General features: G+C 41.3%; 1 protein-coding gene across 1 annotated transcript; it reads right to left on the minus strand.

The window, feature by feature from the left end:
• Nucleotides 1–12,395: 12,395 nt before the first annotated feature.
• On the minus strand, nucleotides 12,396–110,399 carry LOC124711456. The gene is made up of 5 exons (XM_047241549.1): nucleotides 110,339–110,399; nucleotides 37,968–38,183; nucleotides 25,983–26,174; nucleotides 19,323–19,498; nucleotides 12,396–13,294 (listed from the first exon to the last, which is right to left on the minus strand). The coding sequence occupies exons 1-5, from the start codon at nucleotides 110,378–110,380 to the stop codon at nucleotides 13,141–13,143; spliced, it is 780 nt and encodes a 259-aa protein (XP_047097505.1). The 5' UTR covers nucleotides 110,381–110,399; the 3' UTR covers nucleotides 12,396–13,140.
• Nucleotides 110,400–144,179: the final 33,780 nt, after the last annotated feature.

A 144,179-nucleotide genomic window follows, 5' to 3' on the forward strand; every position in this document is an offset into this window, starting at 1 on the left:
TCAGTGATGAGCCATTTTGTGATTCCAGTGTAAGTGCTTAGGACCCATACTCATTTTACTTCATTAGTGAAAACATAGGAACACCCCCAAAGTGTCAAGAATAGACGACGTAATGAAAAAAAAGAATATATATATAATAGAGGGAAACATTCCACGTGGGAAAAATATATCGAAAAACAAAAATGACATAACTTACCAAACGAAAGCGCTGGCATGTTGATAGACACACAAACAAACACAAACATACACACAAAATTCAAACTTACGCAACCAACGGTTGCTTCCTCAGGAAAGAGGGAAGGAGAGGGAAAGACAAAAGGATGTGGGTTTTAAGGGAGAGGGTAAGGAGTCAATCCAATCCCGGGAGCGGAAAGACTTACCTTAGGGGAAAAAAAGGACAGGTATACACTCGCACACACACACACACACACACACACACACACACACACACACATATATCCATCCGCACATACACAGACACAAGCAGACATTTGTGTGGCCTTTACAAATGTCTGCTTGTGTCTGTGTATGTGCAGATGGATAAGTGTGTGTGTGTGTGTGTGTGTGTGTGTGTGTGTGTGTGTGTGTGTGTGTGTGTGTGTGTGTGTGCGAGTGTGTACCTGTCCTTTTTTCCCCCTAAGGTAAGTCTTTCCGCTCCCAGGATTGGAATGACTCCTTACCCCCTCCCTTAAAACCCACATCCTTTCATCTTTCCCTCTCCTTCCCTCTTTCCTGATGAAGCAACCATTCGTTGTGAAAGCTTGAATTTTGTGTGTATGTTTGTGTTTGTTTGTGTGTCTATCAACATGCCAGTGCTTTCGTTTGGTAAGTCACATCATCTTTGTTTTTATATAAATGAAATCCCAAAACCACCTTCCCTACCCTCTGGCTCTTACCTTTGTAACCACCCCTGGTGTAAAACCTGTCCCATGCACCCTCCCACCACCACCTACTCCAGTCCTGTAACCCGGAAGGTGTACACGATCAAAGGCAGAGCCACGTGTGAAAGCACCCACGTGATTTACCAACTGACCTGCCTACACTGTGAAGCTTTCTATGTGGGAATGACCAGCAACAAACTGTCCATTCGCATGAACGGACACAGGCAGACAGTGTTTGTTGGTAATGAGGATCACCCTGTGGCTAAACATGCCTTGGTGCACGGCCAGCACATCTTGGCACAGTGTTACACCGTCCGGGTTATCTGGATACTCCCCATTGACACCAACGTATCAGAACTCCGGAGATGGGAACTTGCCCTTCAATGTATCCTCTCTTCCTGTTACGCACCAGGCCTCAACCTCCGCTAATTTCACGTTGCTGCTGCTCATGTCTCACCTGTCATTCAACAACATCTTTGTCTCTGTACTTCCGCCTCAAATGACATCTCTGCCCAAACTCTTACCCTTTACATATGTCTGCTTGTGTCTGTATATGTGTGGATGGATATGTGTGTGTGTACGAGTGTATACCTGTCTCTTTTTCCCCCTAAGGTACGTCTTTCCACTCCGGGGATTGGAATGACTCCTTGCCCTCTCCCTTAAAACCCACATCCTTTTGTCTTTCCCTCTCCTTCCTTCTTTCCTGATGAAGCAACCATGCGAAAGCTTGAATTTTGTGCCCGTGTTTGTGTTTGTTATTGTCTCTATCAACATACTTATGCTTTCGTTTGGTAAGTTACATCATCTTAATAGGGAAACATTCCACATGGGAAAAATATATCTAAAAACAAAGATGATGTGACTTACCAAACGAAAGTGCTGGCAGCTTGATAGTCACACAAACAAACAAATTTGTAAAGGCCAAAATGTCTGCTTGTGTCTGTGTATGTGCGGATGGATATGTGTGTATATCCGAGTGTATACCTGTCCTTTTTTCCCCTAAGGTAAGTCTTTCCACTCCCGGGATTGGAATGACTCCTTACCCTCTCCCTTAAAACCCACATCCTTTTGTCTTTCCCTCTCCTTCCCTCTTTCTTGATGAAGCAACCGTTGGTTGCAAAAGCTTGAATTTTGGGTGTATGTTTGTGTGTCTATCAAGCTGCCAGCACTTTCGTTTGGTTTTGAAGGTTGAATTTGATTCTAAAGTATTTTTCATGTATAGTTTTCTCTTAGTTTTCACTTCATTTGGTTTGGTGGAAGATTTTGTTAATACTTGCAGCATGAAATGACATAGATGCATTTGTGAATGTTGATTAGAGTAAATCAGTTTGAGCGCGAATATGATCATGAAAGATTAATCTGACTGGCTGTTTGTTTTGATCAACCGATGAGAGTGAAGTCTTTCCCTCACATTGGAATGAGTCATATGCCCTGAGAGCAATGGAATTCAGTCAGTCATGGACTACCTGCCAGATGAAAAGGTCATGTTAGATGTGTCCGAAAAAAATAATTGGTAAAATGAAGAGTATTGGTTAAAAACAGTCTTGGTTGCAATTTTAGTTTTTTATTTTTCACCTACATGTTTCGCCTTATTTTGGCACCTTCAGGTTATCTTAATCTGGTATTTCTTAGAAGGATCATTTAGTCGGTGTAGCCAAAGGGCATCATCGAATATATCAGGCCAACATCGCCTTTGTTAAACTCAGTAAAAACTCCATCTAGAAAAATTTATGCCCGTTATTATTTGCAGGTTTATTTTGTTACCTGAGTTATATGGACTATGCAATTGTAAGTATGAATGATGGTTTTCTTCAACACTGCTTTTAACATCATCTGCATAGTCCCTACGAGCGCAGAGCAACGGACGGTGAACAGACACGATACTGAGGTAGGTGGACATTAATTTTGCAGCTTGCTTCACTCAGTGCTAGTGATCAAGAAATAAAGCGCCCTGCCGCACTACAGCTAATCATGCCAAAGAGGATGCCTTTTCCCGCCTTCCTGTGGGTCCTGATCCTGACTTTGATAATTAAGAAAAGCTTTGGTTCCATATTGATACTGAAACTCAGGCTGTGGTTGAGGATTTCCCCATTATGATCTTGTGCATAGCAGCTGCTGTTTCCGCTGATCTAGATCTCTGCCAGTTGGTTCAGTTTGTTCAATAGACTCCCCTGTGCAATTATTTTTCCATATGGTTTTGCCTCTGTGTTTCTGATGGTGTTTTTCTGTTGTTCACAGAAGACCTCTCTCCCAAAGTTCCACCACACTACAGCATGAGGTTATACATCTTTCTCACCAGGGCCATTGGAGAGTTTCATGCACTAAACTGTTAGGTTGGAGACATGTTTTTTGGCCAGAAATTGATGGAAAAATTGTCTGTTTAGTTGCAACTTGTGAGAAGTGTGGCTGATAGCAGGCAGCTCCCAGGGCATCCCTGGCCCACCCTCCACCAGCCACAGGAACACATTCATGTAGATTTAGTGGGCTCCTTCTTGAATTCCTGTGGCTCTTGGTTAGGGATGCATTTTCCTGGTTTCCTTAAATTCTCCCATGTGCATCAATGTTAGCTGATATCACAATTTGTACGCTTTTGAGGTTTTTTTTCTATTGAGGGTTTGCATTAGTTTCCGATAGTGGACCCCATTTCATTTCTCATATCTTTCAGTTGTTTTGTTCCTGTCAGGGCATTCATCATATTACAGTTTTGCAGGAGAACTTCTGTGAATTTTGGAAGGTAGGAGATCAGGTACTACTGGAAGTAAAGCTTGAAGATGGATCATGAGACACACTTGGATAACTCAGTCAGTAGAATACACACAGCACTTCTGCATGCTCTCAGGGGCCCTACACGATATTAGGTAGGTGTACCAGCTTCTACAACTTGAAATGTAACAGTCTAATTGAAACCCATTTAAACACGTAAATTTTAACCATAAATGGTAATTTCTGACATAGGGGTATATGGAAATATGTACCTGTGGAAAAGTTATGAAGAAAATCCTTATGGAATCTTAATTACACTAATGTGTAGAAGCTCTGTAAATGAAGGGAAGAATTCCCATGAAGGAAGTCTCTAGTAATTAATAACAAAATGTAAATGTATTATTGTAAATACATATTTGAGAAGCTATTCCCAAATAAAATATCAGACATATACTAATATTGTAGTGTACTAGCTGTTCTGGAATAAACATACATTTATATATGTATTTTCAGTTTTTCTATGTCAATTTTAATTGTTAATTAATCAAAAAATGATTCTAAACAATGCCGAGGATTGTTCGGGATTGTTAAGAAAGTATAAATAGTTACAGCCATGTTGGCAAAAGGGGTCAGTACTTTGAGTGTATTTGGACAGAAAGCCTGTAGCTTGTTGACCATGATTTATTTCATTATTGTAAGTATGTTACAACTTATTTCAGATTTGTAAAGAAGCTTTTATATACTTGTGATTGTAATAAATTTTCAGCGGAAACATAATACTGGATTAATTATTTAGAAATAGCTTTATAGTTTTTTTTATTTTTTATTATTTTTATAGTAGCTGTTTTCCTGGTCTTCTGCCATGGCAGACTGCCAGCTATGATAAGTAAAATGACGCATAGTAATGTTATAAGTGGTGTATGGAGCTGGGATGCAGTGTAATTCTGTAAACTAATCTTGTATTTTGTTTCAGAGTTGACCGACTTGTTGAAATAATATTCCATTTTTCCGAGAACAGAACAATGAAGAAAGATAGTAACACTACAAAGGACTTAATGATACTTATGTTAAAATGTAACTTGGGGAACCAACTGTAAGTACAAAACTTATTCGAATTTTTACTTTTGGATATTGTTTTTTCATCTGCATTGTTATTATGGAGGATAGTAGGGAGGTTAACAACAATAGGGAAGTTGACGATAATGGGAAGGTTAATGGAAACATGCAAAATAGTGTAGATATTTCTGACAATAATGTGGTTAATTGAGACAATGAAATCGGAGAGGATAGTGTTCAGAGTAGTGTATGTTCACCCTTTCGTGGATTTGAATCAAATGTATCAGCCCTAGAGAGGTTAGGTCAGTTAATGGAACAACAAAAAAGATCAATTGATGAACAAAAACCTTTTCTCGATTCTATCGATAAAAAATTAGACAACCATAGAACCGAAATTCGCGAGACAAAGGAGAGTTTAGATAGATGCTGGGAGAAAGTAGACAAGAATACCAAAAATGTGTCAACTATAGAAGGGGAAATTGTTACCTTAAAACAGGAATACCAAAAATTCGAAGAGAGGCTTGATTTCGTGGAAAATTTAGAAAAAGTTGCTACTGTTGAAGTGTTACAATTAAAAAAGCTCAACAAAGATTTGGTAAAGAAATTCACCAGAACAGACCAAAATGTACAAAATTTCACTAAAATTGCAAATCAGAATTTTTCACAACTAAAAGAAGGTGAAGGCACTTGTTTAGGCGAAATTTCAAACTCCAAATCTAAATTTCACGAAATTGAAGATTCCGTTGCTGTGCAATCTTTCTAGTCCATTGTGGAAAAATGTTAACATAAAAACATTTTCAGGGGAGGGAAATATACATCCAGTTCTTTTCATGTTCCAGATTAAGGATAAACTTCAAAAATAAAATGAACGATAATTTGAAAATTAAATTTTTTAAAACGTTTTTAGATGGGGAGGCTTTGTCATGGGCAAACTAATCAATCAAACCTGAAATGTCGTTTAATGGGGTAAACCAGTATTAAGTCAGAATTTTTGAATGGGCCAAATTTCAAACTGGGTAGTGGACACATGAAAATCTTTTGTGAACAACAATTACAAACTTTGGTGCATCTTGACAAACCAGGATGATATGATCCAGATAGATGCATTAAAATGTAGGTTGCCAAACAGGGTACAGTGGAGTCTTTTCTATGGACCTGATGATACAATTGAAAAATTTCTTAGTTATATAGATAAATTGGACTTAACATGGGAGAGAAATGACAGATGTACTGACAGACCTGATGACAGCAGGAATAACAGTAACACAGCTTTCAATGATCACTTTAATAGCAGATTCAGAAATTATGACAGAAGAAATGGGGAGAGGAATAATAGGCAGAGACCAGAGAAAAGGAATTTCGAACTAAGAAATATCCAATGGGGACAAAATCAGGGAAACAGTAGTAACAATTTTGAAAACAAGAAGTGGTCCGGTAAACTAAGACCTGCTCTTTTGGAGCCTGGCGAAATGGGGCAAATAGACATGGGAATTACAATCAGGCACACTGTAGTAATTTCAGAAGGGGAAGGGGCAGAACAAATAGGAAATACCAAAATTTTTTACCCAGAATACAACCTGAAGTGAACAGAATGAAGTTTTTGATAGGGAATTTTGGGAAAATTTTTTATCTGAAAACAAAGATGAACGAAAAAGTAGAAAATTTGAATTAGAAGAAAACACTTTGACAAATTTCTTTAACAGTAATAATGCAGTAGTAGTTGTTGATAGTAATGAGAACAGATCTGATGAGTATTGTTTAGTGAGAATGTTGAGTGACTGTGAAATGAGTGAAAAAGCTGATACGCACGCTTTCCAATATCCCAATAGAAAATTCAGGATATTTTAATTATAAGAATATTTTTTCCTGGAAATTTGCATTTTATAGATTTGGATATACTTGAACCATATGCCTAAGGAATTGAAGTGCTTGGCAAATTTTATGTTGAGCACAGTCAAACTTTGTATTTTGCAGGTTAAGTGATGTCCCAGAATCATATTAGGCTGCCAGAAAGTATGTGATACAAATATAATTCCATATCAGCTTGAAATGATATTTTAAAGAAAGCGCAAGCTGGTTATCCATAAAAAGATCAGCAGGAAAATATTTTGTTCGTAGAAGCACACTCAAATGAAAACCAAAAGGTTGTATGTACAGCTCTTTAGAAGGCTGCTTGCTCTATCACCAGAGGAAGAACAATATATTAAACAAGTGATCATTACTGTTATGAAGAGGAACTTTTTTTATCCTTTTGGAAGTGAGATTAACAGCAAAACAGTGCTAAGATAAGAAGGCAAAAGTCAAAAAGAAGTCCAAAAATAACCCCCCATTAACAAATTGGAACCTAAAACGCAAAAACTATTTCAGTTGACTATTACAGGAACTAGCATTGTTCCTCCAAACCCAGAAAAGGTGTTGAAATGACTGCCAAGCTCAACAGGGCATGTAGCCAAAATAATGTCTGATTTGTTCAAAAATTACCTAAGTAAATGAAGATATGAATCTTCAACCCCAAAGAGATGCAGCAGATGACTCAATGACAAACCTTAAAAAAATGTGGATGACATAAATTTCCAAACAACATTAAACAACATTAAAAAATGCTGTGACTCAAAATACAGATACCAGCACAGATATTAATCAGGGAGACAGTCAACCTGCTAATATTAACAATGATTTGGAAGTTGGGACTTCATTTTGGGACAATAAGTTTTTCAACTCCATTGTGGAAGATGGTTAGTGAATTTTGTGTTTAACAAAAGGAGTGAACTATGATTATTTCTTTAACATAATGAGTAAAACCTGCAATTGATGATGAACGGAACCTTAAAAAGAAGATTTCATGGAAGTATTACCAGCTCCAGTTGTTAGGAGAAGACACTGATTCTTTTATATATCATCACATGTTCTATCACAGTAATTTCACTAAAGCATACTGCTGTAGTTTTTTCTGTAAACCACATTATGTTTGTTATAATTAAAACAAAATTATGTTTGAAATAAAATTTGCTCAAAGCTTACAAAAAAAAAAAAAAAAAAAAAAAAAAAAAAAATCATGAATAAAAATATATTCTTGCACATTTAAGGTAAAATAATTATTTATTTATTTATTGGCCCAAGAATTAGTTTTGTACATTGTTTGTACATGTGATATAGGACAGTGGTATACCTAGTTAGTTTACAATACAGTAGTCATTTGACTACATTGTTGATATAATAAAAATGCATAATGATGTAGGTTGGTGTACTACATTGCTTCTACATGTGATAATAGCAGTTATTAAGTGAGATGACATGATAAGCACAATGTAAACTATATTATGAATTGACAATTAGTGAAATTTGGTAAATGAGGTTTACTTATTATGATGTTCCATAAACTCAGACAAAGAATAGAAGCAGCGATCAAGCAAGAACTGTTTTAACTTTATTTTAAATACATTTAATGTTGGTTGCATTTTAGGTAAGAAGGCATGTGGTTATATAACATAGCTCCATAATGATACACTCCTCTTTTGCATAAGTTTGTATTTACTGTGTTACTGTGTAATTTCATCTTCTGTCTGGTTTCATATGTGTGTATATCATAGCTGTGTTTGAAGAGATTTTCCTTTTTTAAGATGCTCCATTTTGTGAAAATTACTATTTCGTATTTATACAAGCAAGGCAGTGGCAATATTTTCAGAGTTTTAGAAAGGGGTCTACAGGAATCCTTACATTTAGCTTTTTTTATCACCCTGGCAATCTTTTTCTGCATTTTAAATGTTATTGTAGTATTTGTGGAATTCCCCCAAACAATTATTCTGTACATAAGTAGTGACTGTATACTGCAATGATACATTGTCAGCACTCATGAGCAGCTTGTATTTTGAGTGAGGATTCTAACAGCATATGCTTGTGAATTCAGTCTCTTATTTAAATTGCTTAGGTGTACCTCCCACTTCAGATCTGCCTGAACATGAACACCTAGAAATTTTGTATGACCGACCTTCAACACATTTTTTCCTTCGATAGTGAAAACAGGGTTTGCAGGATGGAGGTTTTGTGTGGTATGAAAGGTAACAGCCACAGTTTTTTCAGAATTTATAATGAGCCTGTGGGTCTTGAACCAGTGTGTTAAGGTACGCATAACTGATACTGCAGTCTCCTGCAGATTTTCCTCATTCTGTGATTTAATTAGAATATTTGTGTCATCTGCAAACATTACAGTGTTTCCATCTTGTATTTTACTAGGCAAGTCATTTACATACAGTAGAAATAGGACAGGTCCTAGAACTGACCCTTGTGGGACTCCATACTTGATTTTGTGCTCATCACTGTAAAAACTAGAAATTTTTTGTGTTTCACTATCTTTGTGTTTTATTTCTGTAATCTGCTGATGATTACTTAGGTATGACTGGATACACTTCTCAGACGGGCCTCTAATTCCATAATTACTTAATTTACGCAAGAGAATGCCATGATCAGTTACATCAAAGGCTTTACTTAGATCCAGAAATATCCCAGGTACATGTTGTTTATCATCCACTGCTTTTAATACTTCATTTAAGAAAGCAAAAATTACTGACTGAGTTGGCTTTCCAGCTCTGAACCTATGTTGGGAGTCAGCCTCTCTTTATTTAAGAAAACTGTTAATTTTCTAAGGAACATTTTTTCCATAATTTTGGTGAAGCCTGACAAAACTGAAAGTGGTCTATAATTATCAATATCACTTTTTCACCATTATTATGCAAAGTGTTACTTGTGCAGTTTTTAAATTATTTCAAAATACACCACTCTCGAAAGATGAATTTACTATGTCTGTTAGTGGTCCCACAATAAATGTTGCACTACCTTTGATAATAGCATCTGGTATTTCATCAACACCCATTCAATATTTATTAGGTAATTCTTTTAGGATTCTTGAAAGCTCCTCAGGTGTTGCTGGATACAAGAATAATGTGTTTGAATGAATTTTTTGATCTGAGTGACTGGTTGGCTGTTTGTCATGGTGTGTACTTATTAGCTGCTGTGCTATATTTGAGAAATAATTGTTGAAAGCACTAGCAACATGTTTGGGGTCAGTTAGTTTATTTTTATTCATAATCAGCTCTGTATTACTGTGATTAACTGGCCTGGTACCCATTTCTTTCCTTATAATTTGCCAGGTTGCTTTAGTTTTATTCTTGTAATCATACAATATTTTGTCATTTTCTAGGTTTTTTGCTTCTGAAATAACTCGTGTTAGTATTCTTTTGTATCTTTTGAAATATGCAATAAAGTCAGGACTGGTATTATGCTTGGAGTACTCATACAATCTCCTTTTATTTTGACATGATATCCTTATCCCTTTTGCAATCCACTTGTTTGTTTTTTGAGTAGAGTTCAACATAGTTGTTTCCTTGGAAAAATCCATTTCAAATAAAATGTTTGAATGTAGCCATAAACTTATCATATTTCTCATTGGTCTCATTACAGTCATATAAATCTTTCTAACTTTCACCCTCTAGGAGAGAACAAAAATATTCCACATTTTTTATACTGAAATTCCTTACAGTGTGTTGTATTCGACTGGGAATTTGATGTCCTGAAACATTCATTGCAAGAATTTGGGCATAGTGATCGCTAAAACCCATGTTTACAACTTGTGTGTTATAGGCATATTTGTACGTATTTATCAAGATCTGATCAATAATAGATACAGAGGTAGGTGTTCCTTGTGTTGGTTCAGTTACCATTGGACTGATGTTGAACGATTGTAGTAAATTTATATTGTCCTCTCTGAATTTATTGGATTTCGAGAAATCAATATTAAAGTCACCACATATAATTATATTTTTCTTGGGAGAATCAATTTCTTCCAAGAGTTCCTCCATGTGATTATAAAACACGTTTTTGTCTCCATCTGGTGACTTGTATACACAAATAATAACTGTATTTTGCCTTGGTAATTCAGCAATAGAGAGTTCTATATCTTTTTCACAGGACAGTTTATGGTATTTAGTTACACTATTGAATTCAATATTTTCTTTAACATACATACAAGTCGTTATTTTCTACAAAACAACTTTGAACTAAGGAAGGTATGTTTGCTGTAACATATCTTGTTTGAGCCAGTGTTCTGTAAAGCATAGTACAGAAATATCATTTAGATCATTTAATATTATTGCTATTTCATTTAGTTTATTCGGGAGCAACTGAACATTTTATGGAGTAATTTAAAATTAGGGACAGGGATGGAATCATTTCTTGCTTGACCACTTACCTCACTATTTGAGGTAGTGTACTTAGTGGTAAAAAATCCTCATGTTTTCATGGGATGGTCATGGTGTTTGCCATGTGGCTTGCTGGTTCACTGTTTGTGGGTTCCTGCCTTTCTTCTGTCAAAATGTTCCCAATTTTCACTTTTTCCCCTCCTTTTTCACCCATCTGTCCATTAACGACTGCCTTGTTGCTGCATTTGATGGCTTGAAATTCGACTTAGTGTGTTGTTATGACTTTCGTTGGGCTTATTTTTTGTTATATAATGGTCCATAACTGTCTGTTTTTTTGTGGGTGGCACTTTCACTTTGAGACTGACACTTTTTATCTGATTGTCCATTTGCGTATGCTTTTTTCCTGTACCGGTACTTGGTTTTTCAGTTTTCGCCATGTGTATTTAATGCTTGTGTGTTTAATGTTTGAGTCTCGAGCAGCTACATATAAATTCTGACTTGAGTCACACATGTATTTTAAATGAGTAGCTCAAACATATCCATCAACTGTGTGCAACTTGAGTTGCTAAAAAACAATTAATAAAAAAATAAAAATAATAAAAGTGCAGTAAAGTCACCTGGTGATGTTTAGTACATAATAAGACATCATGTGAAAGATAAATGTAAGTTCCACAATGTAAATTTCGTTTACTGAAAACACTTGAAACTTCTGAAGTCGTTCAAGCAACTCCAGTTTACAGTAACTGAGAACACAGCAACATTTTAAAGTATCAGCTTTCTTTCCGTTTCACCCAATCAAATGTATGACTTGTGTAAATAACTTCAAACAATATAGTGGTAGTCTATTGTTAATACAATATGCAGATTAGCTTAATGTGACTTCCTAGTCTTTTGCTAATATACACCTCAAATTTGTGTGCATCCCTGAATGTTCTTCTTTATATGATCTATAGAACACGATGAACAAAAGAATGAATGTATCATAGAGCTGCTTCAATTACAGTAAATCACAGTATTATAAGTCAGAACAGTTATTGTTAAACACAATATGATGATGTTTATTTGTACCACAACATTAGTATAAAAACAGACCTATACTGAACAGTCTGCATTCACACTGCCATTATTTGCCACTGTAAGAAACTCTGTATGATGCAACATTCATCACAGTAAAGCACTCATACTGATATTCCTCTTCCAGGGAATTTAACTCAGTCAAGAATAACTAAATGTTTGAAAGGTACTTCACAGTTCTCCTTTTACAGAAGGTGGTGTTAGTGTGTGTCACAAGACATGGGCAACTAAACATTTTCCTCACACGGTATCCCTTGAGTGTTTTAATTATTTGATGCAGTATGAGAATTCTTGAGTCAAATCCCCTATTATTTCACTTTTCTGACCATAATAAGAGACATCTTGCAGTTGTAAAAATTGCTTGGAACTCTGTTTCAGTATATTTGAATTTTAATGGAATTCCATTCAACCTCAAGAAAACAATTAGAACTATTAATGTCTAGATGATGGATAATTTTTGGATAGGGGATACAATAAAACAGTTATCTCTGCAACAAATAAAAACTTCATAATTTAATCAGACATGTTTGCACAATGCTTTAACATGCTACACAGAAGTTTACAAAACTCAACAAGATAACAAGTTAGAGACTAGACTTAGTTATAAAAAATATATAAGAAAATACAAAAATATAAAAAAAGAACTTCACATCACTCTTCAAATCTACACTGTAATCTTGCAGCTGGAAGACAAAACTGATGATTTCAAACTTAGATGTGTGCAATTTGTAATGTCACTGATATAGTGCATTTGTTCACTGGACTATTTCATTCTTAAATTTCCAATTAGATTATGAGTATGATAATTGTTTTCATGACTGCTAGTGGGATGTTCAGTGTGCACATATGTTGAGAAATAGTCATGATAATGCCAATATGAACATCTATATAGGATGTTCACTCAGAAGGAGACTGTAACAGTTTAGCAAAATCCATTCATTGTTGGAGGAATGTCACTTGGATAACAGAAAAAAAACCTTGGATGTCCTGAATCAGACAACCTGTATTACAACTGGCCTTAAAACTTTTGCAGTAAAATACTAAATGGACCACTGATTATAAGTTTTGTTGGGGAGAATATCAGCAAGATTTTGCAAAACACTTGAGAAATAAATATTTCACAATTATGCTGGGTATTACGAGCACCGTCAGCTTGAGTATAGTAACAGACCACAACTCCAAATTTGCTGGCACACTGTTTTCCTGTGGTATTTGTTGTTAATGAGATCATATTATCCAACAACTCCAGGCTGTGCATGGTACCCTGTATGGGGATCAGCAGAGTAATTGACTATATGCAGTTTACCACTTTTGTCATAGAATCCATAATGCCCTTTCACATTGCCATGTGCATCACGCTCCTCATATCGGATCAGTCTGTTGTGCCTGTTGTTTTTAAAAAGAAAAAAATAAGAACACTGCATTGCTTCCAGAAATACATCAATATTTTTCAAGCTGCCGTTAAACAATCTCAAAAATAAGCAGTGGGGTGTAAAGCAAAAAGTGATGCATAAAAATGCAAAATAGTAGTCAAAATATTTTCTTACAACTGTGAAATTAATGTCTCTGCCACCTTATGCTATATGTTCATGTAAATTAAGTATTGGTCAGAAAACTATTATCAAAAAGAGGGCGAATATTGTATGAAATCATTTTGAAAATCATTGTTTTATCAAGAATGTCAGCATGTATTATACAAATAATATGAAGACAGTTGGGATATTGCTTAATACTTTGGATCCTAAACATACAATGTAAAGAATACTGACACATTATGTATACATTGATCCTTTAACCAATTCATCATTTGTAGCAAAATACTCTTTCCGCAGTAAGCAGGAATTTCTGCTGATCAAAAAATTCCTTGTGGTGGAATTAATTAGAAAGGTAAGTACTGTCAGTGCATAGTACTCAACATTTCCCTATGAATATCTAAACTTTTGATGCAATTTCTGTGGTAAATGTAAGAGTCTTACAAGAGGTTCTAATGTTAAAGACAAAAGATATGTAATGTACAGAGGAGGCAGACCTTTGAATTAGGTACTTAGAATATCTAATGAGTAGTTGAATATTCATCATCAAACATTGTATGTAAACCTAAGTAAGGCAAAAGTAAGGTTTGTCAGTTGTTGTACTTTACTCTATGAAAGCAAAAATATTGAAGTTAAGTAATTAGCACCCTCATCTGCTGCATTATTCTACTAGTCACTATAAATGAAATGTACGATACTTCCATTATGAAACTTATCTGAATTTATTTTTGTTACTAGATGCACTAATCTCAAATTATCAAAAACTTTAAAAGAAAATATCAAACATTGGAATGTAACAATATTATGAAAAAGAAAGAGTTGCTACTCACCATATAGCAGAGATGCTGAGTCACAGAGAGGCACAACAAAAAGACTGTGCTTTTGACCAGCAAGGCCATCATCAAAAACAGATCACTCACACACACACACACACACACACACACACACACACACACACACACACATGACTGCAGTCTGTGGCTTCAGTTGCCAGAGACTGCAGTTACATTTGTGTGAATTGAGAGAGAGAGTGAGAGAGAAAGAGAGAGAGAGAGAGAGAGTTGTCTATTTTTTTGAATGAAGGCCTTGCTGGCCAAAAGCTTATTTGTGACAGGCTTTTTGTTGCACCTATCTGCAACTCAGCATCTCCACTATATAGTGAGTAGGAACTTTCCTTTTCATAATATTGTTAAAAGAAAATATAATTTTAATTAAATGTATAGGACCTTATTAGTTACAATAATACAAGTTTACAACTACAATAATGGAAATTCCAGCTTAGAAACAAAAAATTAAAATGCAAATAGAACAACAAGTCACCTACAACTGATTAATATATGATGCTTTGTTAATGTAAGAAAAGAGACAGATGGGCTTCTAAGCTACCACTCTTTTTTATAGTGTAAATACATCATACAAAACACCAAAACAGCCACCCCTAGTCACAGTGTTTGAGTGTCTTTAGAATCATGCATTTGAATGTATGCACTTACTCTAGAAAAGGAGCAGTAGTTTAAAACAAGTTAATTATCCATTGTGTTACATGTATTAATGCAACAAATATCAATCAGCAATAGATGTTTGTACTGTTTCCTCACTTTGTCCATTTTTAATGATACAACTTAGACTCCTTGCAATCATTGATCAGAGCCAAAAGGAAAAAGTTGCCTGCATTGCAATTTAGGAGTTTAATGTAAAACTTTATTGGAATGGTCAGATTATATTGGGAACAATGTATGAGCAATATGTGAGTACAGTTGCAAATAAATGACACACACACAAGCCTATCAGTGCATTCTCTTGTGTGGGCAGATGGGCAGTGTCGCATAAACGTTAGTAAGGAAGACCTGGTAAATGGAGTGAGAACATGAAATCAGTTGACAAGTGCCTTGCAAACATCATGTAGCACAATATCAGTATTTGACTTAGTTCAAATGGGACAGAATGTTTGGTCATTGAACATTGGGTTTGTAACACTGTTAGACCGGCAACACACGTGCCATTGTGTTAACTTCTACTGTTAAAAAACCACAAATGGCACAGGGTTCAATGGGCATATGACTGCTATGGTTGGTATCTTCAGCAGAAAAATGTGCTGTTTTTGGATAATCCCACTTCAACTTGTTGCACTGTGATGGTTATGTTTGTGTTAGACACCACCATGGTGACCAGGCTCCATTGTTGGGCAGCATTAAGGACAAGCACCAAGTGTGACAGTTTGGGGCAGTATATTGGGCACAGCATATGATATCTTCTGTATTGAGAGGCATTTGAATGGTGGCCAACAGCAGGGAAGTTTTAGAGCCTGAAGTATTGGTCTCCTTAAAACAACTCTATATGCCATATTTCTGTAGAACAAAGCTCTGTTGTATGCAGAGGAGGAATAGTCTAGAACTTCACTTCCCTGATCTGCATATTCACCTGACATCACACACCCAGTTGGTCACTTCTCATGGTACCAGTATTGATGTATTCTGGATCTGCATGCAAACTATGTGTGGAGTGATTCCCATGGAAAATATCCAGACCCACTCGGATTCCACATTTTATTGTTTAGAAGTTTTTCCTGCCACATATGGAAACTTTATCCCATTGTGAATTCTCATGATCAGAGATTCTATACATTTTTGCGAACCTAATAATTTGAGTTTCGTAGTGTACCTAATCTATGTTAAAAAGTTACTTTCACTCAAATGTATCCATCTTCTCTCCATGTTGCTGTTGCAATTTTTACAAATGTAAATGCATACAGAATGGTTCATTACTCATTAATTAATTCTCTTTCATACTGTTCATGTCATAACATAATAAATAGTTAATTGATTACAAGGACACATTAAACAAAGTAGGGACAAATATTATATAAAGCCTGCAAGCAAACTATAAATTATTATATTGGATCTAAGTGTACACTGAATACAGCATACATCTTAAATTTCAAGTTACAGGAATGTATTCATTGAACAGCAGCTTCAGTGTCTTTTATCAGGAAACTAAAACTCATAACTAGTTAGCAAAATATGTAAACACAATACTTTATTCACTGTTCGTAGTTTCATGCTTTAAATATAAAATGACCAAATGTTCAACTATGTAAAACTGATGTCAAGTCCCTATTTGCTAGTAAAGTTTAATTTTTTCAGAAAAATTTTGTATCTGATATCTTTCTGACGTGTAGACTTCATGAATAAAGTAACATTCCTTTGGAGACAAGACCTTGAGTCTCTGACATAGCTTTTTCTACGCTAGGTTAGAGTTACATCTACATTCACATCTATGCCTACACACAGCAAGCCACCTTACAGTGTGTACCGGATGGTACTTTGTGCACTATTGTCACTACCTCCTGCTCCTGTTCCAGTAACATATGGTTACTGGGAAGAACAACTGTACTCTGTGTGGACTTGAACCTCTCTAATTTTATCTTCATGGTCTTTACATGAAATATACATGGTGTACATAAAGTCCCGGAAACTTTCAATTATTTATAGCCCAAGAACTAAACATTGTACAGATGTCATACGTTTTGCATTTTGAAGAGAAACTCTGAATTTTTTTTTTTTTTTTTTTTTTTACAAACATTTTATATGCGAACCATAAGTGGCCCAGCGTATGTCAATACAATAATCAAATTCTTGCCATACCTGTCCCAGCATGGCATCATCGACTGTGGCAGTCACTTCCCGTATTCTCTGCCGAAGCTCTGCTACATCACATGGTAGAGGTGGTACATACACCAGATCTTTAATGTGTCCCCACAGAAAAAAGTCACACAGAGTGAGATCTGGTGATTGGGGAGGCCATTTCACGAAACAGCTGTCCTCTTTTGTAGCACGGCCGATCCATCGATGCGGCAGCTCCATGTTCAGGAACCCACAAACTTCATCATGAAAATGGGGTGCTAGTGGTAAATGGCCTTCATTGTTGGTGGCTTCTTACCATACATGGTTCTAAACATCTGTTGAACAGCTGTAGCACACTTGTTTTTGTCGAACTCCAACACAAAGAAAGTTTGCTCCGCACCTGGACTTGCCATTTGTGACTAGTGCTGACTATCGGCAAATTAGCAAACTATGCTGTGGCGGTATATATGAAAAAAAAAAAAAAAAAAAAAAACCTTTCAGGGTTTCTCTTCAAAATGACATATGTATGATATCTGTACAATGTTTGGTTCTTATGCAATGTGTTCCCAGACTTTACGTACACCTTGTACATAGGAGGAGGCAATATATTGGTTGACTCTTCTAGAAACATACACTCTTGGAATTTTAATGGTAAACCATACCATAATGCAGAATGCCTCTCTTGCAGTGTCTGCCTCTGTAGCTGATTTAGCATCTCCATGATACTTTTGTGCTTACAAAACGAACCTTTAACGAAACATGGTACTCTTCTTTGGACCTTCTCTATTTCCTCTATCAGTAGTCCTATCTGGAGCAGATCCCAGTTTCATGAGCAGTTTTCAAGTATTGGCCGAATGTTACTCCCTTCGTTGATAGTTTACGTTTCAGTAGGATTCTTTCAATGAATCTCAGTCTGGCAACTCCCTTACATGCAACTGATTTTGTGAGGTCATACCACTTAATATAGCTCTGTTCTTAAATGCTTAGATATTTCATGGAAGTAACTGCTTCCAGTGATTGTTCTGCAATCATGTAATCATATCTTTCTGTCTATGTATTCACAATATGTTACATTTGTTTATGTTGAGAGTCAATTGCCACTCCTTGCACCAAGTGTCAATCCTCTGTAGGTCTCCCTGCATTTCACAACAGTTTTCTAGCATCTTAACTTCTCTGTACATAGCTGCATCATTCACAAGAAACCTCATTGAACTGCTGACATTCTCTACTAAGTCATTTATATATATTGTGAAAGTAACGGCCCTATAGCTTTCCCTTGGGACATACCGCAAGTTACTTTTATGTCTGAAGACTCCTATCCCGAATGACATACTGCGTTCCCCATATGGGGAAAAAGAGGTTAGTATTTCAGCCTTTTCTGTGTCATTCTCTGTTTCTGTGCCATTATGGTCACATAGTGTCTGGACAGATGGCTTTCATCCATTTACCAATTTAATATAAGACTAAACTTTCAAATTTTCTGTCCAGTCAGTATATAGAGTTTTACTTTTGAATTTGTTGAACAGTTCATGCCCAGCCCTTGTTATGTTAATTTTGACTTTGTTCAGTTTTTATTTGTAGCTAAGGCTTTTGCTACATTTAAATTTATAGTGAAGCTGTCTTTGCTTTCATAGCAGCTTTTTAAGATGGTTGTTGAACCATGATGTGTCTCTTCCATGCTGCACAATTTTGCTTGGCACATATCTGTATAAAACAAATTGTAAGATGCTCCTGAACTTTGACCATTTTTTGCTCAGCACTGTTAGTGCTGGAGATGAAAATTTTGTGTGGACTTGTCGGTAATCTGAAACCTGTCTCTTGCTGCACTTGATAAACACAAACTCATGCTATCTTCCAGAATGAGATTTTCATTCTGCAGCGGAGTGTGCGCTGATATGAAACTTCCTGGCAGATTAAAACTGTGTGCCCGACATAGACTCGAACTCGGGAAGGTAGGAGACGAGATACTGGCAGAAGTAAAGCTGTGAGACCGGGCGTGAGTCGTGCTTCGGTAGCTCGGATGGTAGAGCACTTGCCCGCGAAAGGCAAAGGTCCCGAGTTCGAGTCTCGGTCGGGCACACAGTTTTAATCTGCCAGGAAGTTTCATGCTATCTTCCTTTGGATTTCTATTTACAGCATTATTCAGTAATGCTGTAAAGGCCTTATGGTCACTGATTTCCTGTTGTGTGCTCCCTGTTCGATAGTAACTAATTCAAAAAATTTAGATCTGATAGGGAGTAATAAACTTTGCTTACTTACACATTGCCTGTGTCAAATCCAAATTTGTAGGAGTTTGGTCCATTTTGACCATGCATCTGAAATTCAACTCGATCTCCTCCACTGCTGAGATGAACAGTATTACCCAAGTGTTCATCACCCAAGTTTTGTGTGCCTGCATCCGCAACAACAGCAGAAAAGCTAGATTCTGCAGGCTCCTGCAAACAACAAAAAATCAGTCTCTCCAGAATATACCTTCAGCATGCACACTATTCTTAGAGAAAGTTAATCAGTCATAAATCATATTTTAGAAAGAAAACTTCAGATTAATAATAGCAATAATTATGAAAATATTAATTAAAAATCCTATGGGAATATTCTTAAAACAGCATATGCCTTCCAGAAAATACTGAATTGAACTTATATCATTATCAAGTATTTTTCAGATCAAATCTTCATCTAGCTTGGCCATTATACTTACAGAAATAAATACTATATTGACAAATCCATCAAAAGTTATGAAAGCATGCATAGCACACATTTAAGCTATTGCCCCAGTGAATGATAATGATCATTAAAAATACATGCAATGATGGCTGGCACTTAAATACCATAAATTAATAATTAAAAATTAAATTAAAGATACAGCTCATCTGTGACACACTTCCAGCAACAATAAGATTCTGTAGTCACTGAGGCAACATTATTGACCAATGTAACAAGTTTAAAGATGTTCTGATGACCATGTTGATATCTTTTTTCTTCTGTGTAGCTTGTGTAGTCCAAATTTATAGCTGTCTGTCTCCTTTAGTTCTAGGTCTCCAAGCTCGACAATAATGTTGTCCAAAGTGTGTTTTTTGTTTGCTTGTATTTGCATGTATATTGTTTTGTTTCCATTTATTAAGCGATTGTTTCCCCTGGAATGATTGTTTCCACTTTACATATTTACTGAAGTCTTCTTTTGCAGGTCATCTGTTACAGAACAAGTAACAACCAATGAAGTGTCATCTGCATACATGACTACATTATCAGATACTGTTTTGGTCATATCGCTGACATAAAGAATGAAAAGTAGTGGGCCACGGATGGATCCTTGAGGAAACCCATATTTTGCATTTTCAAAATTTTAAAAGACACTTGTAATATTATTTTTCACTTTTAGCTTTATTTCTACATACTGCTTTCTATTTTTCAAAAACTATTTAATGATGTCTACTGCTTTCCTCTTATACCATAACAATGAAGCTTTTCGAATAGGATGTCATGGCATACACAATCAAATGCTTTAGACAGGTTCAGGAACATACTGCAGACTTTCTTCTGTTCATCAAGTGTTTCAGTTACAACTGTTATGAATTCAGCTATTGCTATTTTGGTAGATTTGCTCTTTTTCAACCCCTGTTGTACATTGCTGGGAATATTGCATGTTTGTATAAAATTTAATATTCTGTCTTTTATTATGGTTTCTATTATTTCAGAGAGTACAGATGTAAAACATCAGTTAGAGGTCTGTAATTTCCTGGGTCATTTGGTAACTGAGGTTTACTTATTATGATGTTCCATAAATTCAGACAAAGAATAGAAGCAGTGGTCAAGCAAGAACTGTTTTAACTTTATTTTGAATGCATTTAATGTTGGTACGCATTTTAGGTAAGAAGGAAAATGGTTATATAACATAGCTGCAGTATGATACAGTCCTCTTTTGCGTAAGTTTGTATTTCCTGTGTTCATTTGTGGGTTCGGCTTCTGCCTAGTTTCATATGTGTATATCATAGTTGTGGCTGAAGAGATTTTCCATTCTTAAGATGCTCCCTTTCATGTAAATTAGTATTTCATATATATATATACAAGCAAGGCAGCAGCAATATTTTGAGAGTTGGAAAAGGTTTTAATGAGAGACCATTTGGTGTCAGTGATATTTGTTGAGGTTGCTATCTTGTTTTCAAAATATGTCAATTTAGTTTCTTTCATCAGTTTGGTGTATGACTTCTTCTTTTCCTTACATGCATCCGTATTTTCTTGCATTGGCCTTAGCCGACAATTCTCATACATGCTTTTCACATCTTCCCTTTTCCTTTTTACCTCTACTGTGACCCAATTTTTATTATGCTTCTCATTTGTTTCCATACATACTAATGGGCATGCAACATCTCTGTAATGGCCTAATTATTGCAGAATGATTCCCAGCCTTTGTCTAAGTTTTCTGATAAGTATTCTTTATTAGAGCCTTTGTAGTCTAACTATGATTGTTTGCTTAGTTTGTCTAAACTCTTTAAATATTTTTTTCTGGCCTTCCTGTGTTGCTAATTCAACTAATACTCATAGTGGTCTGTAATGGTTGTCTATATGACCTGTACAGTCTGTCTGCTCTGTGGTATATTAATGATTACTTGATCTATTAATGCTTCTGTATTTTTACAGCATCTCATGGGACTGTCTACTGCTAAATTAAGCCCATAAGTTTTAATCACATCTTGAAAACTCATTGTATAATAGTTGTCTTTTAGTGTGTTAATATTTAGGTCACCAGCTACAATAATATAAGGAAATTCCCTGCTAGCCTCATCTATGAGCACCGCTAATTCTTTTAGAAATCCATTTATCTGATACATATCAAACATGCGATTGTAAATCAATCATGCAACTCTTGTGGCAGGCATTATGATCTATTATTTGTGATCATCCCAGAAGTTTTTCGTTGTGAGAGTATTGTCCAGAGACAAGGTCACTTTAGTGGGTCTGATGAAGCACTTCTTATGGCCTGGTACTAAAGTCATTACAGATGGGTTTCAGTCGTACAAGATTCTGAAAGCTGAAGGATTCAACCACAACTTCGTCAACCACTCTGTAGAGTTCATGTCTTTGGATGACCCCAGAACGCACATGCAGAACATCGAGCAGCTATGGAAATCTGTGAAGTCTTCCATTAAAAGAGAAGGATGTCCAGGACAAAGAGATGAACTGTACTTGTTTCAGTACCTCTATTTCCACAACTTGCATTTGAAGGGAAAAGCTAATGCATGTGACACTCTGCCAATATTCTTGCGTGGGCAGAGTTTACCCAGGCTAAGGCATGTTCTGACATAATAAATACAGAGTGTTACAAAAAGGTACGGCCAAACTTTCAGGAAACATTCCTGACACACAAATAAAGAGAAGATGTTATGTGGGCATGTGTCCGGAAACGCTTAATTTCCATGTTAGAGCTCATTTTAGTTTCGTCACTATGTACTGTACTTCCTCGATTCACTGCCACTTGGCCCAATTGAAGGAAGGTAATGTTGACTTCGGTGCTTGTGTTTACATGCGACTCATTGCTCTACAGTACTAGCATCAAGCACATCAGTACGTAGCATCAACAGGTTAGCGTTCATCACGAACGCGGTTTTGCAGTCAATGCAATGTTTACAAATGCGGAGTTGGCAGATGCCCATTTGATGTATGGACTAGCATGGGGCAATAGCCATGGTGCGGTATGTTTTTATCGAGACAGATTTCCAGAATGAAGGTGTCCCGACAGGAAGACGTTCGAAGCAATTGATCTGCGTCTTAGGGAGCATGGAATATTCCAGCCTATGACTCACGACTGGGGAAGACCTAGAATGATGAGGACACCTGCAATGGACGAGGCAATTCTTCGTGCATTTGTTGATAACCCTAATGTCAGCATCAGAGAAGTTGCAGCTGTACAAGGTAACGTTGACCACGTCACTGTATGGAGAGTGCTACGGGAGAACCAGTTGTTTCCGTACCATGTACAGTGTGTGCAGGCACTATCAGCAGCTGATTGGCCTCCACGGGTACACTTCTGCGAATGGTTCATCCAACAATGTGTCAATCCTCATTTCAGTGCAAATGTTCTCTTTACGGATGAGGCTTCATTCCAACGTGATCAAATTGTAAATTTTCACAATCAACATGTGTGGGCTGACGAGAATCCACACGCAATTGTGCAATCACATCATCAACACAGATTTTCTGTGAACGTTTGGGCAGGCATTGTTGGTGATATCTTGATTGGGCCCCACGTTCTTCCACCTATGCTCAATGGAGCACGTTATCATGATTTCATATGGGATACTCTACCTGTGCTGCTAGAACATGTACCTTCACAAGCACGACACAACATGTGGTTCATGCATGATGGAGCTCCTGCACATTTCAGTTGAAGCTTCTCAACAACAGATTCGGTGACCGATGGATTGGTAGAGGTGGACCAATTCCATGGCCTCCACACTCTCCTGACCTCAACCCTCTTGACTTTCATTTATCGGGGCATTCGAAAGCTCCTGTCTACGCAACCCCGGTACCAAATGTAGAGATTCTTCGTGCTCGTATTGTGGACTGCTGTGATACAGGGCTGCATCAGCGCATCAGGGATTCCATGTGACGGAGGATGGATGCATGTATCCTCACTAACGCAGGACATTTTGAACATTTCCTGTAACAAAGTGTTTGAAGTCACGTTGGTGCGTTCTGTTGCTGTGTGTTTCCATTCCATGATTAATGTGATTTGAAGAGAAGTAATAAAATGAGCTCTAACATGGAAAGTAAGTGTTTCTGGACACATGTCCACATAACATATTTTCTTTCTTTGTGTGTGAGGAATGTTTCCTGAAAGTTTGGCCATGCCTTTTTGTAACACCCTGTATACGTGGTAACTCTGCAGCTACTAGTACTTCTATCTGATCTAATTTACTGAATGCATACTGTACATTCTGCTGCAAGATTCTTACCTTAGAAATGTTTATGTTAATGTCGATTTTCTATGGTACCTTTCTTTTTACCTGCTGGCACAAAAAATCCTGCTCCTTGAACTGTTTTTGCTTCTGTGTTCTTACTCCTCTCCAATATCTTGCCTGCAGGACCTATGCCACAGCTTCTTCTTCCGCAGGTAACGTCACAGCTTCTTCTGCTGTTGATGACACTGCTTTTCCTTCCTTTAGAGGGCAGAGTGATGTATTCTCTTCTGTTCTTTCATCTTGTGGCTGTTTTGAGTCCACTACTGGATACAGCATGTGTCTGCTATTTCTTCCCTCATTGACACTAGTATAGGTCTACGTACCTATTTTTGTGTGCTGCTAGTTTTTTTCTAGTATTTCTTTGCACAGAATTCGTTTACCATAGTTGTTTCTGTGCAGACCATGCTTTGTGAAACGCTCTCTCACTGAGGTTGTTGCTTCAATAAATGTAACATTAGAGAAAATGCTACATATCTTAGTGAACATCGAGCAGCTATGGAAATCTGTGAAGTCTTCCATTAAAAGAGAAGGATGTCCAGGACAAAGAGATGAACTGTACTTGTTTCAGTACCTCTATTTCCACAACTTGAGTTTGAAGGGAAAAGTTAATGCATGTGACACTCTGCCGATATTCTTGCATGGGCAGAGTTTACCTAGGCAAAGGCAAGAATGAAACTGCATGCAGAAAATTTTCAATGCCTGTGTGAGCTCGTGATGCTGTAGTTATCACTGGAGTTTGTGATCTTGTCGTGTCCATCTTGCTGTTGTTTCTCAGTATCAACTGTTCTAAAACTTCAATCTCATGTTGAAGCTGCAGGATTTTGTCACCAATGGTTTGTAAAAAATTACTTGCACCTTCCATGTTTAGCGGATGTAATCCAAAAAAATACTGTTGCAACTTAAACCAGTCTTCCTTTTAATCCCTGCACATAATGTACACTCATTGTAATGTCTCACTTAAAATGTGAACACAGAATTACAAGAAACAAACATATATTATATTTTGCAAGTTCTATATTAATATAAATTACCTGCAACATGAAGGGGAAAATCTCTGCCACTAATTATTAAAAACAAATAGCCATGTTTTCTGCTAAGAGCTACTTCCTTGCAGGAAAATTTTGAATGAAAATTTATTGCATACATGAGCTCACATAGCTTTCAGGAGGATACTGCTATATGCAGAGGAAAAATATAACTAAAGTAAACAAGAACCTCAGTTTACCTTGTTTTGTCCCTGTGTAAATCTAGAGAGAATAATTTGTGGAAAAATGTACTCTGCTGCAGAGGTCTATGACAACCACCCATCCAATATCAAGAGATAAATTGAAAGTCCTACAAATTCAAAAGAAAATTTAAAAAAATTCCCATTACCACTCCTACAGATTATCTGATATTTCAATTAACAGACTGAACATTCTGGTTAAATATGTGGTAACTAGCAATGTTTATTGTAAAATTGCATAATTATTGTTAAAGATGTAGATAACCATTTTATTTGAAAAAAATATTAATATATCCAAGTGAATATTAAGCTACCAGTGGATGGTAAACAGGAGCTCTTTTATATAGCTAATAAGGAAGATGAATATTTTCCAAAGTAGTTTCCTTCCTGGTAATTTACTATGTTACATTTATCTGTATAATCACCAGTCATGGTTTACTGTTAATGTAGCATACAGATAAATTTACTGAGAGCTGCTTCTCTTTTGTTAATGTATGGCTTGCTCTGCACATCTGAAGGTTGTCAGTCATGATGGAATCATCTGTATATGATGAATGAAGAATAAAAATTGTACGTAGAAAAAGGATATATTCTGATACATCCAAGGCCACTGAATGTTCCAATACATTTCTTAGTACAAGATTTTAATAGTTGACATATAAACACAAGAATATGGAAAAAGAAGGGAGTAAGATAGAGAAGGATATATGTAGACCCATATCTTTTCATACTAACCTGCTCTGGCGCTGCTGGTTTTGGGCTCAGGTTCTTCTTGGCACCACCCTCAGCTTTGTGCAGGTCGGGCCTGTACTTCTTGGGGAACTGTTGGACAGTGGCTTTCAGATGGGCCTGCTTGCTGTCTGGTGCAGACAGCTTCTGTTCTTTGTACTTCACATCAATGTCGATGGGCTTTGCAGAGTCTTTGTCCTGCAAGTAAAATATGAAAAGTGCCAAACATGTCATAAAATCCATTAGAAACTATAACATAATAGTTTATATGTAATCAGAGTTTCAGTCTTCATTATAGGTAATGATCATTGACCTCTTTGGCTGAAGCTTCTGTATTGTTGTATAAGTTTATTGCAGGGTAGTGCTGTTATGTCTCCCTATACACTTGTCAACAGATCAGTAGTAATAAAAGTTCACAAAATTGGGGAATTAACTAACTGCAATAATACACCCAGGAATAGTAGTCAGAATGCACGTGAATAATCAGAAATAACTAAACAAATGTGTTAAACACTTAAGACTAATAAAAACTCAAATTATATTATGGAAAATTAATGTGCAAGAAGAGACCTAATGCTGCATATGTAAAATCTTGATAACTATACTCAAAAAGTACTCAAATGTTTTGTGGAAATGATCAGCTGTAGGCCACTGAAATTAATAATTAGTTATGTCGAGCACATACTGATGGTAGGTAATGATGAATACCAGTTTTGTAAAGTGAGGCTCTTCTTGATGATGATAGTTTACATTTAGTCTCTTATATTTACTCACTTCAGGTATCACAGAGACTCAAAATTAAGTTGACAGTGTACCAGAGTAATTCACTTTCGGACTGCTGTTGAACAACTCAGCTTGTTTTCATTAATAGTTTAGTGGCTTAAGTACTCAATATTCCTTTCACATCTGACTTTGGATTTAAATTCAAGTTTACTGCAGCTACTTTTCTGTTTTCTTTTTAACTCTTTGTTACTCTTCTGTTCCTAAGAGCTACACTACTGCATTCCTCAGAGGTGTTTTCTCCTGCTCTTGGCTGCATTAGTGAGCTGTGGGCACCTTCTCTCAGTTTTCTTTGAAAAGCTGCAGCCATTGCATTCAGAATGGTGAAGTCCATTGCATATCATGTTGATTCATAGGTTGGAGTGTTGGCTCATAGATGGGGGTGTCCTTTTCCTCTTGTCCCCTTGTGCCACAAAGGTCACAAGCATTGGACATTCCAGCAGGATGTAAATGGATGGGTCTTTGGTTACATAGGCAAGCACACAGTGCTTTATTTCACACTGATCAAGAATGGGACTGCATCGTCATGAATTGCCATCTGTGCAGTTTAATTGATACTCCAGTGCTTCTATAGTTACTGTTAACTCTGATGTCAAAACAGACATTCCCACTGGCAATTTATAGAAGTCCCAAACTTGTGCCATCTAGTCCATACTAGGCCTCACAGTCTGTCCCACTGTCATACTTGACTCCATTTTTGTAGAGGAATTTGGTGTCTGTCTCATGTCCCAATGTTTGCAGTGCCATTATGATGTGCTCCATATGGTAATGACAGCATCATTCAAGTATTTTCTATAGTTATATGTCTCAGGGATACATTATTGACACCACAGTCAGTGTTTATTTGTTGATTCAATATTGCTTCATAAAATAGTTTATTGCAATTGTTCAGATCTTTAACATGAGCGATGATCTCATGAAGTTACTGTTTTCAGTGTACAAATTGATATGAAATAATATCGTTGTAGGTTCTGTGGTGGTTCCTACATCTAACCTTATCTTTCATTTTGTGCACATTTCCACAGCAACATGACCCTATTCTAGGAAGTGTTACTTACCAATAGGTTAATGGCTCTTCTCAAGGTTAGTGAACAAGTATATATGGTTCCTAGTTGCCAGTAATGATGTTACACTGTCTCAGGTTAGCTTTTAGGCAGTAAATCTCTTCTTCTGACTCCCAACACCATAAATACACATAATGGTATATGATGACAAAGTACCATATATGGACCACTTGCAGAATACACCATAGCTGATACACAGAGTTACCATAGCTTCTGTAATATTATTGACTACCTATTTACTTCATAATATACATTGCATTGATTTATAAATGAATTCTTTGTAAACTACAATTCTGAGACCATTATTTGAATGAAACTCTGAACGTGGTGTATGCTCTGCTTAATCTTAATTACAATCATGAGTCTGTAGCTAAGACGGACTACAGCTATTCTCTTGTAGTTGCTTGTCCTGTAGAATTATTGGAGAGTGAATATGTGGAATCTGGAAGGATTGGAGAAGAGCTAGTGGAAGCTGAAACCTTGAATCAGACTTTGAGGCATTTTTGTCTGGCTGAACTGGTAGAGTGCTGCCCATGGAACACTTGTGTCTGTATTCAGTTCCTGATCTGAGACAAAGTTTTAGTTTGGTATGTATGAGGTGAATAAAAATCATAATAATGGAAGAGCAGGGTAGGGCATATGGAATCAAGTGACAGGTCACACAAGTCATACTTGCATAATAAAAAAATTACAGTTAAAATTTGACTAATAACCATAAATCAAAAATACATAATTATTGGAAATACAGCCATGAACTGACAAAAAAATCAGCCTGCACATACAGGAGTGTGTAAATTTAAGCTAACTGCACCCAAATAATAGTTATTATGCTTAATAACTCAACTGCTGGTTTCTAATGGTCAGAGTAGCCTCAAAACCTCTTGCGAAAATCTCTTTATGGGGTATTGTCATCCACACACTTATTGCTGATTGTTACTGTTTTTTGACCAAAGCTCCGTAATAGTGCATTTTCAGCCTATGGTTCTCTGGCAGATTTTACTCAAAGCAATGTCCCTTATCATGCTCTGACCTTACTTTCAGGTTTTTTCTTGCACCTTGCACACCAATATAGCACGTACTCTCCCAGGAGCAAATTAATAGTCTACCTAACAAACAAAACAAAACATAAACATGTGTAAAGCCAAAGCTGTTTGCCACACTGGGAATCAAACCAGCCTTTCACAGGCAGCATGCTACCAACTGAACCACCAGAACAAGCTTCACACAATATACCTCAATATTTCATCGCATCACTTTCTGCTCCCCATTCTCTGCCAAATCTGATAGATGGAGTCTAATTATACAGTGGGGTTACAATAAAAAAGTTCTTTATGAGTGACAATACTTGTGATACAGTGTTATTGAATCCTCTGCTATTTTTATATAAAGACCACCTGCAAGCACTCAATTCACAAATATAGCTTTGCTTGAGAAAAAACGCTATTTTTTCATTATAATTTAAATTTTCAATAATAATAGTTGGTTCTCATCTAACATAACAAACACTGTTAGGTATAGCATAAAATTACTTAAAATTACTGAATCTTTTCATGCTTGTCATTTAACTAACCACATATATATTCCATAAGGTTGCATTGCATAACACAAGTTTTCACTTTTGGTTTTACTTTCAGAAATTATGACTAACTTTTATTGAAAGTCAGGATCATCTCTTATTTGCACTGACACAACATGTTTTGTCAGAATACTTTCATGAGTTAGTCCCACAAAGCCTGCGACAAGAGCTGGTGCTCTACTTATCTTATGAGGCCTTTAGGAACATTTGAGGTATCTCAGTCAAAGTGGGAGGTCAAGTACTTCATTTCAGAAAACTTGTTTCATTTAAAACATGATTTTTAATTGAGTAAAATAGTAATAAAAATGCACTGATAATTTTCAAAATACTTTACCTTCACAAAATCCAACTTCAGATTCATACTCCCAAAATTGAATGCAGTCATTTAAAATTTGTAATAACTGTGTTCTGCTTAACTTTAATTTTGGTACTTTGTAGTGATTTGTGTTTTTGTATGTTTTCAGTCCTTTTTATCACAATGCACTGAATCTTGCATGTAATTGGCCTTCTGCTCGACTCAAAGTTATATAAATGTAAGTCAAGCAAAATCACAGGTTGTAGTTATGACATATGGCTCAGTTGGCATCCTAACAAAGACATCACAAGCCACAATTTCAAAAGAAGTGGCCTCAGATGAAGAAAGGCAGTGATTTCTATGACAGCAACAGAGAAGCTAACACATTCTGTGTGTTACTTGAGACAGATCTTCATTTTCATTTAAACAATTGTATGGTACCAACACTGATGGTAGCCATACTGGTGTGATTCAGACACATTTTTATTTGTGTTGGAAATTTTTGTTTGTTATCTAAATCTTGGTATCACCTCAGATACAAAATGAAATGGTGGACTTGTAACCCTGCATACCGGTACTAAGGTAAATTCATTGGGACTGAATCATAGTGTAGACCCTTTAATATAGGAGTTGGCAATGAGAATTTAGACTACTGTGGGGAGAGGAAAGGTGCAGAGTACAAGCTCCACCTCCCTCTCAAAAGACTGGCAGCCTACAACCATCGTTTGTGCTTCTGGGAAAGCATAAATGATACACAGTGATAGTTATTGCCATTTCTTTTTGGAGGGAGTTGTACTCAAATCTCATAATGAACCTGGAGTTACCTCTTCACTATTTTCAAAAGCAGAGAAGCAATCAGTGACCTAACAGACAACAGGCAATTGTTTTTGGAGGTTAGTAGTGCCATAAACAAGGTACTGCAGACTCAACATCTTTCATTATCTTACACAGTCATAGTTTAAAACACTCCCACCTGAAACTGCCACACTGAAGTGTTTGGACAATACTTACAAACAATGGAAAATCCTGGATGGCATGTAACAACCACTTATCTGTTGGCTCATACCCCTGTAATAGAGGTAGAGGGGCAGAGGAATGGAAGGTTCCAAATGATTGGAAAAGAGCACAGGTAGACCCAGTCTTCAAGAAAGGTCGTCGAGCAGATGCGCAAAACTATAGACCTATATCTCTGATGTCGATCTGTTGTAGAATTTTAGAACATGTTTTTTGCTCGTGTATCATGTTGTTTCTGGAAACCCAGAATCTACTCTGTAGGAATCAACATGGATTCCGGAAACAGCGATCGTGGGGGACCCAACTCGCTTTATTTGTTCATGGGACCCAGAAAATATTAGATACAGGCTCCCAGGTAGATGCTATTTTCCTTGACTTCTGCAAGGTGTTCGATACAGTTCCACATCGTTGCCTGATAAACAAAGTAAGAGCCTACGGAATATCAGACCAGCTGTGTGGCTGGATTGACGAGTTTTTAGCAAACAGAACATAGCATGTTGTTCTCAATGGAGAGACATCTACAGACGTTAAAGTAACCTCTGGCGTGCCACAGGGGAGTGTTATGGGGCCATTGCTTTTCACAATATATATAAATGACCTAGTAGATAGTGTCGGAAGTTCCATCCGGCTTTTCGCGGATGATGCTGTAGTATACAGAGAAGTTGCAGCATTAGAAAATTGTAGCGAAATCCAGGAAGATCTGCAGCGGATAGGCACTTGGTGCAGAGAGTGGCAACTGACCCTTAACATAGACAAATGTAATGTATTGCAAACATATAGAAAGAAGGATCCTTTATTGTATGATTATATGATAGTGGAACAAACACTGGTAGCAGTTACTTCTGTAAAATATCTCGGAGTATGTGTGTGGAACGATTTGAAGTGGAATGATCATATAAAATTAATTGTTGGTAAGGCGGGTACCAGGTTGAGATTCATTGGGAGAGTCCTTAGAAAATGTAGTCCATCAACAAAGGAGGTGGCTTACAAAACACTCGTTCGACCTATACTTGAGTATTGCTCCTCAGTGTGGGATCCGTACCAGATCGGGTTGACAGAAGAGATAGAGAAGATCCAAAAAAGAGTGGCGCATTTCGTCACAGGGTTATTTTGTAAGCGTGATAGCGTTACGGAGATGTTTAGCAAACTTAAGTGGCAGACTCTGCAAGAGAAGCGCTCTGCATCGCGGTGTAGCTTACTGTCCAGGTTTCGAGAGGGTGCAATTCTGGATGAGGTATCGAATATATTGTTTCCCCCTACTTATACCTACCGAGGAGATCACGAATGTAAAATTAGAGAGATTCGAGTGCACACGGAGGCTTTCCGGCAGTCGTTCTTCCCACGAACCATATGCAACTGGAACAGAAAAGGGAGGAACTGACAGTGGCACATAAAGTGCCCTCCGCCACACACTGTTGGGTGGCTTGCAGAGTATAAATGTAGATGTAGATGAATAGACCTAGATGCAAGACCTGTCCCATACATCCTCCCACCACCACCTATTCCATTCCAATCATAAACGTCACCTATCCCATCAAAGGCAGGGCTACCTGTGAAACCAGTGATCGACAAGCTAAGCTGCAACCACTGTGCTGCATTCAATGTGGGCATGACAACCAACAAGTTGTCTGTCTTCATGAATGGCCACTGACAAACTGTGGTCAAGAAACAAGTGGACCACCCAGTTGCTGAGCACGGTTCCAAACATGACCTCCTTCATTTCAGTCACTGCCTCACAGCCTGTGCCTTATGGATCCTTCCCACAAATTCTAGCTTTTCCAAACCGCACAGGTGGGAACTTTCCCTACAATATATCCTACATTCCCCTAACCCTCCTGGTCTCAGCCTTTGATAATATTGTCCTCACCTATCCAGCCTCTCTGTTCCAGTTCCAGACTATACAGCCCTCATTCCAGCACCACCCCCAGTCTTTTTATTTCTCTCCTTTTCCGCTACCTGCTCTCCCAACCTCTCCCCTGCTCTCCATCTAGAGACTGCACAAAGCTGCCCTACCCTCTCCACCTCGTCCCTGTGAACTCCCTAGCAGCACTGCACTCTCTGCCACCCCTACTACGACTGATTACCTCAGATGTTAAGTCCCATAGTGCTCAGAGCTATTTGAGCCACCCCTACTAGGCCTACCCCTCCCCACTCCAGCCTCTTCCTTAGCCCATCCAGTCCCCACTCCCATCATGCACTGGTGCTGCTGCTGGTAGTATGGCTACAGTTGCCTGTAGTCATGTGTGTGTGAGAGGCATTTGCATGAGTGTGTGTGCATGCATGCACGCACACGTATGTATGTGTGTGTGTGTGTGTGTGTGTGTGTGTGTGTGTGTGTGTGTGTGTGAGTCATCTATTTTTGATGAAAGTCTTATGGGCTGAAAGCTTTATTTGGAACATTCTTTCTGTTGTGCCTATCTGTAACTCATCATCTCCGCTATATTGGACAATACTTACTAATTACTAAAAATAAACATATGCAGATATCACTTCTTTGTGTGTGTGTATGTGTGTGTGTGGGGGGGGGGGGGGGAGGGGAGGGGTGAGAGAGAGAGATCAGTCTGCTGACTGATTGATGATGCAGCCCACGACACATTCCTCTCCTGTGCCCACCTCTCCACATCAGAGTAGCAATTGCACCTAACATCCTCAATTATCTGTTGGATACATTCAAACCTCTTTCTTCCTGTATAGTTTTTATCCTCTCCTCCCATCTGTCAGTGTTTGTTCTTCTTGTCATCAGTTCTGAGGAGAACCTCTTCATTTCTTATGCTGTCAGTTTACTTTGTTTTCAACATACTTCTGTAGCATCATATTTCAAACAATTCAGTTCTCTCTTTCTCCAATTTTTCCATAGTCCATGATTCACATCCATACAGTGCTGCACTCCACAATACATTCTCAGAAATTTCAGGGTTAATGTCAATGTTTGGTACCAGTAGCCTTCTTTTGCCTAGGAATGCCCACCTTGGTTTGACTGCCACATGTAATTTTGCTCCCAAGATAATAGAAGCAAAATTATTTCACTTCATCTGCTTCATGGTCCCCATTTTGATCTCAAGTGTACCAGTAAACTGTTTAATGTAACTCGTAATTACTTTAGTTTGTCTTTGATCTACTCACAATCCGTAACGTATGCTCATTAGATTGTTCATTTCATTCAGTATTTCCTGCGACCTTCTTGGTGTACACTGAGGATACCAATGTCATCAGCAAATGTTATCAATGACATCCTTTCACCATGAATTTCAACTTTTTCCAGACACTTTCTTTTATTACTAACATTGCTTCTTCAATATATGCCTACAGTTTGAACAGTAAGTGTGGTTGAACACATGTCTCAGGGGTGACAGAATACATTTATCTCTTATACCATTTCTAATCCACTTTGTTCTTGGTCTTCCAGTCTCATCTGTTACTTTAAATTCTTGTACATATTCAGCACCGTACTATCCAAATTTCGCATATAGCTTACACTTCTTTTCCTAAGAATATCAAACATCTTACATTTTACATTGTCAAACAATTTTTGTAGGTCAACAAATCTGATGTTGTCATGATTTTTCTTAAGCCCTGCTTCCATTATCAAGTGCAATGTGAGAACTGCCTCTCAGGTACCTTTGGTTAAAGCCAAACTGATCATTATTTAACAGGTCTTCAATTTTCTTTCCTCACACTGAGACTGTAAAAATTTCCCACCACGTAGCCCTATGTTTTCCTGTAAATGCTAGTCCTGCAGAATCATGAAACCCTAATGGGACTTTGTAAGAGTATGAGGGGAAGCCTACGGTGAGCTGCAGTTGTGAACGATAAGGAATGGTAGGGTACGTAGGTACCAGTACATCTCTAATTCTTTAAAGAATGAATTTCCATGTCTAAAACATCTGATTGCTTTATGAATGAGCTCATGAGTTAAGTATTTGAGCATGTAAGTGAGGAAAAGATTAGGAATGAAACTTGAAACATCTTGGTAGGTTAAAACTGTGTGTCAGACCAAGACTTGAACTCAGGACCTTTACCTTTCACAGGCAAGTGCTCTACCAACTGAGCTACCCAAGCATGACTCATGGTCTGCCTTCACAGCTTCAATTCTGCCAGTACCTCGTCTCCTACCTTCCAAACTTCATAAAAGCTCTTCTACAAACCTTGCAGAACTAGCACTCCTGGAAGAAAGGATATTGCGGAGACATGGCTTAACCACAGAATGGGGGATGGTTCAGTATGAGATTTTCACTCTGCAGGGGAGTTTAGGAATGGTTTGAAATTATATTTAAAGTTTGTTAGAGGTCTCACTAACTGCTGTCATTATGAAATACTGGGATGAATGTTGCCTTGGTAAATTGCACTCTGAGGCAAAATCTAGTGTTTATGACTGAGCGAGGTGGTCCAGTGGTTAGCACACTGGACTCGCGTTCGGGAGGACGGGGTTCAAACCCGTGTCCGGCTATCCTGATTTAAGTTTTCTGTGATTTCCCTAAACTGCTTCAGGCAAACGCCAGGATGGTTCCTTTGAAAGGGCACGGGCGACTTTCTTCCCGTGCCGAGTTTCTTTCCCATCCTCCCCTAATCTGATGGGACCTATGATCTCACTGTTTGGTCCCCTCCTCCAAAACCAACCAGCCAGTGTTTGTGACATCACGTCTGCTGAGCTATGTGTCGTACAATTATATAATTTTGCAGGAACTTTCATTGGTATATCTTGATACCGTCCGCAGACTGTTGCGAGTACATTTGGTAGTGAATAAGTAATACATTAAAATTTCACACTTAATGCTGAAGTTCGACTGCACAAATTGCGAAAATATGGTAGCTAAGTGATACAACTTTTTCCTTTCATCGTTTTTGTGGAGTGCGTCAGCGAGAAAAAGTTTCTTTAACTTTTCAAATTGTGTGTTAAGTTTATCGGAAGTCATTGAGAGCTCCCATTTTCAAATACCATATGAATAAACTCGGAGTATTTGAGCGCCGTCAGTTACGTTGCCTTAAGACAAACACCCAGTTTTTAACTGTAATATTTGTGTTATTGCGTTAAACTTTAGAGTTAACATTATACCTGTTAATGATTAGATTATGACAGCATATTAAAAGTTTTAATAATAAGTGGATAATCACGTGAAATATTGAAAATAAAATTTTTGTTGTTCCTGGAAACCGTTACGTAGGCAACCTGCAACTGGTACTAGGTTCCGGGATAGCGGTTTAGTAATATAGATTGTTTGTCAGGTTGTGGCCTGGTACACAGTTTTAACTTGTACGTGTCAGCAGTAGGCCTACGGCGTACTCTCCGAGTAAAAAAATCCCTCTGACAAGGAAACACCACCAACTCGACCTCGTATTTTAAGGAGAAAAAAGCATACATGCAAGATTTCAGCCCCAGAAATGGATCCCGCGCGACAATTTGGACATTATTCTGATATTACGCAGCTATGACCTTCTGGACGTAGTTTTTAAAATTGCTCTTATCTCTTGTTTGTCACACGCTCTGCCCCACTGCGCCCGCTTATTGCCAGAGTGCGAACTTTTGTACTCAAGAGAAACAACCAATGCCCTTCTATTGATCAATAGCGCAACTCCCGTAAATATATTACCTGTTTGTTTTGCAATTGCCGACGGCAGAACGCGGGATGCAAGTTTTGTTTACAGACTGGCGCGACCGAACGCGTCCGATAATACTCGACAGTACACGAACGACTCACGAGGCTCGGCATTGCAGTCTCGTCATTGTCATAGTGCGTTCCTACTGCTATGTATTCTAAACGTCTGCTCAAATGTACAGTGATCGCGTAAATATACATTATCCAAGAGCACGCTCAGACGGAAAAGTCTTGATTAATAACGTAGTTCAGTACTGTCGAGAAGAAAAACGGGAATAAATTGCTAATACCGTTAGAAAGAGCTCTCGAGAGAGCAGCAGCCGCAGTAGGAAAGAGAGAATGTACATTGGACAGTGTTCAATGTTGTGAACGATGTTAAGAAAACCCGATGGAGTGGTCAGAAAATGGTGACACCAAGGAACAAGAGACTGAGGAAGAAGACAAAGTGTCTTGACGACTTTGATGAGCGTTTGTTGAAAAGAAAGTTCTTAGAATATTACGACGTTAAAAGAAAACTCTTCCAAAGCTTTACAATTCGGTGAATGAGGATGTAGACATTAATTTCTCGGGGAACCGAACCACTTTCTGGAAAATTTTGAAGAATATGGGGTTTCATTTTCAAAATTGTAGAAATAGACGAACATTTCTGGTTGACAGGGAGGGCGTTGTAGAATGGCGAGCACGTTTTCTTAGAATTTCGAGAGAAAACAAGAAAGGTTTCGTGACGTCGTGTGTACTGGTGATACATGGGTGCATAGTCCTCGCGCAAACAAAGTTTACACTCGGCGCGGTGGCTGATGGGAGCGACTGTAAATGGGAATTGCCTTTACGGTCGCTCCCATCAGCCATCGCGCCGAGTGTCAATTTTGTTTGCGCGTGTAATACACACTATACTGTCAGTAAATGGTTCAAATGGCTCTCAGCACAATGGGACTTAACTGCTGTGGTCATCAGTCCCCTAGAACTTAGAACCACTTAAACCTAACTAACCTAAGGACTTCACACACATCCATGCCCGAGGCAGGATTCGAACCTGCGACCGTAGCGGTCGCGCGGTTCCAGACTGTAGCGCCTAGAACCGCTCGGCCACCCCGCCGGCTGTCAGTAAATGTTGGCAGCATAGTGACGTACCACATGACGTATAAAAAAGTTCAATTTCCGACCCTGTTAGAAAACTTCCTAATACCGACTTTTAAACCATGAAAAGGGTAGTTGCTATTCACCATATAGCGGAGATACTGAGTCGCAGAGAGGCGCAACAAAAAGACTGTCAGAAGTAAGCTTTCGGCCCACAAGGCCTTCATCGGAAATACACAGACTGAGTCCTGCCTCAGTAGCCAGAGGCTGTGGTCAAGTGTGTGTGAGTTGCTTTTGCGTGAGTGTGTTTGTGCATGTTGTTTATTTTCGGTGAAGGCCTTGTTGGTCGAAAGCTTAGCCTACTTTCTGACAATCTTTTTGTTATACCGGGGGGGGGGGGGGGCAGCTCCCCTTGCCATTGGGTATGAGCGCCCTTGGTCTTAACTGTGTATTAGCGGTATAACGGTCCAAGATTTCGTGCGGAATCGAATTTTGAAGCTGATATCTTGCAAGTGTGCATTTTCCTCCATAGAATACGAGGTCGAGTTGGTGATGCTTCTTTGTGAGCTGTTTACAAGCCTAGACACTTACGTTCAGCTGGAAACCGACGGAGACACCGACCGGGGGCGGCTGCAGCTCTTCGCTGGGCTCGTCGCCCCATTTGGGAATGCCCATCTCGTCGGAATCGGGTATCTTTGGGATCACGTCTTCCCAGCTGAAGTCGCCGGCCGATTGAGGGATTGGCGGCGGCTCCAGCTTGGTGCTGGGGACGGGGAGCAGCCCCGTCGGTGTCGGCACCGCCTGAACCTGCGCAAGGAAGCGAGACGCACAGTAAGAAACCAGCTTCCTAGTACACTAGTTCGAAACAACTGACATGCAATATCCTGGGTACAAAGATGAGTCTGGAACAGCGTAGTATCTTACTGATTAACATATTGCGAAGGGATCTCGATTTAACTGGTGTTTTCCATATGCTATTTGTAGATGCCATCTGCTGTGACGAAAAAGAAAATCTCAACACCAAGAAGGAGCTATGCCTCATAAGCGAAAGTCGGTAGGCGTCTTTCTGCATCTGTAAGATGAAATCTATTAGAATTCCGCGCCAGTCGCATCAGAGTGGCGCTACAAGCAAACCAGGTTTGCTTTAAATACAGGGTGATTATAATTGAAGTTAAACTTTCAAACCACTGCAAAAATAACATCACTGGTTAGAATGACATCAAATTGCAACGGAATATTATCGGCGAAGGGGGAAAAGGTATGGCAGAAGAAAAATAGTTACAAAATGTAGCAATAGATGGCGCTGTAAGCATCACAATTTAATACCGGTTGACTACAAATGACAAATGAATCATACCACAATGCCTAAGGTGTACGTCTGATGTTAAACAAACTGTACTACTCAGTGTGCGTGGGTGTACAGGTGTGATACGGTTAGTTACGTCAGCCCACCCCCACGGCAAGGTCGTATCACATCGGATGGGAAACATCGGTTTGTAATTGTCCTGAGACCAAAATCCGTATAAAAGGCATCACTCACATTGGTTTTTAGTTGTCCGGAGGCCAAAAACCGCATGAAAAGCATGAATCAAAATCTAATCGGATTATTAATTTCTGTGTGGCTGGCGCAAAACATGTTCAATATGCTTTCCACCGCTTTCTGCAACAAGTTGAAATCCAGAAACAGCATGTTCCACAACTGATCGAAGTGTTTCCGCAGTCACATTCAGGAAGTGTTGCGCAATGCGTGCCTTCAATACAGCTAAGTTTGCAATCGGAACACTGAACACATCTTTCCAATAGCCCCACAGCCAGAAGCCACACGGATTAAGATCACGTAATCGGGACGGCCAGGCTGTAGGGAAATGCCGGATGATAATTCCAGCATTTCCGAAATGGTGCTTCAGCAGCTGTTTAACTAGATGTGCAATATGCGGAGGTGCGCCATCTTGCACGAAAATTATCCCATTAAAACACAACCACGCTGTTGGACAGCTGGAATGATGTGGTCGCGCAAAAGACACTCGTAACGCTTACCAATGATGGTGCAAGTAATAGGACCGGAAACGCCTGTCTCTTCGAAAAAATGGGGCCGTATGTTAAATGATGCCGTAAACCCGCACCACACAGTGACCTTTTCAGGATGAAGTGGTACTGGTTGATTTGAGTGTGGATTTTCCGCGGCCCATATTCGACAGTTCTGTGTACTGACATATCTTGTCAGATGGAATTGCGCTTTGTCTATCCACAAAATCTTCCACTGCCAGTCATTGTCCATTTCCATGCGAGCAAGAAATTCTAAAGCAAAGGTCTCTCTTGCTGGCAGGTCAACAGGAAGCAACTCGAGCACACGGGTAATTCTGAATGGATAGCAAAGAAGGATGTTTCGTAGGATTTTACGCACCGTGCTCACGGGTATGTCCGATGTTCGGGCAATTCTCCATGCACTAAGCGTTTGCACACCACCACTCGTCTCCTCCTGCAATGCTGTGGCCACTGCTTCCACTGATGTCGAATCAATTCGTTTCCTCACTTTACCGGTTACATATCAAAAGTACCCATCATTTCGAATTTCCGAATCATTTTCTCCAGACCCACGGCAGTTATCGGATCAACGCCTTTTTTCAAACCCTTCAGTGTCCGGAACTCCTGCAGGGCGACGTGTGCACGGTCACCATTCGTGTAATACAGCTTTACATGCAGAGCTTGATCCTGCATTGAGACAGTCATGGCGAACGTGGCAGACACGAAAGGAAGAAAAGCTGTGTACCCGGCGTGTTTATACCAACTTCAATAGGTCGTGCGCATGATAGGTGTTTCGATTTACCTATTCTGACACATACAGCGCCAATTTTCACACTATTTTTTCCGCTGCCATACGTTTTCCCCATTCTCCAATATTATTCCGTTGCAATTTGACGTCTGTCTAACCAGTGGTGTTATTTCTACAACGTTTTGAAGGTTTAACTTTAATTATCTCACTCTGCAGTAGCAATGTGAACAGCACTATGCACCACAGTGACACAGCGAACCGTTACAAATTGGTTACTTCAAGCGAGAGCTCACTGGAGGTCTGTCGTGTTTTCTGATGAAAGCTGGTTCTGCTTTGATGTCAGTGATGTTCGTTTGTTGGTTAAAATGTAGCCAGTTGAGGGCATGCAGCGAACATGACTGCATGCTGGACACACTGGATGTATACCTTGAGTTATGGTGTGGGATGCGATTTCGCATGACAGCAGGAGTATTCTTGTGGTTATCCCACACACCATGACTTCAAATTTGTACGTCAATCTGGTGATTCGACCTGTTTTGCTGTCATTCACGGACACCATTTCAGGGGGCGTTTTCCAACAGGTTAACGCTCGCTCACAGACCGCAGTTGTAACCCAAGATGCTCTATACAGTGTCGGCATGTTGTCTTGCCCTGCTCGATCACCAGATCTGTTTCCGATCGAGCACATATGGGGCGTCGTCGGATGACAACTCCATCATCCTCAAACAGCATTAACCGTCACTGTTTTGACGGACCAGATGCAACAGGCATGAAACTCAATCCCTGAAACTGACATCCGGCACCTATACAACACAATGCATGCATGCGATTACGTTATTAATGTACCAAGATTTCACATTTGCCAGGGCTTAGCTAGCGCATACAGTAACCTGTGATCTTGCAACGTTAATCACTTAAATATGTTACCTAGACAAATGTATTCCCGAAATTTTTGATTACTCCGTTTATTTAGGTGTTTATACTAGTAGTCAAAGCATCAAACTTGATTGTCTTCATATATTTTTTGTTTATTTAGCATTCTGATTGTATTTTGATAGTGAAAATAGTTACTATTTTCGTCTTTAGGTTCCTCCTGCTTTTAGAAAATGGAAGGGAATGAACGAATCTGAAATACTTTCGGAGTTTTCTGATGATGATTACTCAGACATTCCTAGTGAGAATAAAGATCCGGATAACTGTGTGAGTATACTCGTTATGTTTTTATGGTCCTGAGACCGATTACAGTGACAGCGACATTATTAGACCTGTAAACATAGGAAGGTGGTCATGTTTTCAAGGGATTCCGACAACAGTGATGAAGGTGATTATGTTCTTGTGAATGATTCAGTTAGCCACAAGGTTAATATTACCGCGGTAAACGTTGAAAGGTCGCCCGACAACCTAGACAAATGTGACATAATTGGGACAGCGTGCGCGAGTACTGAAGGCCTAGGAGCCATCAGAGTTTGGCATTAGTATACACATCAGACTTTTTTTTAGTAGAGAGAAGAAGCAGGATTTAACATCCCATCGATGACGAGGCCATTAGGGATAGAACACTGGCTCAGATTAGGAAACGATGGAGGAGTTATTCGGCTCTACCCTTTCAACTGAACTATCTCTGCATGCGCCTGAAGTGGTTAGGGAAATCACGAAAAACCTAAATCCTGATGGTCAGACAGGTGTTTCAAGACAGTCCTCTGGAATACGTGTCAGGTGTCTTACCGCTGTAAAACCTCTCTGGGTTCAGCATTATGCAGGCTGCACTGAAGGGAACGTTAAAATGGCCGTAACGTCTTCTTTAACAAGAGCACAGGTTGTTTCAAAAAGACTGATGATATTTCACAAGACCATACCTTCTTCAGGAGTGAGGATTGAAACTTCGGGTGAAGTTTTGCTTACACGTCGAAATTAAAAGTTTGTCTTGGCGCCAGTTATTAAGCTGGCAGTTCATGTAGTTGCCGGTAGAGGTCTAGACAGTCTCACTCATTTCTGGCAGTGGATGTCTGACACCCCTCCAAACTGCAGGTGTAACGTTGGCGAGAGCGATGGAAATACTACTACTTTAGGAATCAATACATATTCCTTAGTGCACCGCCACTTTCGGCGCTGTTATGCAATCAGGATGGATGCGACACGCAGATTCTCATCACAACATGAACATATTAGTAGTAGACTGAATACGCGCCCCTCTCCTTGCTGCAAAACATAATCACTGCAGTAATTTAGCCTGTCTGTGGGCAAAGAAGACTAACGACTGCATGCTGATTCTACGAGTACATTCGCTTTTACGCGACAGAGCTATTACAGTAGATTCTGCAGTGTTTCATTGTATATATGAATATCTATATTAAATATATAGGCCTAGGCCTAAATGCAGCAGGCGAATAGCGAAAATACTATTTTCTGTACTAGAAAGAGGGGAAAATTAGGTGAAATTTCAAGGTTTTCAAATTTTTTTATTTTAGCGTTATAAGAGACTGACATTACGGAAACATGAATATATTTGGTGAGAATATTTTCTAGCTTTATTTCATACCTTGACGGGTACCCTGGCTTTACTCATATGAGGATATAATTTCAGATCGTACAATCTAAAACGTGTCGTCGATGTTCGTATTAATAACGTACAAATATGTACTTTCCATATTGTATTGAAATATGCTTATTTTTTAAGCATCGAAGTTATCTACCACACAAATATTAAGTGGATAACTGTCTAAATCTGCACGACAATTCAGAAATTCAAACCTAAGTGCTTGGCAGAGAGTTTATCGCATCACTTTCACACTATTTCTCTGCCGTTCCACATTTGGACAGCGGGAGGGAAAACGAATTCTTAAATCGTTCCGTGAGAGCTCCGATTTTTCTTGTTTAATTGCGTTGATCATTTAATCTTGCGTGTGTGGGCGGCAACAGAATATTTTCGCATTCGGAGGAGATATTTGCATTGCAATTTTGCGAAAATATCTCGCCGCAACGAAAAACGCCTTTGTCTTAATGAGTTCCACCTCAACTGTTGCTTGACACTCTCTTACCCATTTTACGATCGTACAAAACGAGCTACCCTTCTTTGAACTTTTTCGATGTTCCCTGTCAATCCTATCTGGTAAGGAGTCCACACTGCATAACAATACTCTTCCAGAGGACGGACGAGCGGTGTGTAGGCAGTCCCTTTAGCGGATTTGTTACAACTTCTAAGTTTGCTACTAATAAAACGCAGCCTTTATTTCTTCTTACCCACAACATTATCTGTGTGATCGTTTCAATTTAACTAATCAGTAATTGTAATTCCTAGGTATTTAGTTCAATTGATGGCATGTAAATTTGTGCGATTTATCGTGTAATCGAAATTTAACAGATTCATTTTAGTACTCATGTGGATGACCTCATGCTTTTCATTATATAGGGTTAATTTCTACTTCTCGAACCAACCAGATATCTTGTCTAAACCATTTTGCAACTGGTCTCGATCTTCTGATGTCTTTACTAGACGGTAAATAACAGTATCATCTGCAAACAATTTAAGTTGGCTTATCGCATTGTCCCTAAATCATTTATGTATATTATGAACAGGAGAGGGTCTATAACACTTCCTTAGGGAATGCCAGCTAGCATTTCTGTTTTGATAACTATCTATCAATTAGTACGAACTGTGAATTTTCTGGCAAGAAATCACGAATCCAGTCACACAACCGATACGATACTCCATAAGCACGCAGTCTGATTAGAAGCCACTTGTGACAGGCGATATCAAAAGTGTTCTTGAAATTTTAGTCTTGTTGCCCCCTCCCCCTCTCAGATTAATTTCTGCGGACGCTCACGAGGATAACTAATATACATTTCATTAATGCAGAAAGAGACAGAGCACGTATTTGCGCTGAAATTTGTTCCGGCGTTGTGACGAGCTGCGTATGATATGAGCCTTTCACGACTCCTTTGTCTTGGAGTTACTGCCCATTTCGGTTGAGCTTCGAGAGGTAATGCAGAGCCAGCGTTTGTTTGGATTATATGGTCGACTGACGATTACGGTGAACAGTCGAGTTCCTCTGCCGTGCCCCCCCCCCCCCTCTCTCTCTCTCTCTCTCTCTCTCTCTCTTCCACACGCTTCACCACTCCCAGCAGTTCGTCTCGAAGAGAAAAAGGAAACAAAACCACTGAAGTCCGACATGACCTCCTGTTTCTGGGTCGTGCCAGCAGCAATACAAAACATCGCTGACACACAAAGGGGTTTCACCTCGTAGAAGAACCTCGGCACACGTTCTTCCAGCAAGCACGTGACTAATTTTGATTTGGAGGGAATGCTGAATTTCTCCTTGCAGGTTTAAAGCTGTGGAATGTTTTGCGCCATAGTTGTGATGCGGCATTTCTACATTTATAGGCTACAGAGGTGTTTAAAAGAGGACACTTCCCATTGCAAAAAATGTTTTATTCCCCATCTATTCACTCGTGAGTCGTGGGAAGAATTATTGCTTGCACACTACACGACAAAAGGTAAGCGTATACCCCTATGTAATACGTAATTGACCACTAGATGTCACTGGAGGTGAACGCGCCAGTATAAAAGGAGGTGGGGAATACTGCGTTGTCAATAGAAAGAAGGAACAGCAGAAGCGGTCGGTGACTTTGAACGTGGACCCATCATTGGATGTCACGGACAAATCCATTACGAACATTTCAACCCTTCTAAAAGCTACCCAAATTGTGATGCGGCTGTAAAGTGAAAATGCCAAGGAAAGACAACGACTAGGACCAAGCAGACCTCATGTACTGACGAGCTTTGTGGAGAGTGGTAGAAAAAAAATACCATGAAATCAGCAGAAGGAATCACTATTGAGTTTCAAGGTGCTACCGGCAACCCAACTAAAACAATGACTGTGCGCAGGGAGTTAAAAAGAAAAGGGTACAGTACTAAGGCAGAATCTCATAAGCCATTCATTTCTGGAGCGACCTTAAGGTTATGTAAACGGTTACACCACTGGACACAAGTGATTTGGAGTGACGAATCACGGTTCATCCTGTGGCAATCAGCCAGAACGGTTTGGATCTGGCGAATGCCTTCAGAACGTTACCTGCTATCATGTGTAGTGCCAACAGTGGAGAGCAGAGAATGTGGTTTACAGTATGGAGGTATTTTCTATGGTTAGGGTGTGATCCGCTTATTGCGCTTAAGATAACGCTAAATGCGGAAGGATGTGAATACATCTTACGGCACTGTGCACTGCGTACAATATAGGAACAGTTTGGAGACGATGATGGTTGTCTGTATCAGCAAGACAATGTATCCTGTCATAAAGCGGCATCTTTGACGCAATGGTTTGTGGACGCAACATTCCTGAAACGACCTGGCCATCCCGCAGTCCCGAACTGAACACAATGAAACATCCTCAGAATGAGACGTTCGAGTACGTATTTAAGTGTCAGGAAGTCTTTTCTGAAAGTATTTGTATAGAATGTGATCGTGCATGGAAGTGAAACGAAAAACAGTTTAGACAAGAAGAGAATAGAAGCTTTCGAAATGTGGTGCTACAGAAGAATGCTGAAGATTAATTTGTTAGATCACGTTACTAATGAGGAGGTACTGAGTAGAATTGTGGAGAAAGAAATCTGTGGCACATCCTTACTAGAAGAAGGGATCGGTTGATAGGACGCATTCGAGACACCAAGGAATTACCAGTTTAGTACTGGAGGAAAGCGTGAGGGGCAAAAATCGTAGAAAGAGATCAAGAGATGAATACACAAGCAGATTCAGAAAGATGTAGGGTGCAGTAGCTATTCGGAAATGAAGAGACTCTCATGGGATAGGATAGAATGGGGAGCTGCATCAAACCAGTCTTCGGACTGAAGACCACAACAGCAACAGTCATATGCTGACCTAATCTGACTGAAGTAACAAGTGGTCACGTAATTTCTTTTACATGTGTAAGATAACTATCCGCAGTACGGCTCTTAGGGGCGTCCTTCATAGGGCATATCCTGGTTGAAACTTCCTGACGGCTTAAAACTATTGTTCGGATCTCGCAACCGAATTGTTGCCCTTTGAGGCCATCCTGAATAGATCACCACGCCTGACAGCGGCTTTCATATCTTGTTTTTGCTATTACTATCATGTTCTTACAGACTGCACGAAAGCTCTCTTGCACACGTTCTTGGTAAGCAAAGTGGCGCAGGTGTTAAAGAATTTTGTCAAATCTCCCCCCCCCCCCCTCCCCCAATCATCCTGAATTAGGTTTATCACTATTTCCTTAAACCAGGCCACGAGAATCCTTCAACAATACAATGGCAAAGTGTCCTCCTATTCTTTTGTGCATGAGCTTCCTTCCTTTGCAAAATTAGGAATCCCAGAAGAATGATACAGAATTGGTTACAGACTGACACTTAACTCGTCTGCGCCTTGTGCGCTCCTGTGAGATTGTAAGTCGAATTTGTAGCTTATGTTTCGTTGAGAAGCTCATCTACTTCACAATGTTGTAGTAGCTTGTCGGCAGTGGACGAGTTACGAAAGAAACTAGTGGTGTCAACTATCAAACAAGTACGTATGCTGCAGACGTGTTGAAGCACCAAGGACAACGGTAACAGAATTTGCTGTACCGTTTTCTCAGTGTTCATGTAGAGAGACAATCTGCAATTATGGGATGACAACAATGACGATAAACTGAGCTCTAGTTTCATCTGCACGTTGTTCCGTCCTGATCAGAGTCACTTTCAAGTGATAACATTGTAGGTAGCAAGTCTACGATAGTCTGAACTTCGGAAAGATAAGTACACACTCGGTGCCGCCAGCTGTTGTCAGTTGATTGTGAGTCGGAGCAGGTCGTGTCAGATAAACTGTTGTTGCACCGGGAGCCGTGATTTACATCACTGGCGAAAACTGATGGACAAACGGGGAACTTATTAGAAATTGTTGGTTTTTTATTTGGTTGCTTCTTCATGACTGAGAACCTATGTGCTAATTCAACTTGGGGCGTCTTCACATCTCGAATAGCCTATTCTAAACTTGTATTACGCGCTCATAATGCAGAAAGTGCTGTCATTGCAACGTTAAATAAATGAGCACAGCATAAAATGGAAGAATTTTTAGTTAGCTGTTTCCGTGACTGTTTAAAACCAGTCACTAAATTTTAAGTTTTTATTTACTCTGCTTTCCGGAGGCTTTGCTCGATCGTAAGGTGGCAGTTTCAGCGTTTAGCTCAGGTACTCTGCTCCCAGCGAACCAACTATGCTAAAATACCTACAATGTTTTAAATTTATCACTTCGTTTGCAGAATGCTTTTGGTGGATTAGTAAGGAGAAATATTTTAGAAATGATATCCTGTAGTCCTTTGCATCTTCGTTCAGTCCTTTCCTCGAGAGCTCTGTATCTGAGCTTTTCACACTCACTGTTTATATTTACCAGAGAAGTTACAAGTATTTATCCTGTGCTGGCTTACAGATACCTTATAGCTATTTTCGTATCATGGTGAGCGAAGGTTATTTTTATACTTGAGTTATACAATGTTTTAACACATTTCCAAATAACTTTCACATGATGAAATCTATTCTAACTTTTTTACAAATATGTCATCGATATAATTTAAAGAAATGTGTATTACTTCCTATCCATACTAAAGAATGGTGCATGCTGTACAAAGGCATACATTTTTTTTCAAAATAGGTGAAATTATAATTCAGAGTTTTAATATATAAACTAAATAGGTTTGAAATTTGATCTTTTTCAGAAAATAATATATGCTGTACAACTAGAAGTATTATTTTCCAGAGTAGATCAAATTGCAGCCTAATTTAGTTTGCATAATAAAACTCAGAATTAGAATTAAGCAATGTATAATATTAATCATAAGTCAAATGAAGTAGTATACATTATTTTTAATAATTTACATAACATATTTGTAAAATAAACTAAAAACCGTTCTCATTTATGCAGAAATGTGTAAAAATACTAGCCACTGATACACTGTAAAATGTGGTGAATGGAAACGAAACTTCCAAAAAAAGTTCCGTGCTATCACGTCGGAAGATAAATGGGAATATCATTGTTCGTCTAGGTTGGTAATGAACCAAACTAACTGAGAAATTAAGAATTTAAATGTTGATGACACAGTCAATCGATGTTTTGTTCACTCTGTGACAAATATAGGTAGGATACTGAGTCTGCTAACTTCGAACTTTGATAGTAAGTACCTACCAGACTAAATTGAGTAGTTTTAACTTCAGTACATGATAAGCAAATTTGCGGTTCCGTTTCATTAAACAAATGTTCAGTTTTAAAGTGTACTTTAGCCTGACTCGTGGTTTGGTTAACTGAAAATGTATGGCTGTGTTTCCGGAATTTGTGGGGCAAATAGAAACAGTAATAATGAGATAAAGAATCTGACAGAAATAAATAGTTATCTGGCACTGTTCTCAACCTCAGAGATTATACTGTGATTAAATTACAGGAAAAAAGTAAGTAGTCTTTTAGAGAGTACGCAAATTAAATTTTGTTAATTGGAAGGCGAAGGCTACGTTGGTGTTTTTTTATTTTTTGAACTAGGTCCATTAAAAACGTTTATAATAACAAATGAGTCGGTTTTAGTCAAGGAGATGTTGCTCGAAAACGCTTCGTTGCTTCTGGTGGTACGATGTGTAGATTCAAAGATATCATTTTTAAACATTATGTCAGTGTTACAAGCAAATCAGGTTCATCGATATGATTTTACAATAAAGTAATTAGAGATGTAACATTTTTTATTTTGAAAACAGAATAAAAAGTACAATTAATGCAATACTTTCCATTTTTCTGTTGAATAAAACTTTTTAGAAAAAGATGAACTTTCTTTCTCATTCTCCTACGCAAAACACATTCAACCCAAAGATAAATAAATAGAAAAAATAATAAGATTAACACTATTGTTTCTATTCATCCCTCTCTGTGGGGATTTGAATCGCTATCCTCCCGAATATGATTCCAAAACTCATGAGCCAAGTTCCAAAACTAAATGTAAGTTTATAGTTAAGCACAAGACCTATAATCCCATAATTTTGATTTTTCATGTTACGACTTTTAAAATTATGCTTTTTTTCTTTTGAAGTTGAAAACTGTTTCTGATTATCCCATTTTACGGTATAAAAATGAAATTTTGTGAACATCGAATGGGCAAAGCTCAAATACAGATCTCTCGCGAAAAATACACGACGGAGATTAACAAGACTGCAGATATGCTGCATTAGTTCCAAAATATTTCTTGTCCGCAGTCCATCAGAAGGATTCATCAATCAACGTGGTAAACTTTATAGATTTTAGGTATTTTGACGTCGCTGATTTCCCAGGTGCAGTGCCCCTGAGTTAACAACAAGAACTGCCACTCGATGACAAAGCAAACTCTGCGAAACCCGTCTAAATAAATGTTTTAAAGTTTAATGCCTGCTGCTAAGAAGGTGATTGTTTTTGTTGATATGACTTGCAATAACGACTACGCGAAACGCCGCTATCTCGTTCGGGATGCTACGGCAGACACCCTCGCGAGCTGGTACTGACATCACTTAAAACTTCTGGGCTATTAGGCCATAATTGATGTGTAAAACTTTCTCCTGACGTTCCTACTCCGATTGCGGGAGACATCTTCAGATATAAAATAGCTAACTGCAATCAGAACTCGAGGAGCGCTGATTGTATAGGGAATGTAGAGGACACGACAGTTTATGACGTGACGTCGGCTGTTAGATTATCGGTGATACTGCCAACGTTCTCGATTGGAAGTAATCGATCGTCATTCTTAGGTTGCAATGTTGACATCCAAATTTTGTCTAATTTAATACCTCCCTCTTTTCTGTTAAAATTATTAAGGTGTTTATAAATCTCAATAGCCTCTCTAAACATATGCGCATGACAATAAGATGTTTTCGATATGACATTTCATGTATGACATGAGATGTCATGCGCGAATGAATAGAGAGGCTATTGAGATCCATAAACACCAAAATAATTGTAACAGAGAAGAGGAAGGAGTTAAATTAGACCAAATTTGGATGTCAACATTGCAACGTAAGAATGGCGATCGATTACTTTCAATCCAGAATGTTGGCAATACCAGCCATAATCTCGTAGCCGACGTCACGTGATAGACTATTGTACATTCTACATTGCCTATATAATCGGCGCTCCCTCGAGTTCTGGTTGCAGTTAGCCATTTTACCTCTGAAGATATCGCCCGCGGTCGGAGAGGAAACGTTAGGAGCAAATTTTATACCTCGACCACGGCCTAATAAAGCGGACGTTTCAAGTGATATGCTGGTTATGATGAACAGAAGTTTTATTTCCGGTTTCAGTTGCGTACAAGCACGTAACTCCTGCTCGCCGGGTCCTTTTCGCAGGACTCTTCAGGATGCGGATGCGTGTAGGGAAGGTTTGTCGTCTTCATGCTCCGTTTCCCAGCAGCTGCCGACAGGCGGTGGCACTTCTTACGAACACAGCCCAGCACTGACTCGCACTTAAGCTCGCCCACCGAGCTTTCAGGAATAAGGACGCAGCCCAGGTGAAATCGGCCGCAAACGGCTGAGCACGGCTTGTCGAGTTTTCCGCTCGGTTTCGGAAGAAACTGCGCCAGGCTGTAGTGGACAGACGAGGGTAGTGTCCCACAACGGCCGTGGTGACTCTGCCTCGACACGTACCATCAACGACGGCGTCGTTAGAGAGGCTGGGGGAAGTAAACCTGCCATACCCTTCCAATGGAAGAATCCCAGCAGTCACCTTAATCGATTTGGGAAAATCAAGGAAACCCTAAATCTTGACGGCTGGACGGGGATTTGTATCGCCGTGCTCCCGAATACGATTCCAGTTTGTTTTCACTGGTTATCAGTTAGCTAATCAGCACGTATTGAGGGGTGACTATTACACAAACGGAAAAGATTAAACATCGTCAGTGATAAAGTAATTTTATTGACTTGTGAGGTGAGAGGTAGTTCATGATTGTAGGAGTATATGATAATAAATTCAGGCCAAATGAAACACATAGATCACAGTAGAGCGTGGTCAGACACTCACATCAGAATCCAGTGGACCGTACACCCCCCCCCCCCTTCCACCCTCCGGCGGCAATGCAGGTCTATATTCTCGTATGTAAACGATCACAAAGATGCCGAACGACATTCTGCGACAGACTGTCCCAAGCATCTTGATCCAATTCGGGAATGATTCTTGCAAACTCTGGAAAATGAATTAGTTCCCACCTCATCATTTCCCGTATGTGTTCCATTGGCGAGAGATCTAATGAATTTGCTGGTGAGGGCAGTAGCTGTACACCACGAAGAGCACGTTGCGTTGCAGCAGCCGTTTGTGGACGTGCATTATCATTCCGAAAAAGCACATCACATTTCTGTCGAAGAAATGGCAGTAGCGCAGAGGTAACAGCCTGTGCAGTGTAGCGGGCACTGGTTATTCTACCCTACATGAACCCCAGATGTGACCGCGATTTGTAACGGATGCTGCCCTCCCCTCATACCATGAAGCGTGGTGTGGGAGCTGTGTGCCGTGGCGAATGCACTCTGGAATAGGAGCTCACCATGCGCCACACATGCATGCCTCCAGCGCTCTCACACAGACGCAACCTGTTCTCATCACTGCAAACAACAGAGCGGCATTTCACTCCCCAGTTAACTCTTTTACGACACCGGAGTTGCCACGCTTGGCAGTGTTGTGGCGTTAGCGGTAGCCTGGCCAGATGCACACGTGATCTTAATCCTGCTACAAGTATACGGTTCATATGGTCCCTTATGACACAGCAGATGCAACGTGTGTCTGGATTTAGTGCCTGGATGACGTTCGGTCGGTCACCGCTGATCGCACAATGCGTCGATGTTGAGGTGCGTCTGTAGTACGAAGACATCCTAAACCAGGTCTACAGGCATGGGAGTGTTCCATTGACCGCTGTTGAAAGCAGCGACACACCAGCGATATATCGTACCCAAGATGTATTGCAATCCGACGGTGTGTCCATCCAGCTTCCATCAGGGCTACAGTGCGATCCCGTTCCAATGGCTGAAGCTGCTCAACAGGCGTACGTATTCGTCGGTGGGGTGTGGGTGTACCCTATAATGAATGTTAGAAACATTGCTCATCTCTAAATTCACACAGTTATTTCCTGCAAAGTAAAATCAAAGGGTCCAGAGACAGGACTCCTGAGCGCCGACTTATCGTCATTGACCGTGTCGAGTGAATCACTAATACTACAACCCTTCAGTATGCACATATTACACCCTGGTGCCATCGAGCACAGTTTTTGAAGGTGCTGCATTTTTTTCCGGCAGTGTACAGTATGAGCAGCAACACACGATACACAGCGACGTGCGATTCTCTTAATAATGGTGTCTGAACTGCGTAGGAAATGAATGAGAATCGTCTTGTGACTATATCCACAGCGCGATAAAGGTCTGAGAGAAAGACTGCGTGCAGACTTCCATGGGAAGGTATTTCAAACAAGCTTTTCCATAGATCAAGAGGTTAGATCGATCCCGTAACTCCACAGCCCAAACTGCTTGTAATGAGTGATGCTGAGCCCACAAGGATAATACGCATCTTGTGTGATTTAACGAGGAATTACTGCCAAATTTTGTCTTCTGAGAGCAATTTTACTCAATTAAGAACTTCAATTAACACCTGTTTGCCGAACGAATACTCTGAAACGAGTCTTAATTAATAAAGTTTGACTGAACGTAATGCGTTTTCTGTACACTACTGGCCATTAAAATTGCTACACCACGAAGATGATGTGCTACAGACGCGAAATTTAACCAACAGGAAGAAGATGCTGTGATATGCATATGATTAGCTTTTCCGAGCATTGACAAAAGGTTGGCGCCGGTGGCGACACCTAGAACGTTTCCAACCGATTTCTCACACACAAACAGCAGTTGACCGGCGTTGCCTGGTGAAACGTTGTTGTGATGCCTCGTGTAAGGCGGAGAAATGCGTACCATCACGTTTCCGACTTTGATAAAGGTCGGATTGTAGCCTATCGCGATTGCGGTTTATCGTATCGCGACATTGCTGCTCGCGTTGGTCGAGATCCAATGACTGTTAGCAGAATATGGAATCGGTGGGTTCAGGAGAGTAATACGCAACGCCGTGCTGCATCCCAACGGCCTCGTATCACTAGCAGTCGAGATGACAGACATCTTATCCGCATGGCTGTAACGGATCGTGCAGCCACGTCTCGACCCCTGAGTCAACAGATGGGGACATTTGCAAGACAACAACTATCTGCACGAACAGTTCGACAACGTTTGCAGCAGCATGGCCTATCAGCTCGGAGACCATGGTTGCGGTTACCCTTGACGCTGCATCACAGACAGGAGCGCCTGGGATGGTGTACGAAACGACGAACCTGGGTGCACAAATGGCAAAACGTCATTTTTTCGGATGAATCCAGGTTCTGTTTACAGCATCATGATGGTCGCATCCGTGTTTGGCGACATCGCATTGAACGCACATTGGAAGCGTGTATTCGTCATCGCCATAGTGACGTATCACACGGCGTGATGGTATGGGGTGCCATTGGTTACACGTCTCGGTCACCTCTTGTTCGCACTGACGGCACTTTGAACAGTGGACGTCACATTTCAGATCTGTTACGACCCGTGGCTCCACCGATCATTCGATCCCTGCGATACCCTACATTTCAACAGGATAATTCACGACAGCATGTTGCAGGTCCTGTACGGGCCTTTCTGGATACAGAAAATGTTCAACTACTGCCCTGCCAGCAAATTCTTCAGATCTCTCACCAATTGAAAACGTATGGTCAATGGTGGCCGAGCAACTGGCTCGTCATAATACGCCAGTCACTACTCTTGATGAACTGTGGTATCGTGTTGAAGCTGCATGGGCAACTGTACCTGTACACGCCATACAAGCTCTGTTTGACTCAATGCCCAGGCGTATCAACGCCGTTATTACGGCCAGAGGTGGTTGTTCTGGGTACTGATTTCTCAGAATCTATGCACCCAAACTGCGTGAAAATGTTATCACGTATCAGTTCTAGTATAATATATTTGCCCAATGAATACCCGTTTATTATCTGCATTTCTTCTTGGTGTAGCAATTTTAATGGCCAGTAGTGCATTAATTTAAATAGGAACGACTGCTAATTATGCAGCAGTGGATGAATATCAGCTGCGCGGCATAATCGGAAAACAAAAGCTCCTTTTAAAGTCGTGGTCTTTAAATTAACTTTGTAAGACGCTGACACGAAACATTTCTGATTGTGGAGTAGAGTATGGAAATTATTTTTGACTAAATGGACTGCTGTGTAAAACTTAGGGACGAAAGTAACTTTCGCAGGGCGTGTCACTGGCAAGTAACACAGCTCGATGAAACCTGGACCATCTATAGAAGGAACAGCTGCACTACAGTACAGATTCGGCCTCCCAGGCTGGCAAGTTGTACTTGTGATAAGGCACTCCATTCCTCCAGCAGCGCGGTTGACTAATGTTAGATAGTCGTTGGTGCACATGGACGTGCAGCAATACATCTCCGCACCTCCTCGCGCACCTGTGAGATGGGATTTGAGACTTGGGAACGGGCAGGCCAGTCCTTTCGCCGAGTATCCTCTCGTTCCAAGAGCATCTGCGCTGTTCGATGCGGTCGCGGACTGTCAGCTGTAAAAATTAAGTCAGAGCCGAATGCATCCCTGAAAAGATGCACATCGGTACGGAGTGTAGTGTCTCAAATAGCGCTGACCGGTTAGTACGCCATGTTCAAATATTTGGACATCAGTACGGTCATGCAACATTAAGCCTCCTCACACAGTACCACCTGGACCACCGAAATGATCATGTTCGACAATGCTAGACGTACCCTCATATGGGGAGATGTGGGAACACGTAACGCACGGAGTATTAATGTCGAACAGGATGTTTTGGTGTTCCATGTGTTATGGTGTGGGAAGGTGTAATGTTGCATGGGAGTCCTGACATCCAAGTATTTCAAAGCGATACACTCATCGGTCAAGTTTTTAAAACAATGTATTCCTTTCTATGTACATGTTTTCAGGGTTACAATCGACCATGACTTCATTTTATTGCCATTTTTATGCCATTTGTTCACTATAGAGCCACTTTCAAGACAGTGGCATGCAAACAGTTCGCAATCTTCGTCATTTTATAAATATTATCTCTCGTTTCTGCAACCTATGATTAATTCGGATAAATAGCTTCTTTTTCCCACGACAACAGCGAACGAATTTTAGTTAATTCGCTTGCGCCCATCAGATGTCGCCCATTGTTAGCTACGCGCTGTAAACGTCAGATCGAGGGAGACGATAATAATAGCTGGATAGCGAATGACATGCAGTGGCCACATACTCGTCCACCCACATCTACATCTGCATCACTACTCTGCAGTTCACACTTAAGTGCTTGGCAGAAGGTACTTCGAACCACCTCCAAACTCACTCTCTACCGTTCCACTAACAGCGCGTGCGAAAAATGAATGCTTAAATCTTTTTGTACGAGCTCTGATTTTTCTTATTTTATTACGATGTTCATTTCTGCTTACGTAGCATGGCGACAATAAAATCTTTTCACATTCAGAGGAGGAGGTTGGAGATCGAAATTCATTAAACAACCTCGCCGCAATGCAAAACGCCTTGTTTTAACGGTTGCCATCCCAACTCGCTTATCATATCTTTGACACTTTCTCCCCTATTTCGCGATGATACAAAACTTCTTTGGACTTTTTCGGTGTCCTCCGTCAAGCTCATCTAGTGAGGATACCATACCACTCAGTGATTCTCCAGCAGAGGACAAACAAGTGTAGTGTAGGAGTCGCTTTAGTGGATCTGTTGCACCTTCTAAGTTTTCTGCCAATAAAACGCAGTATTTAGTTTGCCTTCCCCACGACATTATCTGTGCGATGTTTGTAATTGTAATTCCTAGATATTTAGCTAAATCGACTGGTTTTAAATTTTTGTGCCTTATCGCATAATCAAAATTTAACAGGTTTCTTTTCAGACTTACGTGGATGATCTCACACTTTTCATTATTCAGAGAACACCAGGTCAATCCACATTGCAAGTAAACGGAAACGGGTCGAAAGAAAGTCGGACTGTGGTGTGCTTATGCTGGACGGAATATCACTTCGCTTAACCCGGTACCGAACGGTGATACAAAGAGTCGGAATATACTATCAGAACTAAGGAACGAACAAAGATGGAATTTCTTAACTACCAAAGCACAAATCATAGCGAATGTGCTTGACAAAGTTCGTACGATATATAGTCCACACTGTTGAATTGTGAAACAATATGAAGTGTTGTCAAAACACTTCAAACTATCGACTTTTATATGCTCAAGAAAAAGTATATCTACAAACTTGTGTCTGAAGTAACGTCAAAAACTGTACTTTTCTCCACTAGTGGAGCAGACTTTTTCACTGTTAAAAAGTTATTTAATGAAAATTGTTTCACTGCTAAAAAAGCTTATTTTATGTTAATTGTTTCATCAATTTCAATTTTATTTAATCACAATGTAGACTTTTGTTTGTCCAGGTATGTAAAGTCAAATCATTTTTCGCTTCAGGATACCCTGCTTCTTTTGTGCAAGGAAACTCGTGACTCGTGAAACAGTTGCAATGTGTCACCAAAACAAAGCAAAAATTGAATAAAGGCTAAGAAGACACAAAACCGCAACATCCATCTACTACTTCTTTTCTTCTTCTTCTTCTTCGGCCTCTAGATACGCCTCTTCCAAAGATTTCCATGTCAATGTTTGCTGGGCGACCTGGATTCAAAATGGTTCAAATGGCTCTGAGCACTATGGGACTCAACTGCTGAGGTCATTAGTCCCCTAGAACTTAGAACTAGTTAAACCTAACTAACCTAAGGACATCACAAACATCCATGCCCGAGGCAGGATTCGAACCTGTGACCGTAGCGGTCTTGCGGTTCCAGACTGCAGCGCCTTTAACCGCACGGCCACTTCGGCCGGCGCCTGGATTCAGTTTTTTTTTTTTTCCATACGTCGTTGGGTGTTTTCTCGCTTCTTGTCAGACAACCCTCTTTGACTCTTTCTGACGCCACTGCATATGTGTTTCTGTCAATTTGAAGTTTCTCCTGACCACGTGTCCTGCTCAAAGCCACTGCAGTTAAGCTATCGTCTCAACAACGTCATAGATCCCCGTTCTTCTTTTCGTTCTTGCTCCTGTCTCTCACTCTAGCTACTGGTCTCTCTATTACCCTTTGACAGACACAGATGAGATTTGCTGTGTCATTGCTTCGAAAGGGTGTATTATTGCTTGCAGGATGCGTGTGCCATAGATCATCCCTTTTTTTATTTATAAGGACAGTCGATTTACGGAGAAGGTAACCAAGTTTCCCGAATGCCATCAAGGTGATCTGTGCTGTCTGGTTATCTTTTCCAAGTCAGGTTTCATGGCCCAAATACATGTATTGATTTGCTATATCTAGTGCGTGGGCTGAGATGGACTCCGCAATACTGACAGGTCGCATGATTTTGGCCTTTGAAAGTGAATTTTGAGGCCTACAGCTTAGGAAGAAACTTTGAGTTCTCGGACTTTTGTTGACCGTTTGTGTCGTTGCTGAAGAGGATGATGTCAGATGCAACGAAGGTTATTGAGACGTTTTCCATCTATGTCGATACATTTCGGCCCCCACTTGAACACATCCTCTATAGGCAAGGTGAATAAGGTAGGTGAGATTATGTCTTGGAACCTTGCCAGTGATCTAGTCTTCCTTTATTTTCACACGTAAAGTGCCATTCTTGTAAATGTAGCGGATTAAATTGATATATCTGTAGTCAATACTGACTTTGCTCATCGTTCTCAATACTGCCCAGGCTTCTATCGTGTCGAACACCTTCTGGTAGCCTTTGAAGGCGACGTCAAGTGGGATGTTATTTCTCTATCATTGTGCAAAATAATGGCTCTGAGCACTATGGGACTTAACATCTGAGGTCATCAGTCCCCTAGCTTAGAACTGCTTAAACCGAACTAACCTAAGGACATCACACACATCCATGCCCGAGGCAGGATTCGAACCTACGACCGTAGCAGTCGCGCGGTTCCCGACTGCGCGCCTAGAACCGCTAGACTTATCATTGTGCATACTGCTTGAATATGTTCAGATGTACTGAAACCTTTTCTGAATCCTGCTTACTCGACTGTCTGGTAAAAGCCAAATTTCTGACTTAGACGGTTCAAATGGTTCAAATGGCTCTGAGCACTATGGGACTCAACGTCTGTGGTCATCAGTCCCCTAGAACTTAGAACTACTTAAACCTAACAAACCTAAGGACATCACACACATCCATGCCCGAGGCAGGATTCGAACCCGCGACCGTAGCGGTCACGCGGTTCCAGACTGAAGCGCCTAGAACCGCACGGCCACACCGGCCGGCTGACTTAGACGGTTCGTAATGATTTTTGTTAATTACCGTCAATGGAGCCACACAGTGTTCTACAGCAAATACAAGCTTGACATTGATTACTTCCAAAGACATGTAACACCACAGCACAATGTCAGTAACGAATATCTTTTTTATTTTTCAAAAGTAAAGTAACAGATTAATTAGATTTATCGCTATCTGTGCAATTTTTGTGAAGCAATGTTTAATCCAAAATTCCATGTCAGTCTACAACTATTGTAGTCAATGGGATACGATAGGGAAAAGCGACTTTAAAGGTTAATAACTAGTACGTCTCCCTAACAATGACTTTGAAACCATGACTGGTGCAGTTGCGCGCGTTGGTCGACAGAAGGAATTCGGCCGCTGCACGTATCGTGAAATGGGATGATCGTATGGTATGTTAGAAACGCGAGACGGGCTCGTAAAAGGCAGACTGCATTCGCTTTGGATTTATGAGGCGCGTCTTAACAGCATACGATTTCTTGTAAGCGTGACACTCGTGGCCTAGGGTAAGCAGAGGAGAAAACTGTGACAATAGTTCGTTATATTAACGAGTTGTCGTAAACTTCGTATGTGGAGCAGTTCTTCGCTTTTGTCACCGCCGACCAATCTCTCCACAAGATTTCAACTGTATAACTGACGCTTAAAGATTGCAGTAATTTAAATTTTAAATGGTAGTGACTCTTTTGAAAACAGTAATTTTTCTATAATATAATGTTTCGTATCAGTCTAAACACTGTGTGCTTGGCTACATTATTGACTAATGTCACTACCACCTATGATGAGTTCCTGATTACTACTGGCATGACCGAATATCATAAATACATAACCGATTTTAATAGAATTATCTCAAATTTTATTCCTTTGAAAATTTCGTGAGTAAATCTTAATTAAACTACATTCCAGTTTGCATAATATTAGCTTATTTGAAAGTAATTGTTTAGTTTAACTCAATTTAAATTCTGCCCTAAACAAATACTGAAAGAAATTTGTTTATATTTAATATGATGTTATTTTATGTTGATTGATTTGTGTGCAGTATTTCAACAGTTTTTACAGTTGATATTTCATAATGACTTCCTGTTGTTCGAAAGTTTTATTTTTATGATCTTATTAATTTATCTGAAAATAGATTAGTGAAGATAAGTGCTAGTGTGCTCCGACATCTATGTACTGTTGTGCGGAAGGTCATTTCAGTGTTGCAGTAATCACAGTACGTATTATAGTATTAAAAAAATGTTCTGTCAAACTTATCGAGCAGAGTGAGTAGGACATGCTAAATTTAGTAGTCGCAGTTGATATTTGTTTTAAGAGGCATGCTACAAAATTACATGATCGAGATGCACTCGAAATTACAGATGCTTACACCATAACGGTGATCAACAGATTTTGGACTGAAGTTTGTCCAGTTGGACTGGTGACCCTACAATTTCAAAACTGTCCAATTATCTCAAGCAAGTAAATTATTTAGCCATTGTAAATACTTGCATTGATTTCCGTGAATAATCAATATTTGTTATTAATTGAATGTCAAAGCATTGTAGTTGAGTGAGTTGCCATTATTATTCTCGGCAGTGAGTTGAGTGTGTTTCCGCATTTCGATTCGGTAGTATTCGGTACCGGTAGCTATCATATGGTCAAGTGGTTTAACCGATCAGAGTGTTGGGGACATTACAGACGCAGCCACACACGCCTATGTACAGGATGGGCGAGAAGTCACGATCGAAAAATATGCAAGTAACTTAACATCTGTAAATGCATTCAAGGTTGCAAATAATGCCCCTTGACGTAGTACGTCTGTCTTGTTACTCAGATTGCAACATGCAGGCGTCATTTCATGAAAATACGGTATATGATGGTGGTGTTTTGTTTGTGGTTCTGCCGAACGCTACGGCATGTGATCGTGTTCCGTTTTGCTATCAAGGTGATACCGTTGTTTGTGTTATAATGGCGGGTGCAAGCAGATTCACAATTGAAGAAACGGAACGGACTGGTGTGACATAGGATGTAATTAGGGGAAACGTTTTTAATCGCTTCAACGAAGACGCCCCAACAGAGACTAATTTTCAGAAACTGGAGCGAAAGGCGGTTGCTTCTGGTTCTGCGACAGACCCAAGAAACATGACAGCGATAATGGGGTCACGGAATACCTAAATGCATCATTGCTTCGTTCACCAGCAAAATCGACAAGGAAGTGGTCGGCACAGACGATGATTCCCATAATCTTCATGCGTCGTTGGATGAAGGTAGTAGGTTGCCGTCCGTTTCCACCCGGCAGTATCAGTGAATTAAGCGATCATGATGTGGACACGCGACGCGTTTCGTGCTAACGGTTACTTGCACCTTTCCCAACATTAACGGCTCATAAGATTATACATATGAAAGTGCTGCATACGAGGGTGGTTTCATAAGTCTGGTAACAAAGAAAAGAAAAATGTTTGTTTCGTAAACAACTCACTTTACTTCACGAGATAGTCTGCTTTAAGGGATATACACTTGGTACAGCCATCCTCCAGCTTTTTCATCCCAGCGGAAAAATAGGTTATGTCAAACTCAGCAAAATACTCGTTGATTGCAACTATTACTTCCCCATTCGATGAAAATTTCTTTCGAGAAAGCCAAAGTTTCATGTTAAGGAACGGAGAGAAGTCACTGGGAGCTAAGTCTCGTGAATAGGTTGGATGAGGAACCAATTCAAATCCCAGTCCAAGCACTTTCGCCCTCGTGAACGCTGATTTGTCTGATGATGCATTATCCTGCGGAAAGAGCACTTTTTTGCGTGCCAACCTAGACCTTTCCTTCAGTCAACATTAGTTTCAAAGATCCAGCGGTGAAACAGAGTAGGATACAGTTATGGTTCTGCCTTTGTCCAAGTAATCTAAGAGGACTGTTCCTTGGGAATCGCAAAAATAAGTGGCTTACCAGCTTACGTTCTTCGGTGAAGTTTCACCTGACTCTGTCCATTGTTTTGACTGTCTTTTTGACTCTGGAGTGTAATAATGGATTCAGGCTTTATCAACAGTCAGAAAAGTCTTATGGATTGTGATCAAACATCGCCAGACTTCGTGCTAAAATGTGCCGGATGCACTCTTGATCGACAGTGTGCAGTTGCGGCACCCACGTCAAACACAGTTTCTTCATAACCAGTTGTCTGTGCAAGATATTGTGCACTGTCTCAGTCGAGGTGCTTAATGGCAGAAATCTCGGGAATTTTTATTCAGCAGCCTTGTATTACCATATCGCGGATTTTGTCAATGGTTTCCTTTGTGGTGACCTCAACTGGACGGCGGAGCGCTCTTCGCCTTCGATAATGTCTGACCACGTTTATATTCATTAATTCAAAAGTAAATGGTCTTCAATGATGGTGCAGTGTCCACGTTAACTTTATCCAATTCCGTTTTGATTTGTGCGGTAGCCAGACTCTTCAAATGAAAATGTTTAGTAACAGCACGAAACTTCGTTTTCTCCGTTTTCAATTGCAGTCGTCACGCTGACCAATTCAGACAGCTGCCAACAATGAACTGTACGCAGTACATTGTACAAATTCTTTAGACGATCCTTGGAACAATCAGTCTTACAACCATGAACGCGCAACAAAAATGTTCCATTCTTCAAAGGAAATTTCCCAGACTTGCGAAAGCAGGCTCGTATCTTAGCTCCTGGTCTCGAAATATTATCTGGCCGGCCGAAAGACAACCCTGAGAATGCTGCGCCTAGCAAGCGGACGCACACGGCTGCGAATCTGCGTCCAGAATTATGGTCAGCATACAGAGAGAGTCTGAAATATGTATGAAGTAGTAGGAAAATTCGTTTCTGTGTTATTCATTTCTTGCATGTACCAGCATATTTGCGTGAAGATGCGTAGACAGCGGGCTTTCGCCAAAATACGACACGCTTTCCTGCTGCCGCTGCGTCTTTTGCAGATGTTGTCGGTGGCGACGGCTGCCGTGAGCTTTCTCCGGAGCCGTGGGCAGCTGCTGTGACGCGAACCGCAAGCAGATCCTAGCCAAGGCCGCGGTGACCATGCCGCCCTGGCGGTAGTCAGTCACACCGCGCGCCAAGCCCACGTGCGGCGAGCGGCCAAGCGTACACCCTTTGTCGCTTTGCTCTCGGTATTCGTGCCACGAGCTCACCGGTTCGCGGTCTCTCAAGGACGCCACACAGTCGCGCTCATCTTGTCGCGGAGGCAGACTCTTGCACCACCAAGTTCTGAATTACAAGCCGACCGGCCGTCTCGGACCGATCTTCACTGTTAGCCATTAAAATAGCAGCATCATCATGGCGGCATGCAATAAACGTCATGTTGTTGTTGTGGTCTTCAGCCCAGAGACTGGTTTGATGCAGCTCTCCATGCTAATCTATCCTGTGTTAGCTTCTTCATCTCCCAGTACTTACTGCAACCTACATCCTTCTGAATCTGTTTAGTGTATTCTTCTCTTGGCCTCCCTCTACGATTTTTACCCTCCACGCTGCCCTCCAGTACTAAATTCGTGATACCTTGATGCCTCAGTATATTCCCTACCAACCGATCCCTTCTTCTAGTCAAGTTGCGCCACAAATTTCTCTTCTCTCCATTTCTATTCAATACCTCCTCATTAGTTATGTGATCTACCCATCTAATCTTCAGCATTCTTCTGTAGCACCAAATTTCGAAAGCTTCTGTTCTCTTCTTACTTAAACTATTTTTCGTCCACGTTTCACTTCCATACATGGCTACACTCCATACAAATACTTTCAGAAACAACTTCCTGACACTTAAATCTATACTCGCTTTTAACAAATTTCTCTTCTTCAGAAACGCTTTCCTGGTCATTGCCAGTCTACATTTTATATCCACTCTACTTCGACCACCATCAGTTGTTTTACTCCCCAAATAGCAAAACTTATGGAAACTTGCTTTTGTTGATGGTCATCTTATATCCTCCTTTCAAGACACAGTCCATTCCGTTCAGCTGCTGTTCCAGGTCCTTTTCTGTCTCTGACAGAATGACAATGTCATTTGTGAACCTCAAAGTTTTCATTTCTACTCCATGGATTTTAATTCCTACTCCAAATTTTTCTTTTGTTTCATTTACTGCTTGCTCAATATACAGATTGGATAACATGGGGGATAGGCTACAACCCTGTCTCACTGCCTTCCCAACCACTGCTTCCCTTTCATGCCCCTCGACTCTTATAACTGCCATCTGGTTTCTCTACAAATTGTAAATAGCCTTTCGCTTCCCTGTATTTTATCCTGCCACCTTCAGAATTTGAAAGAGAGTATTCCAGTCAACATTGTCAAAAGCTTTCTCTAAGTCAACAAATGCTAGAAATGTAGGTTTGCCTTTCCTTAATCTATTTTCTAAGATAAGTCGTAGGGTCAGTATTGCCTCACGTGTTCCAACATTTCTACGGAATAAAAAATGATCTTCCCCGAGGTCGGCTTCTACCAGTTTTTCCATTCGTCTGTAAAGAATTCGTGTTAGTATTTTTCAGCCGTGGCTTATTAAACTGATGGTTCGGTAATTTTCACATCTGTCAACAACTGCTTTCTGTTGGATTGGAATTATTATATTCTTCTTGAAGTCTGAAGGTATTTTACCTGTCTCATACATCTTGCTCACCAGATGGTAGAATTTTGCCAGGGCTGGCTCTCTCAAGGCTATCACTAGTTCTAATGGAATGTTGTTTACTCCCGGGTCCTTGTTTCGACTTAGGTCTTTCAGTGCTCTGTCAAACTCTTCACGCAGAATCACATCTCTCATGTCAACTTCATCCACCTCCTCTTCCATTTCCATAATATTGTCCTCAAGAACATCGCCCTTGTACAGACCCTCTATATACTCCTCCCACTGGGTTTCCATCTGAGCTCGTGATTTTCATACAGGTGGTTCTCTTTTCTCCAAAAGTCTCTTTAATTTTCCTGAAGGCAGTATCTATCTTACTCCTAGTGATATGCGCCTCTACATCTTTACATTTGTCCTCTACCCATCCCTTCTTAGCCATAAACGTCATATTAACATGAAATGCAAATGATTAGCATTTCACTGGAACCGTTCGAAATAGGTTGAACTAACGTCCTTTATTTTCTGTTTACAGGGTGTCCCAAGGGTAATGGTCAGTATTCAGGGATATGACAGGAATACTCATTTGAAGCAAGAAACTTCTACATCCACATCTACATAAATACTCCGCAAACCACTGTGTGGTGAGTGGCGGAGGGTACCCTGTACCACTACCAAAATTTCCCTCTCCACTCGCAAATGGAGCTAGGCACGAGTCCTAGTATCTCTTATCTTCGTGATCCTTAAGCGAAATGTACGTTGGCGGCAATAAAATCGTTCTGCGGTCATCCTCAAGTGCTGGTTCTCCAAATTTTCGGAATAGTGTTCCTGGAGAAGTAAGTTGCCTCCTCCCCAGTGATTCCCATTTGAGTTCCCGATGCATCTCAGTAATACTTGCATGTTGTTCGAACCTACCGGTAACAAATCTAGCAACCTGCCTCTGAATTGCTTCGATGTCTTCCTTTAATATGACCTGGTGCGGATCCCAAACACTCGAATAGTACTCAACAATGGATAGCACTAGTGTCCTATATGTGCTTTCCTTTACAGATGAACCACTCTTCCCTAAAGTTCTACCAATAAACTGTAGTCAGCCACTCGCTATCCCTACTGCAATCCTTATATGCTCATTCCATTTCATATTGCTTTGCAACATTATACCTAGATATTTAATCGACATGGCTGTGTCAAGTAGCCACTACCAATGCTATAGTCGAACATTATGTGCCTGTTTTTCCTGCTCATCTGTACGCTTCCGTAGCGCAGCGGTAGCGTTACCGCATACCACGCAACGGGGCCCGAGACTGGGTGTTGTGTGTCTTTCATCATCACTGACACGCAAGTTGCCGAAGTGGCGTCAACTAAAAAGACTTGGAATTCGGTGGCCCGAATCCCGAAGGAGATATCCCGCCCAATAAAACGCGATACGATCATTTCATTTCAGTTTTTCCTACGCATCTGCACTAACTTACATTCTTCTACATTTGGAGCTAGCTGGCAAAGATCACACGAACTAGAGATTTTATCAGAGTCATTTTGTATCCTCCTATAGTCACTCAAAGGCGACGCCTTCCCATACACCACAGACACATATGCACTATTTCGAATGGTTTCCGAGATAAAACACATTTGATGTATATTTCTTTTTCGGCTAGTGATGCGCACGTATGCGTCTTATCTTCCCACATTCTCTAACGTTTTATTGTAACCAGTTCACCTCATTTCTTTCAACCTTACTGATCGCCATATATTTCTGCCACTAAACTAGCCCGTTCAATGGTTCAAATGGCTCTGAGCACTATGCGACTTAACTTCTGAGGTCATCAGTCGCCTAGAACTTAGAACTAATTAAACCTAACTTACCTAAGGACATCACACACATCCATGCCCGAGGCAGGATTCGAACCTGAGACCGTAGTGGTCGCTCGGCTCCAGACTGTAGCGCCTAGAACCGCACGGCCACTCCGGCCGGCAAACTAGCCCGTTGAACGCGCAGTTGTCTATGGTGTGTTGTGAGCGAAGTAGCGGGAGGGACGGAGAGTGTTTTAAGTGTGTTTGTACAGGCGTTGACTAAAATGCCACACATCTACACTAATGAAGAATATGTAGATACAATGTATGTTTACGGTTTCTGCGATAGTGGAGCCCCTGCTGCTTGGGAAGAATACCATTGGCACTTTCCGAAACGTCGCATTCCTAATCGTAGATTGTTTACCTCAGGTTTAAGTACATTGCATGAAACAAAAAATTGTTCAATATGGCTCTAAGCACTATGAGTCTTGACATCTGAGGTCATCAGTGCCACTGGCCGCGGTGGCCGAGCGGTTCTAGGCGCTCAGTCCGGAACCGCGCGACTGCTACGGTCGCAGGTTCGAATCCTGCCTCGGGCATGGATGTGTGTGATCTCCTTAGGTTAGTTAGGTTTAAGTAGCTCTAAGTTCTAGGGGACTGATGACCTCAGCAGTTAAGTCCCATAGTGCTCAGAGCCATTTTTTCATCAGACCCCTACACTTAGAACTATTTAAACCTAACTAACCTAAATACATCACACACATCCATGTCCGAGGCAGGATTCGAACCTGCGACCGTAGCAGCAGCGCGGTTCCGGACTGAAGCGCCTAGAACCGCTCGGCCACAGCGGCTGGCTGCATGAAGCAGATATTCTTCCAAGTTCCCATTTTGGTTCTGAGCGTGTAGTTCAACAACACGGGCAGGATAAGAGACACATTGTTGAAATGGTGCAGCGTAGACCTGCTACCAACAAACAGCGACTTTCTGCACGAATCGATGTCCCATGAACATTTGTATGGCGTACATTACATGCGGAAAACTTGTACCCATTTCACTTACAGCGTGTCCCCGATCTTCACACTGGCTACTTGAATTTTGTGACTGGTTAAATGACAATCATCATTTGCTTGCATTAATACTATTCACTGATGATGTTTACACGGAATAGAGTCAACCGATGATCGCAGGAAAATCCACACGCTACTGTGGAAACCATTTTCCAGACTCATTTTTCGATAAATTTTCGGTGAGAAATGATAGGTAATACAGCCCGGTCATTTTAGAAGAGCGAATGACGGGACAGGATTACTTGAATTTTTTGGAAAATTCATTTGTTGGACACTTTGAGAACATTCCTTTAGGCAAGCGGACTGCCATGCATTTCCAGCAAGATGGAGCAACTTCACATTTTACCACTCGTGCAAGGAAACGTCTCAACCGCCGTTACCCTAATCTCTGCATTGGCCTTGGTAGTACAGTTAACTGGCCTCCAAGAATGCCAGACCTTACAGCACTATATTTTTGTTTATGGGACTGGATGAAGTCTGAGGCGCACAAACGAAAGGTCAATACGCAAGATGAACTGCATGGTCGCATCATGGACGCTGCTGACCACATTTCGGAACCTGCAGGGACACTCAGACAACCAACACAAGTTGTCACAAGAGAGCACAAGACTGAAGTTGATGTTGAGATATTTGAATATTTATGGTGAACAGTTCAACAGCGGCAATGTAACGTGTACGATAAGTCTTAGAGGTGAATGAGATAAAATAATACGTAATTTTCAATTGATACTTCGTAAAACGCGTGTTGTAAGATTTAATAACTGTTGTACGTGTGTAAACCTGACGATGTATTGAATAATAACACAGAAAATAAATAACAATGATCATTAAAATCTCGGAAACCATTCGGAATAGGGCATATGTCTGTACTGAGTTTTTTGCTTCAAATGATTGTTCCTTTCGTATCCCTGAACACTGACCTTTCCTCCTGGGATACTCTGTGTAAGGAAGTATTGCACAGCGGTTTCTCAATCAAAAATCGCATTTGCAAGGTGTTTGTTTATTAGGAGATCGTGCTGCGTCTTACGTAAGAATCTTTCCGCGATTTTGCTGTCACGTTCATCGGGATCGAACGACTGCCATGCGAATATGCAATTTACGAGTCAAGAGAGTCATTCTCAATGCCATGCAGGATCTCAACAGCTCGCGTGACTAGCGGCTGAGAAGACACACATTGTTCTCTCGGCCACGCAGCATCGTTCGGCCACGTCACTTACCTTGAGTCAGAATAAGAGTGTGTTTGCACAAAATCAAGCATCCATATCAAGTATCCATAAGGACAGTACGACGACGTCAGTACAGAAACCAAGTGTCAGAGTCACTGCTGCGTCACACTAGCTCAGTGAGGCAGTGTAGTGTCCTGGTGTGATGCTCCAGTTTAAACGAATATATCTCTGTCGGTGACCGTTACCATTGTCGCAGTGTGAAACGGACCTTAGAGGTTCACTTGATGCGGTATGAGAGAAGTGCGCCCAACGACAATGATGGATATTTGAGAGGTACTACGGCGTCTGTTGAGACGAGTTCTGGTCTTGTATACAACATCACTATGGACGTATCCGTGTGTGGAGGCTTCGAGAAGAACGAACGTTGCCAGATTACATTCCTCATCCTCATACAAGCCCAACAGCTGGCGTGGCACGGGGTGCCGTCCGTTACACAACGCTGTGACTTCAGGTTAATCTGGACAGCAGCCTTTACAGTTCTGACGTGTTAAAGCTGATGGCTCTAACCCATCTCTCCTCTCCGTGACGTTGTCTTCCAGCGGGGTAACATACGTGGGCTGGACAAAAATATGCAAACACTGCGAGAAATGCATGCTTCAACAGAAATGCAGATGCTGGCCAATTCTGCAGGTGCATTCGACCACGAACGGCTACTGTGTAATGTCTTAATTAGGAGCAAGTGTCAGTCGTGGGCAGCACAGCCTCCTGTGTAGTTGTGAATGCATTATGTCGGAGGTAAGTGGATTCGAACATGGGCAAATTATTGGTGCTCGTATGGTGAGTGTTTCGGTAACCAAGGGAGCCGATGTTTTTAGTATTTCAACAGGCACCGTATCAATCATTTACGAGCATACCGCATACAGGGAAAGAGAAGTTTACTAGAATCAAACATACACTAGGTCATCAAAAGTATTCGGACACCTTGCTGAAAATGACTTACAGTTTCGTGGCGCCCTCCATCGGTAATGCAGGAATTCAATATGGTGTGGGGCCACCCTCAGCCTTGAAGACAACTTCCACTCTCGCAGGCATACGTTCAATCAGGTGCTGGAAGGTTTCTTGGGGAACAGCAGCCCATTCTTCATCGAGTGCTGCACTGAGAAGAGGTATTGATGTCGGTCGGTGAAGCCTGGTACGAAGTTGACGTTCCAAAACATTTCAAAGGTGTTCTGTAGGATTCAGGTCAGGACTCTGTGCAGGCCAGTCCATTACAGGGATGTTATTGTCGTGTAACCACTCTGCCACAGGCCGTGGATTATTAACAGGTGCTCGATCGTGTTGAAAGATGCAATCGTTATCCCCGAATGCTCTTCAACAGTGGGAAGCAAGAAGGTGCTTAAAACATCAATTTAGGCCTGAGCTGTGATACTGTCACTCAAAATGACAAGCCCCCTCCATGAAAAACACGACCACACCATAACATAACCCCCTCCGAATTTTACTGTCGACACTACACACGCTGGTAGATGACGTTCACCGTGCATTCGCCATATCCACACCCTGCCACCGGATCGCCACACTGTGTACAGTGATTCGTCACTCCACACAACGTTTTTCCACTGTTCAATCCTCCAATGTTTATGCTCCTTACACCAAGCGAGGCGTCGTTTGGCATTTACCAGCGTGATGTGTGGCTTATGAGCAGCCGCTCGACCATGAAATCCAAGTTATCTCACTTCCCGCCTAACTATAATAGTACTTGCAGTGGATCCTGATGCAGTTTGGAATCCTGTGTGATAGTCTGGATAGATGTCTGCCTATTACACATTACGACCCTCTTCAACTGTCGGCAGTCTCTGTCAGTCAACAGACGAGATCGGCTTTTACGCTTTTGTGCTGTGCGTGTCCCTTCACGTTTCCACTTCACTATCACAGCGGAAACAGTGGTCCTAGGGATGTTTAGGAGTGTGGAAATCTCGCGTACAGACGTATGACACAAGTGACACCCAATAGCCTGACCTCGATCAAAGTCCCTGAGTTCCGCAGAGTGCCCCATCCTGCTCTTTCACGATGTTTAATGACTACTGAGGTCACTGATACGGAGTACCTGGCAGTAGGTGGCAGAACAATGCAGCTAATACGATAAACGTATGTTTTGATCACATAGTTTAGGTCTTAATTTGAAGAAGAAGTTTCTGAGAATATACGTTTGGAGCACAGCGTTGTATGTAAGTGAGACATGGTCTGTGGGAAAACCAGAACTGAAGAGAACAGATCCATTTGAGATGTGGTGTTAGAGAAGAACGTTGAAAATGAGACGAACGGAAAAAAGGTCATCCGCTAAGTCGCAAAGTAAAGGAAGTGTATTGAGTGAGCGATCGTGACAGACAGTCACTGAAGGACGACTGATGCAATAGTCACTGCAGAACTGAATGTCGCACTCACAAACCCTGTCAGCATCAAAATAACACGAAGGGAGATCCATAAACAGTGAATTGCAAGGCGAACTGGAATTCTAAAAGCACTCATCAGTGAAGGGAATGCCCATAAAAGGAAAATGTTGTGCCGAAGCCATAACTATTGGGTACTGAATGAAATTTATTTGGTGGAATGAGTCACGTTTCCAATTTTCCAACTTCTGACCCACTTTACGTTCCAAGAGCGAAACTTGGCAGGGGTTCAGTGATGAATTGGACAACCATATCGTCGTGTTCCATGGGTTTCATGGCTACTGTGCAAAGTCGCATTACTGACAAGGATTTGGTGACCATTTTGGCTTATCAGATCCATCCCATAGTACAAGGTTTTCCTCTCCATTGCTCCATTCCAAGACAAAAGTGCCACCTTTCACACAGCTCGCATCGTCCTGGACTGGTCTTGTGACCACGAGGATGAATGTCACATTTCCCCTAGCCACCACAGACACGAGATCCCAATATTATTGAGTCTTTGTGGTCTACTTAAGAGAGAAGGGTGCACGATCGCTATTCACCTGCGGCATCGTTATCTGAACTTGCCAATATTTTACGGGAAGAATGGTATAACATTCCTTTCAACACCATACGTGATCTGCATCTATCGAATCCGAGAGGACTGGAAACTGTCATGAGTGTCAACAGTTTTCCTACATTATATTGGTCACAGTAATGTATTGTGTTCTTGATGTTTCCGTATTTTTGTCCAATCCTTGTAACGCCGAATTTCTTCGTTCTGCCCTAACCTACCTGGATACAGAGTTTTCGACTATTCATCTGGTCAGCACGTTCTGACTTCTGACTCACTGAAAACATTCGGCCATTGTTTGTAGAGCGACCATCATGCGACCACTCGCCAGCCACTACAGTTAATGAAACTGGTACAGAGCTGAAGTAGCATGGCATGACGCACCCGTATCTGTCATACAAGTTCATTTCGAATCGATTTCCAGCCATGTCGTAGCCGTTCTTGCTGCCATAGGTGTCAGCTCTGTGTTCTAGAATTTACAACTTGTGCACCTGTAAAGCATCTACAAATTCAAAAAATTGTTCAAATGGCTCTGAGCACTATGGGACTTAACATCTGAGGTCATCAGTCCCCTAGAACTTAGAACTACTTAAACCTAATTAACCTAAGGACATCACACACAACCATTCCCGAGGCAGGATTCCAAACTGCGACCGTAGCGGTCTCGCGGTTCCAGACTGTAGCGACTAGAACCGCTCGGCCACTCCGGCCGGCCTACAAATTCAATCATGTATGCTTCCAAGTATACTGAATCTATCCCAGAAGTAAAATCCGTTATTAGATACCCTTCCTGGAGGGGGTGGGAGAGGGGTGCAGAGGAAGACCGCGCATCACACACTTGTAAGCCGGCCGCAGTATCCGTGCGGTTCTAGGCACTTCAGTCCGGAACCGTGTGACTGCTACGGTCGCAGGTTCGAATCCTGCCTCGGGCATGGATGTGTGTGATGTCCTTAGGTTAGTTAGGTTTAAGTTGTTCTAAGTTCTAGGCGACTGATGACCTCAGCTATTGAGTCCCATAGTGCTCAGAGCCATTTGAACCATTTGAACCACACACTCGTAGACCGCCAGCCGCCACTAGGTGAGGAGCCGTGCTGACGGTACAAGGCCCATCTTCCTCCCCCACTGGAGGCACACTTACTCTGTCGTTCATGCTTCCGCAAAAGCTTTGTAATCAAAGCTAAAATCGTCTTATACACTGACATGTTTAACCTTCTTCTTCTGCCACTCCAGGGTTAGGCCTAGGGCCAGTTCCGGTCTCACCACTTCATCCTCGGTCTCCCCACACTTCTGTTGCCCCACGGTTTATTGTTAGCTGAGGAAGTCTTTCTGGTGACATACGAAATACATGTAACCTCCATTATCTTTGTGTTGGGTTGGTTTTGGGTTTTTGATACCGTCACTAATTCTTCTTTTCTGACTTCGTTTCTAATTTTGTCGTCCCTGGCACAGCGTTTCACAGATCTTAGGAATATATTTTATGATGCTTCTAATTACCCTAAATCTTGATTTCTCATTGTCAAACTTTCCGTTCCATATAATACACTGATGAGCCAAAACATTATGACCAATGACCACGGCGACGCTGGATGCAGCCTGGTGGCTTTGCGAGCACGTGACGCAGTAACAAATGTATGTAATCAGAGCAGACGCGGACGGTGGTTCACCTTAGCGAAGATATGGGCTACAAATGGGGATATCCACTGACATAAGCGGCTCTGACAAAGGGCAGATTATTATTACGCAGAGCGAGTGAACGAGTATCTCGAAAACGGCGAAGCTGTCGAATGTTCACGTGCTACTGTCGTGAGCACCTACGTGAAGTGGTAGAAGAACCGTGAAACTACCACTAGGCGCTAAAAGGTTGGACGTCCTCGAGACTTCACAGAACGTAGGGCTCGGAGGCTTGTCTGCTCTGTAACGTAGGATAGATGGTGGTCTGTGGCATCTCTGCCGAAAGAGCACAATGTTGGTGCACGCACAAGTGTTTCGGAGCACATCATTCATCGTACATTGTTAAACATGTAGCTCCGCAGCAGACCAACCCTACGTGTTAACATGTTGATCCTACGAAATCGTCAATTATGATTACAGTGGGCATGGGACCATGGGGATTCGACCGTCGATAATTTTAAACATATCGGCTCTTCGGATGAAACACTTTTTTGTTACACTAGGTCGATGGTCGTTTGCAGAAACGCCGTCATCGAGACGAACGGCGGCTCGAAACGTGCAGCGTGTCACGGACGCAGGCTGGTGGTAGCAGCATTATCCTATGGGAGACATTCTCCTGAGCTTGCATGGAACCTATGGTAGTAATTGAAGACACTCTGGCAGCTGCAAACCACCTGCGTCCCTTCATGCGTGATGCTTCATGTCTTTCCCGAAGAAGATATCATCTTTCTGCAGTGTAATTGTCCATGTCTCCGAGCCAGAACCGTGCTACAGTGGTTTGAGGAGCATTATAGTGAACTCACGTTGATATCTTGGCGACCGGATTCACCTGATGTAAATCCTATGGAAGCTATCTGGGTCGCTATTGGGCGCCATCACTGGGTACGTGAATCAACGGCTCATTATTTACGCGAATTACATTATCTGCGCGTAGACATCTTATGCCACATGCCTCCACAAACCTACTAGCAAACTGATCCCTGATATGCAGACTCAGTGATGTATTTCGTTCCAAATTCGAACAAACAAGCTATTAAGCAAGTGGTCATATTTTTTTGGCTCATCAGTGTAAGTGGGAACTGCCATGACTTTATAAAAATTCAGTTGTATCTCTTTCCTTGTTTTAAGCTTAAGTGTTCTCTTTATTGTTCCAAATGTACACTGGTAAGTATTAGTTTTTCTGTACATCGACCTCGAACAACAAATACCTGGTCCTCCTTGATGGGGATTTTGCTATGGGCCGGTAACCCATAGATGTCGAAAGATACACACTCAGTAGTCTCGTATTGACATGTTTAGTAAAGATCCTAATTGTAACAAATTAAGTACGATTATTACCAGAAAAACAAAAACTGTACGAAATACAGTGAAGTACAACACAGTAACACAGTATTCTACATCTCATGGTGCCGTCAGCCAGGTAACGTTGTCTTCAATCGAAAACAAATGATAATCGATCAATCCCTTCCGACATCTATCGACTTCTACCAATTCAGGACTAGGGAGTTGGTGGACAACTTAAAAGTTAACACGCTGTACCTAGGAATGGCAAATAGACAGAGCGAGTCATGAAAGGAAGACATTGAAATTTTACGAAAAAAGCCTTCTTAAAAATACGAAACGTGTTGGTGTTGCACACGGATGAGGAACTGAATAAGAAATATTTTGAAGCATATGTTTCTAGTGCTACGCTATATGTGAGTGAATCTTGGACGAAGAGATGAAAGGTAAAAGATAGAAATGAGTGTTTGCAATGTAAAAGATAGAAAGACAAAGAGAAATGTCTGTTTCTGGTGTAGAAGAAAGACGTTGAAGACCATAAGGCAAGTTAAAGATCAAAAGTAGAGAAACGCTGGAAACGAAGACAAAAGAATTTTCAAAATCTTTTGTAGAGAGAGGGGCGAGTTAGCGGTACACTGAGGAAGCCTCAAGTTGTAAATGGAGAACATATTGTAGAAGACATAGCGTGCAGTATGCGTTCAAACTATTGAAAATTACGGAGTGAATTTGCACGAGGATACTAAATAATTCGCAAGCCAGACTGCTTTGTACTATGCTTGCAGCACAACCATCATCGCATAGACCGAATGTCAATACTTCCAGTGATCTCATGAGCCAATCAGCTTCATCGCCAGATGTTTTTAAACATTAGGTTAAGTATAGTTTGTGGTGCAGACCTGTGACCCGGCTATTAGCCTAACCGTAGGTAGACAAATTACAGCCTTTTTCCCAACAGCACTCAGAAGGTGAGGCATGTCGGGCCCTCCACCCTGGCCGCCTTTTACCACAGGATATATCCCCAGTACTCATCTGACAGCAGACCGAGTGGACCTGGGATCGTCCTGAAGTGACGGTAAAGAGTAAAATGCCCGCCTCTACCTGGAACCGTACCTGAGACACCGAGGGCTCCCCCGCTAGACAACCATGGCCACCACGTTCGTAGAAGGTAGCAAGCAGTAACTGCAAAAGGGAAAAATCTTCGAATAATCGTACAGCGAGTAGCACGGAGGTCTGTATTCTTCAGAGAAACTCGTGGTGGCGAAACAGTTGCGAAGCCGTTCCCGTGCGACTGAGATTATCTGGGCTTCGCGACAATTTCACGCCGTCCTTGTCGCACCAATTCGCCGTTCAGCCGACCCAAATGGGCTAAGCGCACGGAGGAAACTTAGACGCGAGCGCTGAAATCCTTTGTCGTGGAAGTTTCAAAACAGAGAGTCAGCCCAGGGGCGTATCGTTTCCGGTACAGCTTAAGAGGCAGAGGAAATAAGACTGCACAACTGCCTCAGGGGAGCTAAAGATTCACAAAACAGACTCAGGAGAATACCAAAATGACCAAAATGTTTGTCCTTTAAATAAATTGCATAACAGTAATAATAACATGTTTTGTAACAAGTTCAGAAAACCTGCACTGCTCGAGCAAACAAAATGACTCACTGACTATGGGAGTCCACTAAAATACTGAAGCTAAGATCCGTCCAGCTGTACTGATATGGTTTTCTCTTGCTTTCCTTGCCACTTATGTCGTATCTCAAAACAAGGGAAAGATTGCAGAAGATTATACTAGTTACAGACCGTGAATTAGATGGCGTTTGAGTTCGTTTCGGAATCGGCGTGAGATGGTGGTGCTCGGTCTGCGAGAAAGTCATCGTGGGTGGCCACGACACATGTTCTATAAAGCTAAGACTCTTGCAAGTACTACGCTTCAGTAGATCTGCTTATTAGTTCCGCTTACTTTGTTGGAATATGGGACGAAAAGGGCCTTTTTACAATTACAAAGGACACGTCGTTGGTCCAGTGCTCTATAACGAATGTAGCTGGATATGAAACCAGTTCTGTCACATAATCTGCATAGTCCGAAAAGGACTCTATTAGGTGCAACGGCCAATAGATCCATATACCTTCTATCGTTTATCGCCTTTATGGCTAAGATCTAACTGTGTTTCCATATCGAGTGCCATCACATGTACTTTTGGATTCTACAGTCACTTATCTTCACATTTAAAAGTTTTGCGTCTGTGTCATTATTGGAAGAAGAAACTGCAGTGCAAACTTCTCAACTGAAACAGATTCGGAAAAAAATAGTGTTTCAGCCTTCACTTTTGTTACATAGCGATTACAGAACAAAGTATGAAGCTATTGTCTCAATAGACGATTGTGAATCGCGAATAGACTTTGCATAAAACAAAACTTGTTGGGCACCTCACGTCCGATGCATAAATTTGTAGCTTATTATAATAGTCCAAGAGTGGAATAGAAAGTGGCTAATTTTGTGGCAGATAAGTACTTAATATACTTTAGATCTAGAGACTCAAAGGCGCTTGAGGGGAATGCACAAACCAACGTGCAAATGAACGAGTTTAAAATTGGCAGCATTTGGCTTAAAACTGTCATCCTCACCAGATACAGAGTGACAATGTCTAGACTACATGTTCACTATAAGGTAGCTATGAACCCACGCAGAAAGCCTACAATAACGACAGAATCCAAAACGTGGAGCCAACGAATATATTCCTTATACACAATCATATTCTTCGTGTTTCATAGTAACATATCTGAACAGTCTCCACTTTAACTAAACATCAATAAGGACATCCACAGTTTCCACTTCAGGTACATGGAGATGAGCGTTTGGCGTCATTGGCCCGGAGGCCCCTTGCGGGGTAGGTCCGGCGGCCTTGGTGCAGGTCGTATTACATTCGACGCTACATTGGGCGACCTGCGCGCCGGATGGGGGTGAAATGATGATGAAAGCAACACAATAACCCGTCCCTGAGTGGAGAAAATCTCCGACCCAGCCGGGAATCGAACGCGGACCCGTAGGATGGCAATCCGTCACGCTGACAACACAGCTATCGGGGCGGACTCCAGTTCAGGTATTTACACGTTATTGGTTAGAGCTGAAACAGCTAAGTGGTTCACCTGGTGACACCACGTTTCCTGTGTGTTAATTTTCAATAAATAGTGTTTCACTAGTATACGTCTTAATTGCCTTCATTCGTGTACATCACATCATTCTTAGTCCTTCATAAATTTTACTTCATTTTTCAATTTCATCGCTAGTTATTTCGCAACTTATGCTGCACAATCAGCTAAGCTGGCCTATGCTATTAAACACCCTGTCAAGTTGCCCTTTCTACGTTACTCTTTCTACATTGTTTAACCACAAACTTCTTGTCTGAGCTATTACGAAACAATTCTGCATTTCACACACTATATGTTCTCTTGATTTTTATCATCCACATGTAGAATTATTTTTAAACATTTTTCGTTTCTTTCTTTCCGAGTTTTGCCATCATTTCACTTCATCCTTGCACGTAACGAGGGCAGACATCAAAGAAAGATTGGATTTAACAACGTAGCATTCTAATAGCCATGATTCTACTCAACATATAATGCTCTTTACTTTACAGTTTAAGAACTGTGGGTGAACTAATCTAGCCATTTATGGGGAAATCTGCAGTTATAGATGAAATCTGAAAGGCGATTTGACGCTGTTTTATAAGATCCGCAGACTAAAGTCGTATTACGTGTGAGACCAAATTCTAAGACGATTGTTGCATTAATTCAAGAATTTCAGAAATTTCTAACGTCATATATAATTAACTGTGTCATCGTCAGGGACTTCCACGTCCAAAGGCACAGTCTCGGATTTTTCCTAAATCACACACCTCCGTTTAATACCAGGAGTATCCCTATACTGTAAAGAGTTTACCTCGTGTGTGCCGGTTTTATTTTTACGCCTTCGTTGCTGCAAGCATCTTGCGTGATATTGCTTTCTCAACCAGAGCGACATTCTTAGCTAAAACGCTGTAACTCATAGATGCGACACTGCTTGAGCCGCAGAGGCGGCATCCAGAAGTTCCCTAAATATGTTAATTAAAATTATTACGTCTTACTTAGATCTTATTCTGTACCGTTATCTCCAAAGTAGACTGCTCAACGTTCTTCCATATTTGAAATGAATTCCGAAAGTCTTTCTTTCTTGTTGTGTTTAGTACCTTCTGTGATTTCACCTGAATCTCATCCGCTGTATCTTGTCTCCGCCCATTCAACTTGATTTTCATCGTGGGGAAGGGGAAGGTCAAACGGAGCGACATCTGGTGAGTCTTGCGGTTGAAGAACAACTTTCATAACGTGTCTTGATGGAGTACCCAGTCGTATGTACGCCACTTCTGTGGATGTTTTCTCCACATGTCCTCCCTCGAACGTCTTTGGACATCGTGTCGTGATGGAAGTGTTTACTAACCGCTTAACCAGGAGGGACGATTTCTTTATGAAGAAGATCTTAGTGTTAGTCCTTACTTATCGAGCTTCCTTGGCAAAGGTGAAAAAGAGCTATTCAATTGCGACGGTTGGTATTTAGTTTCAGAGTCACGGAGTCACGGCCATAAACCAAACTTTCGTCTCCAGTGACAAATTTTGGAAGAAGGTTCGCATCGTCTTGAAGCATTTGTTTAAGTTCTCTGTTGACTTCCACGCGATGTTGCATCTGATTGTCTTCAAGCAGACCTAGAAGACACTTAGCGGCAATCCTTGTTACGTTCATTTATTCTGACAGAAGGCGTTCATATTTACCGTAATTTATTCCGAAGGCGTAGCAGAGGTCTTGTATGGTCTGTCTATGATCTTGGAGCAGCAGATCGCTTCCTTTCTGAACATTTTCTTTGTCTGATGTCAGCAGATGACCGACCGGAACGATCATTATCGTCAGTCGATGTTCTCCGGTTTCTGGAACGCTTTCACCTGCCTAAGTCTGTGCCTGACCTAAAATACCTAACGCATTGCTTCCAAAAGCTGGCATTAACATTTGGAGCGTTTCTAAAGCGATTTTCCCATGGTTAAAGCAAAACTTTGCACAAAACGCTGCTCCTTCAGATCAGCCATCGCAAAAAGGCAAACACACTAGAGCATTACAACAGAAATACGCTTACCATTCATTAACGTAACCAATCAGCTCGCAGCCACATTACCACACTGAATCTACAAGAACGTGTGGGGAGACACTTAATAGTATTTCATAGTACTCGTAACCATTTGCAACTGAAAGTAAAATTTCGGCGACTTTTAGATACCATCTCGTAATAACAAATACTCATGGCTGAAAACTCCAACTGCTGCTCTAGTGAAGGGGGTTCTGAAAGAGTCTCGTCCGCGACCGGTGCTGGGAAAAGCCGCCGGCAACCGTCCGCAGCCAAGTCCCGCTCTGGTTACCATGGTAACGACGTGACAGCATCACGAGTGCGTGCAGCCACTGTATCTCCCCCGGCACTGGGTTTTCTCTCCGTCACTCCAACGGGCAGTAAATACCAGCTTCTGTGTGCCACAGCTGGTGTTGTTGACTAAAAGGCCAGGTTGAATCCGCTCTCCGCTCACAATTTCTGCCAAAGAGTCGCTTTTGCACTGCACACTATTTTCGAAGTTTAAGCTTTGGTGGTGCCTCGCAGACCCAGCGACACGCAGAAAACTAGAGAGCTTGAACGTCCCCCACACTCCAAGAGGATAAAACACTTGTCCGTGTAATCGCGTGCCTACGCATCTCGGAAGCAAGGCTGTCGGTTCCGAATACTGTCGAATCTAATTAAGAAACATATACAGCTCAGAGCCGACCGAAGCAATGTCGACTCAGTCAATCACTACATTATTGATGTGGAATTATTAAAGAAAAAAAGATTAAAGTTTGTACTGATCCTTCACGGAAAAAAGTATTTACCCTGTCTGAACAATTTAGTCTCTTGAAATGAACTTGGATAATTTTGGAACACGGTCGCCAGACTAACTTCACTGTAAAATCAATTGATTACAGCAGTGATGTACCGTGTATATAATCTACGACTGCGAGTATAACTTGGTTACGTAAATCTGTATCGTGCCTACTGATTTTAGCATGTCGGAATGGCTCTGCTTAATAACTGCGAAAGAACATTTTTAATACTGCACTGAACCGTCAAAGAAACTGGTACAGGCATGCGTATCCAAATATAGAGATACGTAAACAGGCCGAATACTGCGCTGCGGATAGCAACGGCCAAATAAGACAAGTGTCTGGCGCAGTTGTGAGATCGGTTACTGCTGCTACAATGACCGGTTATCAACGTTTAAGGGAGTCTGAACGTTGTTTTTATAGTCGGCGCACGAGTGATGGGACACAGCGTCTCTGAGGTAGCGTTGAAGTGGGGATTTTCCCGTCCGACCGTCCGCAGCTCGTGGTCTGGCGGTCGCGTTCTCGCTTCCCGACCTAGGGGTCCCAGGTTCGATTCCCGGCGGGGTCAGGGATTTTCACCTGCCTCGAGACGACTGGGTGTTTGTGTTGTCATCATCGTTTCATCATCATTCATGAAAGTGACGGATTTGGGCTGAGCAACGGCTGGGAATTTGTACGGGCGCTGATAACCACGCAGTTGAGCGCCCCACAAGCCAAACATTATCATCATCATCCCGTACGACCATTTAACGAGTGTACCGCGAATATCACTAATCCGATAAAACATCAAATCTCCGACATCGCTGCGCCCGGAAAATGATCCTGCACGAACGGGACCAACGACACCGGAAGAGAATCGTTCATCGTGGCAAAAGTGCAATCCTTCCGCAAATTGCTGCAGTTTTCCATGCTGGGCCATCAACAACTGTCAACGTGGGAACCATTCAACGAAACGTGATTGATGTGGGCTTTCGGAGCCGAAGGCTCACTCGTGTTCATTTGATGACTGCACTACACCGAGCTGTACGCCTCGCCTGGGCCATTCAACAGCGACCATTTTAATGGCTACTTGAAAGTCACCATTCGTCTTCAAAAATATTAAAAATACTCAATGGCCCCAGGTCTTGCTGCCCCCCTCCCCCCCCCCCCCTACAAACTGTCATATCGGCGCTCTTGCACTCACACGTCAATTTTTCAAAGCTATTGTTACGATGACATACCAGCCCTAACTTACATAATTCTCTTCATTCTATCGTTATCGCACTGAGTACAATAGTCGCGTATTAACATCATAAGCATGGAATTTTTGATTTAAGTACCCAATCATAAAGAATGCACAGGAAACCACAAATCTGAAAATGACACTTTTCATTTGAGAGATGACAAAAGTTAATCATACTTGACACTGTTTGAGAATTGCAAGCAGGGGTGTATAGTTGAGGACGTGTGAGTCTGAATCAGTCTGGTTGCTAGGCTCAAGCTCAAACAGTTGTAAACATTATCATAAGGAGTCCTCATAGTCTGAACCAACAGAATTCTGCTTTCAATCACGAATGTCAGGCTCATTAAATCACTTATCTCGTAGATCTATTACTTGAGAAAAGAGACAACAGCCACGATGGAATTATTCTTGCACAAAAAAGCAACTAATGACTCTGGTACAGACAACAGAAAGACGATTTAAAGAATGAATTACTTACCCAAGTATTTGCAATGAGACATTCTGTACTGCGAAATTATCAATGGCTTTCAGCGGTCCGTGTAATCCACCATTCTACTTCAGTGAAAGTGTTTAGAAAGGGGAACTTCACGGCAAGAACTATCCAGTGAGCTTATTCGTACGGCTCTAACAGCTTTGTGAGACTATTTAACCATAATTTATGCCTATTACCAGCACTGCAGCACAAAGCAGCGTCAGGTGACGGGCTAATCTTCACGGTGTACCGTCTATGAGCTACTCACAGTACACGGTTCAGATTAACGAAATTAACTACTTTCACCACTACTGTTGCACAATTACTTTGAATATCTCGAGAATCTGTGGTATATCTTTGAAATGACGTGCCCATGTGTTAACAAAAACATCAAATTATTTTCCTCTTAATGGCTCATCTGTCGATGGAAGGATTATAAGTTCTCTGCAACCTGTATCCAAAATATTCAAATCTACCTAAAAATAGCTTGTTTTCTGCAACAAGCAAGTACATGGTTCTGTATCCACTTCAGGTATTTACAAAGAAATGTACAGATCTCAAGTATTAACTTCATACTTTAAACTCCCTTGGGATGATCAAGTCGCCGCATAGACTTGCTGGTAAATCCTGCGCAATCGGAAGACGACATGTATCGAAGAAAATGTCTACATGGAAAGGCCTGTGAACTAACTGCATGCCTTTTACTTGGTTGAGTCGTCCGAAGGAATGACAGAAAGCTTTTTCCGGACCTTAATAGTACTGGGACAGTATTATGCACTTCCGGCGACGTTGGTGAAGTTTTATTTGCAACTGTTTCCCATATCATCCACCAGTGTTCAGCAGATCAGTGAAACTACCAACTGATGACTCAAAGAAGAAAACATGACTCAAAGAAGAAAACTTCTGGCTGTTAAGCACTTACACAGTTGCGACACCAAAACTAAAAATAAATAAATTTGAAAGTGAAGCTCCGCCACTTTTGTAGATGAAGTTGCTATGGGCAAGCTATGCACCATTTAATTCGTTTTATCTCTCTCTTTCAGAGCACCAGCCGCAAGTCTGGTTGCTGAACACTAATGCTGCACTTCTCTGGTTATGAAGTTAAGCATATTCTGTTAATCAGAGCGACGGCCACCTCTCACAGCCCTTCAGGCAGTAGCTCACCGCTTACTTGAAAAGAAAATGGCGCTGCAGAGCTTCCACATCGATTTCCTGATGTGCTACTTGCTTCTGTCGTTCCACTTTCGCACCTACAGCGACAACTGAATAGTCGAATCAATATAGACGATTTAGGAGATAGTCTGAGCGATTCTATTAGATTGTTTGCAGATAGTGCTGTCGTGTTTACCGTTTAGTAAAGTCATCAGAAGATCAAAACGAGTCTGGACAAGATAACTAAGTGATGCGAAAAGTGGGAGTTGACCCTAAACAGTAATATGTGTTGTCCTTCACATGAATGCTGAAATGTCAGTTTAATTTTGGTTACATGATAAGTCACGTAAGTTGGAAGGCTGTCGGTTGAGCTAAAGACCTGGGTACTACTATTGCGAACAACTTAAATTGGAATCATCACACAGAAAATTTGGGGAAGTCGCACCAACGTCTGCGTTTTATTGACAGGACATGCAAGAAAAAGAGACTGCCTAGAGTACGACTGTCCCTCCTCTTCTGGAGTATTGTTGCGCGATATGGGACCCTGACCAAATTAAGAAAATAGAGGAGGGAATGTCACGGGTGCGATAAGAGAGTTGTGAAGGTAATCATTGAAAGAAAGGAGTTCTTCGTTGCGGCGAGCTCTTTACACGAAATTTCAATCACTAACTTCCCCTTCCAAATGTGAAAATATTTTGTTGACCCCGATCTACGTAAAGAGAAATGACCATCGCAACCAATTAAGAAAAGTCAAAATTCGCACTGAAAGATTTAGGTGTTCATTTTTTCCACGTGTTATTCGAGAGTGCAACGTTCTACAAACCCTCTGCAATCACTTAAGTGTGATTTGTAGAACAGTTAAGTAGATATAGATGTTTCAAAAAATGTTCTCTGCACCTATACCAACTAGTATTTTCCCCCTTGTATTTGTTAAAGTGCTTTTTAAATCACATCAGACATAATATGGTTACCGTCTTTTTATTGCTCAGCTTGTATACGCAGAATGTATCGTCATCACATGTGACGTACTCTCCTATTATCTCACTAATAACGTCAAATGTGACTGTAGTAATGTGTGTCCTCAAAGTATAGAAGTACGTTAAAGTTTAAGAGTGACAGAGTATTAGTTCAGACAGAAGAATATCGGGAATATAATGCCTGGAATTCCTCTAAAGCTTGATTGTAAGTCATTTCATCTATTGCTCAATGAATCCGGATAGGTCTTTTGTAATGGCACTTCATCTTGGACAGCGGCATCAACCGCCAGCGATTCGGTATTCGTTCTGAATCTGTCTGCTATGCTCAGTGCCTTTTACGAGAAAGTAGATTTTCAGTTTTTAAGCCGAGAGAAGAGGTTTTAGAAAATCACGATACGCTCTTTGAACGGATAATTATTTCATGATGGCCTAACGGGAGAGCAGGCACTCTTCTCACACTGATTTGTATAGAGTAACTTCCTTGCAAATAGACTAAGGAACTTCCTTTTCGTTAATTTAATTTTTCGGTTCCCTCTTATCTTCCTGATGGAAAATAATGCCTGGCATTCGTCTAAATTCTTAGGAGAAAGATTGAAAACCTTCATATAGACAGTTGGCAAGACACCTATGCGTTAGGCACCTATGAGCCGTCGGTATCAGTAACATGCATGAATTGCTGAAAGCGGACTGAAATCCATTTCTTCCGCTTCTTATAATTATTCTTCGCTCAGAGGAAAGTGTATAATGTTATGAGTTAAGATGGCAGTGATTTCCAATTTACTTTACGCTTTACAGAAAGATGAAAGTTAATCATGGTTGCCGCACCGACAAATGCACCGCTAGTGAAAAAAATTGGCCTAATTTGCGTAACTCACTGTTTCAGTCTCTTTCCAAAAAACGAAAGCAAAATCGTCAGATATTAGCAATATGTTTATTTTTACTAAATGACTTAAATTTGATGTGAATGTCATGTACTAAGCAAATCAGCATGAAATGAAATACGTTATGTAGAGTACTTTCAATTTATTACTTCCTGCAGTTCACTGGCGGATCAGGAGAAGAATGATTCTACGCATACGTTGTTTGCTTGCTGTGTTGAAACTAATCTTATTTTCACAATTCTCGTAGTAGCGATTCGGGACATGCTATAGGGTATTTAACTGATTATTTACTTATTTGCTCCTTGGTATTGGAAATATGTGGTAAGGACTATGGGACCAAACTGCTGAGGTCACCGGTCCCTAGGCTTACGCACTGTTTATCTAACTTAAACTATCTTACATTAAGGACAACACACACAGGGAGGACTCTAACCTCCGACAGGGGAAGACGCGCGAACCGTGACAGGACTCCCTAAACCGCACAGCTACCCCGTGCGGTTGCTCCTTGGTGAATTATGTCTTATGGGCAAAGGGAAGTGCTTCAATACGTATTTCTGTGCCTTTCGTTTCGTCTCCTAATGCTGTATTCGTCATCAGAGCTTATAGAATCTTAGCAATTTCAAACTTAGACGAAATGTTTACACATATTCGTATTCACAGCCAGTGAAGCAGCTGCTGCACAAGCATTTCGGAAATGCTAGAATTATCAGCCATCATTTCCCTATAGCCTGACGTCCTCCGGATCACCTTAATTCGGCTGATTTGTGGCTCTCGGGGTAGTTGAAAATGTTGTGTTCAGTGCTCTAATAATGAACGTAGCTAGCTGAATTCAAGGCAAGCGCTGCTCAACACACTCTGAACGTGACCCTCGAGACACTGTTGTGGAATGCGCTTTTTCTCGAACAACTTAATGGCAGAAAACGGTGGTCAGCATAATGAACATGTCTTGGGCCATTATCACGACAATTAGAAACCAAAGTCATTTTGTTATGCGCTTTTTGGCCCAATGACAATTAACAACCGTTGTAGGTTTGCTTTTTATGCGGTTTTTGGCACTAGGACAAGTAAAAACCGATGTTTTGCGTTTGATGCGGTTTTTGGTCTCAGCATAGTTAAAAACAGAATTTTCCTATCCTATGGCTGATGGCCTTACCTACGCAACAGTGGCACAATTGTTGACTGCAAGTTTGTACAGTCATGCACATTGAACATTACGGATGGTGTAATGTGAACTCAATCCATAGCCGTCATATTTCAATTCATCTGTTACTTGTATCCGATCCCATTTGCATAAGACGCCTTCAGTAACATCTAATGGTAAAATTTTCGTTAAAGTTTTTTTGTGCCATGACGTTTCACCCTGCGCCAATAATATTCTGCTCAAATTTAATGTCATTCTGAGCAAGGTTCTCTTTTTACAGCATTTTGAAACCGGAACTGTACTTATGGTCACCCTGTATATTACAGATACGAGATGATAGTGAAATGTGGGACACTCTCTTGAGAAGGCAAACAACCACCTTTACTAACAGAAGCAATCATCAGTTGAAAGAGGGAGAAAATGCTATCTCTCAAAACTAGACAATGAGTCAGCTTCGGATGTCTTATTTGGTAGACAATTGTCGCAAAAGGCAAGAACCATAAAACAAGTTTATGAAGCCCGTATCAAGCTGCTGGTAGCAGATTAGGTGTTCTTTTTCTTTCTTTTTCCTAATCTCCCTTTTCGTTTCGCGGCCAAACGTTAATTTCCGATACACCATAGTTTCCGACATTTGCCTGTCTCCTTTAGGGAATGAGAATTTCAGTCCAAAAAGAACAGAGTGGTAAAGACTTTCCACAGATAATAATTGAAATTCTGGGATAATGTTATGAGAGGAATTTTTTTTACAAAGTAGCAAGTAATGTTGTTGACGAGATCACCTGCTCTCATCACCCACTTCTCACCAGAATCTACGTTATTTCCATTGTTAATTCTTAAGAACATTTACGAGTGGAAATGCTTGATAAGATCTCAATGGTGGCACAACATGTAGAAACGCTGTGCAATGTGCACACTCCCAGGCAGAATTTCGACGTCGTAGATGCGGAGCACTAATGTCATTCGTCACGTAAGGTCATCTGGTATGTTAGCCAAGTGCGGAACAACGTACACCGCTAACATGCTAAAAGACAGTGGGATTTGCTAAAACAAAGAAGACATACGTCGAGTTAAACACTAATTCGTACAATACCGAGAGCGATAGTTTCAATACGATTAAGGATACCCAAACAAATGCCGCATAAACACACTTACAGTTAAGTGAGGCAGTCATTTGTCCTGCCAACCAACCACGAATAACAGGGGAAGTAGTCCGCAGAGTAGATGTGAATGACACAATCCGGATTGTTCACTGAACTGTGTGAGAAATGTCGGTTACCTTCGATTCCTTCCGCTGTTGCTCCTTTTTTCTCTTTTTACAAGTCGGTTGCGCAATCACAGCCCGTACATGTTTTTCATACAGCTCGAAGTCGCCAGAGCGCAATCGTCCGAAGTGTTAGCAAGAAAAGGTCAGCTTAGTTCTTTGCGTGTTAATTTCTCCAGCCGACGACAGGAATCGTTGTGCAGTAGTTTCCTTGGTGGCCACCAGAGCGTGATGGCGGCCCCTCCCTCAGAAGCGTGTTTTGCAGCTCAGCACCCTGCCACCATCTGAGCGATTTCTCCCATTTCTTCTATAAAACAATAACACTCGGCACAGATTTCACTTCTACCACTTCCTTCTAGACAGTCACAGTCGGATTAAATAGCTTGGTCTAGGTGCGCTTTGTCTGTCGATGAAGCTTCACATGGAATTCAGAAAATTTCTAGCAAACTACTCTAGAAAACGTTATCCAGTTACTATTGTCCAGGAAGGAAGAATCAGCGAAGATTTTGATTCCATTTTCACTCGTCGACAAGGTCATTACTTCTTCTTCAGTTTCTTTCTTCTTCGTTTTCTTCTTATTCTTCTCGTTTCGACCATCTGAAGACCATGTTAATTCGCGTCAGTTTTGATTCTTCGGTCTTTATATTTGTCCAGTATTATTTCGCTGTCATGCTTCGGAACATTCTTCGCTCTTCTGTGAATTATAATTTGACTCTCGGTTCTGCCCTAGAAACCTGTGACTGTCTACATTTTTGTTTGAAAGTCACCTTGCTGAAAATTTCTTTTTTCTGAACGTCTGTTTGTTCCAGATCCCTTTGTACGTCACTTGTTAGCGTACTTGTTGCAATAAATTGTATTATCTGGTGTGTCAATCTCCCACGGCCCGTAATAAGGATGTGTTCTAGGAATACGCTATTCCTCTTCCTGATGGTGTCCGAGATTCTATCTGCATGGGTATACAGTTCTTGGTTCGCTCGCTCTCTGTATTGAATGTCTCCTTTTATTCGAGGTCCCAATATCCTCCCAGAAATCCTTCGTTCCATACGATGTAGCTTCTTAAGCAATGCTGTTGTTAAGAGATTCAGACTTGCTGCTGCATATGTCATCAGGTCGGATCAATGTGTGGCAGTGTCTCAGTTTAGCATTGATAGATTTTTCCTATTATAGATGTTCATAGTTAGTTTGTACTCTAAATTCGTATTGTTTATTCATGTTCCTTTGCTTCTTTTTTTCCCTACCAATTCTCCAACGAATTTAAATCTCTCCAACTTCTGAATTTTCCCTTCTTTTATTGGTATCGATCGAGGAGCTGTCTCACTGCCCGTAATATACTGCGTCTTCTCGATAGATATCTGTAGATCTGCTTTAAACCGGTATAACAATACCGTCTGCAAATTCCAGACAATGTACCCGCATTCTTCTTCTCTTGCATCCTATATCACCCACACCTTTTATATCTCGTCGGCGTTCACTGATCACTTCTTCTGAAACACAATTAAAAAGCAAAAGGGGGAATCCGCCTCCCTGTCTGATTCCACTTTTGATCTTGAAAGTTTCTGGAAGTTTTCCTGTGAACTTACACTTGGAAGTCGTGTTGCTTGACATCTATTTAATCGGTTCACTGGTTTTTCTATCCAGAGTCACATCCTACAAAATTCTGAACAGTGTTGATCGATCTACTGCGTCATAGGCTTTCTTGAAGTCTACAAATGTGAGTACGAAATTCTTGTTCCTCTGTTTTTTGATACGTGACTACCAGTTGTTCCGGATTCAAGATTCGTTCCCCGCAAGATCTGACTTTCTGAAACCTCCTTGGTATTTACCAGATTGTGGATATAGTTGCTTTTTCACTTTATTCAGTAATGCTTTTGAGAATATCTTATAGCTTACTGGTCTCAACGATATTCCTCTGTAGTTCGCAGGTTCCGACTTCTTTCGTTTTTTGTGTGAGGGATGTATTAGTTCCGAAGTCCACCTTCTGAAAGCTGCGTCATTACAATGAATTACAGATAAAACGCCAACAATGTCTTCTGAGCTGTAACAGAGGCTATGGAGTTACTTTCCAGGTTAAATAAAGATATTGGTACATTCATTAGCGACAGAGAACGAACTCGAACTCGTCAAAAATGCAAAGGAAAATTCGCCGTTGTCTTTCGGAAGCAAAAAAAGCAATCTGGCATCATTTAAATTTTAAAGAAACTGCTAAATGTGGATGGGCAGACGAATGTTATGAATCCCGTTTCTCTTTGATGCGCATCCAGGTCGTTAATTATTGCTCAGTCTCATCTGGTAAATATCCTGTGACGATCTAGGGAACGATACCTGAATCTCCAGAATATCTGGTCTAATATGTAACTGCATGTTCCATCCCTGCCCACGTTTCGCTGCAGGGTGTTTAAAAAACGAACCTAGCATACTCATCCATTACTGGAAGGAATAACGTACCATGTGATGTACCGATTACGAAACAGATTTACAGAACCATAGAAACGATGGAGGAGAAAGCAGTTGGCGTAAGACCCATGTTTATCATTTACTAACAGAAAAGTGGCTTAACATGTCATCGAAATGCGATGATTTAAATTACGACAATGTTGGCATAGCTTTGCGTCAAACATACGAAGACCTCTCTCTTCACAGAACATGCTGGGCGTCTGAACTATTCCGGAATGTTCTGTAGCGATTTTTGGTTGTAAATAATCTGGACGACTTGATAAAGTATGTGACAGACAATGTAGGATATTTGTGAACAAGCTAAATTTATATTACTTGCTAGGAGTAAAAAAATAAATATAAAACACCATCTTTTGGAGCAAATGACTTGCCCATCATTGAAAGACTGTCACGATTACACATTTTATTGAAGGAAGCTGCGTTGAGCAGACAACATAATATTTTTCGACCTCGACTTCTGAGGTCTCTTTGCAAAGGTGAAGTGCGAACGTTCTACAGTTATTAGGAGTCCATTGACTACAGAGACAATTTCCAACATGTAGACTGGCAGGGAACAAGAACACTCCGTAATGGAACGAGAACATACAAATACGTTTACTTGAAATAAGGTCGGGATCCTCGTTCTTTACCACCTTTATCTGGAGCTGTAACGATACAGGTATTGACGCGATTACGGTTAAGACTCTGCAGTCATGTTGAAGGATTCAGTGTCTCCATGTAGGTCCATACTTCCATTCTCAAGATTACGCCTGCTAAATTTTATGATTGTTTTCGATTTTTTTGCCTAATGGATTTAGTCTGTCTCCTTCCGCCAGGTATTCGTAAGTAGATGGTCCATAATTAGTGATGCAAATCTCTGTAATTTCGTGGGTAATTCAAGCATTAAAAACAATATATGTAGCTAAAACATTTGTGACAAAATACAAGGAGTGTTCGACAAGTATTGAGACACTTTTGTTCTGGAAGCAGGTTGGCTTTATTTAGGATTGCAATACACCGTATTATTACCCACTCTTTTGGCTACAAAACCCTATTTCTCAAGATAATCTCCGTTCAGTGTGACCACCGTTGGACACCTTACTTGAAGGGCCTGTTTGCCCGCATGGCACCGCGCTACTGGTCGACCTCAGAGCCAAAGTCTTGCAGCGTCAGTAACCTCCGCATCACCTACGTACTGTTTCCCACCGAGTGCATCCTTCATTGGGCCAAACATATAGAAGTCGGAAGATGCGAGATACGGGCTGTAGGCTGGATGAGGAAAGAAATTTTGTGAGCTCCTTGCGGGTGCGCAGACTTGTGTGAGACCTTGCGTTGTCTTGGAGAAGAAGAAGTTCGTTTGCATTTTTGTGGCGACGAACACGTTGAAGTCCCAACACTGCAGCAGTCGCAGCTGTATGCAACAGGCCGGCACGTAGGAGATCGTGCCGCCTCGCCCAACTACTCACTGTGCTTTTGTTCAAAGCTAAGTCTCCGTAGATATTCTGCCAGCGCCTATGAACAACTGCGACGTTCTGGTTTTCCGCCAAAAGAAACTCGAAGACAGCTCTCCTCTTGGAACCCACCTCAATTAACAGACGCCATTTCGAAAGCTACGTCTAGGGCCACCATGTTGGATCTTCATGAAACTATAGGCGCTGAAGCAGGAATGTTCCACTATGCCCTACAAAATTCTGCATTTTTTCAACCGATATTGGCCGACAAAAAAAAAAAAAAAGTGTTGCATTAGTCGTTGAACGCCCCTCGTAAACATAAATGCCTGCTTATAAGTCGAACTCAGGGCTCCTTTACCTTTCGGAAGCAATATGTTACCAATTACGCTATCGCAGCACGTCTGACGAACCCACTGTAGAACACTGCCCACGAAAGTCGAGATTACAAATTCGAATCGTAATCCGGCCTACAGCTTTAACTTCTCAAAACCCTTCGTCTCAACACAAACGCCCGCAAAGAGTAGAGCTGTCACCTCTTGTGAGTATTTTCTTCCTGCACCTCGTTTGGCACAATAATTTGTGTAGGATTCCTCATTGTTACACCGTTGGTTATTACAACTGCAATACTATGAAGACAAAGTGCAGTAAATGTCAACATGATACGCTTGGACGTCCAAGTGGTTAGCAATTCAGCGCTACTGCACAAATTAGCCAAAAGTAACTCATCTACATTGTGGATACAAACAAAGACTACGCAGCGGCTAAAGAAGGCTAAAGAAGCCTTGCTTGCCTGCCGTCTTCCCGCTGTGCTACGCTATTTACCAGTTTATTGTATGCACTTCCATTGCAGTGTTATCAGTAGGGTTTGGAAGTCGATAAAAAGTCTTTTTTACCCCAGCAATCATTTTGGGTCACTTTAGTCCAGAAAATAGCGGATTTTTATTTGTCCTTTTTCTTGCTTTTCGGCGTACTTCGAGCTTATTTATTCATTTCGGTATGAACGGTTTTCTCTGCACCTTTGCCCTTTCGACTAGTATTGGCTTTTCTCAGTTCGAACCATCATCAGGTCACATGTTTTCTGTGGCAAGTAGAACCATCTCTGACAGTCGAGATCCTTTCCACCTAAGAACCCGAAGGTGTTTATTATACAGGAACGGCAACTAAAGTAAAGTGCTGTAAGTCTGGTTCTGCAACCTTGGCGTATTTCAGCCAAAATAACCCTAGTTATACAAACTTTAATTACTTTTTCCTGGATGTGTATTACGAGTTCGCTGAATTCATTCTAAGTCGCCAAAACAGTTCATTCTAAACTCTCCAAATGCGTTGTAGCAGTCAGGCAGATCGTTTTTCATATTATGTTAATTTAAAATCTACATGCCTAAATGAAGAGGCTTTTTCCTTTATACCAAGATTGCTTCGCACTATGTTACATACCTCCAGAATGTGGTTTTTAATATCCACTGAGTGATATTTTTTCGTATTTAAGTCAGTGTTTGCTCTAAATTTAGAAAGTATTTACACTTCTAAAAGGCCTCAAGTCCTTAGCACACATTTCCGCACACTTCTAAGCCGCGTAAGTCATCGCCCTCTTTCAAAATATTCGCCGGCCGCTGTGCCGAGCGGTTCGGGGCGCGGAACCGGGCTGCTGCTACGGTCGCAGGTTCGAATCCTGCCTCGGGCATGGATGTGTGTGATGTCCTCAGTTTAGTTAGGTTTAGGTAGTTCTAAGTCTAGGGGATTGATGATCTCAGATATTAGGTTCCATAGTATTTACACTTCTAAAAGGCCTCAAGTCCTTAGCACACATTTCCGCACACTTCTAAGCCGCGTAAGTCATCGCCCTCTTTCAAAATATTCGCCGGCCGCTGTGCCGAGCGGTTCGGGGCGCGGAACCGGGCTGCTGCTACGGTCGCAGGTTCGAATCCTGCCTCGGGCATGGATGTGTGTGATGTCCTCAGTTTAGTTAGGTTTAGGTAGTTCTAAGTCTAGGGGATTGATGATCTCAGATATTAGGTTCCATAGTAATTAGAGCCATTTGGACCATTTTTCAGAATATTCACGGAGAGACAAACTGCTGGTCAAATTTGAAAACAAGTCCTAGTAACTTTATATACAAGTTGCATTTCGGGACATCTACTGATTTGTTTAAAGCTGCGTCATAAACACACGTAAACTTTTCCACTGCTGGACTTGGACTCTGTTTTGTGACTGGTTAATTTCTTCTCAATCTCCTTTATGTTTCATTTGTTCATTTTGTTGCTCCCACCGTTACAATAAATGACCTGTAGTGAAACTACCTACGCAAACATATACCTAGCTAGTCACGCTAGATTAATAGCGCAACCTGTTGTCAGTTGCAGGTTGAATTGGTCCCCGAAGCTTGCCAGGCTTGCGGAAATCCAAGCTGACCTGCTTTAACAACTGTGCTTTGTGTATTCATTGTGGCGGGCTGAGCTGCTTTAATGGTTGCGGCGAAGATAGGGGCAGGCAGGCTGGAAGCAGAATTTGTACACCTCTGATGCCACCAGATCATGCAGTTAGGACTGTCAGCAACTCATTAAGCCTGAATCGTGAACAACAGCCTTTCAGAGGCATCCAGGAGAAAGGGAAAGGATATGCGCTTGGCGTAATGACCGCCCAGTCGTCCAGTCCGGAAACTTCCGCACGGTGGCCGCTTTCTCCCGATCCTGAGGGGTTCCGTCGGTCACGGTCGGGTCTCTGCACGCGTCGTCCGCGGGCCATTGTCTCGCGTAGGTGGTTCCTGTTCTGCAGAGAAAGGAAGCCTTTCCGCCGGATAGGAAACTCGGGTTACTGCTTATACAGTCGGTACCGACAAGCTTCCTTGCGCCCTTTGTTCGTTTCTCAATACAATACACGCTCAACAACAGCCTGCCATCTGAAATGCGGTACTTTTCAGTGGTCTCTTTTCGACGTAATAAATATTTATGGATCAGTTATCGAGAAGAGAGTTCATACCACTAAGGCAAAACAGGGGCCCTTTTTTGTACTAGATGCGTAACGTAGTGCGGATACAGGAGGCTGCCTGATTTTGTGCGACGTCATATAGTAATTGAAGTACTGGACGTAAAAACATTTGAGACAAAGGGTCTGGAGCGAAGTTTCTGAGGAAAGGAACTGGGTAGAATACTTTCGTTCGACTGAATCAGAATAATAAAGCAAAATCTAGGCGTTCACACATCTCCTTAGCTTTTATTTAAGTGAAATGATGATTACGTTGCATATAATATTCTTACTCTGATTCTCTTTAAAACACACAGATCGAATTTATACAATGCTGGTGATGTGAAGTACTCGAGCAGCATAATTTGATCAGCTAATAAAGGTGAAAATTCTGCGTAGGTGATGAACTAATTAGGGTGCAAATATATTGTGAATTTTTTCTGTTAAATGATGACATATTTCAAGTCTAATACAGCGATGTGTTCTTTTATACATCTTGTGACACGTACTCGTAGTATAGAATGGTGCTACTCTTAACATTATATTTCGTCAAACTGTCATCGCTACTTAGAGTGGTTTTATGCTGTCCTCCGTCGCTTGCTACCCAATGCAAATCTCTTTATACCTGTCACACTAGATATTCTCTCCTACAGTTTCCCGTATAATTTTTCTCTCTCCAACTCGCCCTTTGTAATTGCCCATTCTACAAATTAGTGAAACTCGCCTTCGGCGAGCCAATTTCGCTACTCCTGAATGTTTTAGCACATATCTCACTAAACTTTATTTCGGCGTTAAATATGTTTACTGCATCGTGCATACTTTCTAGTAGCTCTTTGTTTTCTGCTACATCCATCCATTAATGTCATTCTTATGCAGCACCGTATTTCAGAAGCTTGCAGTTCCGTCTTCTCATGTTTTTACTGTTTCTGTTTCATTCCCGAACAATGTTACACCAAAATATGAGCAATTCTTATTTCGTTAACTGGCGTAAGCTTTTCATTTGTGCCAGGTTGCTCTTAATACCTCCCTCGTCTCGTATACACTGCACAATCTTACTCCTGTCTGCTTTTGTTTGTTCTACTACGTATCCCTCAGTTTTGTTATTTGATAGGCTATTGCTCCCCTTTCTGCTACACTTCATCTTTTTTCGTCCTGATTATCCTTTTCCCTTATTTTTCTACATCTGCTGTTATAGGTTATCTGTCTTGAGCTGATTGCAATGTAATTAAAAAAAATTACACCAGACAAGTTTCGCTTTTATTTACAAAACGTCTTCTGTGGTATTCTGTAAATTGGATACACACATTCGTATATTTATTTTTTTATTCTTGTAGGTTAAAAACAGCGTTTTCTTTATGAAGTTGGTCTGTAAGCTAGTTACGGGGTTTCTTTACATAGTCTGCACCTTCCCCTCTTGCTAGCAGCGGTTAATGTCGATAGGCTTCATTTCATATCTGCAGTTTTTGGCATTTTGCGTTATTTCCTGCGCTGCACTATTTATAATTGAATTTAATTACATTGCAGTCAGCTCAAGACAGATGTTAACAGCTGCTGCGGAAGATGGCAACACAAACAAACGTATTATTTTTCTATACATTCATATTGTAACATTTAAAGTTCAACTATGTCATTCTCTCTTCCTTAGTTGGAATCGGGTAAGGGCGGGGGTAAGTCTTCTGTAAAGCAGAATTTTTGCGCTTGGACTAAAGTGTTTCATGCAGGGCTTAGAGGTGGAGCTGGTAGTACTTGTGAATATTCCCCATAAATTCCACTCCTCTTCCGACCTTACTTGGAAGAATGTGACTAGTTAAGGCGACGCATATTTATTTATATGATTCAGATATATTCGCATGTTCTCGTGTTAATCTATAATAATTGCTTGATACGGACACAACGGGAGCAACGCCCTTTCATCAGCTCAACGTTCTCCAAACAGTTCCTTCTCTAAATTAGTCCGAAGCTTAAAAAATTGTGAATAATTAAATGTTATTACTGTAGTCCGTGTTTCTGCAGTTTCCCCTCCGAAGTTCTAACAGGACCGATAGGCCATTACTCAAGCTGTCCCCCGTGGCTGATCACTAGCTGTGGCTTTTCACTAATTAGTGAAACTCACCTCCGCCGTTGTCCTGATATTCGTCGCCCGCAACGAATCCCGTCCGCCCTGGATTAGAGCCGCATTTTACGCAGACTGAGCGCAGTTCGGCTCGGTCAGCTAGGTTCGTGGCGTTTGGGAATGTCCTCCGCCATTATTTCGACTGTCCGTCTTGAATCACAAGAAGTCGCAGTTTAAGCGAAATCGTAATACTACAACCGAAAATGATATTCTGTTGTTGATGGAGTTCCGCAATACCACTGCGTTGTTAATGGACGTACTTGCAGTAACACGAAATACGTTATTATTCTGCTATGTGAAGTAACAGCGCCTGCACATCCAAGCATTATTAGTTTACGGATTCTTCATCAGGTATTTCGGAGTTCTTCCTCCAGAGTACTCCTAGTCTATCCCACTCGCCCGGATATCCGCGTGGACAGGGAGGTGCGCCGATCCCGCGTTGAATCCGCCTGGCGGATTACCGACGAGCGTCGGCGTGCCAGCCAGCCTGGATGTGGTTTTTAGGTGGTTTCCCACATTCCACTAGGAGAAGACTGGGCTGGTACCCAAGCCTCAACTCAGTTACAAGATATGCAAACTTTTTCAATCCTTTCACTCACTTTCATGTGAATAACACCACACGCAGATAGTTGAGGTACACATATTCTGTCCCGAGGTGGCGACAGAAAGTGTGTCCGTTCACCCTTTAAATTAAATTACAGCTGTGGAGAGGAGGCGTGAGTCGTGCTTGGGTAGCTCAGTTGGTAGAGCACCTGCCCGCGAATGGCAAAGGTCCCGAGTTCGAATCTCGGTCCGGCACACAGTTTTAACCTGCCGGGAAGTTTCATATCAGCGCATACTCCGCTGGAGAGTGGAAATTTCATGCTGGATCCTTTAAATTAACCGTACCAAATCCCTTAATAGCCATGTCGAACATGTGCATATGCGGGACAAAGAGAAGAACTCCTTGCAAAATTCCAACAGAGAGTGTGTGTTTAACTATGTCATGCGTCTCGTTTTTAAAGACGACGAATGTAGCTTACGACGGAACAGTCGTAAACACAAAATTTAAAAAAAAGGTGTCCATAAATTACTGCAACCACTCGCCTTTCGTTTCATTCTTCAATTTTTATTTTCCATTACCAGTTTCGAATCACCTAGCGATTCATTATGAGGTGGTACATATTTATTGCATGTTTGCACCGGGTCGTGCAGCTGTGGCAAAATGTATAAACGAAAAATGTAAACACTAAATGTGTCTAGCATTATCCACATAATGATATCGATTTAGTTGCCCACTAATAACTGCAAGTAACGCAACTAAATCAATCCCATAAAGTGAATAATCCTCGCCACGTTCGGCGCTTATATGTTTCGTTTATACATTTTGCCACAGCTACACGATCCCTACAATGCTGCTAACATGCAACAAATATGTACCATCTGATGATGAATCGCTAGGCAATTCGAAACTGGTAATGGAAAATAAAAGCTGAAGAGTAAAACAAAAAGTGACTGGATGCTGCAATTAGTGGAAATCTTTATTCTCCACAGTGGCAGTGTTGCACATGTATAACGCATAAAAATTTTACAAAATTCGAAGTTAAACTCTGAAGTTTACACGACATTGCGGTGATTGGTGACAGAGCTTCTCCTCAGCTGCGCAAGGAAAACGACCATGCCTTAATGGAGGGAGCCTATCCAGCGTTCGCCACCCATGATTTGGCTAACCCATGTAAGTTGAATGCCAAGCCGATTCCCTCTGTATACGAAAGCTTATTTTTCTCCTGATTAGTCAATGCCCTGACGCTAAAACCCTTCGTATAAACCTTAATCTACCTTCCCGTTTTGGTTTCTCAACATGTGCATAGTCGTTAAACAGCTGGACGATCACACATCTCAAATAAGAAAATTCCTGAAGTTGCAGGTTATGTTTCAAGAAACAGTGTATCTATTGACAGCGAGACGGCCATAGTCTTTAATACACTTAACTCGTTTTTATAGAGGCTCAAATGTTTATCTTGATGTCCAACCATTCTGGGTTAGATTTTACGTTCATTCCGTAACTCACTACCGGCGAAAATTGAAAGTATTCTCTCGATGAGGCCAACCCAGTGAGGCAACACAGTGATGAAGGCCTTGGACTCGCACGAGGAGCGAAGTTCAAATCTCCGTGGAGTCTTTCAGATTTAGATTTTCTGTAGTTTCTCTAAGCCTCTAAAGGTGAAAGACTGAATACATGCGTTCAGGACAACAAGACCGATTTCCTTGCGTATCAGATCGAACATGCTCTTCGTCTCTAAATGGTTCAAATGGCTCTAAGCACTATGGGACTTAACATCTGAAGTCATCAGTCCCCTAGACTTAGAAATACTTAAACCTAACTAACCTAACGACATCACACACATCCGTGCCCGACGCAGGATTCGAACCTGCGACCGTAGCAGCAGCGCGGTTCCAGACTGAAGCGCCTAGAACTCCTCGGCCACAGCGGCCGGCGCTTCGCCTCTACTGACCCCCTCGTCGACGGGGAATTAAACCCAACTCTCCCTCTGTAACGTCCCAACATAGTGTCAGTTATGAACAATTTTTTTGTTTCTCAAGTATAAAGTAAAATAGTCAGATTTATCGTTTCCTGTGCTTTTTATGAAGTGCAGATTCATCAAGAATTACATGTTTACCAAGTTAATGTGTAACTATTGTAATCACTGGAATGCTATAGGGCAAAAAGAATTGTAAAAGTTATGAGTAGTACGTCTTCCTAATGATGAATGGATACTGGCGTTCGCGGTTGCGGGCGTCGCTCGAGCGAAGGATTCGGGCATTGCAGGCGTCTGTCTATAGCTGCAGGCTACAAACGCGAGGCTATCTCGTAAACAGAGGAACTGAGCTCTCATGCGTTTTATGTGGCGCGACGTAACGGCGTACGATTTCTCGCAAGCGTGACACTCGTGGGTTCCCAGTGGGCAGAGAAGAAAACTTGGTCAACAGTTTATGGCGCTGCACGATGTTAACGAATTGTCGCAAACTTCAGCTGCCGGCAGACGGAACGAGGCAGCTAACGTTAACGTGCGCGCAGGCGGGATATCCCACGTCACGAGACGCAGCGCCGTCGGCACGCGGCACGAACTGGTTGGCGTGATTTTGCGCTCTCAGCGCTCTCCACTGGCGGTTGTCGGATTTATTTGGCTCACAAAATCGAACAGTACGTTCACAAAAATGGATGTGCTTAGAATTCCTACCTTAACTCTGTTAAAACGAACATTTCGTTTCCTGGACGTACGCTAATCATGTTGTTCTTTCTGTGGTATACATAAATAAAAATTTTAATATCCCGTAACGTGTAATAAGACAAAAATGGAAGATACATTTCCACTCAGCTTATAAAAGTTAACCAAATCATACACACACACTTCTGACAGAGAGCGTACTCATATTTACAAAACATCAAATATTACAGAATTTTTTTTATTAATTCATTTTATATGAAAATCCAACAACATTTTGGAAAATGTGAAGGTGAAAAACAAAAAAAATTGGGTACTCTGATGCAGTGTTTCAGCCAACAACGCTTAGTATTTTTTAAAATTTTGTTCTCCATAATGTTATTCATTCCTAATTATATAATAAACCATAAGAACGACATGTTTTCACGAATCTTATATGGGTCGTTGATTAAAAACGGCTTATTCTCATTACACACGAGCTATTATACGAAAACAGCTAAAAACGAAAATTCTTTAAGCACCAGTATGACTTTCCCAGTCATTTTATTACAGCTCGTACCAGTAACGATCCATCTCGAGACATTCAACGTGCTGGTGCCTAATAACAGTGTATATTTATAGAGTGTAGCGTAGAACATAAAACCCATCGAATATGGGCTTCTGTTGAACACAAGTACAGCATGGCGTCTTGCTTTCTGCTCGTAACGTACTGAGCGTTCTTGCCTTGTACTTTACGTGGCACGTTGCCGAAACATCGGAGAACTTATTTTGTGTTTCACGTGACGAAATGGTTTCTCAACGAGAAACAGCAGGAAGAACGCCACGGCAGCGTTAAGTAATGCCCGCGTGCCGACGGCATTCACATGTGGAGCAATAATGCGCCATTGTCGCCGCCTACTAAACTAACCGTAAGGTGACGTACGACGGTGCCAGCAACACGACACTCTAAGGTTGATACTTAGAGTGATTGGTTACTTAATTTGTAGCATCCAGTGATTGTTTTGAAAAAGTAATTTTCTTAGAAAATGGTATTTTGCATCAGTATAGAGTGTAAGTGTTTCACTACACTATTGATCGATGCCATTATTTTCTGGGGTAAATTTCTGATTTCAAGATTCCTGTTTGCAAGAACGAATATTGCAAATACGTAACAGAATTTAATAGAATTATTCAAAATTGTGTACTTTTGAAAAAATTGTGAATAAATCTAAATTAAGTAACTGCCAGTTCCCATAATAAAAGACGTCAGCTCGGTATTCTTTTATTTGAAAATATTAATTTCATTTTATTTGAATGCTGGCATTAAACAATGAAAGCAATTTGCTAATATTTGTAAATTGTTGTGTCTTGTCCAGGGGTGTGCAATATTTCAGCGATATTTCAGCGGTTGATAACTCATAATAAGTTTCAGGAGTTTGCAAGTTATAATTATCTGATCTGTTTAATTAATCGAAAATTTCAATTTGTGAAAGTAAGTGATACAGTGCTACGACGCCTATGTATTATCGCGTTCGAGGTCATTGCAATGTTAAAGTAATCACAGCGCGTGTTATCGATGCGTTGCAACTTTTGTTGCAAGTTAAAACAGCCATCAACCTTAACTCTGTTAAAACGAACATTTCGTTTCCTGGACGTACGCTAATCATGTTGTTCTTTCTGTGGTATACATAAATAAAAATTTTAATATCCCGTAACGTGTAATAAGACAAAAATGGAAGATACATTTCCACTCAGCTTATAAAAGTTAACCAAATCATACACACACACTTCTGACAGAGAGCGTACTCATATTTACAAAACATCAAATATTACAGAATTTTTTTTATTAATTCATTTTATATGAAAATCCAACAACATTTTGGAAAATGTGAAGGTGAAAAACAAAAAAAATTGGGTACTCTGATGCAGTGTTTCAGCCAACAACGCTTAGTATTTTTTAAAATTTTGTTCTCCATAATGTTATTCATTCCTAATTATATAATAAACCATAAGAACGACATGTTTTCACGAATCTTATATGGGTCGTTGATTAAAAACGGCTTATTCTCATTACACACGAGCTATTATACGAAAACAGCTAAAAACGAAAATTCTTTAAGCACCAGTATGACTTTCCCAGTCATTTTATTACAGCTCGTACCAATTTGCTAATATTTGTAAATTGTTGTGTCTTGTCCAGGGGTGTGCAATATTTCAGCGATATTTCAGCGGTTGATAACTCATAATAAGTTTCAGGAGTTTGCAAGTTATAATTATCTGATCTGTTTAATTAATCGAAAATTTCAATTTGTGAAAGTAAGTGATACAGTGCTACGACGCCTATGTATTATCGCGTTCGAGGTCATTGCAATGTTAAAGTAATCACAGCGCGTGTTATCGATGCGTTGCAACTTTTGTTGCAAGTTAAAACAGCCATCAACCCGAAACATTAAAATCCTTTACTACGCATTGTTCTGTTACATGTGGTATCCCCATTGTGTTCCTCTTACCTCAAGACACTCATGCAGCCGCTACCATCCTACAATTTAACGTAGAATTAGAACCAAGACAGAACTTGATTTTTTTTCTTCTTTAGGTTGTTCTTCACAGTTTTTATAAACGATATTTTTATATTATTGTCAAAAAAACTGACGGCATAGTTAAAACATAATGAACATAGTGTGAGAGTTGAATGTTTTGTTTTGTCTGTTGCAGTTTAAAACGTGTGCAATATCTGAAGCGTTGCGAGGCAGTGTTCCTCCTTGTAAATCATCCAAAGGGACCAAAGGTTTCATATGGAACTGCTGCTAAAATTCGTAGGAAGTTAAAGACATTCGTTGCGAAGTGTGTCAAACGATATTTAGAGGCTGGAAACGTGGGTGATTTACCGGAGAGAGGGCTAAGGTGTCAGGCTGTAATCGATAATGGCGGCGACTGGATTAACTATTTGGTAATTGTGCAATTAGTAATAACATGTATTTTCATGTAAACATATATATTTACAATAGCGTCTTTTATTTCATACAGAAAACGGTGTATCGACTTTATCATCTGCGATTATGTATATGATTCGAGTTCCTCGTCTCTGTGACGGGTGGAATGGCCATCACAGTGCATTAGTGCTGTTCAAGGTTGTTACTAGCCGTGATAGGCCGGTATTACACTATCATATTTTATCTGTCAAAGGTGATACGTCAAATATTTACGTCAAAGGGAACTTTGTCAAATCTTGCCTTTAGTCAAGAAAATACGCTCAAATCTAGGGCCTCACTGTAGATTTGATCACAAAAGTCTTTCGTCTTCTGTTCACCACAATGCGAAATGTAACCGGTTGGAGCGCTGACATCGCTACAGCTGTCTTGGCATCTGTAGTGGTTTTTTTTCCAAACATGGCTGAAAAGTCTAGTTGGTGTTTTCCTTAGACTCTTTTTTAATAGCCCTGCTTCGACTGGGGTGGGGGGGGGGAGGGGGGGGTGAGCAAGGGGCATAGTAAATGCTATTAATCGTGGAATATACTGCAGGCGACTTCAAATCCACAATCGCAGCAACAACCATCCACCTCCACATGTAGAAACACCCACAAAGCTTTTCAGCAAGCCAGAATAGAGGATGAGGACACACTCTAAAATAAAAATTCTTAGCTCTCTATTGTACTTTGTCTGATTTTGAATTCTGGGTGGCACAAGTTAAAAAGTGCTTCATCTGTTTCTTTCTTTTTATCAGTTTTCTAGTTTTTGGAACACTAATTCTATTAATCAAATTATTCAAAACTAAAAATAGTTCTTAATGCCTATATAGTGTATTAAACATTTATTTATCTTCAGACATTTCTCATTCAGTACTTTATAAATCGCTTCATACGTTCATGGAATTATTTTGCTTAATGTGTAGTATGGTGTTCGAATGCTGTGATGTTAGCTAGAGTAGCTCTCTCTAGTAAGAAATCGCACTGTTATGGTGAGCCTGTCTTCTGCACATACAGATTTTCCCAAGTGAGTATTCTGCTGTGTAATATGAGGAGCCACTTTACTGAGCAAACACCGAAACGCACTCTCATCCATTCCTAAGTAATTTATATAAGACTTGACGTCCTCACGTAACAAATTTTGTTGAATGCTTTTCTTATCTCGACGTAAAACCCACGGCTTCGCCCAAGCGGCTTTTCCGCCGCTTCTCTTCCAAATACTCAATACTGCAATTGTTGTACAAACAGCTGCGTCGCATAGTAAAAAAATGAAATTATCGTATGGCATTTATTGGCCGGAATATCCCCTTCGGGGTTCGGCCACCGTATTGCAAGTCTTTTTAGTTGACGCCACTTCGGCGACTTGCGAGTCAATGATGATGATAGACACACGACACCTAGTCCCCTGCCGGGAATCGAACCAGGGTGGCAGGCGGTTACGCTACCGCTGCGCTACGGAGGTGGACAAGTTGTTGTCTGCCATCTTGAACTTCGATGAAATATATGATGACAGTGTAATATACCTTTTTAGCACCACGTCAAAGAGTTTTGTCAAGGAAATTTGATGAATATTTGATTGTATATCTTTGTCAAAGAAATATGATAGAGTAATACTGGGCCAAGAGGTGGAAACAGAGTCAGATGTTGAGTAATCACTGTGAAGAACACGGCGATTTCGCCTACTCGTGTGATACAGAGTTGTCAGCACCCGACGGAATTTGCAAGACGCCACATTGTGGGTCCCCATTTGGCCTCCAGGTCGAATCTTGCTGTATCCAGATTTGTGGGGCATTCGAATGTGAGTGTGACCCAGTGTCGGAACGCAAGGGGGACTGAGAACAGCCATCCTTGTCCTCAAGGTTCCAGTCTACCACGTCTGACCACTACAGTGGAGGATCGCCGTATTGTGCACCGATCACTTCATAGCCCGCGAGAACAAGTAGGAGTCTCGTTGCAACATTCTGTGTCATCCCGTACGGTTGGTCAGAGACTAGCAGCAGCCGAACGAGGGAAAAAGCCGTGTCTTGCGTAGGCCCAAGTTAACAACACACCAGAAACCCCTCTACGAGGTGTGTTCAAAAAATTCCGGAACTTTGTCCAGAAAATTTTTATACGTTTTCCTTTTACTTATTGTGCATGGTCTTATTCGAAATACACTCCCCCGCAATTGATACACCGCTCACAACGCCCTTTCCACTTCCGGAAGTAGTCTTGGTACGCCTCTTCCTGGAACGTGCGAAGCGCCGTCTGTGAATTTTCTTTTACCTCGTCTGTCGTTGCAAATCTTCGTCTTTTCCACAGGGGCCAGGTCTGGAGAGAACGGAGGTTGAGGCAGCACAGTCTTTTCGTTTTTTGTGCGAAAGTCAAGCACCAACAGTGATTAATGTGCGGGTGCGTTATCGTGATGCAAGAGCCATGAATTGTCTCGCCAAATTTCAGGCCGTTCCCTGCAAGCATTTTCTCGCAGGCGTCGCAGCAAGTCCCGATACTACCATCGATTAACAGTTTGCCCCAGTGGCATGAATTAATGATGAATTAATCCTTCAAAGTCAAAGTAAACTGTCAGTGACTTTGACAAGTGACCTGACCTAGCGAGCTTCTCTTGGTCTTGGAGAACCTTTCTCAGCCCATTGTGAAGAATGAATCTTCGTCCATATCATAAATAACTGTAGACCCATCACTAGTTATTTCTCTTAAGGAACATCTCGTTCTCATTTGCGCGATCAAAATTCACATATTGCGAGGCGAACGTCTTCCTGGTCTTGACTCATGAGCTGTGGGACGGACTTGGCGACAACACGAATCGTTCCAAAATGCTGTGGAAGGATTTCATGACATGATCCAGCTGAAATGTTACATTCTTGTGCAATCTCTCGGACTATCCGTCTTCGATTGGCACGCACAATTTCGCTGAAGTTGCTCACGTGAGTGTTGTCTGTAGGCGTCGAAGAGCTTCGTGAACGAGAATTATCTTTAACTTTTTAGTGTGTCTCTGTAAAGAATTCCTTGAGTTTAGAGGAAAATTTAAAGCTGACGCGTTGTTCATCTAACTTTGCCATCTCGAAATTCGCAAACTGTGCGGCGAAACGTTCTATTCAATACAGGACTGAACAATAACTGACACACAACAATGAAACTTCCGCCAATTACACATTAAACACAGGCGTATGCAGGGATGCCAACCGCATTTCGCTCCAACACACCTTTGGCGCGAAATTAATCATGTTCCGGAATTTTTTGAACAGACCTTGTACTTGGAGTGCTGCCCGTGGCCAGGACGCATGGTCTGCTGATGTATAAGGCTCAGCGATGAATTGCCGTTCTGCGCTTCTTCGGATGACCGTCGTCGGTGAGCATGGCGGCTTCTTAGGGACAGGTTCCATTATTCAAATGTTCTGGAGAGAGACAAGTTGTGTTACTGCTGGCATCATGGCGTTCGGTATGCCTCCAAGTTACGGCTGGTGGTGACTGAGGGAACTCTGACGGCTCAACACTATGTTACGAACATCCTGTGTCCCATGCATTATCTCTCACGCGCCAATATCGTGGTGACATTTTTCAGTAGAACAATGCACGTATGCACATGGCAGTGTCTGCGTGATGGTGACATGGTGACGTCCTCCTGCGGCCAGGCAGATCCCCAGATCTGGCGCCGATAGAACATGTGTGGGACCAGACTCGGACATCAACTCCGTCCCAGGGCCAGTGTCCGGAATATCGAGGACCAGTTACAACAATTGTTAGCCAGCTAGCTGCAGGAGAGGATTCAACAGCTTTATGACATCCTTCTCAACTGAATCGGTGCGTGCATCCAGGCCAGACACGATGCAACGCCATACAGAGAAATGTGCTCATACTGCCAAGTTCTTTGTAAATTTGATTCGATTTTCTAATCACTAAAATTAACATCACACACTTGTAAAGTTCAAAATTGTGTATACCACATGCCCGTAGTTTTCACAATATTTCAGATCTAGTAAGTACTGTTCACTTTTTTTCGGATACACATGACTGCGATTGAGATGGAAATCACTTGAGTACCTTAAAAAGTCCTAGAGCCAATCGGAGACTAAACAGTAGCCAATTTGTATTTGAAGCCTGACATACGACCGTGTAGAACGTCTGTAAAAGATCGATGGATTTGGGCAATAATGATGTGAATGTAATAAGTGTGTGCAACAGAGAAACATTACAAGTCGCCCTCGAGTCACTTGTATCGACAGCAAAGCGCTGAGTAAGTTAATACGTCTTCTCCTCCGGAGTAAACTGCAGTCCTTTTATCTACCTTGTTTTGACTGCGCTGTAGAAGAAAATGTTACGTATTTACTACTTCCTCAAGAAAGGTTTTCTTTCTTTATACTAGTTGTTACAATATGGCGCTACTCTCAGCTTTCAATACAGACGTCTGAAGATGACACAAAAATCTCGAAACATGTTAGTGTAGAACATTATAAAGTCATTCAAGTTAGTAGCGAGCAGTTGCAGTTCGTTAATAAGTGTAATAAGCATTTTTTTCTTTCCTGGGGTACACAGTCGTATAAAACTTCTTGAAAAACATCGTTGTTTTCTTTGATTGTTAAAATAATTTATTCATAAAGTACAGTAGCGCATTTTCCCCCGTTTAGCCAGTGTCGAGTGGGGTACAGTGAAAATGTTGTGCGTCAACACATGTTAAAATTTAAAAATACGTCTGAAATGTGTATTTGTCAAATCACCTGCATAGCTTCAGTATTTAAGGTCACCGTTGTTGGGATCTTTTGCATAAACAACATTAAATCACAACATATCTTTACTGCCTGATGGCGGTGGTGGTAAGTTCCTATGGGACCAAACTGCTGAGGTTATCGGTCCCCAGGCTTACACACTATTTAATCTAACTTACATTGAGGAATATACTATAATAGAAGCAAAACTGTCCCAATGAACATCGGTCTGTAACGAGCCATTTGCAAACTAACTGTAAATGTGTGGTTATGAACCGCCACTGACTTCCGTGTGAAGTATAGTCCTAGTTAGCACAAATGTGTTGCATATGTAGACTTTTCGGTGAGGTCCCTATCTAAACTGGGCTCAAATTTCAGCCAAGCCATAGCTTAAAAAGAAATACGTCACTTGTTACAATTCACTTCGCACTTGTACCTGTCAACGAAGATGCTCCACGGTTCGTCTTCATGTTTGGATGCTCCTCTCTCCATTGAGCTACAAAATTTTGGCAAGCAGAGCCGTGTAAATCTTGGCGAGACGGAAGAATCTGCTGCTGCAATTCTTCAGTTGTATCAATGACAACGCTGTATACCTCACTTTAAGGTGATGCCAGTCAGTAAAGTATAGAAGATAGAGGTAAGGTGATCTTGGAAACCAAGTTGCAGGTCTCGCTTAACCTATGCATCTTGAACTGTACTGGTTCCGTAGAAGTCGTCTTATAATACATCAGCAGCAACACGTGCCCACCGCTCATCCAAAAAGTTCTGAGACTGATTTTATTCCTGGTTTATAAGCAGTGACTATGGTGGCAGCTTGAACTATCAACTGTTAACGACCGATGTGCATTCGACCAGTACGTTTTGAGCAGGCAGTGTTACGTAGCGGACATTAGGCCCTAGTTTCAGCGTTGCTGTGTCACAAAACCCAATGGAACAATGTCTCCGAATGAAGTGTTCAAGACATTCTCCAGAACGTTTTGAAGAAGAGGGAAGTGTGCAAAGTTTGTTCCATGCACCTTGATTCCCTAACAAAAACGACACTTGTACGCGTGTCACATCTTGATTGAAATGCAAAATACGGATTTTTTTCCCAAAAAAGTCATCATGGGTGACGAGACTCTGTGTTACCATTACGAGCATACCACAAAACGACCGAGTGCAGAAATTCTCATGGCGGGTCACTATGCTTTGACGACATAACCGACATTCAGCCAATGTGACCGCGAAGTGAAAAACATCCCAAAATGATTTTTCTGACTCACACGGCTGTATGGGCGTCGTGTGCTTTGTACTTAAGTAGGATGAATACTCTGTAGAACGCCTAAAGCAATAAAACCACCATCTTAATTTTTCTCCATTATTTATTACTCCAGACTCGGAACTTTTTGGACTGACGGGGTATGTAGCTCATTCACGAACCATTGGCTATAAGAGATATTCGAGTCCAATTAGTCTGGGACTTAATAGAAGAGTTCACAATATAAAAACATTCATACTAGCTGGGACAGTACTTTGTAATGAAGTGAGTGGCCATTATTTCGTAAACCGTTCGTTTGAACACTCATCATCGCTGGCAAGGTTCCGCTTTTCCTATTATCGTATGCTTTCACCCGTGTCGATTTTCGTCGTTAGTGATGACACATCTACATCTTCATCTACGTACATACTCTGTAATCACCGTACGTTGAGTGGCGGAGGGTACGTTGACCACTACTAGTCACTTCATTTCCTGCTACAAATGTGTAAATGTGTGTTAATTCCTAAGCGACCAAACTGCTCAGGTCATTGGTCCCTAAACCTACACACTACTTTAACTAACTTACGCTAAGGACAACACACACACACCCATGCCCGATAGAGGACTCGAACCTCCGGCGGGAGGGGCCGCGGAGTCCTTGACATGGCGCCTCAAACCGCGCGGCCACACCGCCCGGCTCTCCTGGTACACTCGCAATTGGAGAGAGGTACAAACGACTGTCTTATGCCTCCGTATAAGCCCTAATTTCTCGTATCTTCGTGATCCTTACGCGAAATGTATTTTGTGGCAGTAGATTAGTTCTGCAGTCAGCTTCAAATGCCGGTTCTCTAAATTTCTCGAAATGAATTTCACCTTCCCTCTAGTGACTCCCATATGAGTTGCCGAAGCATCTCTGTAATACTTGCGTGTTGTTCCATGCAACTGGTAACAAATCTAGTAGCCCACCTCTGAATTGATTTAATGTCTTCCTTTCATCTGAACTGGCGCGGGTCGCAAACACCTGAGCAGTACTCAAGAATAGATTGTACTATATGCGGTCTCCTTTACAGACGAACCACACTTCCCCAAAATTCTCCGAGTAAACCGAAGTCGACCATTCGCCTTCCACTACCACAGTCCTCACAAGCTCGGTCCATTTCATATCGCTTTGCACCGTTACTCTCAGATACTTAAAAGAACGCGGTTGTGTCAAGCAGGACATTACTGATGTTGTATCCGAACGTCAATAGTTCCTTTCTCCCACTTATCGGCATTAACGTACATTCTTCTACATTTAGAGCTAGCTGCCATTCATAACATCCATATGCAAGTTACGTATTTTTTTAAATTGTTGCAGGTAGCGAAGAAGAAAATATTCGCCGTACCCCACTTGAAAGCGATTGACGTGTGTTAACAGTCAAAGGCGACAAGGACGTCTTTTGAGAAGGTAAAATACGAGGGGCGTTCAGAAAGTAAGCTCCGATCGGTCGCGAAATGGAAATGACTATGAAAATCCGATGAAGCTTTGCACAGATGTGTTGGGTAGTGTCTCTAGTATAACCCCAGTTAGCATCACGTCGCTCTTCTCATTTCTGAGCTCGCAGTGAGTGCGTAAAGATGTCTAGAAAATAGTGTCTGCCGCCAAGTACGTGGGCCTGGTGAGAAATTTCGCCTGAAGCTATGCAGCTAACATTACATAACTGTCGTGCTGTTTCTTCTTCAAGACAATTCTCAGCCGCATTCTGCAGGGGAAATGAAGATGCTCCTGCATAGTTTTCAAATGGAAATGTGAGATTACCCACAATACAGTCCGCAATTGTCTGCCCCTGAGTTTCATCTCTGGTCACATGAACCGCTGTCTTTGAAGACAACATTTTGACACAGACAACGAGGTGTAGGCCAGCGTGGAGAATTGGCGGAAAGCACTGGCGGCTGCCTTCTATGATGAGGCTATTGAAAAGTTGGTACAACGCTATGACAAAAGTCTAAGTCAGAACGGCGACTACGTAGAGAAGTAGCTGAAAGGTGTAGCTAACTGTTACAAGTAAAACATTTCTGATGTTCACTGTGGTTTCAATTTGGCAATCAATCGGAGCTTACTTTCTGAACAGGCCTCGTAATAATGATAGAGGCGGAGAAACAGTGATTAGGGTGAAAGTTTCGGCGTGAGTGCGGTATCGTCAGTACTCACGGCGGCAGCGAAGAGGAGCAAGAGCGTGCGGCGGGCGGACATCTCGACAGCGGCGGCAGCAGGCGGTAGACTGGAGGCGGCTGCGCGCTGCCGCCCCTCTTATAGACGTGGCGTCGCGACGCCAGGCGGCACCGCCTGTTGGAGGGGTGGGGGGTGCGCGGGGGCGGAGGACCGGCCGGTTTCCTGCCGACCTTGGAATCCAGCCTGCGTCCCAGCAATTAGACCGCGAGCGACGGACTTTCACTGTTCGCGATACGGCTGCGTATCTGGACAGGCCGCCGCCCTGGAGTGCTCTCGACAGCCGCGGAGGAAGACGTCCAGAAGTTGCAACCGGCTACTGTACGACGCGTTTCGTGGAGTTCCAAACAGTCCAGTTATCAAAACGTTATACCTCATTGGCCATATAATAAGCCGCCATCGCATGTAAGCAGCACCACCAAATTTCGAGGAATACATAAATAAAAGGTCGGCCAGTGTGGCCGAGCGGTTCTAGGCTGACTGGAACCGCGTGACCGCTACGGTCGCAGGTTCGAATCCTGCCTCGGGCATGGATGTGTGTGATGTCCTTAGGGTAGTTAGGTTTAAGTAGTTCTAAGTTCTAGGGGACTGATGACCTCAGATGTTAAGTCCCATAGTGCTCAGAGCCATTTGATTTTTCTTAAGTCCCATAGTACTCAGAGCCATTTGCACCATTAAAAAAAATGCGCGAAAATAAGCCAAACACTGACTAGGAATCCCTTGAGTGCGAGGTACCAAAAGGCCAATGATGTTTACGGCATTCGATGCCCCACATATTGTCTACCTTGCAACCAAAATATTGGCTGCTAATGGCAACACGGGGCGGGAATGGAGATACCCAATGGTGAGCACAGCATGAGGCGACGGAGCGCAGGTGGACTGCTTAGTTGACGAGTAACTCACAACAATACTACTATGCTAGTGGTGTTGGTACGTTAACAGAGCAATGGCAGCGGTAAATAAAGCAAACATTGTGTTAATTTACAACAGCTGCCGAAGTCGACATTTTGTCAGGAAGGAAACTAAGGCATTTCGCAGAGTGAGAAAGAAGTGGCAGCTAAAATACCGGTATTTGCATTTCTGGAAGATGAGTCAGTGGAATTGTGAGGTGTGGTATACGCTCGACTGTGCGGACAATGTATTTGACGAGTACAATGGTAACGATACGTGCTTAGCAAGTGAAAGCTGATACTAAAACAGGTGTCGCGCCATGTAGTTCATCATCCTTATGGGACAGGTCACCATAAATCACGTCTCCAGTGAAATGTAATAAGGAACAAACGTTGTCCAAGAAGCGGGTACTAAACATAATTTACGTACACGAAAGATCATCTACAGCATAGTAAAAAGCCAATTATGAGCAGTTTTCGAATAAGTCCGCAGCAATTTGACTGTGTAGTGCATAAGAAAAACTACGGATATTCATGGCGGGACAAGGTGCACCCGTTACAAAAACAGGTGTCGCGCCATGTAGTTCATCATCCTTATGGGACAGGTCACCATAAATCACGTCTCCAGTGAAATGTAATAAGGAACAAACGTTGTCCAAGAAGCGGGTACTAAACATAATTTACGTACACGAAAGATCATCTACAGCATAGTAAAAAGCCAATTATGAGCAGTTTTCGAATAAGTCCGCAGCAATTTGACTGTGTAGTGCATAAGAAAAACTACGGATATTCATGGCGGGACAAGGTGCACCCGTTACAAAAACAGGTGTTTGCGCGTTTCAAAGATGCTCGATACAGTTTGCAGGATGTGTACGATAGCGACCTACTAATTTATGCATATCAAATTGCTCGCGATATAGATTACAGTGATTTCAAAAGAAGTACTGAATGGCTGCATAACTTCAAGCAGTGTTACAGAATTGAAAGACGTAAGGTAATGAAAATTCAAACAAAGCGTCAACTTAGCGATGCACAGCAAATTGCGGAATCGGCCAGAAAATTTTTAGATAAGATAAACAAACTTGTCTCATCGGTCAGTAAGGAGCTTTTTTTTTCTGCTTCGACAAATCGGGATTTGAAGAGGAAATGCATATGAAAGGAACCATAGAAATTAGAGCTACTATGAGGGTTGTGCCAAGATCAACTAACATCAATGCCTTAACGCATAAGTATACAATTATGCCGACTGCTAATCTGGGTGGTAAATTGGCTGGAAGGTTATTTATTGTTCTGCGATAAGTTGGAAGTGCTCTGCCTCCTACAATTCTTTCTCGTGTGCGGATCTTGCAAGGGCAGTAGGAAATACTTACTTCACAGCACGAAAGAGTGGAAAAATGAACGTAAGATAATCTCAACTATGGTATGAGCACCGATTTTGGCCAATATCTGACCAAAATAACTTGCTTTTGCTTGATTTCTGGTCTGTGTATAAAAATCATACTCCTTTAGAGCAAACTATACCTCCTGAAAAGTGTGTCACATTGCAATTCATACAATCTGGAACCAGCGGACACAATCAGCCTCTGAAGATTTGTTTTTTCCGTGCCTATAAAACATATTATTGCACTATCTGCAGCTACGCCGTTATGGGATAGCCAGTTTCACGATAAGCTCCACGACAAGCTTTTTCTCATTCGGTTGTATGCCATCACATTAGATCAGATCTCATCACCCCGCTACACCAATATGATTCTATATACATTTTTTAGGAGTGGATACCTGGCTGAACGTCCTGCGTGGTTTGTAACTCTCAAGGAGTTTGCCTTCGATCTTGATGGTGCGAACCTTTGCGATCATTGTGGTGCGACATTTTTCATTCGATGTTCTTGGCGCAAGTTAATGGTTTGTTTTGAACATTTCTTGAATGTTAAAGATGTCCATTTTGTGATGTGTAACACATTCACCCCAAAAAGGTTGATCTCGGCAGCTCCCGGACACTCTTTATCTGTCGCCCTCCTTATATACATGGAGAGTCATTAGCAACTAACATCTTTCTTGTCATAATTGTTAACACAAGACTTTCAAATAAACCTTACTAAAGGTTGAACTCGCGACGTCGCACTCAAGTGGTTCCTTGTGAGAAGAGGAAAATTAACAGAATCTTCATCTACGTGATTACTCTGCTATTCACAATGAAGTGCCTGGTAGAGGGTTCAATGAACCACCTTCAAGCTGTCTCTCCACCGTTCCACTCTCGAACGGCGCGCGGGAAAAACTAGCACTTAAATTTTTCTGTGGGAGCCCTGATTTCTTTTATTTTATCGTGATGATCATTCCTCCCTATGTAGGCGAGTGCCAACAAAATGTTTTCGCAATCGGAGGAGAAAACTGGTGATTGAAATTTCATGAGACGATCCCGTCGCAACGAAAAACAGCTTTGTTTTAATGATCGCCACTCCAATTCACGTATCATGTCTGTGGCACCATATGCCCTATTTCGCGATAATACAAAACGAGCTGCCTTTCACTGTACTTTTTCGATGTCATCCGTCAGGCCCACCTGATGCGGATCGCACACTGCACAGCAATACTCCAGAAGAGCGCGGAGAAGCGTGGTGTAAACAGTTTCTCTAGTAGACCTGTTGCACCTTCCAAGTGTTCTGCCAATGAATCGCAGTCTTTGGTTTGCTCTACCGACAATATTATCTATGTGATCGTTCCAATTTAGGTTATTTGTAATTGTAGTCCCTAAGTATTTAGTTGAATTTACAGCCTTCAGATTTGTGTGACTTACCGCGTAATCGAAATTTAGCGGATTTCTTTTAGTACTCACGTGAATAACTGCACACTTTTCTTTATTCGGCATCAATTGCCACTTTTCGCACCATACAGACCTCTTATCTAAATCATTTTTCAATTCGTTTTGATCATCTGATGTCTTTACAAGACGGTAAATGACAGCATCAACTGCAAACAGTCTGAGACGGCTACTGAGATTGTCTCCTATATCGTGAATATAGATCATGAACAATAGAGGGCCTATAACACACCCTTCGCGAATATCGGATATCACTTCTGTTTTACTCGATGATTTTCCGTGTATTACTACGACCTGCGACCTTTCTGACAGGAAATCACGAATGCAGTCGCACAACTGAGGCGACATTCCATAGGCACCCAGTTTGGTTGGAAGACGCTTGTGAGGAACGGTGTCGCAAGCCTTTTGGAAATCTAAAAATACAGAATCAATTTGACATCCCCTGTCGATGTCACTCATTTCTTCATGAGTATAAAGAGCTAGTTGTGTTTCGCAAGAACGATATTTTCTGAATCCGTGCTATGTGTCAGTAAATTGTTTTCTTCGAGGTACTGAAACGTTCCCTTAGAAAAATTATAAATGACTGTGCTGAAACTGACACACAATATTTTTAGCGCAATGCAGTCTGACTTTCAAAAATCCCTACAAAAGAAATGGCCCTGACTAACAATAACCTATACCTTTCATGAATCACTTACCTCACAAAAATCTTCGTTACTCAAACTACTGCAGTACAGTGTGCGCCTATACTGCCAGCTGAATAAAAGATTCTAACTACTGAAGGCACTAACTACTGATAGGCATAGTTAGCAAATGAAAGATTTGGATAGAGAACAAACAATGTATTTACCTCAATAGTGTTCAAAAGTCATTATATATATATATATATATATCAGTTCATGATATCCAGTATTACAAATTTACTCTCTCTGATGGACACACGTCCAGATCATCCGCTCTCATAACTCCGCCATCTCTCTCCCCACTTCCACCACTGCTGGCGGCTCACCTCCAACTGCGCAACGCTATGCGCTGTTAACAGCCAACTGCCCAACACTACAATAGCAAATTCCAACAATGCAAACCAGCCACAGACTGCACACAGCACAGTCAGTGATTTTCATATAGAGCGCTACATGGCGTTACCAACATAAAAACCTAAACAGCCTACTTACAGTACTTCATGATGTTCGAATACAGTATATGTTCCAAAACTCTACTGCAAATCGACGTTAGTGATATGGGCCTGTAATTCAGCGGATTACTCCTACTTCCCATTTTGGATATTGGTGTGACTTGAGCAATTTTCCAGTCTTTAGGTAAGGACCTTTCTGAGCGAGTGGTTGTATATAATTGCTAAATATGGAGCTATTGTATCAGCATACTCAGAGAGAAACCTGGTCGGTATACAAACTGAACCGGAGGTCTTGGCTTTATTAAGTGATTTAAGCTGATTTGTTACACGGAGGATATCTACTTCTATGTTTCTCATCTTGGCAGGTGTACTTGATTGAAATTCAGGAATATTTACCTCGTCTTCTTTGGCGAAGGAGTTTCGGAAAACCGTGTTTAATACATGGAGGTAGAATAAGGGGAGATGGCGCTACAGACTTACGCTGTACGTTGTTTTGAAGCCAGTGGGCGGGGCCTGCCGCCATCTTGGATCCCCCAAAACATTAGCAGACGAGTGTTTACAATTGCTTCTTGTTCGTTATTTCTGTCTTGTGCACGCGATATTTATTTTATATAGTAAATGTTACGCTGTTTTAGTGAACAACACAGCATAAGTAACGCAACTTCAAACGTTTTTCTGGTCTTAAATGCGTATTCGATACAGTAATACGACACGAAAATATGACGCATCTGGCCTCAGTACTGCAATTCCTTTTAGTTTATACACTTCGAATAACCGAGAAGGGAAGTATGTGCTATGAAAAGCGTGCTTTCGTAATCCATTTCTATTCACTTTCATTGTGTTTGTGTCGATAATTGATAAAGCCAGAACTCCAAAGCAATTATTGATAGTTTAGAGGCACTGATTTGCATTCGTTGCATTTTCAAGTCAAATGCAAATTTATTTCCTTTGGTGTCCCATATATGAATGCAGGAATGATATAAACAAGCCATCTGTCATGTCAACAAAGTGAAAGATTCGTTAAATTACGCAGAAAAAGAACTGAATTTCAGATTGTCAGGCCCATTGTAGTTTACACATCTGCTTTGTTTTTAAATTGTTCCTACAAAGTGACATTCAGTGTGGCAAATAACAGCAATTTACAGGGTAACATGACAACACAGCGATTAATGTAATGATCTAAATAGCCTGGACTTAGATAGGGAACTTCGCTTTAACAAATATGTAACGTTTAAGTACTTATAATTTAACCACTGCAACAGGTGTTCCACACATTTTACTGCAGATTTAATTAACTACATGTAGTTACATTACTTTTATATTAAATTATTGCATTTTAAATCATTAGTCCCCATTTCCAGGATATTTCTTTGTCATGACTTATCAGTTACTTGGGAATAACCAAACAATGAAATCCAAGTGTGTTGCTCACATCCAGAAAGCTCTTCGCGTTGGATTTATAGGAAATCTATAGTCAAATTACAGAAAGAAAACCATACTGTAAAACTTTACAGTGCATCAGAATTTCAAGTATATATAAGAACATAGCGCTTAAGTCCACTTATGAATGAAAAGTGATTTGTTTAAACTTTAGATTACAATCAGAACGATTAATACACCCGTAAGCAACGCAAGGCGGCAATTTTTATCAAAATACTTCACGACTACACGGAATCAAACCACCAGAAGCGAATGTTTTGGGGTAGCTAACATGGCGGAACTTCACTTGGGTCGGCTTCAAGTTTGTGACGTCATGACAACTCCTCTTATTTTTACCTCCATGGTTTAATAACTCTGCTTTAGTGCCACTGTCATCAGTGATTTCACCGTTGTTATCGGGCAGTGAAGGTACTGATTGCGTCTTTCCACTTGTGTGCTCTATGTATGACCAGAATCTCTTTGGGTTTCCTGCCAGATTTCGAAACAGAATTTCGTTGTGGAAATTATTAAAAGCATCTCGCATTGAAATACGCGTTATATTTCGAACTTCTGCAAAACTTTGCCGGTCTTGGGGATTTTGCGTCCTTTTAAATTTGGCATGCTTTTTTCGCTGCTTCCGCAACAGAGATCTGACCCGTTTTGTGTACCATGGGGGATCAGTACCATCACCTATTAATTTATGTAGTAGGGGAAGGCGGGGCAAGACGGGGAGGTGGGGTAAGACGGGGAAGGGCTATAAGCTACAGTTAGAATGCTGCCGTCTGTGGATAGCTACGGCAACATCATCAATACACAGGTCCCAGTGTGTTGACATTGCTGAATCTTAGTTTCGTGGTGGTTTCTGTGAGCTTTGCAAGGTACATAAATTGTTATACTGATTTGCAATGTTTTACACCTTTCGAGGTCCTAAAACGTGTTTCGTGAACATTTGTCCAGACTGTATATATAGCACTGAATAGTACGTCTTATTAACAGTAAACTGCTGTGTCAATAGTCAATGTTCACCAAATAGTGTTCATGTATGCGTAACATAACCTGACAGCATGGTAGGGGGCAAGACGGGGTGGGGGCAAGATGGGGATCTTCCCCGTCTTGCCTCTACTATTTGTCCAACCATTACATTCTTATCGTCTCATGTGTTTACCTCGCTGCGGGTTTTGAACACGTACATTATACGTTGAATACAATTGTAAATAGAATGGTATTCGTTATTCCAACGTTTCCTAATTAATTACAAAGTATGCCTTAGGCTATATGGTGAATAAAAATACATAAAACGTGCAAAGTCAGTATTCTGGCTATGCTTTAACGACTGACTTTTGGAAATATGGTATTTACTATATAATATAGTAAATTACCAGGAATGATCTGACTCAATAGTACGTTCCACGTGTTTTATTTCAGATGGTTCGCAAGTATCGGCGACAAACATCTAGGCAAGATTGGTCATCGGAGTCAATGGAAGGCGCTGTAAATGCTGTTATAGAAGGTCATATGGGTTCTTTCAGGGCCGCTCGACAGTTCAACGTGCCACAGACAACGATTAAACGACATGTGGCAAAGAAACGTGCTAATCCTGGCTATACAGTTGTGAAAAGGTTAGGACCAATCATTAGTGTGTTTACCCCAGAACAAGAGGCAGGACTGAAACACTACTTAACACAGATGGAAGGACATTATTTTGGCCTAACACTTAAAGAACTGTGTGATCTTGCTTTTCAGCTAGCTGAACGAAACAACATCAAACATCAATTTAATACTGCAGCCAAATCTGCTGGAAGAGATTGGTTAAATGGGTTTCTTGCACGAAATCCTACCTTAACAATACGAAAACCAGAGGCCACATCAATCGCATGAGCAATGGCGTTTAATCGACTTGCTGTAGATCGGTTTTTCGATCTGTTAGAAAGTCAATTAGACACATTCAAGTTTACGGGAGACAGAATTTTCAATTGTGATGAGACTGGTGTAACAGTCATTCCAAAAGGTCAAACAAAGGTGGTTGCTTTGAAAGGGCGCAGACAGGTGGGAGCTGTTACTTCATCAGAAAGAGGCGAGACTGTGACTGCAGAAATCTGTGTTTCAGCGTCGGGGTGCTACGTACCACCTATGTCAATTTATCCTCGAAAAAATGCAACAAGCGTTTGAGACTGGCCTGCCCCCTAGTGCCTGGGCAGAAGTGCAAGAAACTGGTTGGATGACGACAGAACTATTTTTGACTTGGTTTAAGAAGTTTATTGCATTTACTGGAGCGTCAAAGGAAAGACCAATACTTCTCATATTGGACGGCCACAAAACGCACATCAAGAATTTAGAAGTAATAGATGTGGCCCGCGAAAATGGGGTTGTCTTGCTGTGTTTGCCACCACACTGCTCTCACCGTCTTCAACCATTGGACGTGGCATTTATGAAACCTCTCAGTAAATTTTACGAAGATGAAGTAAAATCGTGGATTCGCACCCATCCCGGAAAAGTTGTTACGCTGCATCAGATCACAAGTTTATTTGACAAAGCCTTCATTCATTCAGCTACAATGTCCACAGCAGTGAACGGGTTCGGAAAACAGGCATTTAGTCTGTAAACAGAAATGTGTTTCAAGAATGGCATGAAATGGTTCCATCGTCTTCCCAGTCCCATCGACCGAACAGGGCAGCCACAGCTTGCACTGTATGCACCCGCTCATTGTCGTGCAAAATAATGTGTGGGCTGCGCTGAAAGTGTCGCCGCTTCTTTCGCAAAGCTGGTCGTAGATGTTGCTCCAAAAACGAACAATGATACTTTGCATTGAACGTCTGCCGTAGACGATGCGTTAGGATAACACCATCACAGTCGTACACGAGAATCACCATAAATTTTGGCTGCTCCATTTGCGCCATCAACAGATCAGGCTCTGCTAACGGTATACTACGTCTTCCACATCGATGGCAACGTGTTCTACATAACGCTGGTGACTACTTTGAAGGACAGTAACAGGTGCAAACACGTACCTCTTTTGTGTCGGTTGTGAATAAATAGTTGCCCTCGTAGTTGTATAAGATATGATAACAACACATTGGCGTCTAACATACCATTCTAGGCGCTTCAGTCTGGAACCGCGAGACCGCTTCGGTCGCAGGTTCGAATCCTGCCTCGGGCATGGATGTGTGTGATGTCCTTAGGTTAGTTAGGTTTAAGTAGTTCTAAGTCCTAGGGGACTGATGACCACAGGTGTTAAGTCCCATAGTGCTCAGAGCCATTTTTTTTCTAACATACCAGTCCCATATTTTGTTTTATTCCCTCTCTTCACTAACAGTACAGGTGTTCACCTCTTCACTTTCGCTTCCATCGTTTCCTTCATTCGCTTCCTACGGAACGTCATCCTCGCCTCCATCCTGAGCATTCGATACGCTTCATTTTTTGAACCCCTTCATGATGGAATCCAATGATGTGGAAGGCCAAAAATGCACTCTCACTGAAGGATGATTGACGGCTTCTAAATCTTACGAAACGGTTTAAGAGCATGATCTCCTTCCGGGAACCAATCTGGATACATTTCTGGGGGTTGTATTGAACGGCTTGTTTATGGGCACATCTAGCACCTGTAAGTTTGAGGTGATTCCTCTGAGTATTACGACAAGGCCTATCTTTTGTGCAGCTAATTAATCTTTTACTTCAATCCTTAGATCTTCCTTAAAATCATCAAAAAGAAAAAGCTTGGCTGTTTAAGCAATCAATGCCCAATCAAATTGTGTGCCTATGGAATATCGTCTCAGTTGTGTGACTGTATCCGTGCTTTCCTCTCAGAGAGGTCACAGTTCGTAGTGATAGACGCCAAATCATCGAGTAGAACAGAAGTGATATCTGGCGTTCCGCAAGGTAGTGTTATAGGCCCTCTGCTGTTCCTGATTTACACAAATGTTCTAAGTGATAATCTGAGCAGCCACCTTAGATTGTTTGCAGATGACGCTGTAATTTACCGCTTACTAAAATCATCAGACGATCAATTCCAATAACAAAATGATCTAGAGAGAATTTCTGTATGGTGCGAAAAGTGGCAATGGGCACTAAACAAAGAAAAGTACGAGGTCATCCACATGGATACTAGAGGAAATCCGATAAATTTTGGGTATACGATAAATCGCACAAATCTAAGGGCTGTCAATTCGAATAAATACCTAGGACTTGCAATTACGAGCAACTTAAATTGGAAAGACCACATAGATAATATTGTGGGGAAGGCGAAACAAAGACTGCCCTTTTGTTGGCAGAACACTTGGAAGATGCGACAAACCCACTAAAGAGACAGCCTACATTACACTTGTCCGTCCTCTGCTGGAATATTGCTGTGCGGTGTGGGATCCCTACCAGGTAGGATTGACGGAGGACATTGAAAAAGTGCAAAGAAGGGCAGCTCATTTCACGTTATCGCGTAATAGGGGTGAGAGTGTCACTGGTATGATACGCGAGTTGGGGTGGCAGTCACTGAAACAAAGGTGGTTTTCTTTGCGGCGAGATCTATTTACAAAATTTTAATCACTTTCTCTTCCGAATGCGCAAATATATTGTGTTGACACCCTCCTACGTAGGGAGAAATGATCATCATAATAAAATAAGAGAAATCAGAGCTCGAACGGAAAGATTTAGGTGTTCCTTTTTCCTACGCGCCATCCGAGAGTGGAATGGTAGAAAAGTAGTATGAAAATGGTTCGATCAACCCTCTGCCAGGCACTTAAGTGTGAATTACAGAGTAACCATGTAGATGTAGATGTCTGAGATTTCAGGCGGTGGACAGCCAGTGAAAAATCAGTTGTCTCGTCATCCAGTCCTTTTCTTGGCTGCGAATCACTAAACCTCAAAGTTCTCTTCGCGCATAGTTTTTCTCATAAGAAGGACATAGTGGGGTAACTTTCCCCCATTGACTGTAATAGCTAACATCGGTTATTCTATTTTTTTCATTCCCATTTCCTCTTAATGGGATATGTTTCGGCCCTTTCATGTCTACTGTCGTACTACTCGGCATGTCAAAAAATACTGGCATTTCGTCAGCAGTGTGAGTGACACTTTCACAACCAGATGACATGCTGCTGGAAGTTAACTAGTTTCTCCTCGAAATGTACTGGAATTCTCTTTACTGATGTAGCACTTAGTCGGAGAGCAAGTCCATTTCTCTGCATAGGCCAACGCCACCAACCAATACACGCAGTTCTCCTTGTGGCACGTTTAAGACTCTTTCAGTTTCCAAGGAAAACAGTTGGATTATTTCTGGTGAGACTGGCATCCCGCCCTTCCTCTTATTTTACACATAGGAATGTACCTTAGATTCAAGGTCCGGATATTTCCACATTAGGTCACCTGGATGCTTTTCTCGTTTACCTTCTTAAGCAACCCAAGGTCGCACATTAAATTCGTCCAGTATATAATTTATTCCGGCCTCCCTGTTGGTTGAGGTTTTAGCATAATGCACAATTGTTAAGTCTGAAGTTTACATCGTAACCGCGTAGAATTCCTTGGCTTGGTGATGTACTTCAGCTAAATGGTCGTTCATGTCGACATAAATCGGGCTTTCTTGCCAGTATCCAACATAAACTGAATTACAAGCTAACGAAACTCAGTGGTTATTAATGGGTGAACTGTTATCTGGAAAGTGATTCTCAAACAGAAACTGGGAGAAGTTAGTCATTGTGGAACTCGGTAGTCTACTGTACGTTTCGTGTGCCATAACATTTTACTGGGTCGCCACGCAGTTTAATCAAATTTCAGAAAATTTAATATAAGAACTGAATTAATCACTGAATTGGTAAGCATTACTAACGTATTAATATCAATAAAAAGGTCCACATGAATATGTCGAATGAGCATATGGGAACAATTTAAGTACAAACGTTGAATGAACTAACTCAGAAGAAGCAGGAGCTTAAGCCTCTGCAAAAAGAGTAAGATAATCAGACAAAACTCTATAAACATAAGGCCTGCCTTTTGAGCTTCAGAAACGCCAGGTGGAATGTATTAAAGATAATCTTACAAAAGAGGAGGGGTTTGTCTGAGAAACAGTCATCACAGTTTAACATAGTTTATTAAAGTAAAACATCTTACTAAAAATTCACGAAATAATTCTAAACTATGATATGTCGTTGCCTGTTATGTAATTAATTAACTCATATTACTATTGTATTGGATGTTGTAGCACATTGCGGTGATAAATGAAATCTTACGCGCGCATGGGATAAGTTCACACAAAGACACACGATTCGCACATAAGAATACAGGTGAAAAGAATTTTACCCATCACAGTAAGTCAGAGGTTCAGCCCTACCGCTATAACTGAATTATTATGAATACGAATACTATGGAACACTATCCAACAAAGAAATTTATCTGCATCACCTCGTACATCAAACTAAGCTACGCTTGCGTGAAACTACCCGCAGATGAAGTGAATATTCATGAACAATGCAAAATTATTAAGACTCGTAAAAACTTCAGGAACGCAAGTGTAGACCGTATAGACACAAATAGCAATAAAATATCACGCGGAATTAAGAATAAAACTTATTCAAGGTGGTACTGGAATTACACTTGGCGACATCACCACTAAGTGGTATGAAAAAAGCTAGACAATGTTAGAACTGAATCGAAATGAAAAGTAGAAGAAATAAAACACATGCACACGAGAAAGGTTCACGCATAATTCCAGTTAAAAGTGAAGTCAGACAACTGAATTTTAAACCTGTGCTGGAGCAACGAACTTCTTACACCTCGTGTTCTGCTTACGCAAACTGAGGAACGGAAAAACTTATTACATTCAGAAAAATATACTCGTGAGTACACTCTGAAAAGTATAAGAGTTCGACTACCGAACATGAAAATGAACTAGCAGATCAATCGCGTATAGCAGTTGTATAGCTACATGCCATCACTCATTAACACACTCACCAGCGCCAAGTCGCTCTTAAGAGTACCGTCTTCACTCACGAAAGGTCTAATTCCAAGTACCGAGACACGCTCTCCCTGCAGCGAATTTCCCCCAGATAGCCGGAAGAGACTAGAGGGATCATTTCCACCACCAACTTAATTACTGTCGAATGACTAACGAAAGGGTACAAATCTCCTTGCCTTGACTGACAAAGCTACGTTGGCTACACTGTTCCTACCACAGCAGACAGCCAGATGGTGCACTGTTAGCGTGTAAAAGACAAATTCAGTATACACACTCATTCATATAGATGGTACAGAGAAAAAGGAAGTTCGAGAGCACAAAATATAGGCAATGTTCGTAGGATTAGGTGCTTATTGGAAAAATTGATACTTTAATGTAAATGTGTGCCACTGAAGAGGGACAAACACAAAGTACAAAACTAAATTACAAATGACTGAACGTGACAACATGAAATACATGTTAAATATTATGAAACGAATTTAACAGAGATGTTTCAAAACAGTTGGCAGTATATTGCGAACTTAACCAAATGGTGAGATAATTCACCTTTTTCACTAGTCTAAAAAAAAGAAAAAAAAGTTTATCCTGACGTTTTCGCGTCCGGGTGCGGAGCCCCCCGAATGCGCGGAGCCCGTAGCATTTGCTAACTCCGGCTACGTGGCTAATCCGGCGCTGTCCGTGCGTCAGTCGGTAAAAACGGAACTATATAGGATCGTAATAATGTCCGTCTGTTCGTCTGTCTTTCTGTCTGTCTGAAGCGACTGTTAAAAACATTTTTCTCAGGAATGGGTAGACATATCAAGCTAAAATTTATCACCTACTAAAGTCTACGATCCCTTGGTGGAGTAAAAAATTGAAGCTTCTTAGTCAAAGCAATCAAAAGGTACGGCCATTTACGCCACATAGTTCAATACTCGCAGACTCACTCATCAGAACCTATTGCATACTTCCCTTTGGCCCAGAATCATGAAATTTGGCAAGAAGTAAGGTCGTGCAGCAGTCGTTCCTACATACCTGATGCTGGATAAATTCCGAAACACCCCGTATCAGCAATAAAGTCATTCGTTGCCTGATGTTTGACTTTTGTAATTGCGGCCCAGTCAGCCTTAATGGAGAATTACGGATTATTAATGGTCGCCTGCTTCCTGTATGACTTTGTTTCACATTTATATTATTAAAATTAAAACAATCTCAATAATCTTGGAATTCCTATGACCGATATCTTGCCAGTATCAATGTCGATAACGGGCAAAAATGGGCGAGATTCTCGATTCCCGGAATGAATGAACGCTCTATATACGTAATTAAGTTCGTACGGAAGATTTTTTTGGCTTAAAATCTACCGTCTTGCATTCGATATAAATGTCCAAAAAGTACCAGTTCTACCATTAGGGCAGATATGTTTTCTGTGTTTCGATAAATTTCATATTTACTTCGTAATTTCCAGGAGTCCATAGTTTTTCGTGGACCTAATATTTTCCTAATGTTTCGCTTTCGCAGTACTTCTAATTTATCTACACTATAGTTTAATGCTACACATTCGCTTTCATATAGACTTTCTGACTTCGCTACTGTGTTGTAATGCTGCATTTCTGCATTTTTAGACAGGCCTTTTTGGTTATAAGATTCTTTAGCTATAACATAAGTCATTCCATTTCATGTATCCTTTTCTCTATAGCAGCTCCTTCCAAACCATTTTCTTGGATTATTTCTCCAAGATATTTAATTTTTTTAACCGTTTCAATTTTCAAGAATTTCAGTGCATTCTTAATGTTTTTAAATAATTTGTTAAATTTTGAAGCTGATCCCACTGGTATTTCTTCTAAAACATTAATTTGTGATACAGCAGATGTCATCACCTTGCTGCATGCCTGTGCTTATTTCGAAGGGCTGAGATGATTCTCCCATAAATTTCAGTTTAGATACTACATCTTTGTTTCACGCATTAGACTTGCTAAATTAGACATTACAACAAATTCATGGATGTCTGTAGATTGTCTGTCAACTGAATCAAAGACTTTTTCGAAACCAATAAATATTACTACTATATCTTTTGAATTCAAAAATCTGTCGGGAATGACTGACTTAAGATTAAATATTTGTTCAGAACATGATATTCATGTAAATGATTGTCCAGCGATTGTCCACTGTTTAGTAAAATCTTGGAAAATATTTTACGTGCGTGTGGTAGCAAAGAAATTCGTCTGTAGTTGTTAACGTCTTGTTTATTGCCTTTCTTACCTTACACTATCCTGTTTTTTTTTTCAGCTTTTCTCAGAGATTAGTTTTAACTCAGCTTTTGGTAAAATTTCCACTGTAATAGAGTCTTCTCTTCTAGCTTTATTGTTTTTCAAGATTTTAATTACTTTTTCAATATTTTTGGTACTCGGAAGTAAATCGTTTTCTAGAGTTTCATTGGTGTCTGAGAATTTCAACTTATGGATTCATTGTGGACAGTTAAGAAGCTTGTCAAAATATATTGCAAGTATTTCGCAAATTTCAGTGTTACTATTTAAGACAAGCTTGCCATCTTTATGTATGAGACACACACTTCTGGCTTGATGTTCTATCAGTCTAAATGTCTAATAGAAATCATGGGAACTATTTTTTGAAAAGTTTTGATCTCAATTTCTGCAAGTTTCCTCTTTTTGAAGTCTCTTTTAGTTCTTTTAATTATCCTTGCTGTTTCCTTTCTTTTGTCTTCAAACTGATCGTAGCATTCAGTTTTTCTGGAACATCTCTACTTTTTACATTTTATGTCCCTCTCTGTTAAAGATTCTTCACATATTTCATTGCATCACATTCTCTTTTTCTTTTTTATTGATCCAAATACCTTCCGTTTTTAGCATTATTAATTTCTTTAGATAATTCTGGTCAGTTGCCACGTTTACCTATTTTAATTTCGTCTTAATATTTTTGAACTGATACTTCTGTTGCAGTCAGTCTGTCTGTATTATATATTTTTATTTTTCGTGATTTTTGTTGTATTTTATTACGTAGAAGTTTAACCTAATTTTAGAGTGGTATTGATCAGAATAAAATTCACCATCCCTTGTGACTTTCACATTCGTAATTTCCTCAGTATCTTGTTGAGAAACAGCTACATAATCTAGCTGAAATTCTACCAACGTCGGATTTGGAGATATCAATATTTTGAAACTTTATTTTTTCCAAACACTTTAACAAAATACAGATACATGTTTATCACACTTCTCCATTTCAGATACTGAAAATGATGTCTGGTATATCGCTTCCCCTACAACGAAGAGCTCTGCCCGTGAAATTCTCTACTACTGCCTGACGAAACTCCACTTGCATTTCGCCAGCAACATACCGCTTTTCCATTTTTTATTTGCGTATGTTTTGGGGTTTGTTGACTTACGCCAATGATTTAAGATAACCCCACAGAATAATAGAAAGAGGTTAAGTCATATGACGTAGATGACCACTGTTTCGCGTGAAATGTGACAGGTAATACCATCCTGCTGAAATTACAACAAAAAGTGGTATGTCGAATATTGCATTTATTACAAGTGACATAAATGTTGACTGAATGTTAGAAGTCGATGTGCTTTAAAAGAAGACTTATTAATAATAGACTTCAGGGGAAACTAGTGTAATGAGAAGTAATGTCGAAACACGTCTGACGTTTCGTGACTAAAGCGTTTAGGATTAGCGATAGCGTGCGCTTAATAGAAATTATGCTTGTCCGAAACGGTATTTCATTTTAGATATAGTGAATTTGAAGGGAAATATTCCAAAAAGGAGATAAGCAGATTGAAACTAGTGTGAGTGGAAACTGAAGTATTTTTAGGTTGAAATTGTAATGAAGAGCTACTTTAATTACAAGTGCTTCTTATTAGTTTTACTAACCGTAACAGGGGACATTATATAAAGGGCTTATTTCAATAGTGGTACAAGTCCATTTTTGTTCATGTTGAGATACAGAGTCCTAAAGTTAAATGAGCGCTGAAAAATCTGCAGTTAAGATACCAGAAATATTCAAGCATATGGCTTCTTGCTAGAGATGAACCTTTCTGTTTGTTTGGATAAAAAATTTCAGAAGCATTATAGGCAGAAAAGTGGAGGTAATGGACTTTTACCACTATTGAAATAAGCCCTTCATATTATATATTAAATTACAATGTACAATGCTGCCAACTGTGTAAAAAGATCGATACAGTGGTGGTACCAGGCACACAGCCTACAGCTTGTTTGCGTGTATGTAACTTACTCATCCCCAACTAAAATATTTTCCGATGACATGGATTAAATTTGCGATCGCTATAGGAACATCTGAAATATAACTAGACAGGGGCGCTGTTTTGAACTAGTCGAAAGAAATGATGAAGTACAAAAGCAAAGGGGAAGGGGGAGGTCAAAGTATGAGAGGGGAAAAAGGAGAAGTAGAAGAAGAAGCAGAATGAATTGGGGTGAAGGGCAATAAAATGGAGACGCGGTGGAGATGTGTCAAGAGGAGAGTTGCGGTCATTCGTACTGGACTGTGTTGAGCAACAGTTCTATAACACTGATCTTTCCCTGATGCAGATGCCTATTTCTTGCCTTCAGCCACCACATGGTGCCACTCTCGTTATGCGAAGTCAACCAGCGCAGCGAAACAATAAAAGAGTTTTACTTGCATTTGTTGCTTTGTTTGTTACAGCGTGGTGTTGATCGGGAACGATACAATAAAAAAATCAGTCGCATTGTTATTGAAAGCAGTGAGACTTAGGATTGTGTGATGCTTCATGTTTGAAACTGTTTTATTCAAAATATAGTTACAGCATTAAGCAGGTCACACAGGGATCTGCAAGCGCGGGGAAGCAGAACACCGAGACAAGGGATGCGCGAACGTTATTAGAGAAAAGAACTGCTATGAACGGTAATGATTGCCATTAGGGGACGTGGGGGCTGAGGCAGAGCTCGGGACCTGTGAACACTTGTGCTCAAAGAATGAAGCTTATTTGCTAAACACAAAGACGGAAGGTTTACACAATACGCTAAGCTTCAATCACAAGAAATCTGGCTTATAGAGACGTTCACAAACGTAGCGTAATCGGATAAGTTTTGAAACAGGAAATGCCTTGCAACTTCTGGAGTAGCTGCAAGTCCTAAAAACACTTCTTTTATTTTTTTGCAGGCAGCGAAGTAATTCGTGATGCAGTTGAGACCAGATATTGATCCCGTTGAGGAGTGTTTTAACAGTCTACCTTTTTCCTACGCTTGGGATATTCCAAGAAGACGTTGAAGTTACTGGAGTTACACTTTGTCGCACACCAAACACTGTTGAAATTCTGGTCTGCGGCAGTTTAAAGGCGTTTGATGATTTCGCTTTTACAAAAAAAATCAGCAGATGACGCCATTATGACAGTGCGTTGTAAGTTTCACAAGAAAGCTACACTCAGTTCACAACCAAAACGCATTAGGATTATAACGAGCGGATTTCAGTTGTCTCTAAAACACATGCTGTTCGAAGTTAAAAAAAAAAAACTGCTTTCCTATGCGGGTAGCACAGTTCTGGTTTGTACGTAAATCTTGGTTGTCATTTGCCGTAATTGCTCCCTTTTCTCTTCGCGTTTTCCTCTTTTCTCGATTATACACATGTTCATAGTAAAGCAGAGCTCAAATGTACCATTAACTACAGATAGCAGGTAATGTAAGTGTAAAGGTGGTAAAGGGATTTTACTTTCTGAAAATAGTGCCGAAATGATTACCACGTTCTTCAGCCGATACCTAACAGAAGCTGTTGTATTGCTACTAAGGAGATGCTTCCAAGAGAATCGGTAGCCCTAACCACAGTTAGCTTCCTCTCTTTCAGCAAAAGCAGATAAACAAAAACCACCCTCTGGATCTCTTTGTGGGTCAATTCCTTGTTAAACTTTGGACAGGATAGCGTCACTGAAGCTGGTGTTAGTGGGGAGCATTTCCCACTGTTTTTTCTTGGCAAGGCCTGAGCGAAATGACTACCATGCCTACCTTCAACCTTTCAATCATCATGAACCATTTGTCATCCTTTGCTACATAAAGATCTCCTCTATATCACATAAACGTACTTGCAAATGGTCTTCGGGCTCTCCGTCTTCAGTATCTAAGTAGCCTCCAAATGTTGTTTGCATCCAACGATATAGCGACGTATAAAATACTGTATGAGTTCGTCAACAGTGTCATTATCCTGATATAGCTCCCTGCGCCGCAAATCAGCTGCGCTTGGTAATTATAAATGCCAGGGGAAAACCATAGCACAGTTAACTTACTATACTCCCACGTGCTGCTCAGCAGAGTATGGAACACTCAGCCTGTAAATGTGTCACAATGTACCTCTGAATGTTGTTGTGGTCTTCAGTCCTGAGACTGGTTTGATGCAGCTCTCCATGCTACTCTATCCTGTGCAAGCTTTTTCATCTCCCAGTACCTACTGCAACCTACATCCTTCTGAATCTGCTTAGTGTATTCATCTCTTGGTCTCCCTCTACGATTTTTACCCTCCACGCTGCCCTCCAATACTAAATTGGTGATCCCTTGATGCCTCAGAACATGTCCTACCAACCGATCCCTTCTTCTGGTCAAGTTGTGCCACAAACTTCTCTTCTCCCCAATCCTATTCAATACTTCCTCATTAGTTATGTGATCTACCCATCTAATCTTCAGCATTCTTCTGTAGCACCACATTTCAAAAGCTTCTATTCTCTTCTTGTCCAAACTATTTATTGTCCATGTTTCACTTCCATACATGGCGACACTCCATACAAATACTTTCAGAAACGACTTCCTGACACTTAAATCAATACTGGATGTTAACAAATTTCTCTTCTTCAGAAACGCTTTCCTTGCCATTGCCAGCCTACATTTTATATCCTCTCTACTTCGACCATCATCAGTTATTTTGCTTCCCAAATAGCAAAACTCCTTTATTACTTTAAGTGCCTCATTTCCTAATCTAATTCCCTCAGCATCACCCGACTTAATTCCACTACATTCCATTATCCTTGTTTTGCTTTTGTTGATGTTCATCTTATATCCTCCTTTCAGGACATTGTCCATTCCATTCAACTGCTCTTCCAAGTCCTTTGCTGTCTCTGACAGAATTACAATGTCATCAGCAAACCTCAAAGTTTTTATTTCTTCTCCATGAATTTTAATACCTACTCCGAATTTTTCTTTTGTTTCCTTTACTGCTTGCTCAATATACAGATTGAACAACATCGGGGAGAGGCTACAACCCTGTCTTACTCCCTTCCCAACCACTGCTTCCCTTTCATGTCCCTCGACTCTTATAACTGCCATCTGGTTTCTGTACAAATTGTAAATAGCCTTTCGCTCCCTGTATTTTACCCCTGCCACCTTTAGAATTTGAAAGAGAGTATTCCAGTCAACATTGTCAAAAGCTTTCTCTAAGTCTACAAATGCTAGAAACGTAGGTTTGCCTTTCCTTAATCTTTCTTCTAAGATAAGTCGTAAGGTCAGTATTGCCTCACGTGTTCCAGTGTTTCTACGGAATCCAAACTGATCTTAAAGCTGCATGCCCTCGGGAAAAATTACGGCTGTAGTTTCCCCTTGCTTTCAGCCGTTCGCAGTACCAGCACAGCAAGGCCGTTTTGGTTATTGTTACAAGGCCAGATCAGTCAATCATCCAGACTGTTGCCCTTGCAACTACTGAAAATACTGGTTTATTTATACGTATGACTGTAATACCCAACTATGGTACTTTTTCACCGTCCTCATGTTCGTCCAAACGGTACTTATATAGCCGGCTGCAGTGGCCGAGCGGTTCTAGGCGCTACAGTCTGGAACCGCGCGACCGCTACGGTGGCAGGTTCGAATCCTGCCTCGGGCATGGATGTGTGTGATGTCCTTAGGTTAGTTAGGCTCTAGGGGACTGATGGCCTCAGATGTTAAGTCCCATTGTGCTCAGAGCCATTTGAACCATTTTGGTTCTTATAGACCTGCACTAATATTCAATTCTCTATCCACACCTCTTGAAACAATTCTTACAGGATACAAAATTACATTTTATTCCTAATACAGACACATAGCCACGTGTATTGAATTGGGAATGTGTCAAATGTGAACCAACGGCGATTTAATTTTTCCAGTAGGATTTTTCAAGCGTACTACCTCTGTATATTCTGTATTATATTTTCGTCTTCTTCACTCGTTTCAGTAAACTGTGGGGGCAAAATTTGTTTTATGTTGGAGTTCTTTATTAAGCCAGTTTAACTTAGTACCATGGTACGACTAAACTAATATATATTCTGAACTGTTAAAACAAACTGTGGTACGACATTTCCAGTGCTGAGGTAGCTGTATGGACACGTTCCGAAAGATAATAGTTTTTTTCTTGTTTTGAAAAAAAGAAAGGTCTCCCCTGCCTTTTTCATGAAACACAGTCTTCTGCTATGAGCATCTCAGTCGCTCCTACATGCTTCCTAATGTATCCTACTCACCTTACATTTGCTAGTAGACTCGATCTTTTCATATCTCTTCGAAGCAGCAACGAACATCCTTTGAACAAACTGCTATCCCTTTTCCAGACTACATGTACTGCAGACCTCCATTTCATGTCATTACGATCATACTTGGAACTACACATTTACTCCGGTCTGTTCCATGATTCAGTTGTTTGATACCCTGTTTTTCCTAGTAACTCCCAGCATTCAACTCTCTGTTTTTCTCTGAAAAATCGTTAGTGTTTTTGAATGGGTTTCTTTGCATTAGAACTCCACGTCTCACAACCGCAAGACAAGTCTGATATTACATACCGAATGTGAACGTGCTAGTTAGTTCTGAAAATCCAATTTATTATACTACATATAATCTAGACCAATTTCACTCTTCTGTTTACTACTATGGTGTCCATCTGGTCGTCGTCTTCAGCTGTTATTGTGATGTACATACCACCAAAGCGCGCTTTCATAACATACTCCACCGTTACACGCAGTAGACACAATAGTGGATTTTCGCGTGCTTGCTTCTCACTTTTAACACGTGTCTCAGGTACTTGAGCGAGATATTTCAATACCAGCAATAGCAAGCGCTGTATCGCTGTCTCCTCTTTGCAATTGCAGGAATTAAAAAAAATGCACCATTTAATTAAAAAGAAACCCGAACTTTCTTCGATAAGTTGCTTGACGCAAGAACTAAGAGAATCTGTATGAATAACGGCTGAGCCGGCACACATTCCCAGTTGCAAGTTGCCCATCTAACAGCGCCAGGGGCAACAAAAATTTGAGTTTCAATATTTCATACGTTTATTGACCGAACTTAAAAAGAAACTGTTGTCATAGTCTAGTTATAAGAGCTACAATCTCATGTCAAAGGTTTATTACAATAAATCAAGTATTACACCTAGAAACCGCATGTACGAGGGTAGTTCAATAAGTGATGCTATACATTGTTTTCTCAGTCAAATGTGGAATTTGTCGTTGGACATCGTGAAGTGTTCCCGCTTCAGTCCCCATAGTTTCGTGAACCGGTTGGCAGCGGCGCTATATACAGGGTGGTCCATTGATAGTGACTGGGCCAAATATCTCACGAAATAAGCATCAAACGAAAAAACTACAAAGAACGAAACTCGTCCAGCGTGAACGGGGAAACCAGATGTCGCTATGGGTGGCCCGCTAGATGGCGCTGCCATAGGTCAAACGGATATCAATTGCGTTTTTTAAAATGGAAACCCCATTTTTTTTACATATTAGTGTAGTGCGTAAAGAAATATGAATGACTTAGTTGGACCACTTTTTTCGCTTTGTGATAGATGGCGCTGTAGATAGATGGTATTTGCTTCGTGATATACACTCCTGGAAATTGAAATAAGAACACCGTGAATTCATTGTCCCAGGAAGGGGAAACTTTATTGACACATTCCTGGGGTCAGATACATCACATGATCACACTGACAGAACCACAGGCACATAGACACAGGCAACAGAGCATGCACAATGTCGGCACTAGTACAGTGTATATCCACCTTTTGCAGCAATGCAGGCTGCTATTCTCCCATGGAGACGATCGTAGAGATGCTGGATGTAGTCCTGTGGAACGGCTTGCCATGCCATTTCCACCTGGCGCCTCAGTTGGACCAGCGTTCGTGCTGGACGTGCAGACCGCGTGAGACGACGCTTCATCCAGTCCCAAATATGCTCAATGGGGGACAGATCCGGAGATCTTGCTGGCCAGGGTAGTTGACTTACACCTTCTAGAGCACGTTGGGTGGCACGGGATACATGCGGACGTGCATTGTCCTGTTGGAACAGCAAGTTCCCTTGCCGGTCTAGGAATGGTAGAACGATGGGTTCGATGACAGTTTGGATGTACCGTGCACTATTCAGTGTCCCCTCGACGATCACCAGTGGTGTACGGCCAGTGTAGGAGATCGCTCCCCACACCATGATGCCGGATGTTGGCCCTGTGTGCCTCGGTCGTATGCAGTCCTGATTGTGGCGCTCACCTGCACGGCGCCAAACACGCATACGACCATCATTGGCACCAAGGCAGAAGCGACTCTCATCGCTGAAGACGACACGTCTCCATTCGTCCCTCCATTCACGCCTGTCGCGACACCACTGGAGGCGGGCTGCACGATGTTGGGGCGTGAGCGGAAGACGGCCTAACGGTGTGCGGGACCGTAGCCCAGCTTCATGGAGACGGTTGCGAATGGTCCTCGCCGATACCCCAGGAGCAACAGTGTCCCTAATTTGCTGGGAAGTGGCGGTGCGGTCCCCTACGGCACTGCGTAGGATCCTACGGTCTTGGCGTGCATCCGTGCGTCGCTGCGGTCCGGTTCCAGGTCGACGGGCACGTGCACCTTCCGCCGACCACTGGCGACAACATCGATGTACTGTGGAGGCCTCACGCCCCACGTGTTGAGCAATTCGGCGGTACGTTCACCCGGCCTCCCGCATGCCCACTATACGCCCTCGCTCAAAGTCCGTCAACTGCACATACGGTTCACTTCCACGCTGTCGCGGCATGCTACCAGTGTTAAAGACTGCGATGGAGCTCCGTATGCCACGGCAAACTGGCTGACACTGACGGCGGCGGTGCACAAATGCTGCGCAGCTAGCGCCATTCGACGGCCAACACCGCGGTTCCTGGTGTGTCAGCTGTGCCGTGCGTGTGATCATTGCTTGTACAGCCCTCTCGCAGTGTCCGGAGCAAGTATGGTGGGTCTGACACACCGGTGTCAATGTGTTCTTTTTTCCATTTCCAGGAGTGTATTACCCGTGTTAAAATGGACCGTTTGACGAAAGGGTCGGTATCGTGTTGATGTATGGCTACTGTGATCAAAATGCCCAACGGGCGTGTGCTATGTATGCTGCTCGGTACCCTGGATGACATCATCCAAGTGTCCGGACCGTTCGTCGGATAGTTACGTTATTTAAGGAAACATGAAGTGTTCAGCCACATATGAAATGTCAGCCACGACCTGCAACAAATGATGATGCCCAAGTAGGTGTTTTAGCTGCTATCGCGGCTAATCCGCGCATCAGTAGCAGACAAATTGCGCGAGAATCGGGAATCTCAAAAAGGTCGGTGTTGAGAATGCTACACCAACATCGATTGCACCCATACCATATTTCTATGCACCAGGAATTGCATGGCGACGACTTTGAACGTCGTGTACAGTTCTACCACTGGGCACAAGAGAAATTACGGGACGATGACAGATTTTTTGCACGCGTTCTATTTAGCGACGAAGCGTCATTCACCAACAGCGGTAACGTAAACCGACATAATATGCACTACTGGGCAACGGAAAATCCACAATGGTTGCGACAAGTGGAACATCAGCGACCATGGCGGGTTAATTTATGGTGCGGCATTATTGGAGAAAGGATAATTGGCCCCCATTTTACCGATGGCATTCTAAATGGTGCAATGTATGCTGATTTCCTACGTGAAGTTCTGCCGATGGTACTACAAGATGTTTCACTGCATGACAGAATAGCGATGTACTTCCAACATGATGGATGTCCGGCACATGGCTCGCGTGCGGTTGAAGCGGTACTGAATAGCATATTTCATGACCGGTGGATTGGTCGTCGAGGCACCACCATACCATGGCCCGCACGTTCACAGGATCTGACGTCCCCGGATTTCTTTCTGTGGTGAAAGTTGAAGGATATTTGCCATCGCAATCCACCGCCAACGCCTGACAACATGCATCAGAGCATTGTCAATGCATGTGCGAACATTACGCTGTTGAGAGGTTTTTTTTTTTTTTTTTTTTTTTTTTTTTTTTTTTTTTTTTTTTTTTTTTTTTTTTTGCGGTCGCTCGGCTCCAGACTGTAGCGCCTAGAACCGCATGGCATGGCAACTCCGGTCGGCTGTTGAGAGGAATGTCGTTACACGTATTGCCAAAAGCACTGAGGTTGACGGACATCATTTTGAGCATTTATTGCGTTAATGTGGTATTTACAAGTAATCACTCTGTAACAGCATGCGTTCTCAGAAATGATAAGTTCCCAAAGGTACATGTATCACATTGGAACAACCGAAATAAAATGTTCAAACGCACCTACGTTCTGTATTTTAATTTTAAAAACCTACCTGTTACCGTCTGTTCGTCTAAAATTGTGTGCCATATGTTTGTGACTAACACAGCGCTATCTATCAGAAAGCGAAAAAAGTGGTCCAACTAAAACATTCATATTTCTTTGCGTACTACACGAATATGTAATAAAAAATGGGGGTTCCTATTTAAAAAACGCAGTTGATATCCGTTTGACCTATGGTAGCGCCATCTAGCGGCCTAACCATAGCGCCATCTGGTTTTCCCCTTCAAGCTAGACAAGTTCCATTTTTTGTAGTTTTTTCGTTTAACGCTTATTTCGTGAGATATTTGGCCCAGTCACTATCAATGGACCACCCTGTATATAGCCTTCAAAATGGTGCCTGTAACGGAAGTGCGTTCCAAAGAGAGAGCTGTCATTGAGTTTATTTTAGCGGAAAACCAGAGCATCGCAGATATTCGTAGGCGCTTAGAGAATGCCTACAAGATCACAAAAGCACTGTGAGTTGGGCGAGGCGTCTGTCATTATCGCAACAAAGTCGCACAAACTCGTCCTTTGGCCCGCGTCCCGGCTGGCGCTACACATCTGTGAGGTCGAAATAACGGCTTCAGCGTCTTCATCGCCACAAAAATGCAAACGAACTTCTCCTTGCCCACGAAAACGAAAGGCCTGACGCAAGCCTGCGCACGCGACGGGAGCTCACTGTTCTTTCTCATCTAACCTGCAGCCGTGACCTCGCACCTTCTGACTACCAACTCCAGGACGAACTCCGCGGGAAGCAGAACCTGGATGATGGGGAGTTTATTGATGCAGCAACACGCTGGCTCCGTCGTTGACCAGTAGAAAGAGTGGGCAATAATATGATGTATCAGAATCCTGAAAAAAACCTGCTTCCAGTGAAAAACGTGTTGCATTGTTTACTGAACGCCCCCACTCGTAGGTCTTGAAGCAGCGTAAGTCACGACTCGCAAGTTACCCAAATTATATTCATCTAATATTAGAGCATGACAGCACGTAGTGACTTCCAACAAACTTTAGATATGAATTTCAACTTTTAAGAAACTTTTTTTCGCAGACTTCGGCCACGAAATGATGAAAGGAAAAAACGTTGATCGATCATTACGTTATCGCTGTTTATGCAGTGAAAACGCTGCATCAGGCATAACTTTTATATTTTATTGCATTTTTAATACTAACTCTATGCGCAACACATTTTGCCCACAGTATCCACATGTATCGCTGACTGTACCTGCAAAATTATATTACGGCACTTAGTTTTGGAGATATAACATCATAAAAGTTGAGATGCATGAGATACTAGCTTTTCTTAGAATGGAGTTCGGTTCTTTAAAGAATCGGGGGTAAGTGAGTAGTGGTTAAGGAACTAAATTTACATGCCCCTATGTGTCCTATCATTTGCCTAAATTCTCGTTTCGATACGTGTCACATTTCACTAAACGAAATGAGTGTTACGTTCTTCAGTACACTAACATAGCCGAACCAAGTGACACAGTGGTAAAACACTGGGAATTTATTCTAGAGTATGGCAGTTCAAAACCCAGTCCTGCCATCTTGATTTCGGTGCTCCGTCATCGTTGTCGTCGTTTCAAGGATTAGACTATTGCCTGTTCCGAATTCACAAACAAAATAATTCTCATCTTTTCCTAATTTCCTGTATCTTTTTCCCCATTCAGCTTGTGTGTCGAGATGTAATGTTATTACCTTAAATTACTTAAGATAAATGCCAGGCTAGCTCATTTCAAAACGCACGGGCGATTTCCTTCCACAACCCGAGTTTGGGCTTCGTCTCTAATGACCTCATCATCGACAGGACATTAATTTATAATCTCGCTTCCTGTATATTTCTATAGGTGTCTTAGCACAGATTTTGTTGAAATTCATTTAAAAGCGTTCTTAGAATCCATGATTCCCTGAAGAAGTAGCAAGTAATACACAAAATTTCGTTCATGACTTTTAGATGATTTACTGGATTGCACCCTGTTACATATACAGGGTGTTACAAAAAGGTACGGCCAAACTTTCAGGAAACATTCCTCACACACAAATAAAGAAAAGATGTTATGTGGACATGTGTCGGGAAACGCTTAATTTCCATGTTAGAGCTCATTCTAGTTTCGTCAGTATGTACTGTACTTCCTCGATTCACCGCCATGATTTCATACGGGATACTTTACCTGCGCTGCTAGAACATGTGCCTTAACAAGTACGACACAACATGTGGTTCATGCACGATGGAGCTCCTGCACATTTCAGTCGAAGTGTTCTGTACGCTTCTCAACAACAGATTCGGTGACCGATGGATTGGCAGAGGCGGACCAATTCCATGGCCTCCACGCTCTCCTGATCTCAACCCTCTTGACTTTCATTTATGGGGGCATTTGAAAGCTCTTGTCTACGCAACCCCGGTAGCAAATGTAGAGACTCTTCGTGCTCGTATTGTAGACGGCTGTGATACAATACACCATTCTCTAGAACTGCATCAGCGCATCAGGGATTCCATGCAACGGAGGGTGGATGCATGTATCCTCGCTAAAGGAGGACATTTTGAACATTTCCTGTAACAAAGTGTTTGAAGTCACACTGGTACGTTCTGTTACTGTGTGTTTCCATTCCATGATTAATGTGATTTGAAGAGAAGTAATAAAATGAGCTCTAACATGGAAAGTAAGTGTTTCTGGACACATGTCCACATAACATATTTTCTTTCTTTGTGTGTGAGGACTGTTTCCTGAAAGTTTGGCCGTGCCTTTTTGTAACACCCTGTACATGCATGACTAAAATCACTTTTTTTTTCTCTTTATGCGGTTGGTGATATAAATATATTTGTGTCACGCGAATGTATGTAGTGAATGCTAGAGTAATGTAGTGTAATTTTATGTAAAGTTACTAAGAAGCAGCTAAAGAATAGTAAGAAGGAAATGCATGAAGGCCACTGCCGAAGAATAGTCTACTTCTTTCGAATAGTTCCATGTAACCCACTGTGTTAGAGGCACGCAGATCACCATCAATAGTATCACATACTCTCGCTTAATAAGACAGTGTTGTGGGTCTTAAGCAAACACTTTGGCAAACCATGCGGTGATCAGATTCTATACGTCCCTGTCTCTCCTCTATATATCAGTCATACAACTGGTAATGAAACTTTCTTACGCCTCAGAATTCGAATCATCTACATCCGCACCAAGCACTGCTGCACTATGTTGCGGTAGCGGTCTCAGCAGGTTTACGATCAGCAATACGGACTTGAAATAATTACGTGACCGTGAAATGGCCAACCCATGCATTCATGAACTCATATAAGAGAGTAAGCAAAAAAAGAACCTCACTCATGTCTCCCTAAATGTAAACAAGTCTCTTCTATCGTCACGAGTAGCACCACAAACGGCTTTAGCGGATCGAGTTTCAAGTGTCATTCATATCTCAGGATGTTCTGTGTTCATTCGCAACTGCATTGTGACGAGAGATGTGGTGGAGTGATTCTAGAAGTCGTCTATTCAGATTTAGCCTAACATCGATATTTAGATTTCGTCAGCGTTTCCCTAAATTCCTTAAGAAAATTCTAGGATGGTCTGCTGTGTTCTATGGCTTAGGCCGTCTCACTGAAAAGCCACGTCTGGAGGATTGCTTACGACAACTACAACAATATGTTTACGAACAGGCTAGCGTAAGGCACCATTCGGACGTGCGGCGCCAACGTCACTGCACTATTTCCTTAAGCCGGTGACGAATTCGAAAATACAGCGGGAAAAGTAACCTTCCCGGTGGCTAGTATTTAAGCATGTACCCATCTGGAAGAAACTGACATTTATTTGGCGTGCAGTGCAGCAGTCTATGACTGCCGTCACAACAGGACACTGCCAACTTATCATGGTCGACGGGAAGTTAAATCTTAATCTTCCTTCCTTTCTTCCTATGACTGCCCTATGTGGGAGACCGTATCTAATGATATCAGTTTCGTAATTTCTTATTAGCATAAACATCAGTGCGTGAAAGTAACCTTGATGTTTGTTGTTTTGCTGCTATTCAAATGGCTCTGAGCACTACGGGACTCAACTGCTGTGGTCATCAGTCCCCTAGAACTTAGAAGTACTTAAACCTAACTAACCTAAGGACATCACAAACATCCATGCCCAAGGCAGGATTCGAACCTGCGACCGTAGCAGTCGCACGGTTCCGGACTGCGCGCCTAGAACCGCGAGACCACCGCGGCCGGCTTTGCTGCTATTATAATGGATTTTTCTGCCATACGTTGATTTTATGTGAACAATGTGTGCCCATATCTTAAGTGCTTATTTTATTATTTTTCGGTATACAAAAATGAAGTGATCGTATGGCATTTATTCGCCGGGATATCCCCTTCGGGGTTCGGCCGCCGTATTGCAAGTCTTTTTATTTGACCCTACTTCGGCGACTTGGGTGTCAGTGATGATGAATATGATGATGGACACACAACATCCAGTCCCCTGCCGGTAATCGAACCCCCACCCCCTTGCGTGGTAGGCAGTAATGCTACCACTGCGTACAGAGGCGGACTTCGGTATACAAATACATACATATGTAACGAATTGTTTCTGCATTAAATTTGCATCCATATTACTGACATTTTATTCAGTATGGAAATCTTAGTGTAGATCATATGGAAGGCAAGCAGAAATAAACGTCGAAGAATTATCTAAAATTTCTTTTCCAGGCACATTGGTGATACTTAGTTCCATTTCTTACACTATTGTACGTGCAAATATGTGCGAAAATAATAGGGATGAGCAAATATTCTGCAAATTACGTCTGGCCTTCTGGCTACACAGGATAATGAGTAGGCGTTTTTCTGCTGTGGTGGCATCTATCAAAAATTCTTGCATAAAACTGCAATGCTATTTGGTTTTCCTGCATTCCAGTGTGGAAGATATGTTTCATTGCCCATCAAACTGGATAATCTTCATGCAGGTGATACGTAGTGTCGCACCAGCCGTTCTGAAGAATGTTGACTGTCAGCAATAAGTATAATTTCCATTGTTGTAGCCTACCGCACTGGTTGTGATGAGATCAGTGGAAATGAAATACGTCATTCGCCTGCCACCGTCACAGTGGTACCCATTCCACACATTCAGCGTTACTGAGGAGTTCAGAGGTGACTAGGATGTGTCGTCTCTTCTGTTGCATCGCGGTGCCGCAACAAAGTCGGCAACGCACATCGGTCCACTAGGCACTTGTGATGTCACTGCAATCCGCAATGACGAATGGGAGAGGCTGAAGACGACAAGCCCTCTCTCGCAGCAGAGCAACGCCCTCGGCCGGAAGTCAATACAGAGCCGAACATGGAAGAACCCAGCCCAATTCGTGAACTCAGCTGTAGCGATCAACATGATCGAGCAGGACTAACATTGCACTCCAAGAGAAAAGTTGTAATTGTATTTATCTAGTGACGCTTTAATAGTCAGAGACAGTTGTAAATTATCAAGCACTGAGTGTGGTAATGGAGTGCATCAAGTTAAGTAAACCTTTTTACCATTCATGTAATACAGTGAACTAATACTTGATCTGTTGTAGTTCCAATGAGCCATCTCTCAAGGCACTCAAAGAACCCTCGGTTATTGCCGCACCATTGTAGTTTCGTCTGGTCATAACATATTCAGTAGGAATACAGTTCAGTTTCCCGTCCACCCAAGTTGCTTTCCGTTTTCCGTGGTTTCTCTACAGCATTTCAGGCCGGCATTGGGCAGTTCCATTGTCGATGTTGTACGAACTGGTAAACTGTTCCATGTCTAACGAGCTCGATGTCGACGAATTGTTGAACGCTATTAGCCGAGGAAAACTAGTGGCACCTTCCGTGACGTCACGAGTGGCGCGCTAGTTGCCACAGAATTTATGAATCACGCAACTTGTGGCGCTATTTTTTAATAATAATCGGGAAATTGTCAGCTGAGAAAATGAATTCATATGAATTACTGTTTCTCCACACTCTTCAGCTAAAAATAAAAGCCGAAACGATAGGAAAATGAGAAACCATCGAATACGATTGGTCAGAGGGTTGTATTACACACACTGTTTAACTATCTTTTGGAGTAGTTGAATTAGTATTAAACTAACCTGAAACATTCTTCTGGCTTTCAGATTTCTCCTCAATTTCTGAAATGAGATTTTTTTTTACTGTATTGTACCAGGACCTCAATTTCTCTGTTTTGTCAGTGTATGCTTCTATCACGGCAGCCCCGATTGCAAGATACCTTTCAGTATCACAAACTGATTCTTATATATTCAATATATTTACTTTCCAACAGTTTATTCATTTCCTCACTTCTCGGTCCCCCTTATTTGGTGTTTCGACAATTATTTACTTATTACAAAAATAACAATGTTGTAATGGACTGCAAAAAGAACAATATCTTCTGGTAAACCTTCCGGGATGTAAGGTCGTGGTCCATGAAACTCTTCAGCTCCTAACGTTTCGTCCAGAGCTGCGCTGGACATCTTCAGAGGGGTGTTTCTCCTCCGGTGAGTCTTGTCGACTGACGGGTCGGACTTTTTTTTTTTTTTTTACTTTATTGTTATTTTAAAACCTGTACAACAGGCAGGCTGTCAGCAGCACACTACGCTGCTCTTCAGCCATAGAAGACACAAGCAGCAAAAACAGTGAGAGGACACACAAGGCACAGAGCGGTGGGCAATAAAACAGGAGACACATAGAGACAATCACGGAGCCGTTCAAACTCGGCGATAATCCACACTGCTAGCTGATGAGACGACGCACAACCACTGAAGATGATGATGGCACTGGTGAACGATGGAGGGGACGGTGAACACTAAACACTAAACACTAAACACACAAAACACTGATGGCGGCGACCTCCGGCGCGCGAATGTCCACGTAACGTGTGCGAGTCCGGGGACCTGCCAAGAGGGGTAGAAGGGGGAGGTGGGGGAGAGGGGAGAAAAAGGATGCCAATGGCTGAGGAGTCGGGGGCAGGAGGAGAGGAACAGGGGAGGGGAGGCCCGGGGGAGGAGGGGGGGAGAAAAGGAGGAGGGAGGGAAAAGGGAGAGGAGGGAGGGAGGGTGCACGGAGGAGTAAGTACAGGAGGAGGGCGGGAGGATCAAAGTTGGTAGGAGGGGTACATGGAAGGGAGGAGGGCATCATCAGGGAGGGGGAGCTGGCGGAAGCCACCTTGGGAGAGGGTAAGGAGGGTGGAGAGGTGGAGACCGGGTGGGACGTGCGAATACAGGCGCGGCAGCGGGCGGGGGTGGGAGAGGGCCGGGTCGGACGTCTGAGAGCGACTTATATATCATAGAAAGTGGGCGTGACCAGAGTTACACGTGATATGCAGAGATAATCTTTGTCAGAGATAAAACTTAACTATCGATCGTAATCTCGTCACGGATAAAACTGTCTAGCAATTCTGTAGTACTACTGTCCAAATATCACTAAGTTTCATGGTCTCTTCTTTCCGATTAAAATCATCCCTATGTTTTGTAACCTTTCCACAAAAATTTAAAAGAATATTATTTAAGAATGCTATTGGTCATTGAGCTAAATGTAACCTTTCCACAAAAATTTAAAAAAGACAATATTTAATAGAAATGGGAGCCAAACATAAACTCCCAGCATGAAATGTAGTGACTATGACAATTAAATGTTTGAATCGTAATCTGACTCAAGGTGTAAGCTGTCACGAAAATAATGAAAAACAATTCAATGCTAATGAAGCTTCAGTGACAATGAAAATTCAATTAAACCGAAATATCGGTCTTTGGCCCTGTGCAAAAATCAGAATTAATTTCTTACCTCAGTATAACTGCATGTCAAGTTTCTGCTCTTATTGTTGGCCACGGCTTGGAGGAAATGCATTGCAAATAATATATATATATATATATATATATATATATATATATATATATATATATATATATATATGATTTTAAATTTAACTGAAACTTTTCTTTAAAGGAAATGGAAGGAAATCGTTGGTTCAATTAACTGGTTCTTTTGTTGAAAATTGCTTTGAAATCAAAATTATTATTGGGGCGATTATTGCACAAATTTGTTACAGTTAATTTACATTATTAGCTGAGCGCATTTAAAAATAATATACCTCATCC

This window comes from Schistocerca piceifrons, chromosome 8 (genome assembly GCF_021461385.2).
Source record: "Schistocerca piceifrons isolate TAMUIC-IGC-003096 chromosome 8, iqSchPice1.1, whole genome shotgun sequence".
Lineage (NCBI taxonomy): Eukaryota > Metazoa > Arthropoda > Insecta > Orthoptera > Acrididae > Schistocerca > Schistocerca piceifrons.

What these genes read in the sequence shown, in the direction of transcription:
- LOC124711456 (XM_047241549.1), bottom strand. Translation starts at nt 110,380, where the DNA reads ATGTCCGCCCGCCGCACGCTCTTGCTCCTCTTCGCTGCCGCC. An exon ending in TGCTCCTCTTCGCTGCCGCC is followed by an intron (nt 38,184 to 110,338) that starts GTGAGTACTGAC and finishes TTCCTTGCGCAG; the next exon opens with GTTCAGGCGGTGCCGACACC. An exon ending in GGATTTGACACAGGCAATGT is followed by an intron (nt 13,295 to 19,322) that starts GTAAGTAAGCAA and finishes TAAAAACAACAG; the next exon opens with GCACAACAGACTGATCCGAT.